The sequence below is a fragment of the Arctopsyche grandis genome, chromosome 2, assembly GCF_051622035.1.
Source record: "Arctopsyche grandis isolate Sample6627 chromosome 2, ASM5162203v2, whole genome shotgun sequence".
In the NCBI taxonomy this organism is placed as follows: Eukaryota; Metazoa; Arthropoda; class Insecta; order Trichoptera; family Hydropsychidae; genus Arctopsyche; species Arctopsyche grandis.
The window spans coordinates 12,730,611-12,874,789 of record NC_135356.1 but is presented as its reverse complement, the minus strand read 5'-3'; the positions used below and the strand labels follow the sequence as shown (position 1 = coordinate 12,874,789).

The 144,179-nt window shown below is 33.5% G+C and overlaps 2 protein-coding genes and 1 pseudogene across 8 annotated transcripts in view; 2 read left to right on the top strand and 1 right to left on the bottom strand.

The window, feature by feature from the left end:
* The first annotated feature begins 78,956 nt into the window (after positions 1-78,956).
* Positions 78,957-132,499, top strand: LOC143922567 (SPARC-related modular calcium-binding protein 2-like). Of its 7 annotated transcripts, XM_077445864.1 has the most exons (13): positions 78,995-79,081; positions 79,409-79,665; positions 108,445-108,595; positions 112,140-112,343; positions 114,203-114,256; positions 117,674-117,879; positions 120,756-120,867; positions 125,115-125,237; positions 127,781-127,926; positions 128,283-128,472; positions 128,564-128,657; positions 128,778-129,022; positions 129,997-132,499. In XM_077445864.1, exons 2-13 carry the CDS (start codon positions 79,588-79,590, stop codon positions 130,068-130,070), a joined length of 1,677 nt encoding a protein of 558 aa, XP_077301990.1. In that variant the 5' UTR covers positions 78,995-79,081; positions 79,409-79,587; the 3' UTR covers positions 130,071-132,499. The 7 variants fall into 7 exon arrangements, with proteins under 7 accessions (XP_077301995.1, XP_077301991.1, XP_077301996.1 ...); XM_077445865.1 differs by lacking the exon at positions 125,115-125,237 and having other exon boundaries at positions 78,990-79,092; XM_077445868.1 differs by lacking the exon at positions 112,140-112,343.
* Positions 132,500-134,747: 2,248 nt separating this feature from the next.
* Positions 134,748-137,748, bottom strand: LOC143922272 (cytoplasmic tRNA 2-thiolation protein 2-like; annotated as a pseudogene).
* The window catches only part of LOC143922551 (inositol polyphosphate-4-phosphatase type I A), a 16,502-nt gene continuing 9,981 nt past the window's right edge, over positions 137,659-144,179 (top strand). Inside the window, exons 1-10 of the mRNA XM_077445823.1 lie at positions 137,659-137,856; positions 137,946-138,134; positions 139,371-139,526; positions 141,852-141,985; positions 142,061-142,139; positions 142,703-142,854; positions 142,927-143,088; positions 143,163-143,509; positions 143,599-143,792; positions 143,898-144,054. Coding sequence (XP_077301949.1) covers positions 137,999-138,134; positions 139,371-139,526; positions 141,852-141,985; positions 142,061-142,139; positions 142,703-142,854; positions 142,927-143,088; positions 143,163-143,509; positions 143,599-143,792; positions 143,898-144,054 — 1,517 coding nt within the window. The 5' untranslated portion in view covers positions 137,659-137,856; positions 137,946-137,998. The remainder of the gene's footprint in view (positions 137,857-137,945; positions 138,135-139,370; positions 139,527-141,851; positions 141,986-142,060; positions 142,140-142,702; positions 142,855-142,926; positions 143,089-143,162; positions 143,510-143,598; positions 143,793-143,897; positions 144,055-144,179) is intronic.

The following is a 144,179-nucleotide window of genomic DNA, read 5'->3' as shown; positions in this document are numbered from 1 at the left end:
ATGTGCAGTTTTCAATTTATAAATTATATGTGCCATTTTACGCTGCTCTATATTGTATACTAGCTGTATTACCCGGCTTCGCTCGGTATTTGTAATATAAACCGCTTAAACAGGACTAATCTAATAGTAAAAATTTTATTAAATTTATTTGAATAGTTTTATTTTATATAAATTTATTTGAATACTCATTTGTTATTTTTATTAAATTGACTGTCACGAACAAACAAACATATATAGTAAGTCTCTTATAAATATTATATGTACACCCCCGGCGTCTGCGACCCCCTAAAGGGCGGAGCCCTAGGGCATCGCCCTCGGCGCCTACGCCCCCGAAAATTTCGAATCCTTTGAATAGGAAAAAAAGCGAATTTATTTGTTCGATGATGTCACGGATTTCTACGAACGAAGGATACATACATACATATATACAAAGTCTCCTTCCGAATTATATATTAGGTTGTAGACATTTCCTGAAATTCCATTTTTTTCACCTTAGCAACGCTGGACAACTCTATAAATACAATACTAGGTAAAACTACGAGGTTTAGTTTCACTGGGCAAAACTAAATTTATATGTAATAAAATATTTATGTATTATTAATATGGCATTACTGTATTGGCACCCCGAAAACGCCGCGAACGACAATTCCGCTCCGACAAAGCCGCGCACGACAATGCCGCGCCGACATAGCCGCACAGAACAAAAGTAAATACCTATGTATAATATTATATTATATCCAATAAAAATTAAAACACTCACAATTAGAAATCTGATTCACACGATTTTTGTGACAGGCGTCTACGAATGACTACAATAAATTTAAAACAATCTTTAACTCTTTCCGCTCGTAATTTATTTCAAGTCTGAGTATTGTTAGCTTGAAGTTATTTTTACTTTATGAAATGATTTTCGAACATAATAGTTATTGGCACCTTTTCACAAAAAAGTATTGTATATTATATAATTCCAGTATTGGATTACCAAATTTTCGTATTTTCGAATTTTGAAAATATGGCGGAAAACCCAGTTTTCGAAAACCACTAAACACTATTAAATTTCTATCGATTAGAAGTTCTGCAAAACTGGATAAACTTAATTTTGTATATTTATTCTGCCCGCATTCACGGGGTTGTTCTTACGCGGATTTTTATGCACGGTTCTGTCGGCGCGGCATTGTCTTGTCCGCCAATCTCTGGTCATTACTGTAATATAGGCAGAAAATTGGATTCCTTAGACAAATTTAAAAAAAAGTTGTTTATAATATTAGAAGGAGGATATGAGGTTTTTACTAACAAATATTTAAGTGGTAAATCAATATAGTAATAAATTTAATTATCGATTAAAGGCTGCGTAACATGTATTAGAGTAGAGAGATTTGTTCAGAAAATTAAAAATAAATTCGAGCCTTTTTTGACACGCTGTATATATAATATATTGAACGAATTCACGATCTATATCTTCGATTTAACCGAACGGTTTAGGTCATTTTCCGTAAGAAGAGGCAAAAAATCGGAAATCTGTTTAAACCAAAAACAACAAAATAGGAAAACGTACAATTCACAAACTTCTATGAGCCAATTTTTTTTTGTAAAATTTTTATCACACATGCAAAATATAATATAAATACATACATACATACATACTAACGTTTATATTAGAGATCGATGTAAAACGCGTTAGAAAATTATTATTTAAAAAAAACAACAATGTGTATATTATGCGTGTAACAAGCGATACATTCGCTTGCGCAATTTCCGCGTTTTAACGAATTTGGAGCGTTCATAACCAAACAATGCTCTCTCGATATATGTATGTATGTATATCTTTCGATTAGATTCGAATATTTTTAATATAGTATTATTTTACATCTTGCGATTCGAACTTTTACCGTGAAAGTTTCAAAAGTATAGCTCTAGTAACTGCCTATTGGTAAAATAAAGTTGAAAAATTAATATAACTGTGCAGTAATGGAGTAAATCGGCAGAGTAACGGTTGTAAGAACTCGGACTAATATCGCAAATGAAACAAATCGACGGAAATTAAAACGAGGCGTATCCATTTTCAAACTGTTTTTACAAAACTAATTTTATAATACGTATGTATGTATGTATGTATGTAAAGATGAATGTTTGACAATTTTAATATTTGGTACATATAATAATCTATGTCATATAAACCGTACACGGTTTTTGATTCCGTGCCTCATTAAAAAACATGTCCGAGCAAAGCCGGGTGATTCGTCTGCTTTTAATATAAAATAAACAGCAAAAAATCAGTCGGTAGAAACAACAATGAAAGATCAGAATTGTAAATATTCGAATGATGACTAGATATGATTAGCCTTTACTAGCAATACTGTCCATATGGAGATGTACATAATTTACATACAGGTGTATTTAATTTTTGTAACGTTTATATGTAAAAATACATATGTATAATATTAAAGTGCATATGATTTTAATAACGTTTATTATACATTTATAAAATTTTACGAAAAGTTCAATCTTAAATGCTTATTTAAACATTACAAATTATTTAAAAGTCGGTTAAATAAAAAGAAAACTTGCAAAAAGAGAACATTTTAAGCATATTTGAGAAAAGAGAGAGAAGAAAAGAATTTTGTCAAAAAAGAGGACATGTTTTATGAAAAGATACCTGTTGGAAATCCTATTCAATCGTGCAAAACTATGTCTACCTATTATACCTATCTAATCTATAATTTGGAAAGAGACTTTGTATGTATGTAAATATCCTTGGTCGTCTTCGTCGTCTTCGTCGTCGTCTTCGTCGTCGTCCGTAGATCGGTGACGTCATCGAACACGTGATTCGATTTTTTTTTTTTTCGATCCATGGGCGCCGATTTGTTTTTTTCGATTCAATGGATTCACCCCCGCGGGGGCGCAAAGCGAGTAGTTTCATGGGGCCCCGCCAGGGGCGCCACAAGGGGCGCAGCCCCGTGGGGCTCAAAAGGGGGCGCCACAAGGGGCGCAGCCCCGTGGGGCCCCGAAGGGGGCCCGGGGGGCCCAGCCTCATGGGGCGCAGCCCCATGGGGCTCAAAAGGGGGTGCCACAAGGGGCGCAGCCCCGTGAAGCCCCGAAGGGGGCGCGGGGGGCCCAGCCTCATGGGGCGCAGCCCCATGGGGCTCAAAAGGGGGCGCCACAAGGGGCGCAGCCCCATGGGGCTCAAAAGGGGGTGCCACAAGGGGCGCAGCCCCGTGAAGCCCCGAAGGGGGCGCGGGGGGCCCAGCCTCATGGGGCGCAGCCCCATGGGGCTCAAAAGGGGGCGCCACAAGGGGCGCAGCCCCGTGGGGCCCCGAAGGGGGCCCGGGGGGCCCAGCCTCATGGGGCGCAGCCCCATGGGGCTCAAAAGGGGGCGCCACAAGGGGCGCAGCCCCGTGGGGCCCCGGGGGGGCCCAGCCTCATGGGGCGCAGCCCCATGGGGCTCAAAAGGGGGCGCCACAAGGGGCGCAGCCCCGTGGGGCCCCGAAGGGGGCCCGGGGGGCCCAGCCTCATGGGGCGCAAGCCCTAATAGGCATTAACTAAGGGGGGCGAAGCCCTAGACGGCAATTAATCATGGAGGCGCGGAGGGGCGAAGCCCTAAAAGGCAACTGATCATGGGGGCGAAGCCTTAGACGGCATTTAATCATGGGGGCGCGGAGGGGGGTGAAGCCCTAAACGGCAATTAATCTTGGGGGCGCGGGGGGCGAAGCCCTAAAAGGCATTAACTAGGGGGGGCGAAGCCCTAGACGGCATTTAATCATGGGGGTGCGGAGGGGCGAAGCCCTAAAAGGCATTAACTAAGGGGGGCGAAGCCCGAAACGGCAATTAATCTTGGGGGCGCGGGGGGCGAAGCCCTAAAAGGCATTAACTAAGGGGGGCGAAGCCCTAAACGGCAATTAATCTTGGGGGCGCGGGGGGCGAAGCCCTAAAAGGCATTAACTAAGGGGGGCGAAGCCCTAGACGGCTTTGAATCATGGGGGCGCGGAGGGGCGAAGCCCTAAAAGGCAACTGATCATGGGGGCGAAGCCCTAAACGGCAATTGCTCATGGGGCGTGGAGGGGCGAAGCCCTAGAAGGCAAAGGCTCAGGGGGGTGCCGAGGGCGAAGCCCTAGAAGGCAAAAAAAAAAATTTGATTTTTTTTTTGATTTTTTTAAATTTTTTTTTTGATTTTTTTTTTATTTTTTTTTTGATTTTTTTTTTTTTTTTTTGATTTTTTTTTTTATTTTTTTTTTAAATTTTTAAATTTTTTTTTTTTTTTTAATTAAATTAGCTAAGTCATGTTTAAGCGGTTTATATTATAAACACTGAGCGAAGCCGGGTAATACAGCTAGTATATAATATATTAAGGTCTTTTTCAAGCATCGGTATACGTATAATGAAGCTAATAAGAATACTTGTAAAATCCTATATCGATGCTCTCAAGTTAAAAAAAAAGTAAAAAAGAATATAATATGAATTGTCAAAAAGTATTTATATATTATTTATGGGTCTACGTGACGATACAGAATGTTAAATAACAGAATTAAATTCTGCGCGCGTACATTAATACGGGAGGAAAAGCCTGTTCCTCTTGTTCCTGTTGTATCCTGCTCGCGCAAATTAAGTGAGTATATACGTGAGTATGTACCGTTTACCATGCACCATTTTTTTTTTTTTGATCTTTCGACTTAAGATCTTTCGATTTTCGATCTTTGCCTTCCGATATTTGCGTTTTCTGTCATTTAACATTCTGTCTCGTCACGGAGACCGATTATTTATATTATGTAATCAATAGGGGTATACGTATGTAGAATTGAAAATAAATGTACATGCACGTACGTATGTGTGTACCTACGTAGTACATACATACATACATATGTCCGAGTGCATGTGAACTTGCTTAACTTTTTATTATTACTTTATTTACTATGTACATAGTTCAAATTGACAATAAGACCTCGCAGATCTAATCTCGATTTGTTTTATGTATGCTTTCAATCAAGCACACTTGTACTCTTTTGAATGAATAATGCATTTGTCGATTTTTTAAATATCAATTTGAACCACCATAAACAAGGTAAAACGTGACACTGAGTTTATAATGTGTGACAAATATTATATATATATATATATATATATATATATATATATATATATATATATATATATATATATATATATATATATATATATATATATATATATATATATATATATATATGTATATATGTATGTATATACAACATAAGAAGCTTTTCTTTTGATTAAAATGCTAATTTCGATCATAGGATTTGAATAAAATGGCCGAAAACAGTCAATTTTGACAAAATACAAACAGGTAACGTATCAGCGTCTAAACGTATCTTTTCTCATAATTTCGACCCACTTCAGATAATTGTAAATTTGGCGAAGACGTTTCGATCAGATTCAAAAGTGAAAGGTCCAGAAAATGCCAGCACATACATATACGGCCTTCGGGCAACACTTGAACGTTTCCATTTCTGACCTCCGAAACGCGTACGAAAGATCACTTTTGAACTTCACCGGTGATTATTAGTACAGATAGGATATGGATCTCAAAAAATTATCTCTATTAATTAGACAAATTCGCTTATGCGAGTCTGAATATTGAACAACGATACAATGTGTTTGTAAAAGCTTCCGTTTCCATTGAATCTTTATGACGCTTCCTCGGAACCAAACGGGTGGTCGGAGAGCAGGAACAAAAAAATTTAGACAGCACATGTTCTGACCGGGGATTGTCTTTAGAATTATTTGAACAAATGTTGCTAAATGTGTGTAAATCTGGAAGCGTTTGAAATGGTCATTCGTTATGCACAAGTGTGTGGTGGTAATAAAACATCCCATTATTCCCATTTTCCAAAAATACCCATGTAAATAGTCCACATAGAAGCTTTCTGAAATCTGTCTGTCTTGTTTTATGGGTCACTTTTTGCCGACATCAATCAACTTGTTTGACTACATGTATATCTATTTAGAACAGGGTTTGCAAATTGCACCGTGATAGAGAATGATTCGAATAAATAAATATGCATATATGTAACGGGTCTACGTGACTTGACAGAATGTTAAATGACAGAAAACGCAAATATCGGAAGGCAAAGATCGAAAATCGAAAGATCTTAAGTCGAAAGATCAAAAAAAAATGGTGCACGGTAAACGGTACATACTCACGTACATACTCACTTAATTTGCGCGAGCAGGATACAACAGGAACAAGAGGAACATGCTTTTCCTCCCGTATTCTGCGCGCGCACATTAATACGGGAGGAAAAGCCTGTTCCTTTTGTTCCTGTTGTATTCTGCTCGCGCAAATTAAGTGAGTATGTACCGTTTACCATGCACCATTTTTTTTTTTTTTGATCTTTCGACTTAAGATCTTTCGATTTTCGATCTTTGCCTTCCGATATTTGCGTTTTCTGTCATTTAACATTCTGTCAAGTCACGGAGACCGATATGTAACATATACATAGTGTTTGTATAATGTTTTTCGTAATCTTATTTAATTTATGTGAAATCTTAAGTATTTGCTGTGCACAATTCACGAAAAATATTTCCGCGTGAAATCGGCAGATATTTTAACAATTTCATGAAAAATTTCAAAAAAATGAGAAATTGTACGAACTGCATGTTTACTATGTTTACTTTTAAATAATCTTTTGCTTGAATTTTGACACAAATGAGCTAAAATCAATCTTGTGGATTAATTCTATTGGGCATATTTGGATATGAAATTTAGGAAGGGAAAGATGAATGCTTGGATATTGTGAGGAAATTATGTATGCGGATTAGAGTGGAAAAAATCAAAACCAATTTATGATATTGGTGTTGTTCGTGTTAATATTCAACAGGTGGTTTTGGAAAGGATACGTGAACCACACCCGAGGCTATTGTCGATACGGTTTAAGCATGTAAGTACAACCTTTCGATCAATTCGCATAGTAACCTCACTCCATCCCCGCAAACTTTCCTGGCCGTCCACTTAAAAATGAGCATGTGCCTTCGTCAGTAGTCAATCCGCTTTGCTTTTTGCTTTTTATTATTACGAAATTATGTTCACAATACATCTTATATCTATTTTAATAGCTAATGATCTACTGATCATTTTCTATTTTACAATTTAATTTTATTTGGTTAGTAATCATAGTATTATATTATTCTAATGTTAATCTATAGCATAATAGGAAAAATAGCTCAAAAACCTATTTACAATCCTTAATAGTCAATCCGCAATATCCTGCATTATTATGAACTTCTGATAGTTGTATTTTTTTATTTAATCTCCATACTTGTCCGTACAAAAAAATCATTTTTACATCCCTTCCGTTTTTAAAAGCTTTTATTATATCTATATTAAAACTAAATCGAATGTTACACTAAAGGATGCGGAAGAAATCAAGAATATTGAAGTTATCAAATTAGTAACTTTTTATATGTCGTTATAATATTTGAAGACAAAATGTACAACCCTGAAATACATATTTGGCGATATCCATAACAAATTAGAGGCCCTTTTGAAGTAAAATCTTTAGAATACAAGGGCCGACACGTGTTGCCAAATTGGTGATGTTCTGTGAACAGGCAGGCCACTTTTATTTTTTCGTCAAGGATTTTGACAAGTGTTCGATGATTGATGCTTGCGACTTATCCTAACTTTGTTCTTCGACACTGAATACTGCTTCCGTGCATAAATTTTGCAAGCTTCCCACACTTCGGGCACATCTCAAATAGTTTGAAAATTGAATCGGATCGACGCGGCAAAATTAAAATTCTATTGAATGCGTTTTTTAACCCTTTAGTCGGATTTTTTAGACTGGAAAGATTGCCGGCCGATAGGAGGAGCGTCGAATAAAACGAGTTCAGTTTCAGCACACGATATTTTAAAACAGTGCAAAATGCCCACATAGCATGTAAGTAAATAGCGTCTTGTGGTTCATTTCTTAAAAATCGAATCAAAAACTGATTTTAATCATTCAAAGTCACTTAAACATACATATGTATGTATGTATGTATGTATGAATTTAGCTGTATAATGGTTTGTCGTATAGTGTTTGGATTTATTTATTAACATATTGAGTTTATATTAAAATTCCGAATGGAAACAGTTTCGATTACATTGAATATGAGTGATTCGATCCGAGTTGGAATCAGATTCGCATTGTCGCGACTCTGTCATCCAGCAAAATGGAGAAAGCAAAAATTTCTCTAGAATGTGAAATTTGCGACGAATAATACAACAGTTAGAATACGATCGATTTTGGACGAAATCAAATGCGATCAGAAAAAAAAGCATCTGTTTTCCATATATTTTAAGGATAGAAACGTTTCTGACAACGGAGCGTCTGTTAATCCTCTTCAAGAGTGAGCAGAAATGCGAAGATTCTGAAATTTTTCACAAACTGGAGAATTGTAATAATTGTTTTAAAAATATTATTCAAAATTTGAATGTTGTTTTTCAAAGGTTTATGTTAGTTTCATTTTAAATAAAACGTCAATGAAATTTATTCCGTTATTACAAATATAAATTTTTAACCAAAACTAACTTAATCCTTTCCTAATTTTACTTATCATATTGACTGGAACAAATATGTAGGTATAATAAAAAAAATAATATACATATGCATAATAATATGCAATAACAAGTTAACAAACGTTATTAGATTGTACATACATATGTACATACATACATAATATTTTCAATCAAAATCGTAATTTTTTCCGTTTGAAATTTTAAGATTGATCAGTATTTTGAAAAAAATGTCAGTTCAATATGTCAATTTTATACGGTGAACTTTGATTTTTGTATATTTTAACTAAACAGTCATATGTTGAAACTTAATGTCAATGTTGTTCATTCATTTATTATTGTAAGCAATCGGTTTATCCGACTGCCATACTAAAACGAATGCTTGTTTGTTTTTCCGCTATGCAAATCTACAGTTTTTAATTTAGAGACGCAAAATTATCTTACGGTGCTTAGACCGTAGACTGTAAAATTTTCCGAAAAAGCTTTATTTAATTTTTCCAATTTTCACTAATTTGAGCAACTTTGGGCAATTCGACTAATGGTCCGTACGCACCAAACCGACGACGATTTTGGGCCAACTTTTAAAACCAGTAGCGTACAAAATATCGAAATAAAAATTAAATTAAAAAATTGAAATTAATTATTGAGCTTGAAATAAATTATTGAGCTAAAATTAGATCATCGTTGATGTTTTGAATTACAACAATGTTTTGAATTACGACGATACGCATTACAACCAGAGAAATATTATAATTTCTCTGATTGCGAGCGAAAAAAACCTTGTTGTTATTTCTTATTAAAAGTCGTCACGATATACTACTGTGTTTCCGCCGTCGATGAAACATTAAACAAAAAAAATGTCGGTGATTTGTCTAAGGGTTTTTTTTTCTTTCGTCGAAATAAAATTAATAATCACACATTATCCGATAAATTTTACCTCTGAGATGGATTTAATTAATTGATTTATTTCGACGAGAGAAACAATTGAAGACTAAAAAAATTTCGATTGATCTACTGACAACGCACCGGATTGCGACGATTGCTCGGTCACCTATACTAATACATGAGATATTCTCAGTTACTGCGCATTACGGGGAAGTTAAAATAATAATTCTTTAATTTTTTTTCGATATTAGTGCGTATCTTCGTAAGTCAAAACATCTTCGACAAACAAAAGTCGAGGATTACCTGTATGTGATTGTTGATGATCTAATTTTAGGTCAATCTCAAAAATTTATTTAAATTGGGCATGTTCTGTTTTAACTTTCAATATTTTATTTTAATTTTAATATATTGATTATAATATTATTTTGATATTTGAATTTAATTTTAATATAATAATAATAATAGTTTTAATTTTGATATTTAATTTCAATTTTTAAATTTAATTTTTAATTCGATATTTTGTACGCTACTGGTTTTATCCTGCTGGTTAAAACGTTGGCCCAAAATCGTCGTTGGTTTGGTCCGTACGCAGCATAATATAAATAAGCTCGAAACTAAAAACGTCATTATTATAAGAATAATATTATATTTATGTACAAATTTGAACGAGAGTGAAAGGCCATTGTGTAATGTAATTCAAGTATGGCGGCCGCGCGGAAATAGTCCTATCTAGGGTTGCCAACTGTGAAGTAAAAAAGAGGACATTTTTCAAAAATATTTAATTTTATTAAATAATTATAACAAAGCCTCGACATTTAGAACTACGTATGTCGTTTAAAATTAAACATAAAATCGTTTAATAATCATTAGCGGATCCGTGACTTGAAATAATGAAATTGTTTCAACTTTCAAATTATAAATTCAAAAATTCAAAGCGGCTTAAAGATTAGAAAATTCAGGAATTAATAAAAATAAGTGCCAGTTTAATTTAAAACAAACGAAAATATACAATAATTAAGACCATAAAACAATATTTTTTATTATAATAGATTTTTTTTTACCAATTCTTGAAATCTCATTGTAGGTGCATTAACTTGCACTTAACTATTAGAAAATTTTTATCTTCTAAAAAGTGTTCTGTTTTATAAAACACTGTAATGTAATTTATAAAGTAAACACTCATTAATTAAAATTAATCAATAAAAAGAGATATTGGTTAGATCAGATTTAAATTTTTAAAATTTTCTTATTATATCCTTAATATACATATATGAATAAAAATAATGCACTCGCTTTCAGTATAATCCTATAACTACACAATTCGAAAACAAATTAAACACTATTATGAATGCTTATTTTATTTAAAAAAAAACCGTAAATGCTTATTTAATCATTACAAAATATTTAAAAGTTGGCCAAATATTAAAAGAGAACTTTTAAAAGAGCATATTTGACAAAAGAGTCAGAGCAAAAGAATTTTATTAAAAAAAAAGGAAAAAATTTTCTCTTGAAAAAAGACCTTGTTGGAAACCCTAGTCCTACCACTAAGACCGGGGTTCTCGCTATGAAAAGTGCATTCAATCGAACGAAGAAAACTGCTAAACGTGCATACATACTTGTCAATGGAGATAAACGTTGAAATTAATTAATGCACATTCTGCATATTTTCTTATGAAAGAGAAAACGCATTCATGCTCTGCGGCGATTATTGAATTTTTGCGTGATGCGATGCATCTTTCGATACAAAAGTAAGTGCGTGTAAAGGAAAGTGGTAGATATGTATTTAAATTGTATTATATATATATATATATATATATATATATATATATATATATATATATATATATATATATATATATATATATATATATATACATATGTATGTATGTGTATATGTACACATGTCTAGCAACAATGCTCTCTGTCTATGTCAGGGAATCAATTAACGGCCGCAACCTAGCATAAAACTATTCAATTATATCAAGTTGCCGTTCACGATACATAGTGGGGCACTTGTTAGCAACAATATTGCTAATTTTATCTCAACTGTTTGCTTTTTTTGCCGATTAAACATTTCACTTTCGTACGTCAAAATCGCTAGTCACCGTCGCGATACACGGCATCATCTGAATGTGACGTTTTCAATCAAAAACCGAATAATATAATTCGATCTATGTACCCAATTTCCATTCAAAAAGCCGCCATTTTGTTTGTGTATTTGCTTTAAAAAAGTATTTGTTTAAAAAAAGTACATTTTATTTTTTCTTTCATATTCAAATAATGTAACAGATATTAAATACAAATGAGGTTGTTTTACATCTTCATAGCAGTTTTATTTGTATAGGTGAATGTAATAGTAATTGTTCTTCAATAGAAGTTGAAATTACTTCATCTCAATTATTATGCACATACCCAACCATACATCGCTTCTTTAGAGCGTAAAGGTGATACATAGATATTTCCACGATTTGGTTAGACTGAATTATTATTGCAGTCTTCATATTCTATGTGAGCACATAACTTACTTTTCAAAACAATGTCTCGTTTTATATTTTTTTGGTAATATCATATATGTACATACATATACAAGTACAAACAATGTATGTAGACATGTCAAGATTTTTTTTTGCTCTTTTGCTTTGTAGTACAATAACAATAGTAACTATTTTTTGTGGGTAAAAGCAACTTGGCCGCCAATCTCTGTTTATGACCAAGAAACTCGACCATAGCACATCATGTACATACATATGTACATATGTACATACGAATCATCTCTCCTTGATCAACTCTTATATCGAACAAAGCTGGGTCTTATTGTACAAAAAAACTCAGTGAGTCAGTAAAGATATGTCTATACATACATATATTTAGAACTCAATAACTCGGAACAATTCCTAACGGAATCAATAACTCGATCCAAACACCTTCACATACCTAAGACACAATACATTGAACACAAATTAGAGATAACTGACTTTGTTGCAAATCTAATTAAAAGTAAAAATAAACTCCGTAAAATTTGGCAAACATCAAAAAATCCAGCATTGAAAACATTAATTAATAAGCTCACATATCAAATTAAAATTAGAATCAAAGAAATCAAAAATGAAGCTTGGTCTAAAAAATTAGAAAAATTGAGCTCAGTTGATGGCTCTCTATGGAAATTAGCTAAAGCGATTCGCAGGACAAAAAACTCGATTCCTCCATTAGATGATGCAGGAATCTCAGTGACGCGTGATTGCGACAAAGCAGAACTATTATCAAAATCCTTCCAAAAACATCACACACTCACACAACATTACAATCACATACCAACGCATAATAAAGTCAACCGGTCCATTAAAATCATCACAAAAACTCCCACTAACAGTACTAAAAATATAAAATTGGTGCATCCGTGTGAAATCCAAAATATAATACGTAATTTAAAAAATAAAAAGGCACCTGGGCGAGATTCAATAGATAACATCACAATCAAACAACTTCCATTTAAAGCTTTAGTCTCACTATCTAAAATATTCAACGCGTGTTTACTCACCGGGTATTTCCCAGAATACTGGAAAACAGCCAACGTAATTCCCATACTTAAGCCCGATAAAAGCTCAAAAAACCCGGCCAATTATCGACCCATTAGCTTACTTTGCACGCTTTCAAAAATTCTGGAAAAAATAATCTACACACGTTTACTTAAAGTCGTAAATAAGAAATTAATAAATGAACAATTTGGATTTCGCACTGGACATTCCACGACCCAACAACTAACAAGACTAACTGAACACGTGACGAAGAACTTTAATATGAAGAGAAGTACCGGAATGGTATGTCTCGACATAGAAAAGGCCTTCGACACGGTTTGGCACGATGGACTCATTCATAAGCTCCTTATTAACAAAATACCAAACTACCTAATTCTCATCATCAAATCGTACTTAACTCGTAGAAAGCTAGTGGTTAGCGTAAATAATGAATTATCGTCTCCAAAAATAATCGCAGCTGGCGTTCCGCAGGGGAGCTTGCTTGGCCCACTCTTGTTCTCCATATATATAAATGACATACCTATTCCAAAAAACTGTCACATAGCCCTATATGCAGATGATACAGCTTGCTTCACAAGTAGCAAAAAACCAGACACTATTCTTAAAAATCTTGAATTCGCAATTAAAACAATGACTGAACACTTCACTAAGTGGAAAATTCAAATTAATCAAACCAAAACAGACGCCATATTCTTTAGTGTTAGAAAACATAAGCCAAGTTCAGATCTGAAAATCCCCTCTGGAGAAAGTCTGAAATGGCAGTCAGTAATAAAATATTTAGGAGTAACGTTTGATAAAAGAATGAGATGGGCACCTCACATTGAGGCAGCGAAATGCAAGGCGATGCGGGGTATATCCTCAATATATCCAATATTTAATCGCCATAGTTCTTTATCAACGCTAAATAAAATAAAATTATATCGCGCGCTCATATTACCATTATTAACCTATGCTTCACCTGTATGGAATAACGCCTCGAATACTAACCTTTCCAAGCTCCAAGTAATACAAAATAAATCCCTTAAAATAATTTATAATACACCCATATATACTAACCTGAAAAAACTGCATGCTATATATAATATTCCGTTTGTTACAGACATTACTAACAAACTAACCAGTAGATTCTATGAAAGAATCACTAATAACCATACTAACACACTTGTGAAGAGTCTCGGTGATTACAACAAAATGTCTATACCCTTCAGGTATAAACACAGATTACCTAAACACAATCTGCTTTAGGTCATCGACTTTAGATAGTCTTTAATTAATATTATGTATTAGATGTATTATGAACATTTATAAGGATTGTAAATAGGTTTTTGAGCTCTTTTTCCTATTATGCTTTAGATTAACATTAGAATAATATAATACTGTAATTACTAACCAAATTAAATTAAAATTGTAAAATAGAAAATAATCAGTAGATCAGTAGCTATTAAAATAGATATAAGATGTATTGTGAACATAATTTCGTAATGATAAAAAGCATTTAAAAATCAAATCAAACGCGATACGAACTGAATAGATGATTAATCAAAAACAGCATAATTGAATGAAGTTATCGCTCTTTTTAATTAAACGAACGCCCCACGGTTTTCAATTCGTCGGATAGACGTCTCTATAGAACGGATGCTTTGGTATTACGCGAAATGGAAATACATATTTATATAGAATGAAGAAGGTTAATGCGATTTTGGCAATAAAATATCGCCAATGCGACACGAATCACATTTGGAGGGACTCGTGGCATTTAGACAAAGAAAATGTTAAAATGCGAACTTTTTCGTATGGAATTATATGTATGCATGTATGTATGTATGTATATTTCTGTACGTATGGAGGTACAGCCGCAGTCATCAAAGCGTGCAGAAACCCCGTGCGTCACGCTCGTGATGATACACTTTTCGCCATTAGATAGATAAATAGGGAGATAGGAATCTAAATGCTGAACAGGTTTTGCTTGTAAAATTGATCAACACAGGACAATGGGTCGCGTTTAGCACACAAATGGCATGAAAATTTGACGAAATTATGTACACTTTTGAAAATTATTACTATTTCTAACACTCAAATAGTCTAGTGTGTACATAGGCGCCGAGAGAAAATTCAGGTATGTTTTGCATGTGATCCGGTGCGTTTAATAAGTACATGAGCAGACGGGAATTTGCAGACATCGCTTATACCGCTAACCATTTCGAACCGCTACCAACTTGTAATCGGCTAGAAAGGCGCAATGGGTTTACCTGTTAGGCCTTCCTGGTATATATAAATAAATAAATAAAATAAAATACTTATTTTATGTAGAATACATATATACATACATACACAGGTATTAATATTATTATACTGTTTTGCAAAATATGTGGTATATAAGTTTTTTTAAGGCGCTTCAGCACCCTCAGAAATAAAATCTTCACTAGGCCACTAATGTTCAAGCTAGAGTCGACTTTCATTCATTGGAATATCAAATTAGCACAAGAGCTCTACCCAATGACAAAATCTATCTTTTGTCGAACAAATGCAATTTTGGTATCACATTTGGTGCATTATTTTATAATATGTTGAGTCTTCGAATGACAGTTCCTTTTTTATTGCGAAGAAAAGCCTTATTAGTCGGCAGACAAAAAGGGCCCACAATCAACAATTTCACGAAAAATTGAACGAAAATAGACTACTAATAGCAGGTGATTAGCAGATATTGTAAGTGACTGAGAGATCCCGGGTTCGAGACCTGGTTAGATCTCAACTGAAAAGAATACTTGAGATCATATGTTGTATGGTCTCAAGTATTTAAGCGGTCAGATTCGCATATTTGTGACTCCAAGTCGATCGCTTCCTATAAAAGTTAGCCAATTTATCTGATTTAATTCTGAAAACGATTCTTCACAAATTGGTTACCTCTATTCGTCACCACTGTCTGATCGAATATAATTTCAAATTTATATATAGCAATCTGTTATACCTAGGGATTTCAATTTACCGTCGAATTTCATAAACTGGTAAACGGTAAATGATTTTTATTACTATCGGTATACCGGTATTTGCCACATTTAATACTGAAATAAACAAATTCCAGACTACCCAATCCATTAACATGCCATTTGCATCGACTTTTAATGTAATATTATGCAATAATATGACTGTATATGTACTTAATTTGCGATAAAATAGTTTCTGGTAATTACCGGTAAATTTTAAAATTTATCGCTATTTACCGATGGAAATTTTTTTTCGATTTAACGGTAAACCTGTATTGCAATCCCTAGTTATAGCATTATGGGTAAAATAAAAAGAAAATATACAATTCTGCATATTTACATACACACATACTACATATGTACAATATATACAATTTCTTACAGCACGAACTCATACAGCGGGTAGATGAATTATTATTAAATAATCCGGAAAGATGTCAAATTATTTGACGATTTTGGTACTTTTTTGCGCAGATTTGCAGAACATATATTGTTTGTATACATGTGATTGTATGGCTTTTTATAATAGAATTTCATTGTTTTATAGCGGCTATGGTAACTGGGACGAGCGTGCATTGTGCAATCCGCAAACGCCGTTGGCAAAGGGCACCTAAACGGATTGAGAACTCGCACAGGTGTTCTCCAGAGACCACAGCTTCTCAATCAGACTAGCCCCAAGCATCGAAAATGTCGAAACAATAAAAAAAAATTAGCGGTTTTTCGTGTGATCTGGTCGCACAATCGGCGTGCTCCAAATATCGATGTTATTATTATGGTTTTTTTTTCGCACATTCTAAATTAAAACAACGGCGTTAACCCTATCGGTGACGACATCGGTCATCTTTATTGTCTAACCTTGAATAGTAATTGAGACCGAGGAGCCGACAAACGGTTAAAACGATGCAGTAAAAGAGCCACTCGTCATTTTACTCTCGTCATCTCATTACCGAACATCATCATCGACCAATTACGACACAACCGATTGTTGTTCTCTTTCACACGCTGACATCTACTGACTGGTGAAATAAATTATAAATCCGCATTTTATCCGTACAAATGACTTTTAATATAAATATTGCATTGTACAAACAGTGTACAAACATAAATTGTATGATTTTTAAAAATATATTTTATTGATATTGTAGCTTGGACGATAGGGGCTTTCGAGATCGCAATGAAAGACGAAGCGAGTAATAATACAGGTAGTTAATTGTTCTCGATCTGTCGACCAGTTAGCTCCGAATGAATGAACCGAACAAATTTGCCGCCGACTCCACAGCCCTGGGTACAACTACATATTGCCATTTTTCGGATGAAGCTTCGCATGGTTTGGCGGAAATTTTACAAACAATTAAATACTCAATTTTGTGGTAGTGTCAGGTTTAAAATTTTTACGTGTCAAAATAAACATTGAGATTCTTCAATTCAATATTGCTTAATTGTTATGATAGGATTAGATTAAAACAATGAATGCTTATCATACGAAACCACATCCGGTCGGGAAAGTAAATGAAAACAATACGAACAATGACGAAATGAAATCATGATTTCATCATAAAGCATTGACATTGTGACCACTAAACCGCATACGACTGCCTGATGGCTGATAATTATCTAAATTCGCAATTATCTAAATTCTTCAAAGCTGCTTCTAAGAAATGGCAAGTTTGTATCAAACACAACATAATGTGTGCCGACCAAAAACAGTCAAATGTTCTGAGCGAACTAATATTCTCAAAAACTAAATTTAGATAATTGTTCCTTGATATACATATCTCTCTTATTTTTTTTATGAAATAACTAGAGATCCTACGAGAGACTTTATGATAATCACTGCAGCAATGCATTGGTTTTTATCGGCAATAATAACAATCGCATCTTTTTGTGAGGCCGCACGATTTAGCCGGAAAATGCGGACCAGTAGGCGGTTTTTTCGTTGTTTTTATTTAAAAAAAAAACCGACCGTTTTCCGGCATAAGCTTTCTCCGCTGCGACAACGACATTGAGGATCACATTTTGTACGAATTATAAGTTAGAAAGTCACTTTGGCAACCGATCATTATTTCTTTCAAAGCGAATTATTATTACAGTGATTGTTGGTTGTGAGAAAAACATGATTATGAGTTTGAAAATTTGACCATTTGGTTTGAAATTTTTTATAAAAATTACTATACCTCCTCTCATCACACACTCATACATACATAGATGGAGAAGAATACAAGGTCTTTGCGATAGATTAAATCAAGAAACTAGCTTGCCCTTTTTTCATAGTTTTCCTGCGTTCATCTCGGCACTCATGCGTGGAGGACCACCTATTAGCGTCTTGCAATCTTTAACACCGAATAACGAGATATTCCACGACCTTGTTATAGTAGATAAGGGCAGTAGTTAGAAACACCACGCACTTTTCGCTACCACTTTCGTTATGGTCAGTAAGTTTCATTTTCATTTTAAACGGTTGTGAATACTCCTAGTGGAACGCCTCACGTTTGTTTCTAAGGGCGAAAACACATTGAGTGGTACGTGTTTTTTTTAGATACTTTTAAACATGCGAAAAAAACGCAGCACCCCTAGCCCATATACATGGTACACATCCTAAAAATCACCCCCTGGAGTGTTTCGGTGATATTTTATCCTTACTTTGACAGTGATCCATAACGGTGAATCCCATATTTGAAAAAATGTACGAGAAACTTGTCTAGTCTTGTTGCATACACATGCGAGCTCCCAAACATAAGCACTCTGCACGTGCAACTGCACCCGAATTCGGTTTGGGGAACCCCCTCTGTGAAAAAGTCACAGCAGTGAGACAAAGGACGTGACGTCCCATACCACTCAGTGTGTTCGCCCTTAGATATTTTTGCACACATAAAAGAAAAGCTAGCACGCCTGATCTATTATATGGTGAAAGCACCCCCTGGAGTGTTTTCGGTGATACTTTATCCCTATATTGATTTTTGACAGCTATCGATAACGGGGATCCCATATTTGAAGCAGTGCATGAGAATCTTGTCGAAATAATAAGATCGTATCAAATAACATTGACATATTAACACAGTTGGAGTCTAATCGTAGGCATGTATGCCGTACGATTCAGCGTGTTTGCGCCTTTATATTAGTCTACTCCGTGTTGAAAACGCATCTTTACAATTACGATTATCTAACAATTTCGTGTACGCTATTTTCGTTTCATTTTGTTGGACGTGATCAAAACGCAACAATGCAATAGCGCCAACACGCCTTTTTGAAATATGGATGCATTGCCATGTGTGCACTATTTTTGTCACAAACCGGACGTGTCCGGGTAAATTGATCGGAGATGTGTGCAATCGTTGTGGCGATCGAAGTGAGACTGTTCGATAGTAATGAGGACTATTTACTTTGACGTCGGATACGTCCATAGCACTAATGTATTATAGTGGTAGTAGTATTGCGTTTCGAAACGGTCTCGGTTGATCGCGCGAACCACCGGTTTAGAACTGCACCGACACTCCGAACTTTCACTGCAAGAACCGAAGAAATCTATACGCGAACCGTTATCAATACGCCGGTGCTGTGGTTCGTAAACTTTTTTTACGTGACATCATAATTAGACATCGGATGGTCGTCAGGGCAATTTGATATTGAGGCGTTTTGGCTATTGTAGAAAACCATTTTATTGCTCTCTTGGATTCGAAACGTTTGTTGTTATTTGCAGTTGACCTAATAGCCATCCGCCCCTATAATCATAATTAGAGGCACGTATTTTTAGAATTTTGCGATAGATGCGGAAATTCGAAATAGATGCCAATAAATGGGAAAATCGTAAAATATGCCAACAGATGCTAAAAGCACAAATAAATGTAAAATTAGTTGTTTTTAAAATAAAAGTAACCATAATATAAATATGAACAAAATGGAAAAAAAAATTCAATATGGAGAGTTTAGTTTTGCTGCTCTAAGATCAATTTGGTGTACAGTTAATAGTGTGGATGCTGAAAGATATTCCGGTAAATACAATTTAATTGTAACTGATTGTCGTCGTACAAATCTTAAGGAAGGATCTATGGAAACATGCTCCATGCTTGGTTTTAATAATTTTTTATTTGTTTAATTTTTATATTCATGCTTTTTGTTTATGTATTTTTCATCTTATATTCTAATTACAAAAAAATTTGTAATTTTCTATTATTTTTTATTTGTTGTGTTATCTTTAAATTGTATGTCATCATCATCATCATATATAGCCGCTCATCATCCATTGCTGATGGATGAAATCCTCTCCAACACGCTTCCACTCATCTCTGTTTTGCGCAACTTTCATCCATCTCACCCCACACATTTTCCTAGTTTCTTCTACCCATTTTCCCTGTAGTTTTCCTTTTACCCCTATGCATTCTCTCAGGTACCGTTCTAGCACTTCTCTTGTCCACGTTTCGTCTATTATTCCAGCCACGTGGCCCACCCATTGTCTTTCAATCTCTTAGCTCTATCCAATATGTCAATTAGCCTTGTCATACTTCTCACCCACGTGTTCAACTTCCTGTATTTCCTCGTTATGCCGAGCATACAGTGTTCCATACTTCTTTGAGTTCATTGGACTTTGTGTAGCATCTTGGCGTTCAATGCCCAAGTTTCACATTCATAACGACATCACTGGCAAAACGCAGTGATCGAAGATCTTTTTCCTCAGGCAAAGTAGCATTTTTGATTTACAAACTACATTCATTCGTCCAAATGCACTCCATCCTAATTTCATACGTCTCTTTATTTCTTCTTCTTTATTACTAGACATGTCTATTATTTAACCCAAATATAAATAATTATTTACTACTTCTACTATTAAAAGTTATGTACATATGTCTGTACATCCATATACATATATACATTTTGTTAAAATTCATCAAAATTGTTTTTGTACTGTTGTAATATATGTGTATAACATAATATAAGGAAAATAAAAATATTAGAGGAAATGTGGACACGCTTGACATATCCATATGTGCAACAAAATCGATATTCATATTCAATATTTGACGCAATACAGACATATCAGATTACGTCCGGACTGTGACAAGTCCTTCGAATGTGAAATGCAATTTCAAGCTTTTAACATACAATTTTAGACCGCCATGAATAATTCATCGTAAAAATAATTACGTGTCAATATTGACGCCACCGAACGTGCTAAATATATATATATATATATATATATATATATATATATATATATATATATATATATATATATATATATATATATATACGTATGTACTGGTAAATAATAAGTTTGTAGTCTCGGGGCTAGGGAGAGATGCTCTCCCAAATGCGGAAACAATATTTGACGTAGCGATTTTGTTATACATACAGAGAGGGGGAATTCCAAATATATAATATATTTAATTGAAACATTGAAAGTATAGCGCGCGCATCCAATTATGGATAAATGGCACATTCTCTCGATCCACCCACTGAGAATTGGATTATGTGTTTCTAAATGTCAAACGTTTCAACACTACTTCCTAAAATAAACTAAATTAAAGTGAGAAAGAGAGGTGATAAATTTCAATGGATTAAAACTTCATCCACATTCAATTTGGGAGCGTATTGAAAAAATCGACATAATTGAATTGAAAGTGTCAACATATTAATCTTAGAACCAGTCAGTGGCTTAGAATCGCTTAAACGACGAATTACATATATGTATAATATATGTGCATATTATAAAAATTCGCATTTACGCTTGTTTGTCCGATATACATATGTATTTTATTTTACGTACATATCTTTACATACATATGTAATGTTTATATATATATATATATATATATATATATATATATATATATATATATACCAGGAAGGCCTAACAGGTAAACCCCAATACGCCTTCCTGGCCAATCATCGATCTACAATTTTTTTAGAATAATTTTAACACATCATCAACTTTTGATCATCTTCATTTTCAGATCATTCTTTTTTTTATATAAACTGTCAAATTTGGAGATGCTGAAAAAGCCAACATTTGCGATACATTTATAGAATTAGCGAAATTCAAGAAGCTGAAAACTCGAAAATTGCGAGAAATGTTGAAACCGTTTCAATGAAAATCAGATAAATTGGCAAACACTGATAGGAAACGATCAACCTGGAGTCACAAACCAAGGTCTGGCCAGCAGCAACCAGTGAGAATCGAACCCGTGACCACTATGTTAGAAAGCATATATGCTAACCAATAGTCCACCCTGCTGGTATAAAATCAGTTTTCAATTTAAGACTAACACTTTTAGTATACTATCTCATCTTGACGTACAGATTTGGACGAGTCTTGTAAGGGCTCGTAGCCATGGACCAAAGTGCTCCCATACAAAAATCGCCGGTTGAGTTGGCTTTTGGAAGTTTTTTGAGCTTTTTTCCCGAACTCCGGCTAGTAAATATGTATGTGCAAGTGAGTCTACAGCGAAAAAAGGATGGTTATTGTTTTATTTCGTACGTCAGGTTTTCAAGTGGGTTCTATTCGGCAAAACTATACACATAAGTTTGAATGAACACCTGTCGATTGTAAAGCGTATCCTTGCAAAACGAAATTATTTTATAGACACATAAAGGGGTCAGTTATTGCGATGTGGAACAGCTGTTCCCAAACAGCGGCTCGTACCTACCATATTAAGAGCGCGACACAACAAACTCTAAACAGACATCACGAACATACTCACATAGCACGAATTCACTTTCTACAACACCGAGGCGAAAACGCGAATATCGCACTTTCACGTTCTTATATGTATATAATAAATATATACGTATACCAAACATGATATTTACCATCATATATACTCAAATTTCCACAAATATGTATGTACGAAAATTAGACATTGCAATTTGCAGTCAAATCTCATTTACCGGTAAACGCTAAACAATTATTTCTATTAACGTTTACCTGTTTTTACTAGTAAATAGAACGAAATTAAAGTGGATTATATAATATACATATGTGGTTAATTTTCCTTTAACTTTAAATTGAGTTGAACCGTAAATAATTAAAAATAAATCCAGGTGAATATGTCATGTCATATAAATACATAAAATCCACCCGTAAAAAATAATAATGACAATTGAAACAGCCGTGTGATCGCATTTATTACGACTTGGTTGGTCTCTTAAGAAACTTATTACAATGATTTTCTATGTTACAGCTGTACAAAACTTCAAGACTTAGAACAAAAGAAAAAAAAATATGACGAGTTTATTGCCTTGTATACCTCCTATTCATCCCGCTCAAAATTTTAGTCATTTTTGGACATTTAATAATGAAAATAAACAAATCCCAGACTTCCTAATCCACAATACGCCATTTGCATCGATTTTTAATTTATTAAATAGTATGCCTATATATGTACATATGTACTTATTTCGCGATAAAATAATTTCCGGTAATTACTGATAAATTTTTCAATTTTTCAATTGTGCCGATGCCACAATTTTAGAGATTTACCGGTAAATCGGTAATTCAATACCTGGCCCAAAGAAAGGTTGAAAAGGTGAAGGTTTGTGTAGACAAATTGGCTAGCAAATCTTTAGTGATTTGTCTGTGGTACAACTTATGAACAAGGAACAACTTGCCTGCCAACAGATGAGACTTTTGTTCACTACACCATGCAATATGTCGATCGATTCATTTCTATCTGTAGCGAAGAAGTTAAGATTTTTTGTTTGACGAAATTCACACATTTCTGTCGTAAAGTTATGAATTTATGGAATGTAGCAAACGTAGCAAAAATGTATATGCAAATGTATCATATGTATATGTATGTATGTATAGCAAAAGCGCAGTAATCATAGGTTAAATTCCATTACAAACTAATTGGTATGCAATTTTACAACCGTTAGTAATTTATTTAAATTAAAAAGTGACTATTTAATTTAATGATGAATTTAATTTTTATTCCTGTCAAATCTTGGTTGCGAAAAAAATATAAAAATTAATTAATAAACGATCTGTATCGTTTTTTCGGTATTTATCTACAACGTACAGTTGGAAAAAAAATATATGTAGGTATTAAATTAATTAATTTATAAAACACGTGCGATTGTGAAAGCAAAAGTGTCCGTATGTGACTTTGTTTCCGGGATTGCTAACACAAATGCAAAAATTGCACTTAATCGTTCAAGGCAAGTTAGATATTGTAAAATCACGATCATGCATATTTATAATACGTGTGTATAATATATTTATAATTCCGTTAAAGGATCAATGTAAATCTTCAATCGTTAGTTTGGTTATACGGTATTGTATAATTGGGCTATCATCGTCTGAGTCACGGTATCGTGTTTGAATGTTTTCCGTCATTTTCCACGGAAATAGTGCATAATGATGTTCTTGAATCATTTGTTGATTTTTATTACGGACGCTATTTAAAAACGTATTAAAATCGTAACGAGCATTAGAAATGGATCGAATTACTCATTATTATATGTAATCGTCGTAACAAAAACAGACTGTTCTTCATTAAATTTTGCACCCAGAAATAAAAGAGAAAATGAAAATAAAATTAAATCAACGAATTGGTTATGAGAGGTCTTCAGATTCTTCGAAGCAATCGACATTAACCTTAGTTGCTATTTTTTTTATTTAATGAAAAGTATATTTTTTTTAAATAAAACAAAAATCGAATTAAATTATATCTACTTTTTAAAGTCTATTTATACTGGCACAGTACATACCGGCAACTACACGTAAACAACAGTACGAAAAGTATTCCTTGGTACATTTTACATATATGGACACATTCATGTGTTCCGTAATGTGTACTTGGCGTAGATGTAACAGCAGTAGCGGAAAAAATCTATTCATATTATACAGCAATTCATTTCACCGTAACGTATCAAACAAAATCGGTTTCTGTGGCCACTGCGGAAATATTCACGCACGACGTGACGTCACGGTAGCAAGTGCACGCGTACTAACGAAAGTGCGCATGCGCATATGAATATTTTCGGAAACGTCATATTGTGACAATATTGATTCGACGATACGTTACAAGCAGTGGTGTAGTGCTAAATAAAAAAGAACCAGGTCGGTGTTTAATTTTTACGACCCCCCCTGCTTTTTTCCTTTCTAAAAAAAGTTGTATCCTAATATTGGTAGTTCAAATATTTATAAAAAAAAAATCAAATAATAATTAACAAATATTCTTAGTTGTTGAAATTACGGTGTATTTTTTATATTTTATAAAAACTTCCATAATGCACCCTCTTCAATATCTTTGATTTTGCAAAACCCGTGTTTGTGTGTCAACAGCAATATTTGCTTTTAGCAATGCTAAAACCATATATGTACATACATACACATGTCAAATATCCTCAAGTACGTATAGTTCAATGAATGTTTTAGATAAAAAAAATCCAATAAAGTTCATTAAACGTCTTTTAAGTTTTGAATGTGCTCAGATTACTATTCGATTGTGGTCCGGAGTGTTAGAACGAGAGTCTGCTCACAATATTTGGTATACAAAATTTTATATGAAATTTTAGTCAAAATATTTTTTAATTGTACTCGAAAAACAATGTTTATATCAATCAAAGTGGCAGGGCGGCGATCTGGCTCAAAAATAAGTACCAGGTCGGCGACCTGGCCCGACTACACCACTGGTTGTAAGCAATATTGCGCCGTATCGTCGCGCTTTGTCATGTACATATATGTAACAAAACAAGTCTGAACGTGCCGAAACGTGCTCTGCTGTATAGTATGAATAGAAATAGTATTTTTCCGTGCTCAGCTGTGCTGTGCTGTTGCCTTGCAGTGCTGGATTGTATGAATAGACCTTAAAACAATATTTTATCAACAATTTAAATTAGAACTTATTGTCAAATCTGTTTTGTTAGTATTACGATAGTGTATCATCCGGTCATTTGTATTTCTTATCAATAGGGTTATGTCTTTAACGTAAAACTAGAGCAAAACAATACAAAATATTGAACATTAAAATAAAATTGAATTGAAATTTGAATACATTAAATTGCCTCCGGTGCAAAGCAAAATAGATGTTCGAAATAGCATTACATTTTTTTAGAAATATGTATAATTTTATAAATTTTAACTTTAAATTAAATTCCATTCCAAAAATTCCTTTGAAGTATTAAATTCCTTTCCAAACCCACCCATTGAAATATCGACGGGAAAAACACCAGAAGATAAAAGCTAAAGGAAATTACGATTGAAAGTATTATATTTTTATATTCAGTCCGCCTGCTTCATTATAATTAAAATTAATTTGTATGGAGTTATCAATGATAACTCCACGCAAATATGATAACTTGTGATAACTTATCATCTTTGCGCTTTAAACCTTCATTGAAACATACATACATACATAGCTCCGTTGTTCCAGAGAAGTAACTTCTCATAAATGCGTTAAAATATTTGCAAAACGAGTAACGGAAAATTGAACGTAGACATTGTAAGCGCGGCAATTTTTCAACACGTTAGTCACCGTGTCAGAATTATACACGCTCTTTTAATATTTGCCTTTTTTTTCTCTCTTCGACACAGATGACACAATCGCCTAAGATTATTAACAGTACTGAAAACAATTTCTAAAAAAAAAAAAATAGTATTTCGATAAATATTCATGACGCTGTTTTCGCGCACAAGCAAACAAAACGTCCTCGTAGATGGAAGAAATGGCCAAGTATGAATAATACTATATGAATAGGCCGTTGACACATTGTCACACATCGTAAGAGAAGACATTGGAGGTGTGTGTGTGAGTGTGTGTGCGAGTATCGAGACCGTTATGCGAAACCGACCGGTGTCCCACGATCCCACCGCAAAACCGCGACACGTATCTCCGTATCTCCGTTCGTCCCGTTTTCAAATCAACACTAAATTGGCCCGACCAAATAAATTTAAAAGTGAAGCAAGTCGATTCAAAAGAGAAAATGTGTACCTATGCCCGAGATAAATGTGTTTTTAATCGGTCGAAACTACATAGAAGATGTTCAGTTAAACAAGGAGGACCGCGGAGCAATTCGTCTACAGACAAGTCTTTCGTAGGGTTTCTGGATATTATATTTTAGTAGTTTAAGACCCTACCATAGACAAATCTTTCAATTTCATTCTCTCGTCAAACAAAAAATGCATTTTTAGAATTGTACATACTATAAAAATAAATAAAAAATATAACATTGAAAATTGTCTGCCAATTTGTCTACAGATATGATAATTTCTAAAACTGTAAGACGAAAAATTGAAGGAAAATGTGCACATTTTTTCGTGATGATTTATCGCTCGTAGATTCATTTCGATAGAGAAGTAATTTGATAAATCTCTTGGACAAAATGAAAAAAGTACTAGAATGGTAGCCGAGAGAATGCAAAATGCTAAAAAGAAGACCCCAGGGAAGATGGGTAGACCAAATTAGGGAAATGTGTGGGGTGAGATGGATGAGAGTTGCGTAAAACAGAGTGGAAGCAGTTGATGATGAATCTCTGTAGATGATGATGATGATAAATAAAAGTTGTAATAGTTACATGAAGGTGATTTAATTTGTGACGAATCAATGTTTAAATATGTAAATCAAGCAATGATTCAAAAAACCAAACAAAAGAGCGAATTAGAGCAAGAATTGAGTTCTTGTTTACGAATCTCAACATGAAACAGAAGTAAAATTTACGAAATTTCAACGTAAACGGTGACTTTTGATTGAGAGCTTATTGGGAAATGTAAATAAAATCCAAGGTTGGGGAAAAAATCGCTGAAAAATTCTACAAAATCCTGAATCTCTGAAATTTTTAATACCAATCTGTAATTAAAACTATCTAGGATAGAAAATTTAATACTCGGATAATTTTCATTTTTAATTCTGTATCAAAAATATTAGCCATTAAGCAAAATAAGCACTCTGCTACATCAGTCAGAAAAAAATCGCACAGAACAGATCAAGGTCAAATTACAGAAAATGTTAGATCAGAAATTAACCGCTGGCTTTTAACCGTTGACTCATCCCAGTATCGTAACCTTCATTTCGCACTTTAGCAAGTGAATCGATTCGCACAGCATTTCTATTCTCGATCACGCGATTCGTGACTGAATTTTAGGGGTTTGTCCGATCCGATCAGAGGATCGTCAAAAGTGAGCCAAAAAACCTCGCTCAACACATTGCGATCAGATCGAATTTCGACTCTATTTTTCGACCGATCATCCGCACATCAAAACAGTTCGCATAAACAAACAAAGGAAAAATCGGACGATGACGAAACGCACCCAAAAAGCAAAAAAAAAGTGTATGGGAAAATTTAAATCCCAGACGATATACTAAACGGAATAAGATACGTGGAAAACATTGACACGCCGATATATTTGCATGCCGCCATATTTGGCAACATGGAAATTAGAAACACATAATAACGATCCACAATAGAGTTTCGTCTTACCGCAACGCTAAGTTATAGCTCGCACTGTCTCTTGTCTCGAAACAATCAAACACTATAATGAAAACTTTTTCTTATGTTGCACGTAAAACTGGATACAACATTGTTGAAATACGATGGGTGCAAAATTTGGTATATATTCGACCTGGGGTAACTTGGCCACGGAAATACTTGAAATCATACGCGTACGATTCTTTTCAATCGAGGTCAAACAAATACTATTTTAAAATATACTAAAGTTTATAGACTTTGTAAAGACTGCGGAGTAGGTTAAAAATTTACAGACTAAAACTCCAAACTCTGATTCCAACTTGAATGATTTTAGTAAGACCAACTTTTACTGACAACGTATAAAATTATTATTAATTAGCAATTAAAATAATATCGAAATTTAAAATATAAAAATAAAGGAATCTTTAAAAATAAAAAAATCACTAAAAATTGAAATGTAACCCAATGTATTAAATCATTGGTAATTAAATAGGTATACACATGTACATAAAATATAAGTACATTCAATGTGTATGTGTATGAATTCCATATACATATATCTATATAGCCAATAGCATAGATCGGTGGTTGCGTTGATACTAAACACAAGTCACCGGGTTCGATCCCGTGAGCTGACCGCGATTGAAAATAATTTATACTCAGTATAATGTTTAATGCTGCTGTTCAGACTTGGATATTTGTGACTCCAGGTCGATCGTTTTCTATCAGAGTTTGCCAATTCATCTGATTTCATTGTGGAAGGGGTTCTTCCATCAAATTGGCAAAAACTGTCCTTATCATTATGTCACCACTATTTGAATATGATTTAAAAAAATAATTATGTGTAACAGATCTCTTTCGAAATTATAAATTAGATTTGTATTATGCTTATACGTAAGGGACGGCGGCCGGTTTCTAATTGGACAATGGGTTCACTATTGTCAATTTCTATTGTCAACCTTTTTTGCTCTCTAATTTTGTAGGAATTTCTAGGACTTATTGTATGTACATATGTCTGGTAATATTGTATGGACATATTGTATGTACATATGTCTGGTAACAGTGACGCGTTAGACTCAAAATATTATAACGGTTATAGTATTCTGTAATGTCACTGTGGCTAATATTTAAATAAATAAATATACAAGCAAATTAATTTAATTAAAAAAAAATAGAGTAAAAATGAAAATAAAAAAGTATATGACGGGGAAAACAATCGGTTTCGACGATAACGTATCAAAGTACGTGCAATTCAACTATTTTATGTTTAATTTAAATTTATGATTTTTATAAATAAATTATTAAATTTCAATTTATTAGTGGATTTACGTCAATAAAATTGAACATTGGATTGATATTTTTTACTACATACCGTCATAAAGAAAATAATAAAAAGGAGTCGGAGTCATTTGATTTTTTTTACGACTCCGACTCCACTTCAAATGCTCCGACTCCGCGAATCGGACTTCGACTCCACAGCCCTGGATAAAACTAATCAAGTGAAGTTCGGATTAAAGGCGCAGACACACAAAGTGGTAGGTACGTGGTTTTTTGTAGATATGTAGTTAGGCACGCCTGATATATGCCAGGTCAAAACTCACAACTTGGAGTATTTTCGGTGATATATAATTTCCTTGTATTGATATAGATTTAACAGTGATTCCCATATTTGAAAAAATAATAAGTAAAGCCCGGACCCTGAGGGGGCCGTCCATTGTTCAAATGTTGTAAATGCATTGTTAAAGGTTTGCCGAACCTTTTTTACAAAGCCTTTTCAACAATCGAACAATAGACGGCACGCTTCCGATCCTACCTCTAATAATAAGATAAAACGAATTAACAATGACATAAGACACGCCCAGTCATAGCTGGATTCTACCTAGGCATGTCGTGCTATACTATTCTGTGTATCTGTGCCTTAACGAATACATGAAACAGATGATGGGTGAATCGGGTAAATTCTCACAAGACGTCTGTCAATACAACAGGATGAGGGGTCATCATCATTGATCCTGAATAGGGGCTAAACTAAGTATATTAAGATAAAGTAAAAAAGTGACTCATAAAAGATAAGTAGAAGTTGGGCATCTTAAGAGCAAAATTTGAAGTTGAAGACACCGACCGGATCGAATCATTTTCTGATCTCATTATTTTTGGATTTGGTTCGGTTTGCTGGTCTGGAACTAGTTCGATTCGCTCGCCTATTGTGCTACGCAAGACACCTACAGCAGGTTCACCTTGGAATTAACATCCTCAGTTCACAACTGCTAGAAGCAACGAGCCCAAGCGCCGATCGATAGCGGAAAAGAATGGAACCAAATCGATCAGAATAGACCAAAGTCGCAGATATGTAGTATACCAGATTTTGCACTTGGGTGTTTTGGCGTGTGATGTCGCCCACTGGTGGCGTTGAACCGGTGACATTGCGAATGTGTATAAATTCTTATGGAGCGTGTTGCATCACCCAATATCGCATACTTGCGATGGAAAATGTGGCTAAGTCGACAGGCGTCGGGAATTGCGTACTGTTTGGGTTCTACACATTGAGAAAAACGTTTAGGTCCCAAGGCGTGCGAACCGTTTGTTGGTTTTGCGCAATGTTTCATGTGTTCGCAACTGGCGGTTTGTTTCGAGAGCAGGTCTTCTGGACTCCGCTCTTCTGGTTAGATATGAGCTTGAGAGCAAGTGCAATAAGTGTGGAATATTTCGCAAGACTTTGTCTTCAGATATGATCGGACGCTTCAAAGAAAAATATTGAAACCAAGATGGTATTCCGTCACTGGTATGAATTCATTTTCGAAATGTCAACTATTTTCTATCTACGCATGTTACACACCATTCGTGAAATTGCTCATTGCTCAGCAGATAGTGTATCCGTCATTTTTTTGGAACGAAACCAACGCCGCCACGAAGCCAGAAGAAAGTACTCGAGAACGGTACCCAAGAGAGTGTAGAAGATCAATAAGGGAGAAAACACACTGAGTGGTACGGGACGTCACGTGTCCTTGGCTGTGACCGTAAACATTAGGTGTTCCCCAAACCGAATTCGGGTGTACTTGCACGTGCAGAATGCATATGTTTGGAAGGTCGCATGTTTATGTATGCATATCCATATGGAACCGACAAATTTCTCATACATTTCTTCACGGTTAGCCAAAGTGTTGATTTGGATTTTAGATTAATTAAAAAAATTTATGGGGTTAATATAGCATAACAGAAACAAATAGGCCCTAAAAAAGGCTTCTAAAGCCGGCTGACTTTAGAAGCCTTCATCCGGCAGTGGATGGTGAATGATGATATACAAATCCACGGTTTTCAAGTCAAGGTCATCAAATTTGGTACACTTGATACTTGGATCACAGACGAATTTATCACGAGGCTTTCAATAAAAAGTACTCGGGCAACGCCGGGCAAGTGTGTTTGTCTGTTATGCGAATCTCAAGCCCCGAAGTCTATATATTGAAAGTCAAAAATTAATGTTTTAATATATGTACATATGTATATGAATGTATTTTTTGCTTGTTGAATAAATACTAATTGCAATAAAATAAGTACATACATATGTATGTATATACAAATTCCCCACCTTTAAAGCGACAATAAATATAATGCAAATATCAGCCTTGGTTCGTTTTTGATATGAAACTCCATTCTGATTCAAGTATGAATATTACAAACATTAAAAGTAACCAATCGAATCCTGTCAACGAGTTTATGTATTCAAGGCAAAGCGTTACAGAGAAAGTTTTTAAGCAAGTTGCACACCGGATCAAACAGTTATAATCTACACAGACTAAGTAAGACTTTGTTAAATGTGGAAATTATGCATACATATATATTCGATAAATGAATTTTTATGTCAACCGCATATCTAATCTCACATGAGTCGGAACGGAAACGCTTTAAAACGAACGGAAGTTAGAGAGATGCAAGCGTGGGCACACATTTAATTATTTCAAATGTCAATGAATTGTCGAATATATGATTTTAAATTTTTAGTTTAAAAATCTATTCATACTATCCAGCAATTAATTCGGCATAACATAGCAGCTCACGTAAACGACAGTTTCTATTCATACTATACAGCAACGCACGTTTCGGAACCGACAAGTTATGGCCGAGTGCAAAGCAAAATCGGCTTACATATACATTAAAAAGTGCTACAATATGGCGCAATATTACTTGCGTGGGATCTACCTCACGGGAAGGAAAGTGAAAAGGTCGAAAAAGCAAATATCGGAAGGCAAAGGTCGAAAATCGAAAGATCTTAAGTCGAAATATAAAAAAGGGTGCATGGTAAACGGTACTATGTATATATAATATATATATCAGTGGCATGCGGTGAAATTATCTCTCTCTTTGTCATACTGCCTTGTTTAATGTGCGCGCGCAGGATACGGGAGGAAAAGCCTGTTCCTCTTGTATCCTGCTCGCGTAAATTAAGTGAGGATGTACGGCATGGGGGGAGAGAGAGTTTTACCGCATGATAATGCATGATAAACTAATATTTTCGACTTTTTCACGGTCACCCTACTTGCATGGTATTGTCGAGTCAATATTGTCACCATATATGGGCATACACATTTTCGTTAGTATGCGTCCACTCGCTACTATGACGTCACGTCCTTCGCGAATGTTTCCAGTGACCAAAAATAAACCCGATACGTCACGGTGACATGCACCACTTTATAGTATCAATAGAATTTTTTAGGCTACTGCTGTTACTTGCTGTTACATCTACGTCACGTCAGATATGAATGTGTTCAGATAAATTGAACCAAAGCATATTTTTCACGCTGTTGGTAACTTGCAGTTGCCGATACGTGCTGTGTTAATATGAGAACTGTACGAGCTGAGCTTAGAGGAATGAAAGTACTTACTATTTAATAGTAAAAGGACGTTTCGTGTAGGCGTTAGCATTATTTTAGCACGTTAGCATTATTTCGCATTAGCATTATTGTAAATACATAATGCAAAATAGTCAAGAAAAGTCGAAACGACAAATCGCTCACTCGTGTCTGTCAATCTCACCTGTCAAGTCTCGCATCGCATCTTCACCAGTGCCTCATAATTAGAATTAGATTTGGAGAATTGAGTTTATCGAAGACATAGTTAGTCAATTGCCTGTTTCTTGATACAACTGCATGATATATCAGGCATCATTTATAGAAATTAGCACTTACAGCGCTTTAATTGAAAACAAAGCACGCGCTGGATGGAATCGGCTTTTATCATAAAGACTGTAATTAGTGAGTAATACAAGTGAATCGCTTACATTGCATGTTAAATGCATCCTCTGTATTCGAATTAATAATTAACTAGTTTGCTTTTCTATTAAAACTTCAAAATCGGTACACATATGTAGTATGCATGTGCAAGTGATGAAGTTTTCTTTCACATTTCTAGGACTGCGCGCAGAGTGGAGCGACGCAACGCGATACAACCAACTTCAATCGAGTGTTACAGGAACACTACGACATGACAGAAGGTCGCATCGGGTCACCATGTACGTATCCTAGATATGTTCAAGTTGATTTCGATACTTTCAACTCGATTAAATTTGTCAAATGTCGCCGGAGACCCGTCGACATAGATATTGCGTGCATAGTGACAATATATTGCAAAGTGGGTCTCAATGCACAATTCGGTTCGTTTGACATAATGAGCTTGAAATGTCTGTAATGACATTGGCCTCAAACGCCATGTGCATGCATATGTATGAATTCAAAAAGAATGCACGAGTGCGCCGGTCGTGTAGGATGAACATCCAGCTTCCACTAAGGTGAAGGTCGGTTGAAGACGAATCGAGGAGGACGTGGGATGATTCCGGATACGCGAAAATTGCGCAAAATTTTAAATAACCATTAGGCCATTGCTATCATTTTGCTTGGCAAGTGTAAACACGTGCTTGCTAAGCACGAACTTAATTCTACGACGTACAAATTTAAATCTTTATATCGGAATATAAACATTTCCAATGTACATATAATACAAATGTGCATATATACTAAGATGTATTTCCAGATTCTGCACACCGCGACTGGAGACAGCGGATTTTCTTTTTGCACTGCGACTATTTTTTCATACATATATGACATATCAAATCGCAAGCATGTATGTATTCTTGCAACAATCAACGGGCTTAGACTAGCTGAATTTGCAAGAAGGTTCATTATTGGTTCATTCCCTGGCCCGGTGTTGCTGGCCAGATCTCGGATATGTGACTTAAGAGGGCTGTACACCCGAAACCTTAATTTTGTTATCGTTCCTTTCTTCGATATATATATTGAGTGTATGTATATATTGAGTGAATGCGACAATATATATCAATATATATATATATATTGAGTGAATGCGACAGTTGCGCTTCGACCAGATAAAACGTATTTTAAATTGACAAAATCGAGGTTTCGTATTCTCCTATTTTCTCCTCCAAAACAGGACCAATTTTTAAAAAAAATTATCTATTGGCGTATTTTTTTTAAAATCGACCGTTTAATAAGCACGCTGGACTCGTTTCGTGGGTGTAAAAAAGAGGCGATTTTATAGATGTTTGGCGGCTCCTAGCTTCTATAAAAATAATTAATCAAAAAAATAAAACGATAGATGCACCCCAATGGTGGTTATCCATAGCATATTAAAAAATAATTTCTCTAGTGCCATAATTGAGGAAGGGAGAAGTATAGTACGTTTGTATGAACAAGGCGCTGTTGTCCAGCCCTCTTAAGGTCGATCGTTTCTTATCAAAGTTTGCCAATATATTTCATTTCGTTAAGGTTCTACCAAATTGGCATCTTTTCTCGTTTCTCGTAAAATTTTAGTGTAAACACCTGCCTTTTCGTGCTAAAAAAATCCGCTAACCACGATACGGTACTAGATTAAAAGCGTCCAGTTTAAAATGTGGGTTTTAAGTTTAAATAATGCAAAATCTGCGAGATTAATTATTGTAATTAGCTATAAAAATCATTTAAATGTTAAAGCATCTCGAATTTGCTGTAAAATTTATTTATTTCTCGAAATATTAGTATTATAGAATTTTTCCATCGATGCCTCGATGATAATTTGTCAGGAGTGTAAATCGAATGTTTTGATTCCAGTTGGGATTAGAACCCACGACCTTTCTATTGATAGACAACGCTTAACCAGTGAGATACGCTGTGAATCATATATGCAAACTTATTCGTAACCGTAGAGTGCTTATTGTAAGCTTATTTCCAGGTAGGGACATTCCGTGGAAAGAGACAAATAAGGCTAGCCCCAAGGGCGGCACATTTTGAAGGGCGGTAAACAGAAGAACGAAAAAAATATAAAAAGTTATTTTAATTTGGATTCAAGAATGTTTATCGAATTTATTTGTTTAAAATCAAAGTCTAACGGGAAGTCCTTGACGCATATGATACTAGCACTTTATCATATGACACTAGCACGGAAAACTAAAAAAATCTTAATTTGAGGACTACTCTTGTGGAAAAGACTCTTATCGAGTCATTAGAGCCCGGCCACACCGGGCGACTTGTGAGTGACTTTGTTGTTAGTTGCCGGCAACTAATCACCGAGTTTGGCAATCCTCGGTACATCACTATGGGTTTCGAGAGATCGCGCCACAAGCAATAAAATTGCCATGATCAGACCGAACGCCGGCAATCAATCTCGCTGATTGGGTGATTTTATGATACAATGGGCAACAACTCCTTTGATTTTCTGCTAAAATTTTACACTTGACATTTCAATGTGTGGTTTTGTAAAGGAATTGATAACTAAATAGAAATTAAAGTTAAAATTTATAACTTATAAATTGTATTACAAGAAGAATGTTATGAAAAGTTGCCAATACGTTTTGATGCATACATATATCATACAAGTGGACCAAATTTTTAAAGACCTTAAAGTATGTAAATTTGTATGGTGTATCCAAATCACGCGTACGACCAGTAAGCCATTGTCACAATAAATTAAAATGTAATAATGATAAATATTTAAATAATAATAATAAAAAAATCATTTATGGCCGGTATTGTTACGCCAGTTTTCACTTATGTTTTTAATCGCGCTCTATAATTATTTTGTACATCGCGCGTTCCGCAACAGATTACGGCCTGTGTTTCTCAACAATATCTCGCGCAATATATGTATGTATGTTATAAATGATTCTATATTTGCAGTTGTCTGAAATATGCGATGCCAATGTTGTATAACTTCAAAGTTTCTTTATAATGACTTTCGGTTTTTGAAATGCTGCAATTTATATAGGTTAACAATTCGTATAATAAATACCGTAAATTTATGTAGTTTTTTCAAATGGAATCCCACATCATAGTATTTTGTATACAATATTGCTTTTTTCTGTTAAATAAGTTTATGGGCTTGAATGTATGATGTATAAAATAATCACGAAGGTGAGGATTTAAAAAAAATACATCATCAAGGTCCATTAAGGAAAACTACGTCTTTATAATTCTTTTACATCTGCTTTTGCATAAATTTTTTTACAGTAAAGAAAATTTGAAATAGTAACAACTTATTAACTGTCGTGAAGTTTTGTGATTTTGGTTTTAGATTGCATAAAGACGCAGACATGCAGAGAGGTACACGACACATGTTTTTTTTAGATAGTTTTGAACATGTAAAAATACCTTATCTCGAGACTCGTTTTCTCAACTTTTCGTCTTCTTGAACAGGAGTTTGTAAATTGAATACAAACATGCTTTTTTTGTATACATGCATGTAATATCTTTAATATACGAGACATATTGTGATTATACATAGATTTTTAAGCTACTAACACACGTTCGAAATATTTAAAAAAAAAGTTAAAAAAACAATTCTGATATACAAACTTGACGACGGGATACTAAAAAAGTCGAGAAAACGCGTTTCGAGTAATTTCAAGTCGGTGGAATAGGGTAAACCCAAAAAAAAAAGGTATCACGTTTGATCCATGCTATGGAATCCAGGACAATAATCACCATCTGGAGTGATTCCCAAATTTTAAAACTTAAGATATGTAGGAAAAACTTGTCGAAATAATAAGATCGTACGAATTAATAATGAACTAAAGAAACGCCCTTTCCAGCTGGAAGCTACAAGCACGTGCATGGCGTACGATTCAGTGTGTTTGCGTCTTAAGAAAGGGATTAATTCCATTATGATTTTTTTTTTCAATTATTTCTACGTTCTAAGTTTATATTTAAGGCATCATGTTTATTATTCCATAGCCGTATTAATTTAATATTCAACATTCGTAGTACATAAGTATTACTAATATGAATTCATTGCTTTATTTTGAGAACTAAAATTCATACATTAGCTCAAAATGCAACCTCAAAAAAAAAATGCAAATTAATAATTTTTAAATTCATCTATGTACCATCACCTAACGTTAAAAAATATGATTATTAAAATATAGTCAAAAATTATTCAAAACAGTTTTCGTTTTCGCAAAATAAAATATATAAAGACGAAAGGGATGTAACGTATGTTTTATATTTATGTTGTATTTTGAATGGACAAGTATGGAAATTTAAAAAAAAATACACAAACACATGCTCATTTGCGAACGGTCGGGCAAGCTTGTGGGGATGGAGTGAGGGGGCGATACGAATTGACCGCAAGGGCTGTGCATGCTGAAAGTGCTAGCGGCATTAGCCTCGGGTGTGGTGCATGTACCAATTTCTTTCCTAAACTACCCGTTGAAATATCAACGGGCACAACACTAGTATAAATAATTTTAAATTTATAAAGTTTACAAGTTAGTGTAACGATACATGGATATGAAATATAAATCGCTTCACAAACATTAAAAGTTTGAGAATCAACATCCACTGTTCCATATGCGGTGGGCAGTGGCGGCGCATTGTTTGAATTATTACTTTTCTATGAATAATTAGAAAAATAAAAACAACAAACAATCTGGTATTCGCTTTTAGAACTGCAGACCGTATCGTGCGTAAGTTAAAATAATAATCGGCATGCGCAACGATTACAGCATCGTTTATGTGCATCTCTTGCGCAATTGCATTATGTCAATTACGTGCCAAATATGCCACGCACACTGCAAAATTCACACACAAACTGTCAAATGTGCAGAAATTCGAAACCCTAACTGAATTTCCCCCCCAGTGTACATAAAATTACTTCCTGTCACACCGAAAATACACATGCAAAAAATATCGCATATTACATATCAGATGTGCAACGCTCGCATTGTTCTGGCAAAAAAACACATATATTCGCAATGGTATATAAATAATGCAATTTCATCTATGATACGTGGCTGAGAAATGTTAAAATGACGCAAGCATACATACATAGTTGTATATTCTTTTTAGATACATATATACATATTCTCTTCGGTCTTAAAATGTTGCAAAAATTTCAAATAGTTCGAACGATAATACATATACACGCTAATTATTTAGATACTTCTTACTATTATTATATACACACATATTATATTTACATAATAATAACGATTCGCTTCAACACTTGAGTGGTTTGTTTATATTGCGTACTTTCAGTTGCCTACAAACGTTTCCGTCTGACAATAAGTCGGTGTTTAAATCGGCGAACGTGAAAGCAAACATTATTTTTATACATATAATATTATAATAAATAAGCAAAGTCAAATTGGCAGAATATGAATAAAGATTTATGTAAATCCGCCAAATTAGTAAGAACTAGGGTGCAGAAACAAAGCATGGTACGCGGCACGTGTTTTTACTTTATCTATGTACGTGGTAATTTTAAGATGGTTTTACATGTAAAAAATATGCTAGCACGCCTGATCTATCCCATGGCGATCCTGACCAAAGGATTTTTTTCGGTGTTATTTTATCCTTGTATTGAATACATAGGTTTGACAGTGATCGATAACGGTGATTTACATATGTGTTACATATATATTACAAGTGTATGAGAAACTTGTCGAAATAATAAGATCTATGAAATAACAATGACAGAAAGATACGCCCAACACAGCCAGAAACCACGAGTGGGTCACATGCCGCTCTTTTCGGTGCGTTCTTATTATTCGTCGTTGGACTATATTTCCGTGAAGCTTTGGTTATTTATAGGTGTTTTCAGTGATATTTTATCCTTGTATTGGGCAATACATGATTTTACCAACTATAGATAACTTTAATTCCTATATTTGAAGAAATGTCGGAGAAACTTGTCGAAATAATAAAATCGTACGAATTAAAAATGACACGAGGATAAGCTCATTACAGCTGGACTCTACTATGCATACCGTACCGTATGATTCAGTGACTGCTTCTTTAATCAATGAAGTAAAAGCGAACTGTATCCATATACCTGATATGCTTCAGATTCTAAATTGAATAAAATCCTGAAAATCCTTCTAACACAGTTTGAAACATATTAAAGTAGTGCATATAAAAAAATTAGCCGAAATGTGAACTGTAAATATGAAAAACTTCTTCTGAAATATTTAGAATGAGGTCGATCAATCGAGAGTTTGATATAATTCGCCAAATTATTATTCTGCAAAAGTTCAGTTCGAATAGTCAAATATAATAGATACATTTTTTATAAGTAGAAAAATTATAATAAATTAAAAAAAAAGTAACTGGATATTATTATTACGAAATGTATAAAGAAAACAAAAAAAAGCCTTTAATTAATATTGAAAAGTGGTCGCTATTTTTTAATTCACATGTATTTTTTAATATGGCAAAATACATTCTATTCGCTTATAGGTCGAACGATTGGCATATTTGGCATGTCCTGTCACTGGACAGTTGTTTTTTGACCACCTCAAAATTGACATTTACGATTTGATTGGCCTTAATTACAGAATGGCAGCTCGCATTTATATGAAAAACACGAGTAACAGTAAATAATATATTTTAAAAAAAGATACAAAGCAAAAACTCAAAAATTCCAACCACTTTGATAACCAATCAGCACATTCCAACAAACCGTACATTTTTTTGTATTTATTTATTAATTATGAAAGTCTTGCAAAATATCAAATTCGAATTTAGTGGATATGTATGTATGTATTAAGTTTCAGATTATAAATGATCTCTTTATTTTGGTTTTCTGCTCAATTATAACCTCTTACATACATACATAGATACAGTGTAGTGTGTGCAAAGCAAAAAGTGAAAATTTGTTCCGTGCAATAATTCAAAACGGTTCTCTGAGACTTGCGATCGTGGTTCTTTATTTTTTCTTTTATACTTCATGAAGCCACGAGCGTACACATAATAAACCGGTTACTTTCATTAACCGGATCGTAACACTAACCCGATATGGGTCAGAGGCGTCTTCCTTCTGGGTACGTGTTTATAAATAAATGTGACCGAACTGACCGAAATCGAATGCCCAATTGTCAAGATGTTGTCTTCGTTTTGTTTCATTTTCCATTGTTAATAATTATTTTTGTTAACTCACTTATTAACACATACACTACTTTCGTAAATCACACTGTATGGGAAAAATTTGGCCGTTTAAACATCACAAAATGCGGTCACAAAAGAACACAATGAGGACTTTGTCGATATTTTCCGGTTTTTTACTAAGCACAAATCTCCATACCAAATTTTGAATTATTTAAACACCCTTTTAAGATCGATATATAATTATAGATTTTTTTCTACATAATCCATGTACATCCCCAAAACAATATAACTAGAGTTTGTAACATTTACAAAAAGACTTTTGCATATTGAAATTGAAAAAAAAAAATTTGGACCACAGTTTATGCAATATCAAATCACCTAATAATTATTGTAAATAGATTGTAAGCTGAATACACTAATATTAAAATAAAATAATACTATAAATACTAACAAGAATAATAATGCGTAAAATAGATAATGGCTCAGGAATCAGTAGATATTATATAAAGACCGAAGATGTATGAATTGTGAACATAATATCATCATCATCATCATCATCATTTACAGCCATTCACCATCCACTGCTAGATGTAGGCCTCTCCAACACGCTTCCACTTTGACTCTGTTTTAGGCAACTCTCATCCATCTCATCCCATACATTTTTCTAATTTCATGCTTCCATTTTCTGTGTGGCCTTCTTTTCACCCTTTACATTCTTTCGGGTGGCATTCGAGCACTTTTTTCGTCCATCTATCGTCCTCTCTTCTAAATTGTGACCTGCACATTTCCATTTCAATATCTTCAAGGCGCAAACACGCTGAATCGTATGGCATGGTATGCCTAGGTCGATTACATCTGTAAATGGGCGTATCCTCATGTCATTTTTAATTCGTACGATCTTATTATTTCGAATTACTTTTATTGTTATTATTATTATTTTCTCGTGCATTTCTTCAAAATATCACTGAAACCATTTAATACAGGGGGTGAATTTTGGAAAAATCGCGATGGCACAGACTAAGCATGTGAGCGTTTTTTTAGCATGTGCAAAACTATCTAAAAAAAACACGCATCAATTAGTAAACTATATTTTAAAAAAAATGTTTGAATTTTAATATTCTATTTTGAATACGCTTTGATATAACACGAAATCAGGAACAAAATTGCATTTATAACTCAATATAGTTCTGGAGTTGTCAACTTTGCGCTCTAAAACTCAGAATTTCAATGGAGGAGTGAACATCTTACTAAACTGTGTGTACAACGAAACCCTGATAATACGAGTAGGTTGATAGAACTACTGCAAAGCTACTTATATTGTAGAAATCGGACTCAAACGAAGAGCTGATTGTGACGCAACAGGCTTGAAGCACTCTACGGGTGTAACAAACGTAGTATATAGCCCGTTGGCATCCAACACGTTTGCCTATCTGTTTTGTAAATGAACGAGTGACTCAAGAAGCGATCGTTGCAATTGTTGGTGTGGCGAAACGTTCGCACAACAATTTTATTAGAAAGAAAGTACGCTAATTGCAAAAATTTTTGCCGATGTCAGAATCGTAATAGGTTTTGAGTGTGTGTGCATGTGTATGCATGGACAAGTCGACACACAACTTGTTTGATATGATATTAACATTAGAATGGCCTCATAAGGGACCTTGATTTTTCTTTTATTTTGTAGACAGGTACTATTCAGTGCTTGCATTCATTCGTTCTGGTTTTTTTGCCGATTATATTTTAATAATGAACAGACATGGCAGATTCGAGATCAGAAATGTTGGAGTGCATCAGGTGCACAGATTCATTTAATATATAAAATTTATAATTATTAAATAAAATTTGTTCAAACCTGCGCGAAAACGAACTACGGTTATATAAATATTGTAAAATAAGTAGACAATTTCCGTTAAATTGGACATTGGCTTGTAAAATTAAGACGGAAACCTTCAATCGGTATATAAAAAAAATTGCTTTTTCTATCATCGATAATATAATAATGCGGTCGAGTTCGCTTCAGATGCATGAAAAAAATCGATGCAATTCCGTCAATTTTAATATAATCAATGCGTCATCTTTACATCTTTACATTACAATTATATTGAAAAAAAAATACCGTAGACTTCAACGACGGCCTTCTCATTTGAATCACAATTGAAATAAAAATCGATGTGAATTTTAAGCCAATTAACCAACAATGAACACGACGCTTAATTTATTAATTGATTTTTTAATGCTAATTTTTCCTTTGGAGAGTTCTTATACAATAAATTAAAACCAATCTTGGAAAATGACGGCCAAATATAATTATCACGTGTATATCGTTTCGTATGAGATGTGCTCGTTAGGTTGGAATTTAATTTATTAGTTTTTAAGCCGTTCGTATCGCGAAAGACCAGATTTGTGGGCTGGTAATGGCTAACGCCCACTACAAAACCACTTTGAACTTTTCAAACAATAAATACAAAGCGATTGTAACAATTCGTGCATACTATTATTATTTTTGTCGTACTAGATAAGTCGGCTAATATTATATATACAATCGAAATTTGCAATTTAATTCCACGGGAATGAGAACGAGAACCTGTCCATCGAAGTTACAAGAACTAAAGCCACATGCATATTGATCTAGAAAATATGTATATGGTATGAATTCAAGTTGGAAACTGTCATCAAGATATGATGACGGGTCGCATGTACGTAGAATATGTAAAATTGCGTCAAATTAGAAGATGAAACGACAGGTCAGGTCAGGTTTAACATACAGATATCGATGTAACTTGAGCAGTTTTAATTTAAGCTTGTCCTAACTGCATCACTGAGCAAAGGAATATGTTATGTATTATACACAACAGATGCTTGAACGGAATTGAGTGATAGGAGTAGCTAAGTAATACTGAAAATATAAAAATATGATTGGAATTGAAATCAGATGAACTAAGTCTGAATTGGGATAAAGTTCCGGTACCATATATGTATGTAAGTAGAAATAGTCTGATCTGACTTTGAATAAGGAAAAGGATATTCAACTAAATTTTCATATTTATAGATTTGCTTTTCGCATTTTGATTGGACGACTCGACCCACCCAGAAGGGGTTAGGGATAAAAATAGACAAGACCAATCTGTACTGTGCTAACAAGAATCAGTAGAACCTTTTGGAAAAATCTGATGAAAGATTTCCTAGAAAGATCTGATAAGAGGAAGAAAAATAAAGAAACACGTTTCATATTTAACCACATTTTCACAAATGTAGATGGGCTTTTCACATTTTGATTGGAGATCCAGAGAGAGCTGGAAAAGTTGTTCTTAGTTCAAACTTACGCAACATCAAATTCAATCAAAACTTCAATATTTTCAGATGAGATATTACATTTGATTAGACGAGCCTGAAAGAAGTGAGAAAATGAAACGATTTTAATTTGAATTGTGGTAGAAACAGTAGAAAAAAGTTGTTGACCCAAACTTGGATAATATGAAGACGATAAAGAATCAAGTCTGGTGTTCAAACTTTCACACTCATAAATGTGCTTTTCACACTTTAATTGGACGACCCGAAAAGAATGGGAAAATCAAACGAGCTCAATCTTCATATAAATAAGTCCTCATGAAATAATCTGATCCAAAATATACGGAAAAAGAGAAGGATGATCAATTTTTCACAAGTGAGATTTTCACACTTTGATTCGACGACCTAAAATGGGATGATAAAATTAAACCTCTTGCTAATTCCTCTAGGAAAAATCTGATCAAGACGTTCTCAATCCAAATCTCAAAGAGAAGGATATTCAACTTTCAGACTCATAAATAAGATTTTCGCACATTAATTGGATGAGCAAGACTTTCTTATTCCAAATCTCAGAGAAAAGAAAGAAGAGAAGGATATTCAGCTTTCAGACTCATAAATTAGATTTTTACACTTAAATTGGATGATCAAGACGTTCTTAATCCAAATCTCAGATAAAAGGAAGAAAAGGATATCCAACTTTCAGATTCATAAATGAGATTTTAACACTCTAATTGAACGACCTAGAAAGGATGGGAAAATCAAAAAATTTGACCCAAGACTCTCTTGATCCAAGTCCCGCGTAAAAGGAATCACAAAATTTGAAATTCAGCTGGACTTTCACACTTTTTTGGCGACACCGCCGTCAACTAGACTTTCTACAACACTCCGAAATGGTAAAAATGAGCAATATTGCACTCACCTTGCAACAGTGCAGTTCCCAACAGCTGAAACAGAAACACACCGAGGGCCAGCGGGTGCAGTCTGACACCTTTTACCGTGCAGCGACAACCTTGACGCATTGTTTTCGACTTCGATCAGACCATTTGATAACGGGGTGGGATCGATATTAAATTATATGTATTTATATATATATAAATATATAATATTAAAAATAAATGTATTTATTATCTATGTAAGGAAAGGGGGGAGCGTTCACAAAACAACACGACAGCACAACACAGTCCTATCACATTTTCGCGCGCGAAGTTCGAGTTCAACGAGTTCGAGAAAGCAAGCTGGCGGCGCAGAAGCACACGAACAACCTAGTGGGGCGACTCGAGTAGACTGACTTCTGGGTCTTGTCCATGGTGTTAGGCGTTAGCCCCCTCTCTTGTATGGGGGCCCGGTTCACCGTTACATTTCGCCTGGGTTGAGCAAGGCTGCTCGCTCTTGCGATTGACATTTACAAACGTGCGACCCACGCCAGAGGCATTCTAATGCCACTTGACGACTCCTGCCCGACTGCCCTGTCTGCCCCTCCCCAAAAAGTGCATTCCCTTTGTTTTCGTATGCAGAGTGCCTCTTCAGGTGGAAGCACTTGACTCAATCGGATCTTGTGTCCAAATTGAGGCTTTTCAGTATGCACCTCGCGGATCGTACGATGCGTGCTCTTTCAGAACTTCATCAGTTTCATCTTTGGGAACTTTTTTTTTCTAATGATCGTTGATCAATTTAGTATAATTCGAATGGCTCATATTCCAAGAGCTATTCGACTTCTCAATGAAATCGTTGCTGCCGTCCCTGAATGCGATATTTTCCACGTAGTAGGTGAGCGTAGATTATCAGATATTAATTTAAAATATTTATTTGGTAAGCTGCGCTCATCATTATTTTCATAATTTGAATGTGATGTATGAATAGAATTTTAATCTACTCTTTTCCATTTGGTTCCATTTATTACATTCCCTTCTCCTCAGCGGTTTCCAAACTTTATGCTACTACGCCTCCCTAAAAAAAAAATTTTTTTTCCGCGCCTCCCTACCTTTTATTTTTTAATATATATAATAATATAGACACGTTTTAAATAATAAACCTTTATTTAAAAAAAAATACTGAACACTACAATAGACAGAATAATAAAAAGGTTTTGCTATAACATAAATTTATACGAACACGTATATTTATTATTATATTAAATTACTAATTAAACTACATCTATCACATCAAAATTTAATGCGAATGATGTTGTTGTTTTTTGGCACAAAGTTTATCAAATCTTGGGGGCAATATGGAGAGTGCCACTCGTAACTCCTTTTCGGTAGAAACACTTGCATTGCTTTGCAATACAAAGATTCATACTCTCCACTAAGATTCATCCAAAATTTAATTATGGTTTCATTTTGAAACTTTTGTTTTAGTGAGCTATCGCATGATAATTCTATCAATTTTTCTTTTTCGATAGTTGTCAGTTCGAATTCGCCTTCTTCATTGTAGTTAAATGGATTCTGTATACACAAAAACTTTGAGAAATCAAGGTCTTTGAAATAATTGGAAAAATGCAGCACTAAACCATCCAAGTGGTCAGTAAAAAGATTTTTACTTGCTTCAATATTGGCTGTGGCCCAGAAATCTTTGGAAAGTGAAAACATATCCAAATCATTCTTTTGTAAATTTGATTTCCATAACTTCAACTTTTTAATGAAAGCTTTTACTTTGTCTTTTTGAACAAGTGGATGTATTTGTGATCCCTGCATTGATTTATTTAAACACCTCAATTTTCCAAAAATTTCAACCAAATAGGCAAGTTTAACAATTTAATTATCGAGAGGTTTTCTTCGAGAAAGGTTGCTTATTAAATGTGTATATAAAAATGAAAATAAACATTCATGCATTGAATTTTTACTGTTAAGCTACGATATGAAGTTTTATTTATTTGTAGATATTATGGTATGAAAATTATTTTTTTATTAAAAAGTTTTGGTGCCTCCCCTGGCAATAGTCCGCGCCTCCCGTGGGAGGCGCGCCTCCCAGTTTGGAAACCGTTGCCTTAAGACATTCCCTTCTTTGTATTTTTACTACTTATTAAATTATATTTGTATTTTATTACTCACTTAATTTTTCATTTATCCGCTATTTTATTACTTAACTGTTTTATTTTATGATTGTGTTTAAATGTTTTTTTTATCTTATTTTTTGCTTTTGCTTTTTGTTCTATCTATTTATTTTTTATTTTTCTCTTGTTTTATTATCTAGATCAGCGTTTCCCAACCTGTGGTACACGTACTACTTGCTGGTACGCGGTTGATGGTTGATGGTACGCGAAAAAAAATCAGCAATGGCGGACATGCAGGAATGAATGATTTACAATCATAAAAATAGAAATATTTTTTATATCTAATATATAATTTCGAACGATACTTTTAAGTTTGTATCTTTGTTTGGGAACTTCGAAAACAAAATAAAATTTTTATGACGACAATTCAATTGGTTGAATATTATATTTTTTTCGATTCAAATAAATTTTATTAAAAACAAATGAATATTTACTATTAGATTCGCTATATTTAAGTTGTTTATATAACAAACACTGAGCGAAGCCGGGTAAAACAACTAGAAATTAATAAACATTATCTTAATTAGTCATCGTCGACGTCAATATGTACAGTCGATGATCGAAAATCTGGCAATCGGCATGGATTTTGGAGTGCATTTTTAAATTTACCGCGTTCACGCTTCAATAAATAAATAACTTGAATTTGACACTTGAGAACAGTTCTATAATAATCTTTAATTTTGCAGATAAAATTGAAAGTACATATGATTAGAAAATTAGAATTAGACAAGATAGTAGATACATATATTAAACTTTGAGCATATTATAATTGTGACTCCGCAAATAACTTTTTTTTCACAAAATTTCTTACCAAAACAGATGTACATATTACGTGTATTCTGTCTTCTCATTCCTTACCATGCAAATACTATATATAATAATTACACTTGCAAAAACAAATTTCATGAAAAACAATCATTTTTATATGGTGGTACAATTTAGCGTTATGTTCTACCAAGTGGTACGCGAGTCAAAAAAGGTTGGGAAACGCTGATCTAGATCATTGTGGCGCATTCTTCCTGTAATGCCACATTCGTCCAAAACTTTTAAATAAATAATAAAGTGATTTTTAAAATTTCATCAAACATGGTTCGTAAAAAAATCAGACAGATATACATAGATATACCTTTTCCAACTATTTTATCTTATAACCTTTTCCAAATATTTTAATACTATAGTTTAATTATGAAATGTACTACTTATTTTGTCATGCCTTTATTCTTTACTTTTTAATTTGTTTTCCTTATATTTATCTTTTTCATTTTTGTAAAAATCTATTATTGGACTCGGATGTTACATATATTATTTATTTACTTTTTGTTTTTTTTATACCTATCTCTGTACATCCTGTCTGTTGATTTTTCAATTAATAAAATAAAAATAAAAATAAAATATACAGTGAAGAATAAGGTAAATGGGGGGCCCCAGACGCATTTAAAATTTGAGGCCCCCACTTCAGTAAAAAAAATGCTATCATCGGTTTTTACCATGCTTTTACGTATATGGTTTTTCATTAGGATTTTACAAAAACATATATTTTTTTTATATTATTACTATATGTACTTGAAACGCTAACAGCTTTTGGAATAAAATAGATACTATTTTAAATTACGTTGTAAAATAGTTATTAATTTCATTTATTCTTGGTTTACGAACGTATTATGGACAATGATAATAATTTTTAAGTTGTAAATTTTGGTAGCTAAAGTCCATTTCGGGGACCCCAAGATTCGGAAGCCCAAAGGGCGCGCTTATTTTCAATGTATGATAAACCGCCGCTGATTTATGTACATATTTAACATACATATGTATATAAAACACTAACTCGATTTCTGTTTGTATCAACGGGCGTTGCATTACCAGGCGTTGCTCGGGTGCGATTAATAAAATTGACGAAATACACACGAAAGCATTTCATTTTCGGCAGATTAAAGTACCTCCCCCCCCCCCCTAACCCCACAGAATCACTCCCGCTACCCCCTCATCCTTCAGGATTACCTCCGTCCTTTTATTATATACGATAGATATGCTAATCCGTGACGTTAAATTTTATAAAAACACAAATGAATATTCAAATAAAATAAAACTATTAAAATAAATTTAATAAAATGTTTACTATAAGATTAGCCATGTTTAAGCAGTTTATATTACAAATACTGAGCGAAGCCGGGTAAAACCACTAGTATAATAAATAATAAACAAGCATGCAATTTTAAAATCCATAATGAAATTAAGCAAATGACACTGTCCGACACATGACGATTTTTTTTTTTTGGTTCAGAGGCGAGGTATGACTTTTCTTATATATCTATACCCAGTGAACACGAATCTGGTAGTAAAAATGTTGATTGACTATAGATTCCAATATTCATTTTGAACAGGAAATTGACAGATTTTGAGACGTCAAACGAAAAACACCAAGATATAGAAAAATCGCGCGATTTAAAAAATACATATGTATATCTCCGAATCTCGAGCCAATCAACATTTTTTGTCAGGGCTGTGGGGTCGGAGTCGTGGAGTCGCGGTGTTTTGGCTGGAGTCGGAGTCGTGAAAAATTAGCGACTCCAACCATTTTTTCTCCGAACTTGAAGTCTTGCTTCGTCATCCTTATATCGTGACAAAAGTATTGCAAACAGAAGACTTGAATGCTGGTGAATTTAGGAGTGGAGGAGCATTATTTTTCGTTTGTCTAAAATTCGGAATAATACTATTGTTGATGGAATAGAAAACGCCATGCTATGCAGAGAAAATCATTTACTGGATAATGATATTCTGGGATCTATGTACATATGTTGACCCCATGGTTCGATCCATATTGACGGAAGACCAAATAAATAGAGGTAAGAATGCTCTGTTTGAATTAACGATTCGTATGAAAGTTCTTCGAGTGGGCAACGAGACGACATCAGGCAGCTTTGATCAATCAATACTTGAATTATCATCATCTTCATCCGACACCACTGAATCTGAAGACGATTTTGAAAAATATCTCAATGAACAAGAAGAAATAAAACGTTCTCGTTTGAGTCCCAATATAGCAGACGAAGGAGACTTTCTATTTCAAAATTTAAAAATGAATTTTACGATGCATTGAAAATGGTGAACAAAATTGACCGAGCTTATAATTTAAATGTTAAAATGGCAATACAGCAGTATCCAGAAATCGTAAAAGATTCAGCGTTGATTGTTACAGCATTGCCGCCAACCCAAGTATCGGTAAAGCGGTTATTTTCCGCTCTTAAAATCCTCAATTCTTATTCGAGAGCTTCTACGAATACAGATTTAATAGAAGCAATATTGCTTTTAAGAACAAATTCAAATAAATAATTAATAAAGTTTGATTTATTTTGATGCCTATAACATGAAAAATATTTGCAAAGGTAGGAAAACAACCTGATAAAATTTAACTCGGAAAAATTGAATTCGGAGTCGGAGTCGGAATCGTGGTGTTGCTACATATCGGAGTCGGAGTCGTGTTGTTGGTAAATCTCGGAATCGGAGTCGGAGTCGGAGTCGTGATTTTTTTTAACGACTCCACAATCCATTTTTTTTATTACCAGATTCGTATTTACTGGGTCTATATCTAAAAGAAAAGTCATATCTCGTCTCTGAACCATTTTTCGTATCGAACAGTGTAATCAGAGTAGTCCAAGGTAAAATTAACAAAAGTTGGAGATTTCTTCAGAAAATTTGTTCAGAGACTAATGGCGTGCCGAAGGGTAGTGATGCCCAAGACAGACTTTTTTAAATAACAGTGCAAATTTAAATACATATTTTTAAGATACAGAAATTTCAGGAATAAAATCGAATTTAGCACCACAGCTGAAATTTTATTTTTTAATATATTGATATGTCTTTTAATTTATATCATCATCTACAAACATTAACCATCCACTGCTGAATGAAGGCCTCTCCAACACGCTTCTACTCATCACATTTTCCTAATTTCTACCGTCTACCATCTTCTTTGTGGTCTTCCATTTACCATTTGCATTCTCTCGGGTACCATTCTAGCATTTCTTTTGTCCACCTTTCGTCCATTGCCATTTCAATCTCTTCACTCTATCCACTATATCCACTACCCACGTATTCCGCTTTCTGTCTTTTCTCGTTATCGATTTCAACTTCAATTTCACAGCCCTAATTTAATCATACATATACTATTTTCCTCCTAAATTTTATGTCTACAATGCTCATAATTTGAAATGGGAAATCAGTTACATAAAATCAGCATAAATTCGTTATATAGCAAAATTATTAAAGAGCATTTTCTGAAATATTTAGTATACAAGTTTAACGATCGTTTTATTTAGAAAAAAAAATCGAATTGAACGTCATCTTGGCTAAAATTGAACTTTCATTTTTTTAATTTCTTGAAGGTTACTTGGCTAAAAAAAACCAACAAAATTGCACAGCTTGACGATAAAGAAATTGAAAAATCATTATTTGGCGCTGTAATTGAGACATCTATTGGTATGCATAAATACAATAAAAATGTTTAATTTTAAAGAATACATAAAAGTTTCAATAGATGTCTCAATAATAATAATGATGATGTAAAAATAGTTTTTAATTCTACCAACACTCGTCTCTTTACAACATTTCAAAAATAGTCGAATTTAATCACGACTTCTATAACTTTTATTTTTTATACCTTCATTAAATTTTAAGAATATTTATATCAAATTTGCATTTTTCTTACGATTAAATTGAAATTTAATAAAATTCTAATTTAATTCAAAATCGAAACAAAAGAAAAATCGTGTCATATCTCATTGCCTAATTCGGTCAATTGAATCGGTTATACCAATATTTCGGAAGAATTCATTACTGTTTGAACGGATGCTGTGGTGATTGATGATAATATCTTGGGCTCGTGGGCGTAAGGAGCGTGAAATAGAAGATGATCGTAATGAGGCATATTTGTAACATAACTACCACTACTCCATATGATTATAAATTTATTTTTTCATTCAGGATAAGTGACATACAACTGTATGTGATTCAAAATGCAACGTCTAAATGATATCTACTATTTTATATTGAAATATATAAATGCATCGAAATTTCACTATCGATATAAGCATGATGTAACTCTTGTATTTTTAGCAATGTTCTTCAGACTTCGATGCAGCAATATATCTCGTAGACAGCAATTGAAAATGCATCAGATAAAAATTGTAGCACACGCTTTTAAAGGTGAAAGATCAATAGATCAACATCTTTTGTTACGAAAATATAATAGCACTGTTTTTGTATTTATTTCTATTTTAGTAGTGCTTTTGTATTTATTTCATCTGATTAGGGGCATGATTTCAGCTGTTTTTTAGGGGGTACTAAAGTTGGCCAGTTTGTGGTTGTTGTTTTTTTTTTATAAAACCTTTTTTAAGAAGCTTCTGATCGACTGATCCCAAATGACATCCCTGCGTTTGATCTTTATTTTTTTCATTAATTATTACTACCATGTATCCATTTATTACTAGCTGCAATGCTTTCTAAATGTAAATATGGTCTTTGCGGAGAGATTTTTTGAAAGATATGTCCCTCGTAGGGTCTGCGACTACTAAATTTGCCGTACCTCGACACACTGAAAAACCCTACGATCCATAAATCTATCGATTTTATATCTGAGAACCTTTTGTCGAAAAAAATAGTGCTTTGTCAGATGCGATTTTAGAGTCAGACTTTCAAAAAAACTCAATTTCATCGATGTAAATTATAACTATATAAAAATGTCAGGTCTATTGTTGGATAAAATTATGAAAACTTGAAAAACAGCAACCATTACAACTATTGTATTCTTGTTCAACCTATTGTATTGTACATTTTGTGAATAAATGCCTTGTCTGTTGGCATACGACTTGTTGGCTGAGAAGTCACTAGGAAGGACAAAGTATATAAAATTAAAATATATATACACATACTATTGAGCACTTTAATGTTTAATACGAATTGCAACATTGTATAGTTCAATCATCAGATGTATTTACATATATGACAGTATATTATAGCTCAAAAACAGGACATGATATTTCATCCGAATAATGCCAGTAGCTATAGGATGAAACTAGTCCAATTTTCCAAAACTTCTCGGTTCTGTGCGTCGATGCTGAAGAGGTTGAGAACCACCGGCTTAAGCCATACATACATACATACACATGATTATATGCATACGAAACTCACTTGACATTCACTTTCATAAACGTATTGTACACAGATTACATTAATGTTTGCCATAAAAATTAAAACTTCTATTTTAGGACCAAGATTTCAATACGTTAGATAAGACATGCAGCGCTTCTATTTCTAGTTATTAATTACACATGTACGTATATATTGTGGCAGATGCGACATTTTTAGAATTTGCATGTGATTCGAGTTCCAACTATCTCTACATCTGGTCACATTTCATCTTCTTTCTACAATCTCTCGGCGTTTGTCGGACGGGCTGCTTTGTTTTGTTTTGTTGTTTTTATTTTTTTTTTTTTCGTTGCCGAGAAGTGGACGGATGCAAGGTGAAAATGCTCCTTTTTGGTCAAGCTTTTGTGAAGAGCACAACAGGGAGTGGAACGTTCGTGCAATCGAAGGGGACATTCGTGCAACATTGGACTAATATGTATAGCTAAATTTAATCAAATAAATTGTAACATATTTATTTCTCCGACTAAAACTTTTCCTTTTGAACTGTGAAAATTGAAATACAGAAATTAGTCTCATTATGGTAATCATTCTATAACAATACTGGTTAATACTTCAGAAGGTTTCTGGAAATTTAAAAAATATTCAACTTACATATATGTATGTATATAAAGCCGGATTCTGAAGGGGCTGTTTATTGTTCAAAGATTGTAAATGCATTGTTAAAGGGGTTCGGTGATTACTGGTCACAAATTACTCGTCACAAAGTCACTAAAATCTCTATAACGGAACATCTGGCAGCCGAAAAGTCAATCATACTAACGATAACTATCATAGTAACGAGAACTTGAGTGCCAAATATTGTGTATTCGCGATTTTCATGGCAAAAAATGTCTTTGTGACCACCCCAATGTGACGAATAGTCCAATTACCGTTAAAGGTTTGCCGAACCTTTTTTACAAAGGATTTACAACAATTGAACAATAGGCGGCACGTTTCCGTCCCCTTCAGATTCCGGCCAATCCACTATTATATTAAATATAATAGTGGATTGACCTGAATATGAAATAAGTGGTTCAGTGATAATTGCTCACACGAATATCACACACACATGGAACATCGCTCATACGAAAATTATTCACACAGAATATTGCCCATTCGGAACATCACTCAATGACGTCACTCTTCACCCGTCAACGTTCGTTTCAATTTTCATTTCAACATTCAACATGATGCGTGTCACGGCGCAGACGTATCGATTTCGTCTTCAACGATAGCTTTCAATTTTCATTTCAACATTCAATACGATGCATGCCTTAAAGCGCTCTTCAATACGAATGCACATACGTCGCGTTGACGTATGATATATCGTTTTCATCTTCAACGATAGCTTTCAATTTTCATTTCAACATTCAATATGATGCATGTCTTAAGGCGCTCTTCCACCGAATACGTTGACGCAGACGTATCGTTTTTGCCAATACGAATGCACATACGTCGCGTTGACGTACATATGTATCGTTTTCGTCTTCAACGATAGCTTTCAATTTTCATTTCAACATTCAATATAATGCATGCCTTAAGACGCATTCCACCGAATACGTTGACGCAGACGTATCGCAACTGACGACCGCGACAGAACATACGTCAACGCGACGTATGTGCATTCGTATGGGCAAAAACGATACGTCTGCGTCAACGTATTCGGTGGAAGAGCGCCTTTAAGGCATGCAATCAACTGTCCACACTTGTTCAATAGTAGCAGCGCCACTATTTTTGTGTAATGTTTTTATTTTCTCTTTACAACAATATGACTGAAAACTCTAAATTCCTTTTTCAGATAGCACTGTAACTATCCTACCTCTATATATTATATCCCAAAACTTTTAAAGCGTTATATATTTTTTTTTTACCTAATATTTATCCTTGCAGTCCCATAGTAACGGAAAATGTCAATAATCTTTCTATACGAAATGCTATTGGTCGAGAGGCGGTGAAAGAGTAAGGATGTACGTTATTCCTAAGTATCTTCCTACACAGTGCCGGCCTTACACCCGATGGCGCCCTTTTTTCTAAACACCCTTAGAAAAAACTTTTGCCTTCGGAGTTCTATTCTAAAATTTTAAATGGCTTTTGTCGCTCTAATTTTAAATTTTAAAAAATCATATTCAAAACGTGACAAATAGTAGGTACGATGGTTTTGTTGATTCGATGAGGAACCGTTTCAAAAATGAAAACAGATAAATTGGCAAACTGTGATGGGAAACGATCGACTTGGAATCACAAATATCCAAGTCTGACCGGCACGTGGCAGTGTCTGGCATGCTTTTTAATATTGCATTGTATAATACGTAATTACAATTATAATACGTTTTAATCTTATGAATCCAAAACGGGCGATGTACTTGATGAAATTATGAATGACACAGAACAGGACTATTCATGCAAACTTATTGAAATAATCATCATCATTCAAAAACTTCTGACAACCAATGACACAATACTAAAATCTGTGACAAATTTGTAAAGACTTAAAGACTTGCATCACTATCATTATTTTAATTATACAGTACAATGACACTCATATTTGTATAATTGTATCTTATCAGTGAACGTTTAAGAATTGCTACAAGTCAACTGTGAATTCACAATTTTTTACAAGGCTTTTCTTATAATAAAAAAGTACGTATAATTTAAAACGAAAATTTGAGTCAGAAACATTTTTAAATGTAAAGATTTAGATGTTCGTAATTGTAAAAGATGAACTTATTGCTATTATCTCTATTATATTATATATATATATATATATATATATATATATATATATATATATATATATATATATATATATATATATATATATATTTTTTTTTTTTTTTTTTTTTAAATGGCATATTATAACCAAATATTATATTTAATTTGGTATCAAATATAATATAATATTTACTGATTATTTTTATGAAAAAAATTAATACGAGTAATCAAAACTTCGTTATATATATTTTTAAAAACCATAAAAATAAATTAAAATAATTCAATATGTAGAACTACAAAGCGTTTTGTGATAAGACACTTTTTAGGAAAGGAATACTTACTCTCGATTACCCGGGTGCGGCTTATCGGTACATAAATCTAGTATTTCAAAAGCATATGATATTAGGTACTATATATATATATATATATATATATATATATATATATATATATATATATATATATATATATATATATATATATATATATATATATATATATATATATATATATATATATATATATATATATATATATATATATATATATATATATATATATATATATATATATATATATATATATATATATATATATATATATATATATATATATATATATATATATATATATATATATATATATATATATATATATATATATATATATATATATATATATATATATATATATATATATATATATATATATATATATATATATATATATATATATATATATATATATATATATATATATATATATATATATATATATATATATATATGTATATGTAAAGTATATTTGGGAAAACATTTCCATAATTCCTTAGTTTGGTGAGCATTAGTTGCCGTAGTTTGTTCTCTTCTCCTGTGGCACGTACTAATTTGATGGTTTCATCGTCTGTTTGCAAGGGGCATCAATCTCTTCTAGCAAATTTCTGTTAGCTTGGATTTGTTCAATCTAAAATCTGTTATCTTGTTATCTTGTTTTTTGTATTCGTAATATTATTGTTTCTATATTTTTTTGCTTTGCCATAGTGGCGAATTTGTAATGTCACTATGGCAAAATTTTAAATACAACTAAAAAAAATTATAAAGAATTTCAATTTTGGTCCAAAATAATGCCAGCAACACACATTTTATCTTGGAAGATAATTTTTAAAGATATAGAAAAAGATTCATTGGATTCTCACACACCTGATGAAATTAAAATCTCAATGAAATTGTTGCTGCCGTGCCTGAATGCGATATTTTCCACCTAAGTGAGCTTAGATTATCGGATATTATTTTAACATATTTATCTGGTAATCTGTGCTCATAATTATTTTCTTAATTTGAATGTAGGTGTGGAATTGTGGAATTGTAGGTGTGGAATCTTAATCTTTTCTCTTCCATTTGTGCCTCGCTGTGATTTTTTTTGTGCAATGTAAAACTAAGAATAGGATTCGAAGATTTTATTTATTTGATTTTTACACCTTTGTTTTTTTTTTCTTATGTATTATTTTTCTTTTGTTTTCTGTTTTTTTATTTTATTTTTTCATTTTATCATGGTTTTCTGCCTTTCATTTTTGCTTTTTATTTTATGTATTTTATTTCTTGTTTTTATTTATCAAATGTAGGCCATTGTGGCGCATTAGGTTCTTCCTGTAATGCCACAATTGTCCAAAACTAACTATAAATTATTTTTCGTACGTAAAAAAAAAAATATCTGAAAAATGTAAATTAATGGCAAAATTTGCAAAACTTAAAAAAATGCCTAATTTCTTTTGAGTACATATTTGTTGGAGTAAATCAATCAAAGAGGAAAATTCCAAATAAAATTTCTATTGATTATTGATATAAGAAAAGCTGCTCAAAACCAACAGTATAGTGGTTGCGTTAATGCTTACCACCGGTTCCTCATCGAATCAATAAAACCATCGTACCTACTATTTATCACCACGTTTTGAATATGATTTCAAATTTATACATGTACAAATCCAACACCATGGGGTAAAAAACCCACAATGGCAGCATGGTAAAATATAAATTTAATTATTAAAAATACATTACAATACATTACAGCTTCTTTCAATAAACGAAATAAAAATCAGTAGTTTGGATTATCCGTGTCTTTAAGTTGTCCGTGTCCTCCTTTTCCATCATTAGTCTCAGTCAGATAAGTATCTACGAGCAAGAGTTGAACTTATTACCAAATGCAAATTCTATAAAAATTGAACCTATAAAATTACGAAACGCTTCGTAACGCATTTCAAATCTACGTTGTCTTTATTTAAGAAAAATTTCATGCAAAGTGCATAATACTACCCAAGCGTATAGATGCTTGCAGAAATGGCCGATTGTAGTTAGTTGGTAAAAATTAAATGTTTCTCCGACATATTATATAACAGGTAGTTATATTTGGGTGTAGTCACCCTCGTGAACGCCAAGCTGTCTGAGAGCGTCGGGAGTATCTCGGTATAAATCATTGGTCTTTGGGACGTTTGGAACACGTGTCTTTATACAAAAACCACAGCTGCCCCAACATGTAGTTCCCAGAAGAACACCCTGTGAATGTATGTATGTATTTTAAACGACCAATTATCTTTTGGCCGACACGCACACTAAATTGATCATAGCAACAGGATCCATACACCTGACATCAAAGGACCACGAGAAAAAAAAGCAAAAGAAGAAGAAGAAGACAAAAAAAGACCAAACCCAAGCACAGGTAACGAGCGATATCGCAAAATCAAAGCCCCATAATTTATAGGCGTGGAATTCAATTGTGCGTGTGGCAAAAATTCACACCAAGTCGAAATATAAACCAAAGTTCATATACATATACATACATAAATTTCAATTAGTCGTTACCATGTATGTATGTATCTATTTGGATTAAAATTGAGATGAAGTTCGAATCTTTTGATATGGTGATTCTTTTGACACCCAATCAATTTGTATTGCTTCAAAGCAAGGGTTCCCAATCGAATATTCGAATATTTGAGTATTCGAATTATTCGTTTGATTTTTCAGCCATTCGTTATTCGAATATTTCATCAACTATTCGAATATTATTCGTGTAAATATTATTTTATAAAGTAAATACACAAAATCAACATGAAAAGAGTGATGGCGAAGAAGCCGACGATTATGAAGAAAATGAAATATATAATCGGGATAATTATGATGAAATGAAGATAATGCAGAAGATGAAATGTCTACATGTGAAGAAGCGGATTTTTATTCATTAAATACGGAAATGTTTGAAGAAATTCACTTTTCGATCGATAATAATCTCTACGAAGTTTTAGAAAACATCAGAAAAATAATACGAATATTTAAGAAGTCGCCGGCGAAAAAACCATTTTTCCAGAAATCATAATGAAAAAAGAAAATAAAAAATTGAAATTATTATTGGCTGTAAAAACGAGGTGGAATTCAATGGCATCTAAGACGATTCATTCAAATTTATGCTTGGTACATATGTAATTACCTTTTTTATATATAAAAAAATATATATAAATATTTGAATAGCTCTTGATTTACTATTCGATATTCGAATAGTTGAAGTCGACGAATATTTGGGATCCCTAGTTCCCAACCGGTCGATCGCAGAGTAACATTTGGTCAATTATGATTGTGAATTTTGAAAATAATAATAATTTCCAATATTTAAAAATAAAATAAAAACAAAAATTAATTCTATTAGATGTAAAGCGATTCTGAAAAGAAGTTGAGACACAATTGCTGATTCACTATGAATTTCTGATTCACTGTGAAGTTTATTTTTATTTTTGGTTGAGCAAAGGATATGTTAATAGGTTTCGTGAGTTATCGCCTGAAATAAGAACATATTCAATTGAGAGAGAATATAATAATGCGATTTATCTTCAAAAAAGGAATGGCTTTTCAAACAAAAAAAAAATTGAATCAATTTAACAAGAGGTTTACTTAAGACTTTAATAACCTTCATAAAATTTGCAGTTTCTAATATGATAAGAAACTGCAAATTACCTTAAAATATAAATGAAAATACTTTCCAAAGTTTACTAAAAACCATCCTATGGATGCGAGAAATTTGGAATTGCAGCTGATTAAATTGCAAAATGTCGTTATGCTGACACAATTGAAATCTTCTTATAAGTGGAATGTAATGAATACAGAAAAATACTCATATTTACAGGACATTTATTACAAATTTATAAAAAGAAAAAAACAACAAAAATTCCAAGATTCTTATAACAAGTACATAGTTCCCAATTTCAAAAAAGTCTACAGCCAAAAATAATGTATAAAATGTATTATTATATTGAATAGCCTAACATTAAAATAAGATAATACTAACAAGAAAAATAAATATGTAAATAGATAATAATCACTGGATCAATAGCTATTCCATCGGAATAGACTTGTATGTATGTGAACTATGCCCGCTACCAACGCATGTGCAATGTGTGCAATTAACACGGGCGGCTGAACTTTAGGGGAGGCCTTCCGCGAACCTAGCTTGTTCCAAGAAAAACCCTCTTTGCCTTAAATTTTTACCAGCTGTGAAACAACACATTTCTGAGTATCTTTGATCCAGGAGACGGGTTTGGTCTCAATGTGTCCCGATGGGTTTCCCCTTGTCTCGATGTGCGCGGTATTGTCGCTAGCATTCAAATTAAAACACAACTTAACTTGCGCACTGTACAACCTTGACCATTGCATTTGACACGTTTTCTTTGAAATATATGTGTACATATGTACATATATACCTACACGTAAAAGCGATGAGCACTCTAGTTCGTCAGAAACATTTGTCATTAGCGAAATTGGGATCGCTCATCCCAGGGGGAGAGCGTCGAGGGAAAGAGGATAAAAAGAAACCAGATGCTGTGTTTGGTATGGTATTAGGTATGGCTGTGGTGTCGCAACAATGAAGGCATCCCGGACACCTGTTCTTCGGCATCTGATAAGCCGCGTAAAAACGATACCAGACCCGGAGCGGAGCCATGAAAAACGAGTCCACATGTGGTCCAATGCGGAATAATAAAACAAAACAGAAACGGCGCGCACCAATCCACCTACCTGTCCAAATTCGAAAAGCCGACTCGTCCCTCTTCACAGGTGCCGCCTAATTGACTGACCACATATGTATCTATTATTATTTTTATTATAACACATTGTGAAACCCATCCCCCAACGAATCCAGTATCCATCGAGTATTCCAGCATCCATCTTCGGGTGGACATTCACGGAGAGATTTGTCTGCCCGATCGCCAAATCTAGCAATTTATCTGATGCAGCTGTTCCACAGCAGGACCTTCGAGAGCGAGCCCGAGCCTTGGGAAAACAATTATTCTGGACATTTTTATGGGTGGGTCTAATTTTAAAATTTCGAAAATAAAATATTCCCCTTTTTATGTGTATGCAAGAAAAATCATGTATAACAGTTTTTTTAATATTTCTGGAGTACTATTATACATATTACACTTGTGTTGTACCCGATGACATATCATCGCATGGGTGTTGGCTAAAGACCCGTATTTTGGGCATCTAATTTTGTCAATTTTAGCATTTTAAGGCATTAACATTTCTTCATGACGGTGTAATTCCCTTAAATCAGCATCCCACTGTAAATATATAATCTTAATTTATAACTCCGTCGATACGCTATCAATATACATATATTGCAATTGATCTCGTATAATTGCCAAGTCTATCTCAATTTTTCGGAAGTCGCCAAATCTTCATGGAAACTCACCACTTAAATCGTTGATAATTTCAGCATATTTATTTTCTGGTATCTTCAGCAATTTCATGGTTGAAAAGTGGTATACCCGTTTAATCAATAAATGGTGAAGAAACAGTCGTAGAGTCGCAGCCATGAGTTGGATATTTACATAATACAATTTTCAGACAAAAAAATTGAAAATTCAGTGAGCTATCCGTTATCAGTAAAATGTAATGTTATTTGTTAGTTCTTATGTTAATTTTCTTTTTATCACAATTTGTGAGGATAACTATTCAATTTATTTTTGTACTTAGGTTCATCTATGTCATCGCCAGAGACACGTATTTTGTTCATCTATTTTTGTCAATTTTAGCATTTTCAGTTTTGCATTTTAGCGTTTTAGGGCATTAAAAATATTCAATTTTAGTATCTATTTTTATAAAGAGTTTAATTTTAAATAATAAAAAATTTCGATGAATTTTAATAAAATTTATATACATATATACAATTAAAAGACAACACAACCATTAAAAAATAATAGAAAAATTCAAAATTATTTTGAAATTAAAATTACAATAAAAAAAACATGAATATAAAAATACAAAGACAAAAAATATGAATATAAAAATATAATACCAATTAAAATTGATAAAAACTTAACATGGAGCATATTTCTACAGATTATTTTTTGAGATACGTGCGACGATCGGTAACAATTATATTGTATTTACTAAAATACCTTTCAGCATCCACACTATTAGCAGGATACCAAATAGATTTTAGAGCGGCACAGCCAAACTCTTAATATTTAATTTTTGTTGCCATCAATAATAGCAATATATCCGGCGTGGATTCACTTTTTATATTCTCTATTAATTGTCTAAATAAGTACTGATATCCTTAAACATTGAGCTTCTGTTAACACATTAAACAATGGCAGGTTTCTAAAAAACAAAACTATTTCTTTAACATTAATATTAGATTTTGTACCTGCCACAGATGGATTGAATAGTTAAAAAATGTTCGGAGGAATAGATTTGTCTCATTTAGTCTAGTGCGAGTCTAGTTTAAGACGCTTTTTAGAGCAGCCTTTTGGATACACAGCTCCAACTGTCTTCTTTTGTATACTGTAGTAGACAAAAGCAGTTGCTTGGTTTCGACAGGAAAAACACCGTCTATGGTAAACTGCAAGCTCTGTTTTATCCCCTCAATTTCTTCACATAATAAATATGAGCAAAGGGATATGAAGACCCTTCTAAATTGTCTATTAATTTTATGCAAATTTCACTTTTGTTTGTTATTTTAGCATCTATTCGCATATTTTACGAATTTAGCATCTATGTATTAGCATCTATTCCGAATTTTAGCATTAATTAAGTATTAATAGCAAAGTGCCCAAAATACGGGTCTCTAGTGTTGGTATTAAATTATTAAATAAAAAATAAATGTGTCGGCGGTCATGTGTTCGATCTTTTAAATATTTAATTGAATATTTAACTAGTGGTTTTACCCGGCTTCGCTGTCAAAATTTCGAAAAGGTCGAAAAAGCAAATATCGGAAGGCAACGATCGAAAATCGAAAGAACAAAAAAAAGGGTGCATGGTAAATGAAAATGATACTATATATATATATATATATATATATATATATATATATATATATATATATATATATATATATATATATATATATATATATATATATATATATAATATATATCAGTGGCATGCGGTGAAATTATCTCTCTTTTTGTCACACAGCCTTGTTTAATGTGCGCGCGCAGGATACGGGAGGAAAAACCTGTTCCTCTTGTTCCTGTTGTATCCTGCTCGCGCAAATTAAGTGAGGATGTACGACGGGGGGAGAGAGACTTTTACCGACTGTATTGTTTTTTTGATTTTTGAATTATTTTTCCATGTATCTATTATTTTTCTTTTAAATTATCTAACGTAGTATTAGGGCTGTTATAAAAATACTTTTTAATACCCCCAACAATTTTCAATCGGATTTAAATCCAGGGAATTACCTGGCCATAACAAAATTCGAATATTTTTTGTGGTCAGGAAGTTTTTAATTGTTTTGGCCGTGTGACATCTTGCATAAAAATGTAATTATGTGCATCCATTTCCTCTGATTCAAAATAAGGCAAAAATCCTTTCAAAAATATTTTTTGTATTGATCCTGCACCAATGTACGGGTCCAGCCCCTTATGGGTCCAGCCCCTTTTCCGCTAATAACGGACAACACCATACAGATGCATTATATTTTGTTGTTTGAATGGTGCATTCGTCGCTCAGCTTCTCGGAAGGTCGTCTTCTGATGTATTGGACAACATCTGTCATTGTCCTTAGAATTGTTTCGTCAGAGAAACAAACCTAAAATGAATGAAAAATTAGTACATAGGAGGTTATCAAGTAGTTTTTAGTTTAATATTAATATTTAAACAATACCTTTTTCCAATCATCAACAGTCCATTGCTGATGTTCCTGAGCTTTTTTTTTCATCGTTGGTGTCAATTTTGGCTTTTTTATTTGAGTTCGGTTCTTGACGTTAACTTCACAAAATCTACGTTGCATCGTCCTTGTGGAAATATCGATACCCTCTTGGTTCAGAATAGCTTGAATGCCTTTATTAGGCACCTTATGGTTCTACAAAGCTATGGTGATGATTTGTCGATCCGTTCGCGGTGTGGTTTTTCGTTTTCTCCCACATTTGTCGTATAATGTAGCAGTTGGAGAAACTCCCGATTGCACCAATAGTGAAATATGGGCTACCGTAGGGTGAGAAACATGAAATTTTTTTGCAATTTGTCTGTAACTACATGTCTTTTCACTAATAAGCGTTGCAATGGCCACTTTCACATCTTCTGAAATGGTTTTTTGGAGCCATTTCAAAAAAAAAGTTTTTGATTAAAAAATCAAAAAATATATTAAAGCGAACGTAAAAACACAATAATATTAATTAACAACTTATATTTAAAAATAATTAAATCTTAAGTCTATTTTTAAGTCAATAATTGTTAATTTACGCAGCGTGTTAACAGGGCGAAAACTGACCGTGAACTGATTCTTTGTTTCTTTCATCCCCAGTTTCAAAATTTTCGGTTTTTTTCACCACCACATGTGGGTTGCTATTTAACCTATCTACCAGTGTTAAAATAAATACGTGTTTCCCACATGTTTGTCAAATTTGTCACAAGTTTCGCAAATTACGCTAGTGGTAAGAACACCCTGTCATGGGTCTGTATACATACTAACTGTTTTTCATATGTATGCATGATAAACGAATATTTTCGACTTTTTCACTTGGACTTTTTCACGGTCACCCGTTTGTGTAATATGAAAAAAAGGTAAAAACTACCTACCTACCTACATGCAAACAACATAAAACACCAATAGAAAAATTAATTAATTTAATAAATTTTCAATGGATGGTGGTAAATTATCTGCCAAGAGGAAACATTGGAAACCAATAGTATATATAGAAGTTTTTTTTATTTTTTTATTGTATTGGTATATACGTTTTGACAGTGGTTTTTCTGCGACGAAAATACATATGTATGTCGAAATCGAAACAGCTATTAATGTACAGCGAACGTTAGCTCAGACAGACATACAGAATAGCGATATTATATACGATACATAATACAGCAAGGATTCTCAACCCCGTGGCCATGGGCGCGTGCACGCTCGGTGAGCTATTTGCATGCAACAAAATGCTACAAAATGTTAAAAAAATGTAACAAAAAAACAATTTAACTCATTATGGACCGCCCGAATTTTCTGTAACGATAAAAATAATAGGATTTATAAATTAAACATAACTCCTAAACCTTTCTATGAATAAATTTAAAAATTAGTTACCTTCGACTGTATGAATTATCAGAATAAAATATATATACATTTCAATATATTTGCATGTAAAAAACGACATCCATTTTCATTTGAATGAAATATTAAATTTGAGATGCTGATAAGGGGATTTGAAATATTTTCTGAATATTATTATTTTGGAATAATATCAATCGATTCGACTGAAGGATTTAAAAACACACGGCGTATGTGTTTACGGCTTATAGTGAGTTTTTAAATCATAAAAAAGGGCAAAAAATACTTAAGTTTTTAAAACCCACTGTTTTAAAACTTATGTATCTTAAACAATTTCGAAATTCGATTGTATCACCCAGTCAATATTTAGATAGGTGTATTTTTGTATTAGTTGTAACCACGCTTTATTTATTTTTTTCGTAGACATTTTACCCCGAAATTAATAATCTAAGTAAAAAAAAAAGAAAAATGCGGTTGAAATGATTAATTCTATAAGAGCATTCAGAGATACGACAGTTTTAGATAAGCTATTTTTCAAAAACTTAAAGATGAAAGGATGAAAAAAGTAATTAATAAAAACAAGTGAAATGAAAAATATTGAATGTGAAATGAAAAATATTTAATTTGAAATTAAAAAAATATTTAATTTGATTTGTAAAATATTGAATTCGGAGTAAAAAACGTGTATCAATAGAGAATTGGTGGTCCATTCTTGATTGTTAAATTATTTACACACTATTTAAATGTCATAGATTCCCATAGAAAGTTCTAATTACACTCGATTTATAATAATAATATTTACGTTTCATTCTTCCGTCATTTGCCGCCTTTTAGAATTTGCCGCTATTAAGCATTGCCTTACCTGCCTATGTCATCGGGACACAATTGCATGCATGAGTTGAAGAATATAGATGACAATGTATTGCGGCGAATGACTGTTCGTCATGGCATCTCGAGAAATAAAGAACGATTAAAATCGACGAACGATTATCATTTATTGTATCGTCTATGTTTCCTGACAACCAGATCCTACGACTATTACTAATCTCAAAAAAACTTTTGGAACAATTTAAAGATTCCAGCAATTTACCATTTCCGAACCCGTGGCTATAATTTTTTGTACATACTTTTACTACACAAATAAACATTACTGAAATTGTTAATGGAATCGATCTGACCATAAGGAGTACTGATACAATTTATTATCAGGCTTCTCTTCCATTCGACTGTCTGGAAAATACAATAGATACAATGTATCTCAGATCTGCATACACTGGGGTCACATTTAGGTTTGTCAAGTGTGATCGATAGATACATAAAATACAATAGATGTGAAGAAATCTACGAAATGACAGTTTTCATGGTCGCTCCGAATATATTTGCACGCTTTAAAGATTTACATAAATTGAGTGGTGGAAGCATTTCTTATTCAGGAACACCGATGTCTGTAAAAACTATTGTGCTGTAAATCGATATGGCTTTGTTCTGAATTGCAAATGAGATTATCTACTGAAAATGTCACCCAATGACGCAAATTTAAAACTGAATTTCCGCCCCGACGGACTCATAAATAAGACATTTAAGCGATTCTGAAAAGAATTGCGCAGCACATTTACAATGTATGCACAATACAACATTGTACAATAGGTCTGTCTGGAGATCTTAATCGTGTGCGTCGCAGTTTATTATTATAAAATATTATTAAACAACGGATTGGACATCATAATCTTTATGGGTATAATAATATGTAATGGCGAAGTTCAGTTTTGGGTCAGTAAGATCTCAAAATCGCATTCGATACACTGATTCAATGGTCAAAAGATTCTTTGGAACGAAGGCGAGAAATTTGTCTCTGGACATGTTTGCCGTATCGTTTCTAGCTACGGTAAATATCGTAGCTAGAGACTTGTCCGTCTACAAATCTCTCCGTGAATGCTCACTTTTATGTAGATTCAGGCCTCATTATCACCTCGTTGCTATAGTAAGTAGCGTCTTTCATATATTCGACAGTCACGCACCAAACCACTTACTACAACTCGTTTATTTGTCTTTTTTTGTTGAATTTTTATTCCCCCCCCCCCCCCCCTTTCTTTCCCTTATGTCAATTTATATTTTTTACTACATTGAGTATGCCTGTAAGAAGCTTAAGCTGTTCTATTATTCTGTATACTATAGGTTTTTCATTCCAAATTGACCCCTTTTCAATGGCAATCTCAAATGAAAATCTCAATTTGGAATGAAAAAGGTTTAATTTGAAATGAAAAAGGGTCAATTTGAAATGAAAAACCTATATTAGACCAATCTAAATCAGTGGTTTTCCTTAGCTGATGAACTGAAACTTTTGGAAGTATCTAGGTCCTTGGTATAGTCGAGTGCAATACGAGTGCAAGGCGAGTGCAGACACACAATGGTATGTGTGGCACGTGTTGTTGTTTTCACTTTATCTATGTATATACATACGTAGCAATAGATGAAGTTTTGCGATCATGCAAAAATTCGAACTCGAGAATCGATTACTGATCACCTTTTCATGTTCTAGAAAAAATGTGTATGTGTGACTGGAAATGGTACCTCCCCTTATATGTATGTATGTAGGTATCCTCTTTTTTTTTTTTTAAGTTTTTGAATTAAATTATCTCCCAAACCGCTGACTGAATCGGACTGAATTTTTACTTTATCTATGTACGTAGTAACAATAGATGAAGTTTTGTGATCATGCGAAAATTCGAACTCGAGATTTTGACTAATTCGAACTCAGAATCGATCACTGATCACGTTTTCATGATCTAGAAAAAATGTGTGTGTGTGTGTGTGTGTATTTTGGGGATATTTTTAACACCGTTAGTCCTATCGAACTGAAACTGAGTATCGGTTAATGAAATTTTTATCGACACGTCGTAATTTTTTTTCAAATTTTTAAGTTGACCGGAAATGGTACCTCCCCTTATAGGTGAGTACCATTTCCGGTACTCACCTATAAGGGGATAGTAATTTAATGAACCGGAAGTGGGATTTTTTTCCTCGTAGAAAGGTCAAAAATGTTGTGCCCACTACTCTGTCCGCACCCCTGAACGTATTAAGCTGAAAATTTATATTTCTATCCTTTATGTACTAACTTAGAGCTGGTAGGGTTTTGGTCAGAATTCGTAAACCGGAAGTAGTATTTTTTTTTAAAACAATATTTCATTATTTTTTCATTATTTTATTTTGACGTTTTAAATTGTTTTAAGCTTCTTGATATTTAATGTGTATAATAAAAATAGTGATTTTAAGTAAAAATAAAAAAAAAATTACTTAATTTAATAAACCGGAAGTGGGATTTTTTCTTCGTAGAAAGGTTAAAAATGTTGTGCCCACTACTCTGTCCGCACACCTGAACGTATTAAGCTGAAAATTTATATTTCTATCCTTTATGTACTAACTTAGAGCTGGTAGGGTTTTGGTCAGAATTTGTAGACCGGAAGTAGTATTTTTTTTTAAAACAATATTTCATTATTTTATTTTGACCTTTAAAGTTACTTTTATTTTCTTGATATTTAATAAGTATAATACTGATAGTGATTTTTAGTAATAAAAAAAATTTGAACAAAATCTGACAACCGGAAGTAGAACTTTTGTTTTGTGCAAGTTTCCATACATTTGCGCTCAATTTGCATCGCTATCATAGTCATCAGTTCAATATCGAATTTTGTTTTGTAACCTTCTTATATTCCTCAAATACATAGATAAAGTCATGGGTTGGTCACACCCGAATTTTTTTACATGTAATAGAAATAATTATAAGTTTTTAATAATAAGTTTTTCTCAGAAATCTTTTGGCTTATTGAACTGAAATTTCATATCTAGAAGTTTAAGCGTAATAACAAGTTATTTATAAAATTTTATAAGCATCCCTCAACCGGAAGTGGTAGTTTACTCTTGTTCGATTTTTCTTCCGCTATTTTTTTCGGGGTTGTACTTCTATGTTGATATCGCCATTTCGAAATCTGTTGAATCACTTTTAAACTGTCCATGGAGCAGGAGCAAAGTCCAAATAAAATTTATGGATATTATTCGTCGATTCCAACACTCGCTCTTTTTCTGAACTCGTATAAAATTACACGCCGTAAATGTATCTTTTCAATATCCGTTTGGAAAATTTTCTATCACACATTAAATCGGGAATCGAATCGCTAAATCGTATGTATTTATGTCGACACTCAGCTCGACGCGATCTTCGAACCCATTTTTAAGATAGACCATGAATGAAAACAAATTATTTGCTATCCCAAATCAACTAGTGAATCCTTGTCAAGGATTCACTGTTCTCAAGGATTCCTTAAGAACAGTTTCATCTGTGTTTTTTACATTTTTTAAAAGATCCAGTGTTTCTTAAACTTGCATTTTTTAAAGCGATATTTTTGTTTTCAAATAAACTATCTTTAAGTAGTCAAAAAAATTGATTTTCCTAGAAAAATTTAACTGCAAAAAAAAAAAAAAAAAAATATATATATATATATATATATATATATATATATATATATATATATATATATATATATATATATATATATGTGTGTATATTTTTGAGAATTGCTGATTTTGATGAACACGATGTAAGAAAGAATTTTTTTTGTTTTTGGAGATAGGGGTTCAATAGGATGGTTACGGAGATATGAAGTTTTTGTCATGTATTGAAAAAATGAAAGAAAAAAGTAAATCAAGATTTTCAGGTGATGGTTTACCCATGATGGAATAATTTCACCCAATCAAATTGACAAAACCGAAATTAAATGACCTAAAATTATGATGGATTTAAGAGGAAAGCAGAAAAAAGTGGGTCCGTTTGAAACAAAATAATGAGAAAAACTGGTACAAAAGATTCAATCAATGAATTTTCTTTTATCATATTGTGGTGGATATCTGTATGTTTTGACGACTTATAATTATTTTTGTGCTTATAATTTTTCATTTTTGGAAAACGTAAAATAATAAAATTGATTCCGAGCTGGCATCTCAAATTTGAAATAAATTCCGAGCGCAAAGGGTTAGTTAATTCATTAAATTGAATTGGATATGTCCAAAATCTCGGAAATGCAAAATAAATTTTATACAGGCTGGTATAGCAGTATTTCTAAATACTTTAAATCACAAACCAATAAATATCTCGAAATGAAAAAAATGGACTGGCGCAACTTTCAATTGTAACGACTCATGTAAAAATTAAAAATTAATATCCAAAACACTACATAAATACTATTAAATAATTCTATACACAATTCAGAGTATCCTGTCGTCAGGTCGTCTGATCATCAATTATAGAATTTATTTCCCCAAGCACCGGTCTTCTCTAAGCTTAGCGTGATTAAGGTATAGTATAAGTGCAAAGGATAAACCGACTAGCGGCACTTTTCGAATTGCATTTCGAGGAATATGCAGGTAGGTGCAGGTAGAATTATCATCTTAAGCACATAAAAAAACATGTATTTCAATTTGGTGCTCAGTTTATTATTAGACTACAAAGAAGACCGTCATGAAGCATTTACATAAATCCGACAAGTTTACAAGGAATGCTAAAATTAGCAAACAATATCACCAGGATAATCATCCGTCTATTTATGGCCGGGACAGTCCTGTTTTTACGTGCTTTGAGTTCGTCTCGTCGTTTTCGTGAAATTGTTAGTTTTGTCACGATTCATCCGGATCCGGATTCCTTTTTCAGTTTCCGAACCCGGATTCAGGTTTCAGTTCCGCTTCCTAATTCCTGTTTCAGTTCCAATTCCCTATTCCTGTTTCAATTCCGATTCCGAATTTCTGTTTCAGTTCCAATTTCAATCAATTATTACTATTCGTTTTGTAACTTTATTTAAAATTTTGTATCAATTTGTTTCCGAAACCACCCGTTGAAATTTTAACGGGCTCAACACTAGTTAGTTATACATAATAAATAAACATAAACATTTCATTATTTATACTGACAACTTTGATACTAAATATTTACCAAATAAACATGAGATTTTTAGAGGTCTTTAGATTTTGATGGGTAAGACAAGCTATAAAAACAGCCGTAATTTATTCTTATACTTGCAAAATCATCATTTTTTGCGTTAGTCCCATCAGTGCTTACCCGAGCAACTATGAATGTCAGCCAGATTTTCAAAAAAATTTTCAGCTCATTTTAGTACGATCGATTTAATTTATTACTCATTTAATAGAGGTACTTCCCCGCGTCGGCATGATTCTATAGCTTATATAAGATATGGTGAACAATTCAGATTCTAATATAATCTAATCCAATGCATACGATACGCATTTACCGTATTTAGAATGGTTCATAAAAATACTATTATGTTAAATCAACTGCTTCCTGCGTCTGAGTTTGTTCCGTTTGCTCATCGTAAAGATTCTCGTTTTCAATTTCAATCGAGTGTTTTTGAACCACGTTCTTTTTACTGCTTTTTGTAATGCAAATAAACATTTGCATAACAATCTGTAGAATTTGAAATTTGAATCTACAGAATTAATCAAAGATTTTTTTTATCGTTAACAGATGATTTTTTGAAAAAAAGTATCAATGTGTGAACTACTCGAAGACAAACCCGCGCCCATAATGCCGTGCGAAAAAAAATAACAAAATTTAATTTAATTCAAATATACTATATAAATATATTATATTTAGGAGTTAAGAGGATAGGAGAAAAAGGGTCTACATTTAAAAAAAAAATGGGAAGCACTTAAGCTTTATGCAATCGAATGCAACTATTTTAAAGACGGAACATATTTAACAAAGCATCGGACGTACTAGGATAAAACAGTCATAAAGCTTTATTACGGTCTCGCGAAAGTTTAATTTTTGCCTTATGTTGTCATCTATTTCATATTATTATCTATTTTTATAATTCGGTGATTTTCGTACGATAGAAAAAATATATTTTCAATTATTTTCATTGAAATTGAAAACTTTCACAAAACAAATATTATTTCACAATTTCGTGAAAAGTATGAAGCTCCCAGTTAGGCTTTTGCATTAAGTTTTTTGTTGCGGCCACGTGATTCTGATGTCTAATTATCAGTATTTTTAAATTTCTATGTGATATGAAAGATAATTGTATATAGGAATTTACTTTAGTCATGCGCGCCATTGTCCTGCGTAGCTTTGTCAGGGTTATATTGACGGATACATTGTTGAGGGGACAAAATATGCCATATTTACTGTATCTGTCTTTCGCAAATTGGAGTTTATACGTATAGCATCTCGAATTTGCTCATATTATAAAATGCTACCCACTCTGTCCCTTTGGTACTGTATAAACATAATTGTTTATTGATGTTAATAATTGTCCAGGAAAGCGTACTGGGGTTTACCTGTTAGGCCTTCCTGGTATATGTATAGCTGTAAAATAAAATATAAGTCGTCATGAGCAGTGCCACCTAGAGAAATCCGGGCCCTATGACAAATTAAAAAAAATATATTTTTAATTTGCGAAAAACCTATGAGAACTACAATATGCTGGTCGTTATTTTTAAAATAATTGAATGAGAAAGTATGATATAACAGATATGATTTCCGACACGGGGCCCCTCGAGTAGTCCAGGCCCTGGAACTCTTCCCCGGCTCCCCTCCCCCTCGCATTGTCCCTGGTCATGAGTAGTCACTGGAGCCTGAGGGGGCTGTGTATTGTTCAAAGGTTGTAAATGCATTGTTAAAGGTTTGCCGAATAATGGATAGCACTGTGACTATCCTACCTCTAGTCATGAGTAGAGGTAGGATAGTCACAGTGCTATCCATTGTTCCATTGTTGTAAATCCTTTGTAAAAAAGGTTCGGCAAACCTTAAACAATGCATTTACAACCTTTGAACAATACGCGGCACCTTCTGGGTCCGGTGACTAGTCATGGGATAAATGCATTATACTTCCTGAGTTTTCAAAAGGCTGTGGTCTACCCATGCTTCATAAAATTATAGGTAGACTGAATTGGATAGAGTCAAGAAATAACTAAGGAATTCTGATGTGAAGAGCTGTAGGGCGCCGACCGGGTGTGCATTTGTGCACATAGAGAAAATAGCCGTTCCAATTATTTCAGGGTATATGGCACTAAAATTTCACCGGTGTCCATCACGTCAGCATGAAGATAAGAACAAACACTATTTGAGTCGACCGCTGTTTGTTTGCGCCTTGAGAATGCCACTTCGCCAAAATAGGTCGTCAGTGGTTTTGTTCGATGGAGATTGGTTATTAATTTGAGTCCGAAATATCGGTCGATAGAATCTGAGGTATTTCCCTCCATTTCTTTTTATTTTGTTTCGTCGGCGTGTGGATAAAAAAATATATGAAGTTATCGACTAACGATGGCAAAAAAGAAAGACGAAAAGAAACCGATCCGAGTCGTTATTCCTCTTTTACCCCCGTCGAATTTATTATAGCAAATGATGAGTTGAATTAATTGAAAAAAGATGTTGATGAGGCGAGGGTCGGCACGGACCCACCCACAACTTGTGGGTGGGTCGAACAAAATATGCAAACGAGCTCTCCCAGTCTCGTGTGTTGGTTTATCGTTCCTTTGCAAATTGTTCTGGCACCCTCGAGCTATGCGTTCAAAACCAGGGCTGCCACATATCCACCGGAGCGGCTCCATTTCGACGTGTGCGGCTTTGCACCAGGTGGCAGCCCTGCATCTTGCGAGAGGAGAATACGGTCCAGTTGTCGGATTAGCACCGCCTACCTGATGATGATGATGATGACGGCGATCCAAGACTACGGCATCATCCCCACCGGACCGTAATATCCGCTCTCTACTACGGATGACAGACCGGTTGATGAATTGCGATTCACTCACGCATTCAACTTCGGAGTCACTTCCGATCGAATGATGACTGATTTTTTTAAAATTAAAAGTAACGCGATGCATCAGGTTTGTGAAACCGTTTCAACGAAAAAATACTACTTTTTATTCTTAATATTGATCATTTCTGCACAAACCAAATACGAAAAAGGGGGGAGGGGGATATGTATACAAAAAGACAGCAACTTGAATTGACTGCTTGATTTTCAACATATTATGTTCCATTCTACATAGCTATTGTACTGCAAAATGCTTCAATTCTTGCAAGAGATGAAAAGGACCTACATAGAATGATCTCTGCTGATCTAACGGATATTATTTTTTCAAGGCATGGATATTTTCTTCCAGAAACCGAAGTTGACTGTCAACTTTTTTTTTTGTTTTGGTGCATTGTTTTGTGAAAATCTTAATAATGATTGGTGATTTTTTAAGCCCAATTACATCCACGGTCGTAGATGTAAGGCTAATTTCGATCTCATCATCGTCATCGTTAACAATTATTCACCATACGCTGTCGGCTAAAAGCCTCTCTCACACGTTTTTATGCGTCTTTAGTTTGAACAACTCTCATCCATTTCTTTCCACCCATTTATTTCTAATTTCATCCATCCATCTCCATTGCATCCTTTGGAATTCTCTTATTTCAATCTAACCATATTCAATTAGTCACAAATACCGGATAAAACAAAATTCTAATATTGTAATAAATTATAAATAATTTTGTTTAGGTACTGAATTCAAGTTTTATCTTTGGATGATATCCACAATTTGAAGAAAGTATATTAATACCCCTTATTCTTTACTATGGCTCTGAGGAAAATCCTATTAATAAGTATTCAATGATCTTTCGGCCCAATTGAAATGAACAGTATATATGTATGTACATACCAGTGGCGTGCGGTGAAATTCTCTCTCTTTTTCTCGTAGAGTCTTAATTAATGTGTGCGAGCAGGATACAAGGGGAACAGCCTGTTCCTCTTGTATCCTGCTCACGCACGCTAAGTAAGGCTTGAAGACAAAAAGAGAGAATTTCACCGCACGCCACCGGTACATACATATGTATGTATGTACATATGGCTATGCCCAACTCCAATATTTTCGCTTCCAAATATGTAACCAATAATCAAAAAAAAAATATATATATATATATATATATATATATATATATATATATATATATATATATATATATATATATATATATATATTATATCTCCAGAACGCAAATACAAATATCCCCAATAGCTGTGTCTCCATTTGTTCATTTTTCGTGCAACATGAGGCGCATGCGTTTGTCGCACGTAGGGCATGCGCAAACGTGTGCGCTTTAGAGTTGAAAGGACGCGTTTTGACAGATTGCACGAGAAGCACACACTCCTGAGCCGGTCGGTTATTATTGCAACTTTTCATGCGTCATGTCACGTCATAAATTAAAATCGAAGGAAATAATAAATTTTAAAGAAGATTTTCGAAATTTTCCGCTACTATGGGATGGGACTACAAGGATAAAAATTACGGAAATATTAAAAAAACAAAACCATTTTTTGTGGGTTAAAGCATCCTGACCGCCAAAGTCTGCTGATAACACATGGTCAATTTTCAGTCAATTGTATTGAACAAGTGTGGACGTTTGATTACATTGTATACGTTGTAAGGCATGCATCATGCTGAATGTTGAAATGAAAATTGAAAGCGATCGTTGAAGACGAATATGACTATGTGGAGACATAGCTAATAACTAATATTTGAAAGGAGCGTTTTAAATAAATCAATTGCGGAGCTGAATGATAACATTTCAACTGTAAATTTTGTATTTTGATACCTCAAAAATACTTTAAAATACATTTTCAAAAATATTTCACACTTTAACCAACTTCTAATCAGTAAGATTACGTAATCCGTATTACGATGACACCGATGATTTTTACGGCCAGTTGACGTCTTAATCCGCACATATCCCCACCTGACAGGTACACGCATTCGACATTCCTAATCGGACCGTGAGAAAAATTGACTCTACGACTCGGCGCAAGTCCGAAGGGATGGAGGGTGGATGGCGGGGAGGTGTGGGTGGATTTTCCTCGATAAAAAGGTTGTTTACCCCTGGTGCAGACTCCGTAACGACAGATAGGCCTGTATGGTCGAGTTAGCGCGCGACGCATGTTAAGAAATGCGCTGTGCGATCACCGCACACTGTCGCTTCCAAATAGATATACTGTCATAGCTGCGTTTTATATCATCACTACTTTATATCCATCATCATTGGTTTTGAATCTTTGCAAATATACATTTTTTAATACATTTTAATTGATTTGGAGCAAGGCAGACTTCATCGTGTCAAACGTTTGTATCGTTTGCTAATTCATGTTGTTTTGGAAGAGGCTTTTATATCTAGTCCCTAAGTACTAAGCCCAATGGAGTATTGCGGCTCTACATTATCTCTTTCGTATTAAATCGTCAGATAAGGATTTCAGCTACATTTAATAACCATTTTAGGAGCTTGATTCAATAATAATTGTATGTTTTTACATTTTTTTTGTTAGTATTTTAGTTTTTTATTAGTGCATAATAGAAAAAAAAACCAAAAAACTTAATTGAAAATTCTTATAGATTTTAATTCATTCCATGGCGGGAACAATATCTTTGCATTTATTATTTCACTTAAAAATTCTGGAATCTTTCGTTTCCAATTTTGACGATTTTGGAATCCGGGGCTGCTACCACCATTGCACGGCTCTGTGTGTACATATATACGACGAACTGAAGCAAACTATGGTAAGTTAAGCTTGAGGAATCGATAACTTATTTTATTAATAAATCAGTTATTTCAATAAACATATACTGGCGTCTGGAGATTCGTTACTTGGGCGTAAAAGATGATAAATAATTTAAATTTGCTCCATTAAAAAGTTTTTAATCTGTTTTTTCGATACAATTTTTTTAAATAATGCTATTAATGAATCGCTCAAAATGGTAAAAATTTTATTTCCACATGTGGGGCAATAAAGGGGGAGGGCAATTTCCCCTGAGATTACTGAATCGTAACAAGACATCTAGTTTTAAATTTTGCGGAGCATAAATATATTTTAAAGAAAGATTCTCTCCTTGCATGAAATATCAATAACAAAAGCCCCCTAGTCGTGGTTCTGGGTGAAACGAGATTTTATCTCAACCAGTTTCTCGTATAATGGATTGTGATTTTTGTGGGTAGGTTGGATCTTTTTGTCAGTCTTGACAATAATTGTAGAATACAAAAAAAGAGGGTTACAATTTTTAGTAATAAACAGGGGTGCGGAGTCGGCGTTGGAGTCTTGTTTTTTCTAACGGCTCCACAGCCTCCATGGCTGTGCCTCCCTTCAAAAAATATGATAAAAATATAATATTATATTCTATATTTTATATTACACTGCTTATATCGCGTTTTTATTTTTACATACATACATATATGTATAAGGCCTAACAGGTAAACCCTAATGCGCCTTCCTAACCAATTACAAACATCGATATACAATTTTTAGAATAATTTTAACAAAGCCACATAAAGACATCGGTGGATAAATTTTTGATAAACTTAAATTTTCAAAGCATTTTTTAAAATAAAAATCGTATTATTTTGAGATGCTGAAGAATTCGAAAATTTGCAAGACATTTATGGACAAATTTGCAGCGTTTTTATACGAATCAGTGAAATTCGAGATGCTGAGTGAAGGTTGCCAATTTGTTGGAACCATTTCAATGAAAACCAGATAAATTGGCAATCTCTGATAGGAAAAGATCGACCTGGAATCATAAACCAAGGTCTGGCCATCAACATCAACAACCAGTGGACACTATGTTCGAAGGCATATATGCTAACCACTAGTCAACACTGCTGGTTGAAATGATAGTAACAAGAAAGTACTCATCATGATCGGTTGAAGATTATCCATTCATTTATAATTATAATAAAATATAACAAAATATAATTACAATATTTTTTTCTTCTACAGTTTGTCACTCTTCAAAATGTGCCCTTAGGCGACGCTTTACATGCTAATATATATAATATAAGCTTTCAATCAATGTCATAGCGCGTATAAATAATTTTATACATATTAATATAAGCCCACTTTAGAGGTCAATAAAGTCAACCAATAAAGCCCTCTACATGAGACCCCCCCCCCCAACGAATACAGTCTAAAAGACCCTTTCATCGGAGAATGAGACGGTTGTCCGGCAATAGCACTAGAACAACCGCACATCACTGTTCTATTAAAAAAAGAAAACCCGCATTAATATACATATATTAATTACCGCATAAAAATATACATTAATGGAAAGATTTTCTCGTTATTAAATCCAGATCAATTAACCCTAACAGTGTAAATTTATCTAACTTAACGATTGTAACGTCATCCTCTCCCACTCTCACAAATTCAGCTAGTCCGAATTTGTCAATTGTTGTGAGTATGCACGTGCTTGCGGTTTGTAATTGATATCTGTATACCTAAATGTTTTGATATGTACACATTCAGCCATGGTGTCGATTTAGGGTAACATGAAAAAAAAATGTGGCTGATGCCATCCCTGATTTCGAGCAACGCTATTATGTATGTACGTACCACCATTACTAGGAACGGGGATCTTTTTTTTGAGAAGCTGCTACAATACCAGTGGTGGGGAGCGAGTTGAGGCCAGAGACATATTGGCAGCAATGAAACTTGCTGCTAGATCAGTGTTAAATTCCTGGTCGAGGAGGCCGGTTCCGTTAACTGGTCGAAAACGCGACGCGACCACGCCGCATACAACAACAATACCCAAGTACCAAACACGTACATAAATATATTTATATATATATAATATATATATTTATATTTATATTTATATATATATATATATATATATATATATATATATATATATATATATATTTATATTTATATATATTTATATTTATATTTATATTTATATTTATATTTATATTTATATTTATATTTATATATTTATATTTATATATATATATATATATATATATATATATATATATATATATTTATATATATTTATATTTAAAAATTATGACAATTGAAAAACCTGTAATCGGTTACACCTGAACCGCGCTCCTCACATTTTTCACCTCTCACCCAGGATCGGATATGAACAATTGAATACAGTAGAGAACAGGGGACGATGTGCTTTTCGGAAACATTTTCAAGCGCCTCGATTTCACTTCTAAGTCGCTCGCTTTAAGTCGGAAAATTGTAATCGTCACTGAGGAAAGTCTGAAAGTCTGAAAGTCACAGAAAGTTCGAATCTTCGATTCAAACATGGAAAAGTCGATCATCGTTGCGAATCTGCTGTTGGTGTTCGTCGTCGCGATAGCATGGGGAAATCCGCTGACCAAGGTTTGAATTTTTCATATTTATTTTGCAAACGCACCTTCGAATAATTTGCGAAAATCATGTTTATTAATAATTTTCCTAATTGATTTTAAACTTATTTATGACTTTTTAAAGCGGATGGTTTTTATTGTTTTTTATTTTATTATTTTTTCACACTTGTCTTATCGCGTTTTGCGGTTCATTTCTTATCTCAATCTATACACAAGGATACAATCCTTGTCGTGGAATTTATTTTTTGTTTTCGAGTAAAGGTGTTTTCATATTATTTGTGGGCAAAATTTATAACAACCGCTTTTGGAGATCATGTCTTTGTTTCCCGACGGATATTTTTTTAATAAAAACTATTATTTGTAATCAAAATTTTACTTAATTAGTGTTTGGATAATAATAATTTTTAAAAGCTTTAATTGTTCATATCTTATGTAAAATTATATAGTAAGCCTATTATAAAAGTTCAGTCATTATTTTCTATTTTACACATTACTTTTCTTTTTAGTATTTCTAACATTAACTTATTTTAATGTTAGTATTTATGGAATAATAGGAAAAAAGCTCAAAATACCTACATATTTGCAATTCTTTATAAAATATGGTCACATTACATCTTAAATAAATTCCAATAAATAACTATTGATTCAATAATCATTGTCTATTTTACACATCATTTATTACTTACCTCTTATTAAGTTCACATGGTTTTCGTGTCAGTGGTCATTTTTTATATCTCTTATCTCTTATAATTTATGTTATTCACAACGATTTTTTCTACAGAGCCCAGGTAAAATGTATTTAATTGGATATGTACATAATATATTAACATAAAGTATCAAAATGCTATTATACAAAATGCGTCTACATATATATAATTATAAAAAATTGAATTCATAGTTTGACATATAAAATGCTATTGTGCTATTTATAATGAAATGATTTTTTGAAACCATAAACATATGAATGATTTTCTTTGTAGAACGGATATTTTGATGAATCAGATAAAAGTACTTGATTATTTAACTCAACAAATTTATATAGAGTATTAACTAACAATAATTAATAACTGGGAATATATTTAGTAATAATTTGAAATATTTTACTGCACATACACATGTATGTACATATACATAAATATGTTGCATATTATCGAATGATACATATTTCTAAAAGTTCGATTAATTTCATTGATCAAAATTGTACAATACGAAACTCGATGTATATGTATATTAATTTATTATATGAAAAAAGAACAAAAACGAAACAGAAGATAATTCAAAGTATAGATAATTTTCAATTGAATCGGTTAAAATGACAACAAAATCAAAACTTGTGCTAATGTGACAAATGTGCTTTGATAATTCATATTATTAGTTTATAAACACATGTAATTTGCAACCAATAAAACACACTCAAGTTAAACCGTCACTTTTGATGTCAATATTTATTTACTTACATACAAACATCGCCTTTTTATTGTAAGCACTCGGCGCTAAAAATTGCATGTTTCGTTTATTATTTTCGCGAAGCTACGTTTCGATGACATCATTTTTATTTTTTTGGATTATGCACGTATTATTTGCCATATTCATATGCAAAAACTGTATATCCCACTCCCCGTAACTAATAAAGTGTCAATTTTTCGAAAGACGAGCGGGAAAATTCCAATTTCTCGCTCAAACAAATATTTAAATCGAGTTATTGTGTTATAAATAGGATTCGTCGCTAGCAACTTACAACAAACATTCAAAATCATTCGGCCTAATGAATGATGCTTTTCCTTTGCTACAAACAAGATGTGTTCATTACCTGGTCATCTAATATCACAATGTTACATAAAATCCAATGCACTTAAATAATTATTTAACATTTTTTGTTAGATACAACGAGGAGAGACATGAAACGGAACACGAAAGTAATAAACAATGCAAGGGTAGTAGTAGTCATAGTAGAATCAGTGAAAATATTGAATTGGAAATGTAGAAAAGTGCTCAAATGGTACCCAGAAGAATATAAGAGGTTACAAATGAGATGGGTAGACGAAGTAAGAGAAATGTGTGGGATTAGATGAATAAACATAGTCCTGCACAATTCATCATGTACAGCCATTTACTATGCACTGCTGAGCGGTGCTTTCTTTCTGACCCTGCAATCCCGTCATCCAGCTTCCATCAGATTTTTTCTTAAAGCACAGACACAGACAGAATCGTACGCGGCGCGTATTTTTCTTAGTTAAACTCACCCTCTGAAGTGTTTTCGGTGATATTTTATCCTTGAATCGGTTTAAAAGTGATCAATAACTTTGATCACTTTTAAATTAACTTTGATCATTGAATTAACAATGACCTGAAAAATCGTCCTTCCCAGCTGGAAACCACGAGACCGTGGAGAAAATTGTATGTTTCACACCTTTTTCACTTCTCCAGCCATCTCAGAAGGTCCGTTTTTGGTAGATTTAAATACAAGTTTTGATCGATTTTTAAAAGAACCAATCCATTGTATCTTTTTAATCCGTTTCGAAAATTGTATCTATCCCGAACTTTGAAAATTTATTAAAATTATCTGAGCTTCACTCGATTCCCGTGTTTTTGGTATTTTTCAATAAATGAAGATGCACTTAATTAAAAATAGCAAAAAAAAAAAACAACCTGAAGAAACCACTTTCGAATCATTTTGCGTGAAAAGGACAATTTCCTATTGTTTACATCAATTTTATTAAATTCACTTTGTTAGTTCAATGAAATTATTTTGTTAATATCATTGGGATATTATATTATTTTGTATTTTTTCAATATACATCAATAAATCATCGTTTACCTAATTTTAGCTTTAACTCGTTTTTCTCAAAATTGGAATTACGCCACTTTAAAATATAACATAACGGCTCATATACGTAATAGCCCAATTCCGTCTGTTTGTTTTTTTTGTTGTTGTTCGTGGTAACGCTATTAGATACATAATATGACATATGATATAAAAACCAGAGAAACAAATTCGTCCTGGGTGCAAGTCATGTTGATGAGCAACCCAAGGAAGAGAAAGTAGGGTAAATTAATAGAAGAGTTTCTAGTAAGATGCGATGCAGGTAGTGAATGTTTCAAATAGCCGAGTCTTTTCGGTCAAAAGCATTTTTTACAAGTGGCCTAATACATTTGTCCACGGCTGTATGTACATATTTTATTTTAGCAAACATTGTATAACATACATATAACAGTATATAACATATAATAAATATGTAAATAAAAATAAAATAACGAAACTATATGTTAATGGGGTGAGAAAAACCAAAGCCGGCAAAAAATGAAACGCGTGCCAAGTTGGAATTTGTTTATTATACATACATACATACATACGTCGAAATCGATTTTTGCTGATTGACTATTTGCTCAATAAATATTATATTATGGCACGCACCAAAAATGAAAAAAATTGACGGTATATCGGCAAGCCGATCAAATCCGATTTGCCATCTCTTGCCCAGTACATACGAATTCTGAAAAAAATTGGTCATGCATGTTTATAAGGCAAAGTGTGAGCCACATTAATTATGCGAAAATAAATTTATGTATGAAACGTCAACAAGTTAAAATATAACCGCGCTCGCGATCGCGCATAGAGCAATAAAAGCCACGTGGCGCAATTTATCCGCTCCATTATCCGGTCGTTAATGTGTTAACCGGTTCTTAAAAACCGCACACGGCATATTGTTTTGTGATTAACTACCGAGAGCCATTTGCTCCTCGCACACTTCTGGGCTGTTATCAGCTCCGAGGAGATTCCTAGACGCCAATAAAGAGCCATACCTGTCTCACTGTCGTTCTGATTTATACCTTCTAACGAAGCGGTTTAATGCGATTAGTCATTGGACTGAGAGCTTTGGAACTATAACCCTCTGACGCGTTGTGCTTTTTATTCACAGCTGCATTCTCAATTTAAGTACCCGCTAGTAGGGTGACCGTAAAAAAGTCGAAAATATTCGTTTATCATGCATACATATGAAAAACGGTTAGTATATATGAATGTATATGTGTATATCGGGACCCCAAGGGGGCGCAGCCTTATGAAGCGAAGCCCTAAACGGCAACTGATCATGGGGGCGAAGCCCTAGACGGCATTTAATCATGGGGGCGCGGAGGGGCGAAGCCCTAAAGCCCTAAAAGGCATAAACTAAGGGGGGCGAAGCTCTAGACGGCATTCAATCATAGGGGCGCGGAGGGGCGAAGCCCTAGACGGTATTTAATCATGGGGGCGCGGAGGGGCGAAGCCCTAAAAGGCAGCTGATCATGGGGGCGAAGCCTTAGACGGCATTCAATCATGGGGGCGCGGAGGGGCGAAGCCCTAAAAGGCAACTGATCATGGGGGCAAAGCCCTAAACGGCATTCAATCATGGGGGCGCGGAGGGGCGAAGCCCTAAAAGGCATAAACTAAAGGGGGCGAAGCCCTAGACGGCATACAATCATGGGGGCGCGGAGGGGCGAAGCCCTAAAAGGCATAAACTAAGGGAGGTGAAGCCCTAGACGGCATTCAATCATGGGGGCGCGGAGGGGCGAAGCCCTAAAAGGCAACTGATCATGGAGGCGAAGCCCTAGATGGCATATTATCATGGGGGTGCGGAGGGGCGAAGCCCTAAAAGGCATCAGCTAAGGGGGGCGAAGCCCCAAACGGCAAATGCTCATGGGGGCGTGGAGGGGCGAAGCCCTAGAAGGCAAAGGCTCAGGGGGGCGCCGAGGGCGAAGCCCTAGAAGGCAAAAAAAATTAGGTTTTTTTTTATTTATTTTTTGATTTATTTATTTATTTTATTTTTTTTTTAATTTTAAATTTTTTTTTAATAAATTGTTTACTATTAGATTAGTGATGTTTAAGCGGTTTATATTATAAATACTGAGCGAAGCCGGGTAATACAGATATCTTCTATCTAATATATAACTTGGAAAGAGACTTTGTATATATATATGTATGTATCCTTGGTTCGTTCGTTCGTCGTCCGTAGATCGGTGACGTCATCGAACACGTGGTTCGTTTTATTTTTTCTTCGATTCATAGGCGCCGATTTGATTTTTTTCGATTCAATGGATTCACCCCCGCGGGGGCGCGAGGGGTGTAGTCTCATGGGGCCCCATGGGGGCGCAGTCTTATGGGGCTCAGCCGCATGGGGCCCCGAAGGGAGCGCAGCCTTATGGGGCCCCGAAGGGGGCGCAGCCCTAAAAGGCATTAGCTAAGGGGGCGCAGAGGGGCGAAGCCCTAAACGGCAATAGCTAAGGAGGCCGCAGAGGGGCGAAGCCCTAGAAGGCAAAGCTCAGGGGGGCACCGAGGGCGAAGCCCTAGAAGGCATTTTTTTTTTTTTTTTTTTTAATTTTTTTTTTTTAATATTCTATGTATATATTTGAATTTTAAAATATTGCTGTGTATTGTTCAAATGTTTTAAATGCATTGTTAAAGGTTTGCCGAACCTTTTTTACAAAGGATTTACAACAATTGAACAATAAACGGCACGCTTCCGGTCCTACCTCTAGATATCAGAACTTGGTAGAAAGGGGTAGTTTGCGCCTGGGGACAAACATGCTGCATGCTATACTATTCCGTTTAGTCCATTTAGTAAAAATGTAAAAAAAAACTTCTATCGTTTAATACGAGCAACAAGTAAATTAAAATTCAAATAAAAACAGAATATTGTAATGTTGCGAATGGAAACCCTCTTTGTAGCGCTCGTCTGCATTTTAAATAAATATTAATTGTAAAATTTCAAGTCAATCAATTTCACATCAGATCTATAAAAATCCCTGATATTACCAACCGTGTTTTAATATTGATCTTATATATCCTGATATTACAATCCCTGATATTACCAACAAGGGGGTGCCCCCCCCCTCCCTTGATCTTGCGCCCGCGGTCATCTGCCCCCTCCCCCCCTCTACCACGGCCCTGGGCAGATTTTAATCGCATAGAAAACGAATAAAATTTGGAAGAAAATGGGTAAGATTGAATGAATACAACCATAAATTATATAAGAAATTTCCAATATGCATAATTTTTATGAAACCAAGTTGCGCAGTGCAAAGGGTTAAAGGGACGGTCAGAAGAGGTGAGCCATAAAAATATCTTCGGGAAAAGTGTTCGAATCCTGTCGCACATTCTTGCATCCTTTTTGCGCTTTTTGCCGTATCGTATTCAAACCGGGTCCCGAACGAGTCCTTGGCTATTACGCAATTTTTATTTTATTTGTATTTAATATTCAATTATACGATTTATTATATTGGGCTTCGTATACAAGTACACGTTGACACGTTTGACCAATTACACGCCAATTCTCGATATTACTATATATAACGTTTCGTTGATTCGAAATCAATTGGACACATTCGGAAATTTGCGTGTCGAATTAGAAATTAACGCAAATTGCAATCATTGCATACGAATCGTGATCGTTTTATGCTTTTTTTTATTAGATGTATCATTATTAAGTAGTGTGTGTCGATTAAACGTATCCTGTCATTACACAATGACGTAATAAAAATATAACAATATAATATTTACACGAGCGGTTAAGTTTTATGTAATTATTATAAATCACGGCATACATAATCTAAATCGTGAATATATTTAAATAAATATTTATATAATTTTTTTTTTATATTTTTTATACATACACTACATATGTACATATTATATATGTATACATATACAAGGATTAAATACACATGTAGAGATAAAAATCGTCATGAACATTTGAATACTTACTAGCTGAAGTATCGCTCTTTACTTACACGGGTGATAGGATACCCATAAGTCCCAAAGAAAAAAAAGTTTTTGTATGAAGTTAACAATAGGAAAATAATTTTACCTCGATGAGTATCCGTAGTCTAACTATAACTTTGACTAGTTTTGTGTCCGTTGATATTTCAACGTGTGTTTTCGGAAAGGAATTGATAGATGAACCTCACCGAGGCTATTGTCGCTACGGCTTCAGCATGCACGCCCCTACCTCCCGCCCTGCTTCCTCGTTCACCCGGCCATCCACGTGCAAATCTGAATGTTTCCAAAACATGTAAATTAATGAATTTGTATTCTTGTCATTTCCTGCATTATTATAATCATATTTGTCCATGCAAAAAATCATACATACATATGTATTTATACATACATACATACATATATATTTATACATACATATATATTTATTTATACATACATATATATTTGCCAAGTGTGGAATCATGGTTATTCAAATGTGTAGTATTTTCTAGATGAAATTGCCTACTATTTAATATTAAATTGAGGCGATCGTGAGAAAATACTTACGTATGTATTCTACATACATAAATATATACCGTTTTATCTAGTTATTGTCGTTTAATGCTCATTTCCTTCAACTGTCTAACTGTTAAATTAAATTAAAAACATTATTTTTAAAAAAATGGTCTTTTTTAAACACTTTTGACAAAAAAATTTTTTTCGAATAGGTACTGATATTTTCTAAAATTGGGTAAACCCGATTTTCAGATATTTATAGGAAAAAATATACACCCCCACACAAACCTAAAAAATCCAATAAACTCCATATTACATTTAATAGATACTATTTAAGTAAAGGTATTTAATACTATTTAAAAAAAAATGTTTTAAAACCTCTATTTTCTTAATTATTTTTAAATTTATATAAAAACAAACAAAACTGGGCTAATTTTGAATTCTTCAACAAATTCATCATCATAAAAATCGGGAATCTTATGTAATGCGGTAATCTTCTTGCGAATTGGGTTTTTCTGCATGGGAATTCCAAATTCCCAAGCACAGCTGTTTCAAATTGATTGATTTATTAACGTACTTTTAACATTTTTCTGTCCTTTTCTTACACTTAAACGTATTGATTTAAAAGATATAGAAATTTCAATGACATCGAGCATTAATTATATTCACAGCTACATAATATTATATATAATGTATTATATTTCGGAAATATTGATAGTCACAGTTTTTTTCTTCATTATTTTGTATGCAATTGCTTATTTGACGGCTATTAAGCTTTATGTTATTAATAACAAAGCTAAACTTCGCATAAAAAAGGCATCATTATGCCTTTTAATCCATTGCTTAGAAAACACATATACATATATGTATATACTGCAGTACTGACTTATTTATTAATTAAAATCATAATAATAGAATTATTATAAATAAATTAATTTAATGTAATCTCATTAATAATAACATAAATTTTACACATTATACACGATCCTGAATTTATCAATGATTTGAAGTGACCGGAACAAAGAAGGCATTGAAAATGTTCCCCCAGCATTCCTTCTTGTCAGACGCAACCAAGCAAAATACATATGTACATACATATATCATTAACAGGGCCGCTCAAAAAATATTTTTAATTAACTTATGAACAACACATTCTTCGCGATGCGATGATAATAAAATATATATTTGAACTATTATTATTACATATAAAAACTTGTACGATTCTGATAATGTTATGGTGGTTTAATTAAAATCAAACAAAGTTCGTTTAATCACTTTTAAAATGGTATGATTTTTTTCCGTACTCGTAATTATTTAAGCGGAAATTAGCGTTTGAAAAAAATCATCACGAAAATGAATCGCTTGAATTATTTATTATGAATCGATAAGTTGAAAAAGTCTCAATGAATTCGTATTTTTTTTGTAAAGATTTATTTACAATTTTTATTTGAATATTCAAAAAATATTTTCTTTTTACTATGCATATAATTTTTATAAGATTTTCAAAAAGTGACAAATATTCATGATATAAAATACTTTTTTTGTTTGCATGTTTTATAATATTTATATGTAATTATATTTGCTATTTCATAAAAAATTCATGTAAATTTCGTTTAATTAAAATTAATTACAATCAAATTACATATTATTAAAAAACTAGTTAATTTTTTAAAAAATCACACGATCGGATCTTAAGATTAGATTCTTAAGACTTGTGTTGAACATATAATACAAGTTTTGTCTATTTTATAAATTGGTTTATCAAAAAAGCACATTTTCAATCTCCCATATATGTATGTACTAGTATTTCACGCAAATAGTTTTCATTATTTTTATCGCGCTCTTTATATATATAATTATGAAATTATAAATAAAATTAATTCCGATTTTTTAATTACTATAATATAAGCATTCGAATATCGTGCTATTTTTTTTACGACCGTGCGACTCAATGTCATTTCTAAGAGATCGTCGGTGATTATTTATGTATTTCTCAGAGTGATTATTTATGTATTTCTCAGAGTGATTAGTACCGTTTGAGAACTCCTGAAAAAACAAGTCTCTGTCGGTTATATATGGGGTGGCGACTGATGCGAAACATCGGTGCTTCAAAGCGCCAATCTTCGTCGTTATATTACAGATAATAACGTTTAAAATGAATTATATCGTTCGAACCATCTATACGGTTAATAAAAATGCACGTCGGACATGTTTAATGTGCATACATATATATGAACATAGAGCGCGATAGCTAAGAAGAAGCTGTTGTACTTAAAAATAAAAATATTTTCGATAAATGTGTAGGTCCATCTGAATATACATACATATATGTATGTACATATATATATATATATATATATATATATATATATATATATATATATATATATATATATATATATATATATATATATATATATATATATATATATATATATATATATATATCAACAATGAGCAGTTTGATTTCGTATTCGGGGACATATGTAATATGTCGATAGAAACTATTGTCCTATAACTAGGGTTGCCAACGAGGATCCCGATTGGATATCAAAAGTAATAAAACTCTAGTCATCGACTATATTGGAGTTAAAAAATAAAAACTTTTCAGCATGATTCGATACCTTTAGAGCCATCGACAGTGGTTTCGTCCACTCCTAATTAACTTAAAAGAATATTTCAAGTCAAATGTACATATGTACATATTTCAAGTCAAATGGTTTATCGACTAGTAAAGCTTTTTTTATATTAAGATTTTGCATAAATAATATTTCAAATTTATGTATACATACATACATATGTATATGTATGTATGTACTAACACATTTAAAATGTTTCTATGATTATTCCCCACATGAGTATTATTCACACTAGGATCTCACAAAATAGCAAATTGCCGAAAACTGGTTGACCGATTTTAGGGTGTGACCAGTTTTCTCGTGATCAGTTTTAAGGTGTGACCAGTTTTAGTGTAACGGGTGATCACGTGTGACCGATCTAGAGCGACCGGTTGTCCTGTGACCGGTTCACATTTGACTAGTAATCACCGAACCTCAAAAACATACTATACTTCTGTAAACAATCGTGACTCGAGAAATTCGCGCATAACTAAGCCACACATGAAATTACCTCGCCGACAAACCCGCGCATAACAATGCCAGACAGAACAACCCTGTCAATGCCGCACCGACAACGTCACGTAAATCAAAACTACAAATTTAATTTAATTTAATAATTTAGAATTTCTTTTTAATAGAACGTAGGATAGGAGAAAAATGTTTATTTGAAAAAAGCACTGGTACGGAAGAATTTTTATCTTCAACTTTATGCAACCGAATGCAACCATTTTAAGGATTCAAAATATTTAACAAAGCAACTGCTTTATTGGCAATATTTATTTATTTAATTGGAAACTTCCAAAAAACGAATATTATTTTGTGAAAAGTATGAGTTTTTTTTAAAAACAATTAATGGATATTATATACATATTTACCTATATAATACCTATATAGAAACGTATTTCAGTTATGTGCGGCTATGTCAGCACGGCATTGTTGTACTTGGAATTGACGGCGCGGCATTTTCGTGCGCGGCTTTGTCAGAATATCGTGGGTAATAATCCGGTCACCACTCAAAATGAGTAAATCGAATTCACATTAAATAAGGGATATATTATATTTTTGATACGTAAAATCAGCCCCCTCCCAAAAAAAACAAAAGCGCATAAAAATGCATCATTGAATATGTACATATATTTTTTAATTGAAAAAATTTCGAAATAAGAAGAAAGTTTTGAAAGAAGAATATTGTGATTGTATTTAAATTGTTTTTGAGGCATATTCAATTGTTTTCGAGAAATAATTGACAACCCTAGTTGTATCTCGTTGTGATTTTATTCGGAATTGCAGATGAGATTATCTACTGAAAAGGTCACTCGCCAGTGCAAATTCCAAGCTGAATTTTCGTATAAATAAAATCCATAAGACATTTCAGCGTCTCTCAAAATACATAATTATGCAGCTAGCAACAATTTGAAGGTTTTGATCGCTATATATGTACATACATACATATGTACATGTACATAATTGGGTGATCCTAGTCATGTTCGTCGCCCGCTTTTAAAGTCTTCACATGCATATTGATCACATTATGATTAGAATTTTTAATGATATTTACGAATTTGTATAATACTTTTATAATGACGAAGTAAATATTTTTGCTAAAATGATCTCAAAATCGAATTTGAAACATATTTTTGTTAGACAAGGGACTCGCCTCTCGATCTCTCTCTTTTAGGGTGTGTCGTAGCGTCATTTATCTCTAGAGTCTAGATCAGGCCTGGGCAAGCTTTTTGGATGAAGGGGCACATTAGAAATTAAAAATGAGCGGCGGGCCGCAAGTAAAATACTATTTTTAGATACACATTATTTATTATCGTGAAAGGAATAAAAATCTTGTTTTTTAAATTCCATACAAAACAATAATTTAATTTGACGAATGAAACTGTTTTACATCTTTAACAGTTTTTTAATTTCGTGTGAAAATATTGTAGTTGAAATTCTTAAAAATGCTTGTAAATTTTCATCTGTGATGCTTGATTGTAAAGAATTTTTATTGATATTCACGATTGAAAATGTTTGTTTACATATGTAGGTTGATCAAAAAACCTACAGCATTTTTGAGCAAAATCTCTAAGTTTGTCGAATTTTTCCGTATTAAGGGCGTTGTAAAATTTTTCAAATTTCTTCATGACGGTGTAAATCCCTTAAATCAGCATCCCACTGTAAATATATAAACTTAATTTATATCTCCGTCGATACGCTATCAATATATCTATCTCAATTTTTCAGACGTCGCCACGTCTTAATAAACGTAAATCGTTGATAATTTCACCATATTCTTCAAATTTATTTTCTGGTATTTTCAGCAATTTCGTGGTTGAAAAGTGGTCTACCCGTTTAATAAATAAATGGTGAAGAAACAGTCGTAGTTTTAACTTTAACAATGCATTTACAACAGGCAAACCTTAAACAATGCATTTACAAACATTTGAACAATAAACGGCACCTTGATTATCCGGGCTCTATTTATTACCATTGATCACGCAGTTAGCTCGTCGTAGGACGGTTGGTGTTCGAATTTTAAGTATGTTTTACCTTTTTTGAAAACTTAAATCGATGCGTATTTTTCAAGTTATCAAAATATTTTAATATGCTAATAGCTTAAAAAATAAGCGATCGAATCGAATGGCGAGAAGACGATGACGATAATGATGATGACGTGGCGCTGTCTTATGATTGATGACCGTGATGAGGATGGCCGGCGCCAAACGGCTTATGGCCTGACATTTGCGGCCTCTTAATTGTTTTTTGGCGAGACCCGACGTGACACGTTGCCCCGCGGTCAATGGGTTAAACGTGCAGATTTGACGCCAATTGTAAATCACCAAAAAAACAAAATGAGCGTGCGAATTTATTAATATGTTTTTTTTTTAAATATAATGACAAACGTATATATGTAATGTACGTAAAATTGTTTATTCAAATTATAAAAAATGTATGTATGTATTGACTAAGGTTGAGTCAGAGTCGAAGATTCGTTCGTGGTGGCTTTTTGACTGGAATCGGAGTCCGATTTCGCGTCTTTTTACAAGGCTTTTCTATGTTTCACTTCTTCTCATATTTAGATCAAATTGAGGAGAGGCTTTATTTATTTATTTATTTGAAAAATAAATAAATAAAAAAGCTAAATCAATTATTATAATGTATTAGTTCTCCAAAGATATTCGAAAATTAGCCGTTTAAATTGTTTTTAATCAGCCTTTAAATTTTTCAAATCGGAGTCGTGTTTTTTTAGCGACTTCACAACCTGCTATTGAGTGAATTTCCATTTTTAACTACCGTTATAACTAATATCCCCTGTCTTTATTTATTATTTTATTATCATCGTTTTTAACCAGGGACCCGAACCGTTATTTTTTTCGTACCAGTTTTTGTTTCGGTTCGGTAAAAAAAACTATATCGGTTCAGTTCCGGTTTTCGGTGTAAGGATTTCGATTCTCTTGTATTTTAATATTAGCAAGTTAACGTAAATACATCCACACCGTGTATACTTCTCTTTATACGGATTTTCGCTTTAAATTATTGTATAGGTACATAATTAAAATGCCAAAGTAGAATAATTCCAAGTATGTGCAGCTTGCCGCCGGTGCACTGCGGAATAGAGGGCGGATTCTGATGCAGCTAAAACGCAGACAAAATACATATTTTTTTATTTATACTTTTTTGACTTTCTCTAGGCTTACCAACTTTTCATCTGGCTCTGCTTTTAGGAACAAAAGTGCGACAACAATTTCAAAATAATCTATTTAGTATGTAGTTTTTTATTCTAGAAGTATGTATGGTCGTATCTATTTTTTATGTTTTGTAGTTTCAATTTGTATACAGTCTATTGCAGGTCTTTAAGTATCATTTTCGTTAAATATCATTATAAGACAAGGGATTCTAAACTTTTTAACCAAGTCGCGTGATTCACATATAACTTTATTTAAATCGGAATGGTTAATAGAATCTTTGATTGCTAATTGTAAAGTATGGGCCACACATTTTATTCCGTTGAGATGACGGAAAGAACAGTTTTTAATGGAAGGAAACACCTCCATTATCTGTTGTAACAGAGTATATTTATTTGATATCGATATTATATTTTTCAAAAACATTTTTAATTTAAATTCCTACATGTTTGTCCATTAATTATAACATTCCCGAAGTGTATATTCTTAACTTAACTTTCTTATTCTTTCATCGATTTCTTTTGTTTTCTATTTCATCCAAAACATCGAATTCAGATTTTCTATATATATATATATATATATATATAGTGACCAAATATTTTAAAGTTCCACCATGTGAATGTTTAAACATCAACACTAAAATGAAATGAATCAAAAGTACATACATATATCGATTTATTTCCAAAATCACGTATTTTCGATATTATTGTATATTAATTAAATAGAGATATTAATCCACGAGACAAACTTGTATGATCTTCAATTTATGTATGTACAAATGTATGTATTTTATCATTTTGAGTGATACTAATTACACTCTTAGCCTCTTAATCACAAGCAGAGTCAACAAATCTTTACTACATCTATGTATAATCACCGTTTCAGTATGAATTTCAAATGTATAAGTAATAAAAAGTGTCGATCGATCCATTTTTAGATCGTGTAACATCGACCGGTTAACATCGCAGAAGAAGCGGTTTCTCGTGAAAGTGAAGTTTTGCATCGCGAATGAGGAACGTAAAAAGTTGTTATTTTGTATATCTATAACTTTGTATGGTTACAGAAAGACGTATTTGTTTATATTACACTTTGATAATTCGTACTGTCGAATGAGATGATTCAATTTTGTGCGATCCCAAAATGTAAATAGCAATTACACATTTTGCATGTGATTGATAAACAATGCATCAATAAACTTCGTTTCAAATTTGGCAGTTTCATACATATGTACATATATAGGATTTCCAGCAAGTCTGTTTTCAAGAGAACATATCCTCTTTTTGACAGAATTCTCTCTCTTTTGTCAAATATGTTAAAAATGTTGTCTTTTTACATACCTCCTTTATTTTTACAAACCTCTTTTACGTTTCACATTAAGACGTCATTTTTTATTAATATTTTTATAATAAAATAAGCATTCATAATGGTATTTAATTTGAAGCGTTTGAAATGTCATTTCTAGGATTATTGAAAATCAACAAACGCGCTATTTAAATATCTATTAAGGATATTATAAGAAAATTTGAAAACTTAAAATTTAACCAATATTACTTTTTATTGATTACTGATTACTATACAATTCACGCCAAACTATTTTATAAAAAAAGTTTCTAAACGGATAACATTTTTCTAATGGTAAAGTGAAAGTGAATGCACAAACAAACATGCAATGAGATTTCAAGAATTATTAAAAAAAGTACATATACATATTTAGCTAGCAGCATACCTCGGTCGTTAAGCTTCTGCTTAACAACGAGAGGCGCCGGGTTCGATCCAATGAGCTAACCTCGATTGAAAAAAAAATTTTTGAGTACATCTGTAGTGCTGCTGGTCAGACTTGGATATTTGTGACTCCAGGTCGATCGTTTCCTATCAGAGTTTGCCAATTTTCTCTGATTTCATTGTTGAAACGGTTCCCGTTTAAAAATTGGCTTAAAAATCCTTCCTACCTACTGTGTAACCACTATTTGAGTATGATTAATGTACAATAAAATTTATGTACAATTCATAGATGTCTCGTTCATTTGCTAGTTTTTCAGTGTCTCATAATTCAACGATTATAATTGACCAGGAAGGCGCATTGGGGTTTACCTGTAAGACCTTCCTGGTATATATGTAAAAAAAAAAATATATTATTTTCAAAGTTTTTGTAAATTTGAGTTTTTATTAAATTAAACTGACATTAAATGATCTGCGGAATTTAAAATTATGAATTTAGTGACCTGTGAGGTCCGAAAGGTTGGCGACCGCTTTTCTAAACGACCTTATGTTAAATTTTGAACTAGTTCTTAATGTCAAATCATTACTGTCAATAAACTTAAATATTTTTGAGAAATGTCCTTTTTTTTACTTCCCAGTTGGCAACCCTAATATAATAGCATTTAAACGGCCCCACTTTGCGGTCACATGATATCGAACTGTCCAAGACTCGTTCCATTAAAGATTTGTTCAGAAGTAAGGGGAGATGAAAATTTTCAGCAATTTTTAATCTAGTTTAAAAAAAAATGTATTTAATTTACAATTTTACCACAGTGACAACAGATTTAGTCCAGGGTATTATAATTCCAGGCGGATTTTTTTTAAAGGAAAGTTTTAATTATATTAGAGAAGTATTTTTCATCAATACAGTTCAATGATGTACATGTTAAGAACAAGATGGTGATTAGGGCAATATCCTATTGGAGCGTTATTTCTATTTGTTTCGCTCTCTTGCACTCTGCACTGTTGGAACGTTTATTGTGAATATTAATTTTTCATGTTTTTTTTGACCATTTTTTCATTCATGCCCTAATCACCACCCGCCCTATAATTATAACATCTCTTTTCATACATTTTATATATGTATGAGAAGTAAATAATACATACATATATATCCCCCCCCCCACCTCTCCCTCGGGAATAGATTTCATTCATTTATGTATGTAATATATGTATGTACTTTGAAAACGATCTAAAATTACATAAACAGCGCAAAAAATGCGCTACAATCAATTTTTTTTTTGCAATACAACATATTTTCCTCTGAAAATGACAAAAAAATATCCCTTATTCGAATCTACCACTATGCGCACTTTGAATAAGATAATGCGCGTATATATGTACATATATGTATACGCATATGTATACATGCATAGACATTATCGGACACAAAGACGACCGATTTATTCAAACCGGTTCCGATTTGGTGCACCGTATGGAATATTCAGAGTGCGCACAATTATTTGTATTAGTCGAATGCGGATTTTGCCACTAAAATTCGATATTCTTGACTGTTTCGCGGCTGTTTTGCCCTTTTGCCGCCATTTTTCCTTTTTCGGTTCAACCAGTTGACCTCGCGTGTTCGTCACGGATCTACGAGGTCGGTTTCGTGTGCTCGAATACATACATAAAATAAAAACATAAACTCTAGTTGCTTCGTTGAGACTACCGTGCAAATCCCGCAGACTCCTCTCCTTCAGCACTCTTTCAGATAACGAATGCACCCCTTCATTTTCAAAGCACGAGTGGTCCAACCTCTGGAGCAGGGGCTCTTGAGCCTTTGTTCCTTTATGGATAACTTCCTAGTCAGATTCAGGCCACAGATCTCTTCTTAAAATATATTTTTTAAACCAGGTATATTGGGATTGAGGTATATTTTAATTTTTTAAGACATGTCAATGCTAGAGATTGTTGGCGTGTATCTTGAATGAAGGCACTAAAATGTGGTGTGATATTTGACAAGGCAACACGCATGTCATACATACTACATATATCGATTTAATGAAATTACGATTTGCATATATGTACATATGTATATAATATTGTAAATGGAATTGAAACTTCTATAGCTCGTTTTTAGAGGAATTATCCAAAACTTTTTGAGTTATACTTCAATTTTAGTAGATTTCTGAATGTTGCCAGAATTTCCAATGCGCCAGAATTCTCGGATCTGCCGATACAACCGGGATTTGTTTCCTGGATTATCTTTATAGAGATCATAAAGGTCGCTATTTATATTCAATATCAATAGTCTTTGCAATAGGCAAACTCTAAAGATAAGAACACACTGAATCATACGGCATGGACGTGTTCGCAGTTTCCAGCTGGATTGGGCGTATCTTCGTGTCATTATTATTCGTACGATTTTATTATTTTGAAAAGTTTCTCTGGTCAATATGGGAAATACCGCTATTGATCGATCTCAAATTTATAATACATGGATAAAATATCACTGAAAAGACTTCAAAGAGTGAGTTTTGCCCCAATGCTGAAGTATATCGTAGCAATCGCAAGAATATATTCTCCCGGGTTCAAGCCCTGGATTGACCTCGATTGAAGAGAATTTATTCGGAGTATTTGTTCAGTGCTGGTGATCAGACTTGGATATTTTAAAATCCAAGTCAGTCGTTTGCCAATTTATCTGATTTCATTATTGAAGTGGTTCTTTATCAAATTGGCAAAACCATCCTACCCACTATATCACTACTAAATTTATAATCTATAAATTCATATATATACATACATTAGTAATAGCTTAATACCATAATTGTCGCTCAGGGGTAAATAACGTAATGGCATCATGGTAAAATATTTTTTTTTTAGAAATAAAAATATAAAATTGAACCGTCTCGAGTTTAAAGTTGTACCAGACTGTTCAATTACAAAATGACTTCAATTAGAGACGACACAAATAAACTTAATGACAATATTTGAATGCGATACACTAACTTGGGTTGTCATTAACTCTTTGCTGCTACGATGTTTTTCAAAATCCTAGCGAGAAATGGTAACATTTATAATTTTTTTTAAGAAAAAAGAAGTATTATTTCTAACTTCATTGGCCGATCGTGCCATACTTTATCGTATGTACATTGTATTTGAAACAATGCAGCGGGTGTTTGGTAGCTCTCTCTCTCTCTCTCTCTCTCTCTCTTTCGTGGCTGTAAAAGTGCGAGGGGAGAGAGTTTATGATTTTGGTATCGTAAACATTTGGTGTGCATTTTATTTGCACGACAGCTCCTGACCTCTACAATAGAAAACGATTTTCTATTGTTTTTGTTATTATCCTATACTAGTGGTTTTACCCGGCTTCGCTCGGTATTTGTAATATAAACCGCTTAAACATGACTTATCTAATAGTAACCATTTTATTAATTTTATTTGAATAGTTTTATTTTATATAAATTTATTTGAATACTCATTTGGTTTTTTTATTAAATTGACTGTCACGAACAAATAAACATGTACATATATACTAAGTCTCTTTCGAAATTATATGTATACCAGAATCCGGTGGCGTCCCCGGCGCGAAAGTGCCTTCGCCCTCGGCGCCGGCGCCCCCCAGTGCCATATTTCGATTAGTCATGTTTAAGCGGTTTATATTACAAATAACGAGCGAAGCCGGGTAATGCAGCTAGTATATAATAACAGTAAATTAATATAAATGTATATATAAAATGTTTCATACCAAGTATTCAAATATATACGAACAATATGACGTCAACAACGATCGTTGTTAGAAATTCCCTCCGTTTTCACAAACAACGATATATCGTTGTTCAGCATCCAAAGGGTTAATCATGTGTGTTTTTCATACCATTGCGAAGTCGAATCGTTTGATTTTTGTTCGTCTAAATATTTGATTAAATAATATTTTTAAAATCGAACCGAAAGGATGGCGGTATTGGAGTGATTAATGGCCCTCCACAAATTTGGGAAGGAGGGGAGGGACTAGCTAGGGTACTAGCCCAGGGGTCGAGAGATCGAGATATTTATTATTAGGATACACAGAGCTGATAAAGGGGGGGGGGGGGGATATAATTTTTAAAGTGCTTTTTGAATAGCCCCGAATTTGAAGAATATCTGGTGAAAAATCCGATGTTTAGTTGAGACTAGAGATATCACCAATACTGTGATCCAAATATGGTGACACTATCAAGATACGGTGGCAGGTATACCTGTATATATGTAGGTATACCTGTCTATATGAGAGTTGAAGTGCACCAAAATTTAGTACCGAGGGCAACGTCCTCGTGTGTAAATTGCCTGAAGTCTAGGAATAGAGTATGTATCCAAATGTTGTTTAGTAAAATCGAACACTCGAAATAATTGGATCGGTCGGCTCCGGTGATTAACGACCGCGCGTGCTTCACGTTCGAGATAACAACGCAACCAGAACAAACGGCCATTACCCGGAATTGCAACATTGGAGACTAGCCTGCAGGGGGTTAAAGCACCGTTAAAGGGTTAAATTTTTTCAAATGAGCCTCTTTCCGAAGCGGCGCACATCACTTACTCTATTCTTTCGCAATCTGTAAATACATGTAGTGTTGACTAATGCAACTAATGAAACGCTGCTAGGTCAAAAATTTCATCAAAACTCACTCCCTAGAGTGTTTTTGATGAAATTTTATCCTTGTATTGACATTGATCGATAACCTTGATACCCAAATTTGAATAAATGTAGGAGAAACTTGTCGAAATAATAAGATCATATGAATTTTACATGACATGAAGATACGCCCATCACAGCCGAAAACCACTAGCGCGTACGATGCCGCAATTTTCAGCGTATTCTTACCATTATTCGTTGGAGCGTATGTCCGTGGAGTTTTAGTTATTTAGTTTGGCTATCTGTACCAACGCATTTCTTCGCAAATCTCACCCCCTGGAGCATTTTAGGTGATATTTTATCCTTGTACTGACTTTGATCGATAACTTTGATATCCATATTTGAATAAATGTAGGAAAAACTAGTCGAAATAATAAGATCATTTGAATTTATAATGACATGAAGATACGCCCACCACAGCTGGAAACTATGAGCGCATCTCATGCCGATTATTAAACCATATGTCCGTGGAGTTTTTGTCGCGGAACCGATTTATGTAAGAAAACAAGTTATTAAAAACGATTGTTGTAATATTTTGATTTTTGTGATAGTTGTGATTACGCTTAATTATGTACTCACAATTTTGAAACTGACTTTCACTTTCAAGTTGCATCTGAGAGTCTGCAAGAAATCTGAACAATGCTGTCCAAATTTATTTCGAATTAATCATGTAATTTAATATTTGAATAATGTTTACCTTATAATAAATATACAACTTACATATAAACGGTTATGCGTTATATGAACATACATATATCGGTCGAGTATTTCCTGTTGCATTCTCAGACTTTCGAATAAATAAAATTTAGCCATTAAGGTGGTCTGTATAATTTTCCTCTTATGGGAAATTGGATATTTACTATAGAAAAGGTATTTAAAACCAGTGGCTAGCGGGCTGCATAGGCTGTTAATTCGTACGATCTTATTATTTTGGCCAGTTACTTTTACATTTCTTCAAATACGGGAATCACCGTTATCGATCACTGACAAATCAATACAAAAATGCAGGGGGTGATATTTAACCTATGTGCCAAAGCATAGATCAGGCGTGTTTAAGTTTTTTTCACACGTGTAAAACTCAAATATGTATGTATAATTCCAAGATTGGATCCACAAAGGCGTTGAATCCCCGAACCAATGATGAAAATATTTGTTAACGGACAAATCTCTCTACGAGATAAATAAACCAATCTTTCGGACCAATGAATAAAACGCTTCTTGAGACAAATTGTTAGACACTTGATGGCCGATTTGTATCCAGACAAATCTATCTAAACTGCAACTTTAACCCTTTGAGTGCAGACGTCTTTTCTGTTGAAAGTCCGCAAGGCTGAAAATTTCGCCAACATATCCAATTAAAATTATTTTGAAATCTAATAGAAAGCAGGTATAAAAATTGTATCTAATCCAAACAAGCCATAGATCACTACCTTAGATAACTACTGCCGAGGATTTTGAGTTTTTTAAAGTTGTGTTAAGATTCTCTATTATATCTTGCAACAATATAAAATAAGCAAAAGAAGTCTATTAATGAATGTATTTTTCCAAAACTAGTTGCATCTTCTTCATTGTTGTTAAAATGTAATGCTCACAATCTAAATGCCAAGACACAATCTAAAATACTCAGCAGTTAGGTATTTCCATCGGGAAATTCTGCTATGGTTATAAATTCAAAAATTCCGGTGTCAACCAGTCTTTATAAACATTATAAATAGTGACACGGATTACACGATCCATGTTCAATGCTACCTGGAAAGGCTTAGCGGTTAGTATTCTTGTTTACTTTGTACATGCTCAAAATACAACGCCTACCGGCATTTTTCAGGACTATGGACTTGTTGGCAAAACACCGCTTGGCATTGGTCAGCATTCAAAGGGTTAATAAAATAAGTACTGGTGTAATTTATCAATTGTGTACCAAATGTGCATACATATGTATTAAGATAGACAATGTCTGCCGACAAATAAATGAAACGATACCGCAGACAAATTGCTAGGAACTTATTGGCCGATCTATCTAAACGGCAACCTTAAGGGAATAAGCACTGGTGTAATTTTCGAATATCAACTGCAATTGATAGATAATGGATGCCACACGTGTAAACGCGTCCTTACACAGAGTGAACCGACTTGATTGATCAATCAGTTCATCAATCCAATGCTGTGCACGTTGCATGGATTAAATCAAACGTAATTAATTCGAGACCTACGATTCGCTTCCACGATTTCGTTGCATTATGTAGTTTTTTTCCCAGAATCCGTTGTTTTTCCCAGAATCCGTTGTATGTATTAAATTGAAAGAGAAGAAGAAAAAAAAAACGAAACTCGAAACCGCAAAACCGCAGACCATCGACTATACGCACATTTAACATTTAATAATGGATTGATTTTGCGAAAGAATGTTGATTTAAGTAAAATCGTATTTTTGTACGCTTTTAAATGTTTATTCGAGTCGATAAATTGCGGTTTAATCCTACATTACTTTATACACCTGGTTCACCCTGCCATTACGATAATACACGCTACTTGAAACCGGAGCAAAAAAGGTGTAAAGTGACTGCTTTACTTGCTCGATGACAGCCATTGACAACTATTGGTAGTCGACGACCAATTTGTATTCGAATTTTTGTAACTCGATAACTTGTCAAGCTTAATACAACATTTTATACATCAAATTTTAACCAACCTCTTTACTTTTTACAAGCTTTTTATTTAATCTTCAGGTTTTAAAAGTTTATTTTTTTTTTAAATTTGCTATATATTAACAGGGATGTATTATTATTATATGATTTTTCTTAAATATGATACTCATGTAGGTGATAGTCAGTTTTTAGACCACTTGCGGCGAACTATAATACTTTTCTTGAAATTTCGCATACATAGGGATCCATTCGTGAAGGGACTTAATCGTTTATAAATACATACAATCTTCTAGGTTTGAAAACTAAATCCTGCATTTAATCTAATTTAATTTTTTTATATATGGTGTCACAACAAAACTTCTTTTGACTCGTAAATAAAATTTTTAACTATCGTGTTTGGTCATTTATCAGTTATTGATCAATAATTTGTAATAATAATATTTGTTTTTACAAAAAATTGCCTGGTCTATTGCACAAGTACAACTTTTCACAGTTAAATTTTGCATATGTTACATTGAGTCAGTACTTCGCAACATTTTCTCTCCGCGAACCCCTTTGAACAATGGATTAAAAATCATCAATATTCGTTTTTTGCTTGGAAGATAAAACAAATCTATTCAACATTTCTACATATAGACATACTGATAGATCAGTCGTGCTCGCATTCAGAATACTGTCATGCAATGGACTTCCAAGGGTTTCCGGAAACTCATTGCTCAACAATTTTATTCTGGATACCCGTTGTTAAACTTCTCCATAATTAAACGTGTTGGAATATTTTTCAGAAAAGATAAAGACAAACACAATATTGGTTATCAATGGTTGAACGTTCACTGATTAATTTATTATTCTCAAAACAATTAACGACTGGACTGCTCTTCACGGCAATTTCAAATAACAATTGACCGTTCCATCACTGTTATAATCAGTGCAATCAGCAAGAGAGCAAAAATTCTTGTAAAAATATGCTTTTTCTAAAAAATTAGCAATAATACCCCGATTCCTAGCCTAAATCTGCTGATGACCATTGGAAACGATAAATTCAGGATACTTAGACACTATAATAAGTGGATATTTTAAAAATCTACAACTTTCGAACTCATGTTTTTGTAAACATACAAATCCACAGTTTTCGTATTATCTAATTTAATTGTTGTGAAAATTCAGCTATTCCGAATTTGTAGATTGTTGCTAGCATGCACATGCTTGCAGTTTGTAATTAATATCTCTATACCTACATTGTATAATATGTTTGGATATGTACACAGCTAGGGCGAAAACACGCAGAATCCAACGGCACGTACACGCGCTTGGCCTCCCGCTGTGAAAAATCCACATGGGTTCTTTTTCTCAATGAGTTTCTCTTACATTTCTTAAAATATGAGAATCCTCGTTATCGATCACTGTCAAACCTATGGCAATAAACGGACTAAAGCTTGAATGCCACAGCATAGATTATGCTTGCTAACGCTTTTTTACATCTGCTAAACAATCTAAAAACAAAAAACAAAAAAACGTGCCGCGTATCTCTCTGTGTGTCTGCACCTTAAGTCGAATTTCTCTTCGAGCTACCAATGGGTTGCAGAGCGTCGCTGATACTTGTGGACGTACCTCACTTTGAGGCCATTCTCAGGATGAGAGCGGTCTCTCTACGTTATCGTATCTGTATCTACAAATTATATTCCTGCTCATTTCCATTCATCACTGTATATTCGATGGATGTAACTGCTGGACGGACCACCATAAATTATTTGTCCAGTGTTTAATTGATTATTTATTATTATTATTATATATATATATATATATATATATATATATATATATATATATATATATATATATATATATATATATATATATATACTTTCAGTAACCGATACTAAGTTTCACTTCGATAGGACTAAGTTTCAAAAACTTAAAAAAAGAGGAAACCTACATACATACATATTTTTTTTTTAATATTATTTCATACCAGGAAGGCATTACAGGTAAACCCCAATGCGCCTTCCTGGCCAAATTACAAACAATACAGCATTTTTTTTATTATATAAGTCGCTAAATTACGAGACACTGACTTAAACTCGACAATTAACGAGACATCTATGAATTGTACATACATTTTTACTGTAATATTTACATTAATCATACTCTAATAGTGGTGACATAGTGGGTAGGAAGGATTTTTAGCCAATTTTTAATCGGGAATCGTTTCAACAATGAAATCAGAGAAAATTGGCAAACTCTGATAGGAAACGATCAACCAGGAGTCACAAATCCTGGTCTGACCAGCAGCATTATAGATATACTCAGAAAAATTCTTTTCAATCGAGGTCAGCTCAAGGGATCGAACTCGGCGCCTCTCAGTGTTAAGCAGAAGCTTAACGACCGAGCCACGCTGCTGGCTAAGGAGAGGTACCATTTCCAGTCAACTTTCACAGACACACACACACACACACACACTTTTTCTAGATCATGAAAACGTGATCAGTGATCGATTCTGGGTTCGAATCAGTAAAAATCTCGAGTTCGAATTTTCGCATGATCACAAAACTTTATTGTTACCACGTACCTACATAGCTAAAGCATTTTTTATTGGTGACCCGTTGTTGCGGAAATCGGATGACACCATTGCAATGGGCGATACTTTGAAGTGCACGTTTGATTAAGAGTAGTGCTTTCCGGCTGTAAAACATAAATTTGTTTTCGTCGAGCAGACGAGAGAGTAAAAAAACCGAAAAATAAATAAACAGCAAGCCGATGTCAACAGTGATCCTGTATTGATTTTTTTCCATGTTCGAAGTGTATGTGTACACATCCGCTTGCATGTCGTGTATGTGTACATGCACAAGTATGTATACTTATGTACAATATAATACATGCTATTGGTATAAGGTGATTTTACATTCGAACACTTTTTTTGCATTCGATGGAGATCGCTCGAGCTTCCGAATTACTCGAAAACCTGTCTATGTCGTTTAGCACTTTTGGACCATGGTCGAATTTATAGGTAGCGTCCCACAGTTTGAGCGCTTCCGCGTTATATTCCGAGGTGCCACTTGTAGACGGCATTCCAACACATTTGCCGTTAACTTTTGTGTTCGGGTCCGGTCGAATTCTCTTTTTAAAAAATCAGAAACTCCACACACAACTTACAATTGTCCATGCCTTGCTATCAATTTCGCAGTCTATTTATTTGAAACAATTGGTTTGGTCAGGTTCCTTTTCGTGATCAAATGATATTGCGTGTATCAAGTAAAGTCTTTTGTTCTTCTTTAAATTCCTATATTCGGTTTAGATCAAGTTCGCAGGATGTCGAGCTAGCTAGTTTAATTGAGACCTCTAAAAGAGTCAGTATAAGATTATTTTTCAGATTTGCATCAACTATTCGATAACAATTCATTTTGAAACTGACACTTCAAGTTTGACAATCACTGACTGACCAAATGGTGTTGACTCTTCTATCGAATGATATTAAAATGCATATAACTTTTTAATGCATACTCAATTCCTAGCGAAACGACATCACGATGTCAAACATTTACATTATTTGCCATGTAGTGAAATTGTTTTGGAAAATATGTGAATTTTCAGTAGTTTTGGAAGAATTTAAAGTGTGAATTGATTATGATTTTGCTGATTAAGTAGGATTCTTCTCAAAGTTTGATTAAATCAGCACCTAACACTAACATAATCCAGATATTGTCAGCAGTGATAGACGTCGTAGGCGCTCGTAATCATCGAGATGATTGAATTTTTTTTTTTTGATGACGGCCGGGGCTCGAACTCGCGACCCCTCAATTGGTAAACAATCGCTTAATCAGCAAGTTGTGTTTGACTATGCAGATAAATGATTATATAAACGTATATACACATTTAATTCAGACAAGATTTTTTATAATCATTCACACGTGGCGATAACTAAACGTTGCTTAGATTAAATTTTAGATAAAATTTGTCTTCTGATTGAAGTGGAATTTTGGTCTCATTTCAAATTTTATTTATGAAAACAATTTTTACAAATAAGAATTACAATTCTTAGAGGTTTTAAGGCGCAAACACACTGATTCGTACTCGTGGTTCCCAGCTGGGAAGGGCTTATCTTTAGGTCATTGTTAATTCGTACGATCTTATTATTTCGACAACTTAAAATATGGGAATCACCGTAGTATGCGGCAAGTGTTTTATTTTTAGATGGTTTTGCACATGTAAAAAAACGCTAAAGCGCCTGATCTATGCTAAGGCTATCCGGGCCAAAAATCACCCCCTGTAGTGTTTTCGGTGATGTTTTATCCCTATATTGATAGTGATCGAAATAATAAGATCGTACGGAATAAAAAATGAGATGAGGATACGCCCATCACCTCTGGAGTCTACCTACGCAAGCCATGCCGTATGATTCAGTGTGTCTACGATTAAGTCTAAGCCGTAGTGAGTCACGGTGGCGACATCTATCGGTTATTTTGGAAAATTTTGTATTATCTAATTAATATTTAATTATCGGTTGTTTTGGAAACTGGCATTTCTGTCGTGTGGGTGAGATGGCATGGATATGACTTTTTGAGAGTTGTGTCAACTCACATATGACTACAAAAAATAATAAATACAAAACGTTTCCACAATTACAATTTATAGTTAACACTCCTATCGTGCGTGGCCTTTCAAACTCACAGCTGTTTTTTTTTGCATAGTTACATTTAAAAATATGTATACATATTTACTTGTGTAGCTGAGCGACTGTAAGGGCACAGACACACAGGGACATGTGCTTCTTTTACATAGTTTTGTATATGTAAAAAAAGCGCTTTATTCTATTCTATGGCACCGAGGCCTAAAATATTTGTATTGACATTTGATCAATAGTGGTGATTCCCTGATTAGTAGAAATGTAGGAGAAACTTAAAAAACTCTGCGGATTTTTCACCACAGGGGGGCAAGCACGCGCCCGTGCTTTTCAATTCAGTATGTTAGCGTCTTGTGATTGCGATTCAGTGCTGCCATCCAGTGAATTTTCAAGGTTTTCAGAAACACTTTATGAAAAAATGTATGTACATACATACACATAAGCATAATTCGTAAGAACTCAAATTGCCAGGGATATTTATACATTATTATAAATTATAATACTATTCGATTCGGTTTAGCAAATAATTTTTAATTGCTTTCATTAGAAGTACATACATACTATGTCTCGCTAGAAACTCGCCGTTACGGAAATTTTATATCACCACCAAACGATTGCGGTTTATATAGCGAGGATCTCGCTACAGCCATGTTCGCGGTAACCAAATTCATATACTATATTTATTCAGAGTTACTCTCTGGACCGTGAAAATTTGGTTAAAATAACAATTTTGGCATCTTTATGTACACGTACGATATTATCATTTTTAGTTATCACCGTGTTGGTGCAAAATTTAGTAAGCAAATTTGCAGTGGCGACTTTTGACCTTGCCAAAACGTCAACTGGACAGCCTGTCCGATGTAGAGATAGATTACATTTTGAAACATACACATACATATGTATGTAGAAAATACAAATATATATATATGTATGTATGTTTTAGACTGTTTGATTAATTTTCTTTCTGAGCATGTCTTTTCCGACATGAAATCATTAATTGCCAGGTGACCGGTTAATAACACTCGGTCTGTTGTGTATTAACTGATAATATAATATAACCAATTGCTTTGTTTATTCAAGACGTGAATATATCGTATATATACATCGAAAATCCATTAACTGCATGAACTGTTATAAATAAAGCTTAGTGGTTTTGTAAGAAGAAACAATAAGTTGTTTGGAAGGTCGGATTTTTATGTTTTTTACACAAAAAATGAGCATACATATGAAAACTTTGTATACAGCGCATTTTTTTGGTTTAATTTACAATAATATATGTATGTTCTTACACATGTAGGTTGTATGATCAAATGTATTTTTTGGCAATTTCACGAACTGCTAATGGATGTTATTTTTATTTTTATTTAATTTATACCAGGAAGGCCTAACAGGTAAACCCAATGCGCCTTCCTGGCCAAAGACAATTATATAAACATATATGTACACCATACACAAATACTTACACGTATACACAAATACAAATACATACATACATAAATATCAAAATACACATATAAACATATACATACATACACACCTACACACATAGGAACCTCTGTGCTACATATATGTATAATTGTATTTATCCACCATATAATTGTATTTATTTTATTTTCAGACGGATTGCCAAGCCAAGTTTACTGAGTGTAAAGACTTGACTAAAAGGTCAGTCTGCGGCAATGACGGGAGAACTTATGACCAATGCAAAATGGCTAAAATGCAGTGCGAAGGCTCAAATTTATCTGTGCAATACAGGGGTGCTTGTTGGGGTGAGTATTACCATTACAAAAAAAGTACATATGTACATACACCTTCATAAATACCCTGGGAAACGACCAGAGCATGACAATCATGGGATCGTGTGTGTTCTAACAGTCGAACCGAGGCAGGCCCAATCGCAATACTGTCACATTGCTGAGTCGGGTCCAGTCGTGCTAACCGAAAGCGACGGACTCGAATTACCATATGTTTGTGTCTACGTTCGGGACTGTCTCCGTCGGAAATATAATAATGTTACGCACATTTATTATTGTCGTACATCACATTGGTCATTAAGGTTTCGGTGTGTGTAATGGTTCTGTTTTTATTATTTGAATATAATTTACCGATTCATCATTTAGGTTATAAATGAATAAATAATGCTTCCTCGAAGTACTATAGTGATGTATCTATATATGTATTGTTATTGTTCTACGTCTATTGTTCATTAAGTTGCCTCGTTGACTGTCTTGAAATTAAAATATTTGAAAAGATTCTTCGAAATTAAAAAAAAATTGCTTAAATATCGCATTGCTTGAAATACGCGTTTCACGAATGTCAATTGCTCCAAATATAATTTTCTAAAAAAAATTGTAGAATTCGTTTTTTTTTTTTTGTTTTGTCTTGACTTTTCTATGACCAATTTACCTACAAATTATGTACATATGCAGAACCCAAGATAGACACGGAACAAAATACTTTGAATAAAATGGAAAAATTACACTACATTCGAATTGAAACATTACAAAATTGTTAAATTGCAACATTTCGCGGCATGAACTTCAATTGGACGTTACATAAACAAACTTAATGACCATATGTGGATGCCATATACTAACTTGGGTTGTCATTAATCATGCGTGTTTTTCATACCATTGCGACATCGAATCGTCTGATTTTTAATTGCATAAATATTTGATTAAATGAAATTTTAAAAAATGGAACCGAAAGGATGAAGTTATTGGAGTGACTCATGACCCCCACAGAGGGGGGGCTAGCTATGGTTCTAGCCCGGGAGTCCAGAGAGCCAGACACAACCATCATATTTATGTATCAGGATTCGAAATTTTTGCTGTCCCGTGTCCCGGGAATTCTTATCTCGAATCCCGGGAATTGGATTAAAAAAATCTTGGAGATATACAACATTTTCAAGACTGCACGAAGGGAAATAAATATTTTTTTCCATTGCTGGAAATTTTTGTACCAAATCTAGAAATAGGCTTTCGGATTCCCATTTAAGTATTTTAGTATTCTTAAGAAGCTACTTTAACTAAGTTTACTTTTATAATTACATTTTTTTCCAGTTAATAGATATGTATATTATATTATGTATTGTTTACTTATATTTTGTAAATAGATTTTTTACACGTGTCTCGGGATGCCGGGAATCCCGGGAACGATCCCGGGTTCCGTCCCGTGTCCCGGGAATTATACGATATATCGCCATCTAGGGACAAGCACCTAAAATAATATTATACGATATATCGCCATCAATTTGTCCGCGAAATGCATATACCAAAGATTGAACGATTTCAGTGTTGTTTGGTTTGAAGTCGTATAGCTTGTGTGCTTGTTGAAGTACATATGTATAATTATTACACACCAATTTTTACGTATGTACAACTTGACATATCAACTTGTGTGTCAAAAGCGAGTTTGATAAGCAAAAGGCTAAAACATCTCGAATACACTTTAATGTAAAAATAAATTAAAAGATTTGTGTTGGATTTTTTTTATTAATGTATACAAATACGAATATGACAAAAGTTTTCGAACTACATACATACATAAGTATCTATTATGGTGTGGTTTTATACTTGTACATATGTATATCTTTGAAGGCATTCAAATTTTTGTTTGCCTTATGCTTGTCACATGACATTTCGCATTTCAATAAATTAGCAATTTATCTTGTTATGAAAACTATTGCAGCATAATAAAATTATAAATCTAATACACATGTGTGCATAAACTCGTTCCAAGTAAATATGGGCACTTGAGCAGTGGCGCCGAAAAGCAAATAAAAATCATAGACAGAAGAATAAACAATTCTGTAAATGGCTGATTTTAAATTCCTAAACAGAAATGGGTAAACGTTTCGAGGTAAGAAGGCTGATTTTACATAAATTGCCAAAAAAAACCGAGATCCACATAATTAATTGTAGTGAATGTTTACCTACAATTAGTACACATTTTGGAGATGTAATCGTGTGATGGTTTCCGCCCCACTCTTTATTAATCAATGCGTATATGTTACAGTGAAATTATGACAGCGGTGATATTATAATTACATTTTTTACAAATCGATATTGAATTGACATCTCGTATACAGAAAAATCAGATTTGATGATCCAAATGACGGTTTTACATTTACCCGAAACTACATATGTTGACTGTCAAATAACTCGAATTGAACAAATTGCGTTTTATTTAATATCTGGGTGCATGTAAAAATTCATTTTAAAAAATAACCGAAATTACTTAAAAAAAAAAAACGACAAAATTTAAACAATTTTTGATGATTCCTGAAAATATATAAATTTTCAATTTTAATTCCACATTTTTGTGCACTTATTTATGAATCATTCAGTTATCTAACACTGAGAAGTGGATTTGAATTATATTTCTAGATATATACTCATTACCTGAGCTAGGGAAATTATGTATAATTTCACTGAAAAACAATTTCACTGTAATATATAAATATAAAAATGTGAAGATTAGTATATATCGACCGTGTAGTACAGCGGTAACGAACCTATGGCACGCATGCCAAACGTGACACACTATGGATTGACTCGAAAACTATTGGGCACAATTGGTAATAGGGGCAAAGTAAAAAAAAAATGCTAAAAATGAGTACCATAAGCAAAAATATCTACCTTGGCGCATTTTCAATAATGTAAATTAAATTTTAATGAATTTAATGGTTATAAAAGGCGCAGACACACAGGAAAAGCGGGGCCAGATGTTGGTTGCCATTGTGCCGGTGCCAGACATGAGTTCAAAGATGTGATCAAATAAGTGTTCCCCGCTTAAATAGCCCCGCTTTTCCTGTCGAGCGTTCTCACTTTTACCCAGAACGTACAGTACGGCAAGCCTTGGTTTATTCCAGCTGTGAATAGGCGTGTCTTATATGTCATTGTGAATTCGTACGATTCAGTTTCTCCTAAATTTATTCAAAATGGGATCACTATCATTAAAAAGAAAATACATCACCGAAAACACTCCAGTGGTGAGCTTTGGCCTGGCATAGATCAGGCGTGCTTAGCGCTTTTTTCAATGTGCAATGTTAATGTTAAAAAAAAAGCTCGTGCTGCGTACCGCCCTGTGTCTGCGCCTTAGGATACATTCTCCGTTTATGGAAAATTCTCACATAGACCATTTTGATTTATTTTTTCACTCAATTATTATAACTCAAAATTAAGATTTGTGGGCGAGTGAGATCAAAACGGTTCGCCACCGCTGAGCGTAGCACATTCATAAGAGTTTTGTAAAGCCGATTTGTTCTCGCTTGAGTGATATGAAAGATGTTGCAACTGGTGGTCCATATAGATTCGCAGCCGTGTTTGGAAGGCCTGCGCTACATGAAGAAGATGGAGAACTCCGGTGGAAACTCGTTCGTACCCAAGTGCAGACCTGATGGCAGCTATGCACCGGTGCAGTGCCGCAGAGACACCGAATGCTGGTGTGTCACGGCTCAGGGTAAATCTGTACCCAACACTTCCGTCAGGAACGGCAGGCCCAAGTGTCGGAGAGGTAAACTACAACCGATCACATTTATTGTTTCAGCTGAAAAAGAATTTAGTCAAACGTCAAACGCCAGAAAATCAATTTTCATATTTAAAAAATGTATATTTATCATTTTTACATACGAGTACATCTCGGATAGGCAGCAAAGTCATATAATATACATACATACAATACGAGTGTTTTTTTTTTTTAAATAAGAATTGTTTGCATATTGTTTGTACTAACGATACAATTTGACGCCATTGTCACTGTCAAACTGTCACCAATTGATTCAGCAATCGAATTCATCATGAAGCTATTGCCAAACTCATCAAAAATGCTTAAGGGCGCGAACACACAGCGAGGGATGCGGTATCTTGTACGTGGGATATTTTTTTAGATAGTTTTAAACATAAAAAAAACGGGTTTGGTGTAAACGATCGAAAAGCGCCAGACATATTGAACCACAGATTAACTGGATGGCTGCTTTAAACGCAATTCTCGACTTCACGAATGAATAATTGCACTTCAGATGACGAGTAACCTTTCGATGTGCACAGATGCAATTATTAAAATTGAGTTGGATCTTTCTGGCGAGTTTTTAATAATTTAATAAGGATAAATTCGGTATCAGAAGCACAGAACGTATACAGGGTAGGTATGTCGGGACTTCGGGTAGATATCGCTTAGTGTCAGTGCGAGCAGTGCGCACGCATAAGGTACACGTGTCGTTAATCTGTGGTTCAGTCTGTCTGGCGTTTTTCGATCGTTTGCACCGCATCGAAAAAAAACACGCGTATACGGCGTCGTATACGCGGTATCGTGCAGTATATACATGGAATCGTCTATTCTTTGGAGCGGTCTCGTTGAAATTCTATAGAATTGTTTATACTAACTTGACGGTGATATATACCAATTCGAGCCTTCGGCCGGAGCTTGACAGTGATCGATAACGGTGTATCCCATATTTGCAAAAAATATAGCAGAACTTGTCGAAATAATAAGATCAATGAAAAATTTATTCATAGAAAATATGAATAAATTTTTGATAAACTTACATTGTTCGGAGCATAATTTTTTTTTATGCTGAAAAACTCGAAATTTGCTAGACATTTCGAGATGCTGAAAACTTGATAATAGGAAAGTATCATAAATATTTACATTTGTAAAATAATGATCAGAAAACTTAATTTTTTTTTATTTATAACTTTATTGATTTTTTTTTAAATTTAATTATAAATTTAGTAATTTTATGAAATATTTATATAAAATAAGTTTAATAAGCATTAGCGACTCGGGACTTGAATTATTCGAATAATAACGAAAAATTCGAAACGGTTCATAAATTAGAAAATTCAGGTATTAATAAAAATAAGTGCAGTTTAATTTAATAAAACTCAAATTTACAAAAGTTTTGGTCAGATATGTGCCAAGTACGTATAATAGCGTATACACGTACTTAGCTTAAAAGTGGCTTGAAAATGTTGATCACCCCTGATCTGTATAATTGTATGTGAAACGTCCTTATTTGTTAACTTGACGATCTTTTTATACATCATCTAATTTATACATTTTCATATGCTTCTCATGATATTAATTCATTCTACTTCAAATTATCATTAAAAAAAGTACTAATATTCATTAAAATTATGAATGAAATGATATGAATGACTGCATGTTATTATTAATATGAATAATATTTAACATTTCGTTTAATTACAGCGCAGATTTGTATTTAATAAATGTCATTTATGTATTTGTAGATAATCGTAATTGGATTTTAAATTATTAATACATACGTACATATACATATATGTGCCTACATATATAATATTTAGAATTTCGGCATTTTTAGTAATAGTAAGTCCAGCATTGTATCATTACAGAAAAATCTAACACCAGAAGACGATCGTCTATCAGAGGTCACAGCAACCGAGAAGGTAATAAATTATTTCTCTTGATATGCAATATATATGTACATTACTTTGCTGTGTAAAGGTCTATTCATACTTGCACAGCACAGACCGGCTACTGTGCGTAAACAGCTTGACAATGAAAGTACTATTTGGTACATTCTATATAGACAAATTAATTACGTGACGTAGACGTAACAACAAGTAACAGCAATAGCCGACAAAATCTATTCATACTATACAGCAGTACATGTCACCGTGACGTATCGAGCAAAACCGGCTTTCTTTGGCCACTGTAGAAATTCACGTACGACGTGACGCATCTGAATATTTTCAGAAACGTCATATTATGACTAAAGAGCGGACCCAGAGCGCGCTGTTCATTGTTCACATGTTGTAAATGCATTGTTTAAGGTTTGCCGAACCTTTTTTACAAAGCATTTACAATAATGGAACAATAGACAATATTGATACGACGATACGACACAAGCAATATTGCGCCGTATCGTCGCGCTCTGTAATGTATATGTAAGCCGATTTTGCCTTGCACTCAGCCAAAATTTGTCCGAACGTGCGCTGCTGTACAGTAGTCTTTTCTAAGTAGTCTTTTCCATGCACTACTGTGTTTTGCAGTGCTGGATGGTATGAATAAAAAAATAATACACAAGCAGTTGATAAAAAATAAACAATCTAATGGTAAATATTGTAATTACATATGTATGTATGTATATGCATGCTGGTTTAAAATATCCTCCGAATATCAAAATAACAAAAATCGAATTGCAAAAAAAATCTGTTTGTTGATGAAATGTAGGAATAGATATATTTTTTTACATTAATCATTGATTTAATAACTCTTGTATAAATATGCATGTCTCTAGTAATGTGTAAAGCCCATTGTATATTTGCGTAGTTAATTTTCAAACGATATGAATACATATGTCGTGATGATAGTTTTTTTTATTTATTTTTTGAGAGTTGATTAAAAAATTACGCCTTGTTATCTTCTATACGAAAATACATGTTAGTTTATTTGTCTGCTATGCAAATACATACTGTAGATGGGGTTTGAAAAGGCTCGGTGTCAAGATTCTTGCAACAATTTTCTTGCAACGTCATGCGAGTGTGTTACTATACATATGTAGATTTAATATTCTTTAAAATGGGTAATCTCAAAACACATTGTTCTTTACTAGTCTGTGTTTATACTTGAAGGGTAGAGACAACTTGCTGTAAGCACTGAGGCCTTGTGATCAAAATCGTTTCATTGAAAAGTATCAGGATGGTTTAAAAATCTATAGCAAAAAGTCATTCCGACTCACTTCAACTATTGCATATACGTACACGAGTATTTATATATCAACTTATTGCGTATTAAAATGCCAGTTCCTTGTTTAAATGATTAAATCATCTTGTTATGTAGTTGTATCTACATCGTAGTGGATGTGCCCTATCTGTTGTTACAATAATGAACTTCAATTGATATAAAATAACCATTTAAACCTAAGAGTGGCTCGTTTCGTTCAATTATATCACAATATAGAGCAATGGATTTAATTAATTGCATTGAATTGTATACAGTTTTTGTTGGAGATGGCTCTTATTTTGTTAGCAATTTTATATTTTGAAACTAACAAAAAGTCTCATAGAATATTTTTATTACTACATATTTTAGAAATGTTGAATAATCTTTTTTTTTTTAATTATACCTCAACCATTACACTGTTCGACAGGAAAAATGGTTCAGAGACGAGATATGACTTTTCTTATAGACCTATACCCAAATTAGTTTATTTTATCGAGATAAGCCAGTTATCAATATAATTTTTGTTATTGATCCACAAGAATAGTTGAAATATGATTTTTCTTAGTGGAATTTTATTTAATTCTCATATAAAGACAATTTAATATATTATCCCTATTAATTCAATTCAGATTCGTGTAAATGCGAGTAAATAATAGTACGAGCTTTTAGCTCGAAATTTTACCGATTTAAAATTCAGCACACTAATACAATTTTAAAATCTTTAAAAAGTGCCCAGAATAATAATCATACATTGGATTTTGATCTTTTAGGGTTGGGCAAGTATTTGTTGAATTAAATTATATCTAAAGGCTAGTGGAAATATAAAAAAATTACATTTTCTTCTTTCGCTATCAACTTAAACATGCACATGCACTATGTATATATATATATTTTTTTAATCAATCAGAGGGAGAATTTTAGTCTTCGCGTTTCATAGAAAATATTAAGTTTCCTTTGAATAGGTACTCAAAATTATAATACATACATAGATATACAATTCCCCTCTTGTTTGAAAAACAATTGTTACTTATCGGTTATATGGGCGCATTTGAGCATCGAGTATCCACATATAAATACAAATACACAACACTTACATGAATGGTCTATAGGTGTCGCAAACAGTTGAAGTTAAGTGACAGTAGGCAACCATGGATTGACGTTACATCGAACAATATCGATAAATATCGAAAAAGCATTTCATTTCAAAACAATTTTATTTCACATACCTATACGATTCTCTCTAAAATGAAGCAATACTGGCCTCCATCAAAACATACATATGTAAAATTCATAGACATACATATACTATTCATCTATTCAAAAAAAACAATAGCAGCAAAATTTAAAACAATAATAGAAGTAGACATAAAATATAAATACATATATTAATGGTTAAATATAAGGAGAAAAATAGGGAATGTCTTGCAGCAACAGTCAGCACTAATATACATATATATGTACATTGTACAAGAACCAGCCGTGAATACAAAACATCCCCGTGAGGCCCGAATGGGAGTGAGAAGATCAAAATTCACTCATACACCACATCCAATTATGAAAATAATGATGAGTGCAGGCTACCAGACAAATTAGTTAAAATATTCTCTGATAACCTACGCTCACTGACGTGGAAAATATCACATCCAGGCATGGCAGGAACGATTTCATTAAGAAGTCACTTACATTAAGATGATAGCTTAGATTTCATTAAGACGTCGCTTACATTGAGATGATATGTAGATAGCTTACATTAAGAAAAAATATACATATGTATAATAAAATGATTTGTAAAAAAAATGAGTTTTATCGATACTATTCGATGTAACATCAATCACTGATTGCCTATTGTCACTTTACCAAAACCGTTTGCGACACCTAGAGGCCATTCATGTAACTGCCGTGTATTAGTACGTGTGTATACTCTATTCTCAAATGCGCCCGTGTACCAAATTATTTTAGTTTTATAAATTATGACAATTCCCTGAAAAATATAAAAGATTCTCGAGCCCGGTCTATGAAGTGACCATTTTTTAAAACCTTTTTGATCCCTAATAATAAGCAACGTACTCCTTTGTGAGATAAAATCACTGAACATATGTATTTGCTGCTGAATGTAAGGAATATACTTGTCGTTTCAGATTGCGGAAGAGCCGACAAGGCACAGTTCAATTTGAACCTGGTCAATATGCTCAGCAAGGAGTTTGACAGGGAGAATCCGGTGATACCGTCGATAAACGGAAAGGACACAGTGGTCGTCGAGTGGAAATTCAATTTGCTGGACAAAGATGACAACAAATACTTGGATAGGAATGAATATAAGGCGATCAGAAGGACTATTAAAAAGGTCAATCCGACAATAATAATGCGACCAAAGTCAATCGGCTAATGGCGAATTTAAACATAAAAAATTAATTATATATTTACACTTACATATGTATGTACATACACGTGTGCCATTGTACTGTGAATCATTCTTGTGTATATTATGCAGAACTGGTTCGCACAATCAATGAAATAATGATGCACTATCTGTTGAAATACTCTGCCATTACGCACATTGCATCGTTGACCTGCTTGTGAGTGCATTATTGTAAATTTACAATCAATTTTTATTCTGCTGCATAAAAGATCATTAAGAATGGGAGCGGAGGCAATTAAACAATTAGCAGATTGAAAATTAACGCTTAAATCAAATAGCAAATTTTCTTTTGTATACATACATACATATATAAGTCATATATACATACATATAAGTCACATATATTGCATCGCACAAAACCTTCCCTAGCATAATTTTTAGACTTCAAACCACCTGGGTAGTTGAAGGATAACATCCGACCGCAAATTCAATTCAAATACTAACTACGAAAAGTTTCCGAAAGCACGGTGACCTATCTCCAAAAAATGACATATTAGCATAGTGCTATCCCATTGGTTTTATTCCGCTTAGGAATACTAACTTCTCAATTGAAGCATTCATTTTCGAGATATTGTTTCCGCCCGACAATAAAAACACGTTCATTTTAATAGTGTCCGCTATTGGCTTAGGCCCTTCCCTTCATTTATTCAACGTCAAAGCAGTTGGGGTCTTCACATTGATAAGGATAGTCAGCATTTATTTAAAGCGTAGCAAGTCTAATTGTGTATTATCTTTCCTTGGGCGACATTTGAACTGTCATCGAGCATGAAAGACGATGCAATGAAGCATTTCACAATGTGTTATTTCACAGGAATTGTGTCTTGAGTATTAACCAGCTTATTTTATCGCGCGAAATGAATATACATACATTGGAGCGGCATTCATTTTGCTCAAAAGAAAAAAAATGATTTGAAAAGTAGCATAATAGGACATAAATACAGTGTACTCTCGATTATCCGCGCTAATGCTGGGGAGTACAGGACTGGATAATCCGCAGTATCAATTTTTGATATCGTTTCTATCATTTGAGTGACAATATAAACAATATCCGCATCGATCTTGCATTGGAAACGATTGTTAAAGCATTTTAAATATTCTATTAATCTCCATATTTCAGATCGATCAATCTCTTCACAATGTAATAAATCTATTTCCACGTTAGGAAGAATTGGTTTTACTTTCCAACATTCCGTGTATAGCATCCAATACACTCATCTTTTTCCAGAAATTCATCAAGTCATCATCTTCCTCAGCAATAGTTTTGAGAAGACCAACACGGTAAAGCTTTAATGATATGACACCTTGGTCCATGGGTTGAATTAGACTAGTAATATCAAGCGGTAAAAATTTAACATCATAAGACCGTCGGGTTTTTTTTAAATAGAGTTTCATTCGGATGAGACGGAACATTATCTATTAACAATACTGCTTTCTTTTGCAACCCTTTACTTTTTATTAACCTCTCACTCCAGGAACCCATTTAGTCTTGAACTGATCTTCGAAGATCTCTATCCATTCATACTCCTTTTAGGTTACAATAATCAACAGGAATATTTTTTATTTCAGTCCCTTGAATGATCTAGATTTTTTCGATTTTCCAATTAACAAAAGTTCCATTCTATGAATTCCTGATGCATTTACACAACACATGAGTGTAATGCGCCCTTTTTAAATGACTTTTGTCTGGGAATTGACTTTTCTTTTGAAGCTTTTTCGTTGGAAAACACTTCCAATATGCCTGCCTCATCTGCATTGATCGGGTTGCAAATATTCTTGAAATCTGATGCAGAATTTAAGAACAGCTTAAACACAACCACTGAGACGTTCTCCTTGTATTGTAAGTTCCTGAATACCATACCGTTCCTTACATCTGGTCAGCCATCCAGATGGAAATCCAAAAAGTAATTAAACATGTAAATAACTGAACATACATACGAATCTTTATACGAGTCTATGTCGCAACAGACGCGTATTCTTATTAAAAAATAATGATAGTCGAGAGTACACAGTAGCATCCTTTTAAAATATAAAGATTAATCAAATTGAAATTGAGAATGCAATCTAGTATTTGATTTGATATGTTGCCGTTATACATAAGCTACATAATAATGACCGAATTGATGTACATATTTGCTGTAACGATTGAAACTTTTTGTCATTCATTACTTTTTTGCGCTATATTGTCAATATATGAGCCGTTTGAAAGTGGCACAAGTCCACTTTTCTTCATTTCGAGAAACATCAAATATAATGTATTGCGTTCAACAATATTTAAAAATACTTGTGGCATGTATACGTTTATTCTGCTTTTCTGGGATTATGGACATATCGAATTAAAATAAGTGATAACAATTTGTGAATGAAATCAAACAGAAATAGTGTTTTTGGAACCGAAAATTCGACTTTCGCCACTTTGAAACATAACGGCTCATATACAAGCGAATACTTTCGCCATGCGATTTTTATTCTTAACGTTTTTGTTTTTCTTTTTTATAATTTACATTATTTTGTATATGAACCTTTTTTTTTAATAATTTGCTTATAATTAAATCAATTTTACAATATTGATAATTTGCAATAAATGCCTCATGCATGTTGATATTTGTATCTAAGTATCGATATCATGTATGGGTCTTTAAATGCCTAGACATTTACTTTATGTAGAAGGTGTCGGTATCGGTGAAGGTTTTTAAGCTCAAAGATTAATTGCTGCTCTTCTCGTTTTACTTTTGCATGGCGATAACGAACGATCTGTATTTTTATTTAATCATCAATTTCAAATATGATGTGAACATATACAGGTGGTGAAGCCTTATCGGTGCGCGAGGACTTTGGATTTATGCGACGCCGACCAAAACGGAATGATTACCAAACCGGAGTGGGTGAGCTGCATCATGAATAACACTCACAACTGTGAGTACCCTATATGTATAACATTACACTGTTTTATTAATAACGTATGTATGTATCGGAGCGTATTCACTTTTGTACACATTTTCTAAAATTTCGTTGGGATTTCTCACACAACACACCGACGGTGGCAATCACACTGGTTTTGAGGAAAGTTCACGTTGCAATAATAAATAACTATATACTTGTTTTTTTTTTGTTAACATAGACATACGAATAACACAAACATAACAAATCATGGGTCACAGGGTTTGGTGTTCTTTTTATTGTGTTCACAGTGTAAATAAGTACACTCTTTTCATTCTGTAGGTTCTTTGACCATTTGGATGTTATCATAGTCCGTAAGTATTCTTTGTTATATGTTGTACGTGAGTATATTTTTGTTGTATGTGATTTTCAACCGTCAAATCACAGTCAATGTGCCGATGACATCTTATGGATGTTGCTATTTATACAAACATACATACTGTATTTATAAAGTATTCATCAAAGCCGTTTAAAGTTATTAAATACAGGCTGTATACATAGCCACAATCAAGTCTTATTGACGTGTAATTGTAATATCATTTCATTGAATCACCATCGTCATTATTCTGTATAAAAAAAGCTTTTACATACTATTATTTTATATAAATATAAAAGATGCAAAAAATTAGACAACAGTCAGAACTGCAATAAGCTATTATAATTTACATAGAAAGTGACCAATATGTAACATAATTTTATCAATCGTGTATTTTATTACAATTAAATTTCATTTTTTAGACACTGCAGATCAATATATAATACATATAATAATATTCCATTAATTTAAGTTCTGTTTTTTCAAAACCAATGAATTGCAGATTGAACTTTAGGGAATTCTAAAGTCTAGAAAAATTAATGTCACTTTACATATAACTATTTTAAAATATACAAAAAATTCGTATGAAATCTAATGTAAATGTGAAATTGTTAAAATTTTAATATAATACTTGGTCCAAATGAAGTTTCATGCAGTGATAATACTATATAATGTTAAAAAAAATTATGAATCAATTAACATTATTATTAATTTGTAAATATAAACATCAGTTTTAATTGACTTCCAATCCAAGAATGCTTTATTCTTAAAAATATATATGTACTCTTTTATTTTTGATTATGAAATAGTGTAAGCTATTCAAAATGAAAAAGATCTGATTATGTGAGTCATAATATTATTTATTTACAAACAGAGGTACTTCCCTGTTATCGTGGGTCAAAATATATTTTTTAATTTGTTTATTTATATACATATGTATATATATTTTAGATATATACATATATAGTTTATTTGTATACATATATACAATTATATATGACATGATGAAGGCCATAACGCTTTTATACAATTCAAAAGTGACTCGAATACGTCGTCATTGTATTCAGGGTCGCCGAGAGGAATCCCGGGCCCTGGAAAAATAATTCCATACCCTATGACAAACTAAAAAAAATTCTTATATAAGATATATGTATTTTTAATATGCGAAAAATCTGTTTAGAACTATTAGAAAAATACCTATATGTTAAATGCTATTTTTTGAAATAATCGAATAAGAACGTATGATATAACAGATACGATTTCACAAGGACACAAAAAAATCGAAACGGATCGAAAAATAATAAACATTTAGCATTAAAGAAATATATGCATTTTTATGTAGAATAATATAAAATGTTTTTACGTACACTTGGATTAGGCCGAGTAAGTGCAATTGGATTAGGCCGAGTAGCATCCCAGAGACTGTGTGACCATTGTAATTGGTTTCGAGGATTATCTCCCCCGAATGCACTTAGCGGGGGTAGCCGTAACTTGGGGTCGCATTCCGGTAGAGTTATCAGAACCCACACCGGTAGCGTGGGACATCTAGTACGTGACCATAACAATAGGCAAGCAAACCAGACGTTGAAGATGCCTTGAGCAACCGACCCGTTATAAGGCGGTACTTATGCGATATGAAGACATTCTGGACGGAGCACTGCCAGTGCGTGTATCTGCTTAATCACCAATAAATGCTGTAACACGACATTGGCCTTTAACTTGGATCCTCCACCCACCCCTACGCAACAATATCAATATCGATCAGTCGAACGTCCCAACACGGGACCCCTCATGTAGTCTGGGCCCTGGAACTTTAACACCAGCTTCCCCCCCCCCCCCCCCCTCTCGGTGACCCTGGTTATATTCAACCTGCTGTCTCCAAACGAATTCGGTTTAGTATGACTCCAAATGACGACATGCTGCTCCTTGATGTCGTTTGTCGTTTGTTGCATTTTACCGATCCCCACATTCTCTCAACGTTCTAGGTGTGAACGTCGAGATGATTCATTTTAAATGGGGAAGTCAACGTTTTTGCCTGTGATCGGGCACTTCGACCAGAAAACGCTTGTGTGTCTTCTGGCATATCTAATCTATCGAAAATCCACTGTGGAGGAAACACTCGGCTGGTGAGATTCTTGCGCTTGGTGGACAAGCTCTAGTTGATTTCGACGATCAACCATTTGTCCCCAATCTTCTGTTTTGGCTGTTGTCGATTCAAAGACTTTTCACGTGTAATTATTCCAGTTGACGGTTGGGTTCTTTTTCATGCGCAATTCCTCGTTGGACAGTTTGCCCAACGACAATTCCTTGGACCAGAAATAAGAGAAACGAATGGTTCATCTCGTGACCATTGTGATAAACCATCTTATTTGGAATGACGCCTCGTTCTTGTAATAATTATACGACTTCCTTTTCCAAACGAGGTAGTTTGGAAACTCTAATTTTGTTGAATAGAAATATAAAATCAAATGAGAAAAAATAATTTTGACCAGCGATAACAGGAAAGTATTCAAACATATGTGTACATATAATTTTTTATTTTTTGAAAAGGCTAAATAGCATCAAATAAATTTCGTTTGGGATAAGATAAATGTACAATGTATGTATGTATGTACTTGATGTAAAAAAGCTTGTAAAAAAAAGACTATGGTAAGAAACTCGAAGAATTTTTGGAAGTGATGTTTTACAGAAAAAATTATCATATTTATAACGAATACTTTTAACTTTGCTCACGTTGTAGAGAATTACTATTTTGATTTTGATTTTTAAATGCTTTTTATTATTACTAAATTATGTACACAATACATCTTATATCTATTTTAATAGCTACTGATCTACTGATCATTTTTTATTTTACAATTTTAATTTAATTTTGTTAGTAATCATAGTATTATATTATTCTAATGTTAATCTACAGCATAATAGGAAAAAGAGCTCAAAAACCTATTTACAATCCTTATACATATAAATGCTCATAATACATCTAATACATAATATTAATTAAAGACTCACTAAAGTCGATGACCTAAAGCCGATTGTGTTTAGGTAATCTGTGTTTATACCTGAAGGGTATAGACATTTTGTTGTAATCACCGAGACTCTTCACAAGTGTGTTAATATGGTTATTAAAGATTCTGTTATAGAATCTACTGGTTAGTTTGTTAGTAATTTCTCTAACAAAATTATTATTTAAGACATTGAAAAAGTATGGAACACAGCCGATTAAATTTAAATTTCTAAAATAAATGCTATGTTTGTAAAATATGTATCTATATACTCTTGAAATTTCATTAGCTTAAGGTGAGCAGTCACATAGAGATATATCAGCAGGCAAGCTTCTTGACTACAGCATTTGTCATAGTCAAAGATGCCACAACAGACCATATGGAATATACACATATCAAGAGGCAAATTCCTGGACTTCATTCTTGAGAATCATCTGTCACAATAAGTTTTTTATCAAATGCGTCAAAACATTAAAATTTGTCGTTTTATATTATTCAAACTGATTTAATTTGAACAGAAAAAGTATTGTATGTAAGTTGTCTTTTGTTGGGAGACCAAAATGGCTAGAGATTAGTCTGCAATGAAAACTACGTGAATTTCCACTTTCAGGTTGGCGAAGTAGTAACATCAAGTTGCCAAAAAATCTCAATTCATCAAAATAATTTGTAGATAGACATTTCAGCTCGCAGGATGGCTCCCTTTATACTTTTTATATTGTTTGTGTGCATGTTTCATTTTTGCCGGAGTTGACGTCGAAACATGGTGTGATTTCTATTTATTGATAATGCAATTTTTCGAAGCGATCCTAACGATGTAACGTACCTGTAGTGTTTTTGGGTTAAGGCAGATCTGCAGAATTATTCTTTAGTCTCTTTCCGTTTGTTCTTGTCGCTGAACTCAGACGAAGGCCGGGCGCGGGCGCCGGGGGCTGATAGAGGGCAAAGTGCCTTTGCCAAAATCCCACCGGAGGGAGGAATTGACGATGACGATGATGGAATTGATCAAGACGTTGGGCTGTCCGGAGGTAAGCGTGCCGACCATCGACCGCACCGCCACGGGCCATCATATAAGATACTGAAAACTAAGCCCGCACTGTGTATGTAATAACATGTGTTTCAAATTTAATGAATGATATTATATAATACATATACACATATATATATATATATATATACATATATCTCTTTTTGAAAAGACTCGAGTAAAGATTGAGTGAATAGTTGATAATGGGTAATTTGCAAGTGTTCCGACTCTCTATGAATAATATACTTCTTTCTGGATTAATGCATTTATAGTGCTTTGGTAATACAGAGTGCGGCTAAACTCCCTTTACAATCTTTACTATAAAACGGAATATAGTAAATTAATGTTTCATTTTTAAATTTATGCTCATAATTTGATTAATAATATATTTTCATATTTTTCTATTATTTCTTGTGGTATTCGATGTCTTCCTCTATGGTTTTTGTATCCAATTGATCCTCACTATTCAAATTTATGTTGATGGGCAGTTATAATGTTTTAAAATGTCTACATATAGATATGTATATTGACAATAGATAGTTATTTTTGCAGAATTCAGATTACGTTTTGTAATCGTGATTAAATTGATTTTGATTTTTAAATGCTTTTTAATATTACTAAATTATGTTCACAACACATTTTATATCTATTTTAATAGCTACTGATCTACTGATCATTTTCTATTTTACAATTTAATTTAATTTGGTTAGTAATCATAGTATTATATTATTCTAATGTTAATCTACGGCATAATAGGAAAAAGAGCTCAAAAACCTATTTACAATCCTTATACATATAAATGCTCATAATACATCTAATACATAATATTAATTAAAGACTCACTAAAGTCGATGACCTAAAGCAGATTGTGTTTAGGTAATCTGTGTAATCGTGATTAAATGAAATTCCAAAGTATTAAGTAAAATAAAATAAAACAAAAATTGGCAAAAGCAAAAGAAAAAATAATTTCGTAAAATAGTAAAGATGATTTTGCCGCATTTTGTATCACCGGATCTTTGCATCTGTAATGTGGCAGTTGTGTATGATATGTACATATATATGTATGTACATATGTATTATTAACAAGTTTTCCAAGTCCACGTCTAGGCGAACGTAGATGAATCGTTAGCGAAGACGAGTTACCTAGTTATAATAGCAAGTATATGCCTCGCATCTATGCATTTATTAATCGTACTTTTGTGCTTTTTAGCTTTTGAGATTTTATTGAAATTATGTCATTTGAAAGTTTTTCGTCGATTTCGTGATTGAAATTCATTAATTTGATTGTTGATTCATTTATCATACATACATATATTTCAATATGATAGAACATACTATTTAACATTCAATCTCAAAATCGACCAATATTCCTTTCTATATAAATATTTACAATACATTACAGGTATTTTATTATTATTGTAAAAATATTTTACTATTTTCGCATGCAGTTATGTAAAGCTTAACAGAACATACGTCAATACATTATTTTTTGCACCTCATTAGTATCATTATTTATGTTTGGAAATGGTTAACACATACTTTATCTATTGTGCATTGTCATTACTAATATATTATTGCTATTTTTTTTTTGTATATATTTTCTAATATGCATGCCTATTTACAATAAGGTGTATGCTTCTGTATAAAATTTTTCATTTGTATATGTCTTATTAATTTGTATGTATATATTGTCTGTATTATAAACTCATTCTATGTTTTGATTTTCAATGTGACATGAATTATTATTATTATATTTATTTATTTATGCAATGCCGATAAACATATAATTTAACATTTTACATTATAAAATTCAGCTCAATGTATTTTATTATAAATAATGCTTTTTATGATTATTTAACTTACATATATGAATGAACTCTTTGAGATAGGTTGATCGACACATAATTTTTTTTGAAAGATCTGTCAAAATCATCCATAAGTACATATCAAAGGATCTTGATTAGTATGAATGCTGTAGAGTTACCATTAAAGAATACAAATAGATCCTAAGACACTGTCGTAAGACAAAATAGTATCATATAAAAATAATTTTTAAGTTGTACGGTTTGTTATAAAGTCTCACTTTTGATTGAACATATGTAATATATTTATATTTACTGATTGAACATATGCAATATATGTAAGTAATACATATTGATTAAATGATATGGCAACTGAATAAATAGTTACCATTTATATCCAAAATAGCTTCTATTTACTCTCGCCGACGATTCAAACAGCTTTTTTGGGGATTTTTTTACTAAAATTTTGATTGAAAAATAAATCAGTCGAAGTATTGTAGCTCAAAAATTGATACACAAACAAAAATATCAATTAAATTGTACAAAAACATTCAGAATGCCTACATATATTCATTCTCTTGCGGTTCAACTGAGATGGTAACTCTACAGCGCTAAAATAGAAGAAATTTGTATCTCAAAGAGTTGACATGATTAAAATCATAATTATACCGTGAGCTATATCGGTATTATTATAAAAACATTCTAACTAGCCCAACTAATGTTTATTACAATTTTCATACAGTGCTGCAAGGAAGTGTACCAAAACTATCTGGCCATCCACCAGGTTTTAACGATGACTCCTTGGATAGAAACAAAGACGATGGCGATTTATCTGATTGTCTTTCGGACAGAAAATCCATGCTCGATGAACAAGCAACCGTTATGCAGGTAAATCTATTCTTCATTGTGAAAACAAAATTTAAACACTTACACCTGGTCGTATAGAACAGCGTGTCTTAAGGTAAATATTTCTGAAGTAAAACTTTTTTAAAGATGGTATAGTGACTTGCTTTTATGTGGCGTTTGAGTGTTTTAATACATATTAACATAATCCAGTTTAATATTACAGTTAAGTTTGGACAGCTCTAATGTTTTTACGAATGCTTTAGAATTCAATAGTTTGCTAGATAGTACGAATAAAGGTAATGCGTATCGTATTGCGATAACTCTAAGAATGTGTTAAAAGCAAAAAAATATATCTAATGTATGTAGTAGACACAAATATACATTTGATTGTTTGATAGAAAAACGATACAGTGAGTTACGTCCCAGAGTGTACTGCGGATGGTCGCTACCGTAGGATACAATGCTATCCGCAGACAGGATATTGTTGGTGTGTTAACGAGGACTCTGGAGTACCAATATCAGGAACGGCAATAAAAGATGAGCCACCCAAATGTGATGCATTTTCTACACCCAGCCGCCCAATGAAAGGTATGTGTAGTGATTTAAGTGCATGTTATATGTACGTATATACTTAAGTTAAATTGTATAATTGAGTTTTTGCTAAATTGATTAATTCCAGGCTGCCCCGAACAAAAAAAAGCAGTGTTCCTTCAAGATTTGATGAAATTGCTGAAAAATCAAATGGTTATGAATACTAATAGAACAGGACTAATGTGTGTATTGGGTTTATTTTTGATTTGTCTTGTCTTCCGACTTGTCTTTCAAGAAATACATATGTAGGTGTTATGTTATGTTGTGCGTCTAGCTGATACGTCTGTCGTTGTTTCGAATAGGCAAACATCCCAAGAAGAGGAGATCGCCATTTGGAATTTCGTCATGTTCGATATTAACAAAAACTCAAATTTGGAAAGAAAAGAGTGGAAGACATTCAGACAGCTCGTGTCGCAAAATCGTCACTTGCGAAGATGCGGAAAAAAGTTTCCCAGATATTGTGACGTCAACAACGATAACAAAATCACCATGACCGAGTGGTTGAATTGCTTGAACGCACAACGGAAAGACACTGAAATTGTAACCAGTAAGTACATATATACATACATTTTTTTGGTATTTCATTAAGTTCAATAAGTATGAAAGGCGATGAGTCTTTCTTTTTTGTCTTTTGGGGACTTAAACTCTTTCTCGGCACTAAAAGTACGAAGTTTTTCAAGTCTTTTAACTATACGACACGCGCTAATATGTACATACATAAGAGTATTCCGATTCCGTCTCACGTAATTTTTTTTAGTTTCATTTCTTAATTCTTGATTTGAAAAAATTTTTATATTTTTCTGATTAGCTGTTAATTTATAAATGAACTCGTTGGCCCGTCCCCAGATGAAAAATTGTAAAGGGGTCAAATCAGGTGATCGAGCAGGCATGCTTTGACTCCTATTTTATCTCTTAAAGTAAATTTAGTTTTTACCTCTTTACCTCTTAAGGTAAATTTAGTTATTTCCTACTCGACAAATTTTTAAAAGTCTTGAAAATGAAATTAAAACAAAAAACCACAATACTTTGTACTGAGATATGTATGGCTCAAAATGTTTTAAATGATACGAGCTATCAACACTTCAAAGCCTTGTACTTCATAACACTCTGTATATGCATCTGTAACTTATATAAAAAAAACGATTTGTCAAACAGTAGGTTTCTCCACACTTTGATCTATTTTAGATATGATAAAAATACCAAAGTATTATAGAAACACTTGTGTCTCAGATCTGCATACATTGGGTATGGTGAGTCACTCTTTGTTAGAAATTCAATATTCATATGCATAGAAATCATATGTATGTATATACATGCGCGAAATTGGAGTTAGAGTCGTTGGAATTTTCAACGACTCCCACTCCACAGCCCTATTTTTATCTGAAAGTGGTGTATTTTATTTAACCATTGGTACTAAAGATGAAAGAGACGTATTTCCCAAAAGTGTCTATCAACATATTATTGTGATTTTTTTGTATGTATTGTTATTTAGTCTCACATTATACGTGTGTTTTGTTATAGCGAAAATCAAGTCCGTGACATTTTCCAAACGAAAAGGCCCTAATCCTCTGGAGGCATATTTGAAAGGCGATTAAGAAAAAGATGTAAAAAAATCAGCAGGCACCCAGTGATAGAATGTGAACATTGTGATTTTATTATAGATTAAGCTGTGTGTAAACCATCAAATATAAATTATCGAAGTGAAAGAAAAAACTCACAAGAAACATTGTTTACCATCTAATTGTAAGCGAATGGTGTGTGTGTGTGTGTGTAAAATAATGAAGTAACATAATTGTATAAAAATATCAGTATAACACAAACAATCCAGTATGTGGATGTGAGCTGCATCATTATAAAGTCAATACAAAGTCGTGTTTAAACGCAAGTGCGGAGACGACATATAGTAGAATCATCTTTCGGAATGTTTTATGTAATTTCAGAAGATTTGAAGTGTTGGATGAAGGTTTTCTTTTCTTCTTGAAATCTTTTCGCTTAGGATGCATTGTATAACATCAGAGTGTTCTGGAAGATGTAAGTCGACTTTAAGCCTCCCGTGGTGGATGTTTTTATGTATAAAAAGAAAGTCCTTTATGAATGGTGTGGTGTAAGTGGTGCGTTTTTTTGTTATACTGAACATTTTTAAGGCAAATTAATGATCGCAATCGACGTAATTTGTATATGTATGTATGTAGATATTTTTTAATGAAATTCAGAAGAATTAGTGATAGTATTACTAAATATAAAATTTATAAGTGTATACAGTGTACCCCCGATTATCCGGGCTAAGTAGTCGGTAGGGGGCACGGATAATCTTAATTATTGATTTTTGTTTTTTGTTTAATAATGCAACAGACAACAGGTTTATTAAATATTTATTGAGAAAATCTGTGATTTTTTGTGTTTTTGAGAATATTTCCTTTAAAAATTCTTTTGTTGTTAGTATGATATATGTATATGTATAATGTTTTCTTATTTTTAACCTTAATATGAAAATGGTAGAAAAAATTCAAAAACTTTCTCACATGATCATTTAAGTAATTACTTTTTAATTGTTTTATTACTTTATCTGCATTTGCATAGTTTTGTAAATTTGCTATTAATACACATGTTTAAGATATTATATAAGACTTAGAACGTAAGAAGTTAATAAATCTTTTCCTACACCTGGATAAATTATCTTTGATGATATAATGGATTCTACTACCTTTATTTTGGATCAATATTGAATATACACGTGCATAGCACTTTATTTTTAATATGTTAAAAGTCGTCATAGGTGTTTAGAATGTTTCATTCACGACATAATTCTTTGATCCATGGATTGAATTAAAGGTGGTAAAAATTGTTCTAACATCAGCCAATCGTTCAACACATTTTTATTTTTAACCTTAATATGAAAATGGTAGAAAAAATTCAAAAACTTTCTCACATGATCATTTAAGTAATTACTTTTTAATTGTTTTATTACTTTATCTGCATTTGCATAGTTTTGTAAATTTGTCATTAATACACATGTTTAAGATATTATATAAGACTTAGAACGTAAGAAGTTAATAAATCTTTTCCTACACCTGGATAAATTATCTTTGATGATATAATGGATTCTACTACCTTTATTTTGGATCAATATTGAATATACACGTGCATAGCACTTTATTTTGAATAGGTTAAAAGTCGTCATAGGTGTTTAGAATGTTTCATTCACGACATAATTCTTTGATCCATGGATTGAATTAAAGGTGGTAAAAATTTTTCTAACATCAGCCAATCGTTCAACACATTTTTATTTTTAACCTTAATATGAAAATGGTAGAAAAAATTCAAAAACTTTCTCACATGATCATTTAAGTAATTACTTTTTAATTGTTTTATTACTTTATCTGCATTTGCATAGTTTTGTAAATTTGCCATTAATACACATGTTTAAGATATTATATAAGACTTAGAACGTAAGAAGTTAATAAATCTTTTCCTACACCTGGATAAATTGTCTTTGATGATATAATGGATTCTACTACCTTTATTTTGGATCAATATTGAATATACACGTGCATAGCACTTTATTTTTAATAGGTTAAAAGTCGACATAGGTGTTTAGAACGTTTCATTCACGACATAATTCTTTGATCCATGGATTGAATTAAAGGTGGTAAAAATTTTTCTAACATCAGCCAATCGTTCAACACATTTTTATTTCATAAAAATATAAATTGGATGTGTGCACTAGTGACCCTCCCTTAAACTATCCAGAGTTAACTGTAGTGAATCGTCGTTTTGTTTTAAAATTTAAATTGTCATAGCCAAATAAATATATGAATGACTAATTGAAAGTCTCCAATTGGGTAAGATCATGTAATTGTGGATGTTTTTGTATATATTATAATTATACATAGGAAATAAGTAAAACTAGTAAAATAAAGTGTGAAATGTGAAAAAGTATGTTTAGATAAGTATGTATGTATTAAAATTAAATACCTGTTTATGTTTAATATGTAAATATTTTCAATATATCAATACAAATATTTTTTATTGTTTTAAATATTAGATTGTAATCTCATAATCCCCCACGCGGTAATAGTATCAGTCTCATTCTTTGAACAGTTTTCAAAAATATTATCTAATCTAATATTTTTATTTTATTTTATTTATATTATTTTTGACCATTGTGGCTTTACATGAAGAACCTAACGCGCCACAATGGCCTACATTTGATTATGAAAAACAGAAAAATAAAAAATAATATATATATATATATATATATATATATATATATATATACAGTCGTATGACAACGAATTACTAACACCCGCGTATTTACCCTATTTTGTGTACCTGCGCCGTCTTAAGTAACATTTTGGGTTGGTTTTTTTTGTAGACCATTCATTGTATCCTATTCTATGTATTTAGAGAAGGATAGGATGAGTAGTGTTTATACAAATAGTTTAAAAACCGAACAAGTGCAAATACACAGTTTGGCTTTGAAATTCGTTTGGTGTAGACGTGTGCTTTCACTGGGAGAAAAGTTAGTTTTGAAGAGATTTTTGCTTTCCTGTATATTATCGATATCATTGAAGTAAGTTAAAGTGTTTAAATTTTTTAAATGTGACTTAATTATTTGTTTAAATTGCTTGTGAAAAAAACCCCTTTCCTTTTTAGATGGGAAGAAATAAAGATTTATCTATGGAGAAAATCGCCAATATTTCCACATTATTAAATACTGGGAAGTATTCTATACGATATATTGCTAAAGATTAGGGGGTTAGAGTTTTCAGTGTGCATAAAATTAGCACCCAACTAAAAAGAGGTGAAAATCCTACGGTCACCAAGCGTAAGAATTGTTGTGGCACTCGAAAATACGGTCCTCGAGTCGATCGATATATTATAAATACTGTTGAGAAGGATCGGTTTGCCACAAATAAAAAAATCCAGACAAATTTACGGGAGCGGAACCGAAATATCGACTCGGACAATACAACGCCGTTTCGCAGACGCGGGGATGAATGGCAGACAACTACTTAAAAAAACGCTTTTGACGCCAAAAATGAAGAAAGCCAGGCTCAATTTGGCTAATGAGCATCGCCACTTCACCCTCGACGATTGGAAAGGGGTAATTTAATTGAAATTAAATTATTTGTCTAATTTTTTTTGAATGAATTGAATTAATCGATGTTTTTAACATTTTTAAGGTTCACTTCTCTGACGAGTCGTCAATTCAATTGATGACACCGACTCACCAATACGTACGTAGGCGAGTCGGCAAGCGGTATAATGAGTCCTGTGTCATAAAAAATGTGAAACACCCGCTGTCACTCATGATTTGGGGCTCAATTAGAGCGGAAGGTCGGGGGCCATTGTATTTTGTAGAAGGGATGATGAATGCTTCGCAATATATAACGGTATTGCGATACACCCTATTGCACTCTATACAAAACAAAATTGACAAAAGGGATCGCCTGCACTTAATGCAATATTTTTGCACCCTGCCATAAAGCCAAAATTGTGAAAAAAATCATGTCCAACCACAATTTACCGCTCCTTCACTGGCCCGGTAATTCTCCCGATCTAAATCCTAAAGAAAATGTCCGGCATACCCTTAAAATGAAATTAAATAAGCTCCAATGTACCAATAAAAATATCCTAAAACAAAACATAATTTCTGTGTGGCAGGGAGATCCTGAGATAAAGTCAACCATTGCGTCTTGTATCGAGAGTATGCCCAAAAGAATAGCATCGTGTCTCCGAAATAAGGGTGGACATACAAAATATTAATAATATATATATATGTTGTATTAATATTGTAAATAAACTATGTATAATCATTATAAACACATCTTTGTTTTAATTTTACGAACCTACTCTTCAATATATAGCTCTAAACATAGAATTTGCAAAATCCGCATGGTGTTAGTAATTCGCTGTCATGGGACTGTATATATATATATATATATATATATATATATATATATATATATATATATATATATATATATATATATATATATATATATATTTAGACGAATTTCACGAAGACGAAGCGCCAGACGAATTTCGCGGTAGCTGTATATATGTATACAGAAATTGCAATGGAGCGTATAGCCGCTAGAGGACCTTCATACAAAGAATATGTCGGAATTAGCGTTTATCAATTTGGTGTCACCCGGTGAAGACCGCACCCCACACGGGCCTAGCGATGCTACTGGATAAGTACATGCATAGAAGATGATTTTACCTGACATAAGACACATTGAAAATCATCATTTTGGATGACATTGCTAGAATTGTCTATCGCCTTTATCGCCTGTTCTTAAAACAGTTGGTATTGTAGCTGGGAAATTATTTTGCAAGTTGTTAACAAACTGTTTAGTCAATGACTGTATGTATACTGGTGTATGGATTGTCATATTGGATCGTAGGTTGAACTTCAGATGTATTTTTAATTTTGGTAAATAAAGCAATGTCTTCTGTCGTCAAATCCTTCAAAGGGCGAAGTACTTTTAGTCTATCGTCCCTAGCATCAGAAAATCCCTACAAATAAAGGTATTTTTAATTAAATCTGTACATACACGTCTTAGATGTCTTAATGATGATTCTCGGATGACATGTGTGAGCCGCCTCCGATAGCTACATTTTCCAATAAATTGGCTGCAAGTTTGGTGGCCGTTTCGGCTAACAATACATACATAAGAACAATCCAGGCGTTTTGCACAATTGAGCAGTAGATTTTGTTTAAGTTTCTTTAAAAGATTCAACTTCGCCGTGCAGTTCTTTGTAGATGTGATCATAATTTTGAATTTAAGAATATGTTTAAATTTAATGCATTATAGGGGATGAACGAATGAGACGACTGGCATGTTAATGCACGTGTTTATTATATGACAGCTGAAGACAGAGTGGGTAGCAGCTCTCCGAACCCAGCCGGGTTGGTCCCCACTCGCAGGAAGGCAACCAAACTCGACCATGTCGTATAAGCGAGCCGCCACATCACTCCCCCCCCAGCATCAGCGATACCAAAATTACAAAGAAACAAATTTTACAAAAGAAAAAAATTATTGTTACACAAAGAGAAAAAATTATTACGTGGGGAGAAAAAAAATTGTTGACGTGGGTCATCCGCTATGTAGGTGTACCGCCCTGAATGGTCGGTACATTCGAGGGCGGTAACGTCGCGAGCAGGACGGTGGGTGGTCCGATGGTCGCGCCGATCAATGCGATGCTGCGGCGGCGCCGCTCTTCCGAGGCTGATGTCGGTTGGTGGGGCGGCGGGGGCGGCAGGGGCATCGATGTGGTTGATGATACTCCGAGCTGGACTGTGAGTCGTTGTGGCTCGTGGAGGTGTTGTAGCGCTACCGCCCGTCTCGGCGTGACGACGCTCGTGGGGACGGACGGGGCCTTGATGATGATGATGATGATGATGGTGCTGAGGTGGTGTATGTCTTGTGGTGCTGGATGACCGTTCTATGTGTAGTGGATCGCGCATGACTCCACATCCAGCTGTCAAGATCGTCGTCTCATTCGCTCCCCCATTTTTTAAAAGCACCTGTCGTCGACGTTGTGGCTGGACGTCGGTAGGTAGGTAGGTAGCCGTGTCTGCTCGTTTATTGTCACCCGCGGGCCGCGACGCGCTCTGTTGATGGCGATGGGGGCGCGGCGGGTAGCTTCTCCCGCCTGACTCGGCGAGGCAGGGATGAGCGGCATGTTGAAATTGATCGAGGCTGCGTGGCTCGATGTCGGGGGTCACCAGTATAGGAGATGAACGAATGAGACGACTGGCATGTTAATGCACGTGTTTATTATATGACAGCTGAAGACAGAGTGGGTAGCAGCTCTCCGAACCCAGCCGGGTTGGTCCCCACTCGCAGGAAGGCAACCAAACTCGACCATGTCGTATAAGCGAGCCGCCACAGCATCATCTTTCTTGACTTCGCTGAGTCTCACTGAATAGAACATTAAATCGTACTGTTGAATTTGTGACTTGACTTGCGACATTATTTCTATATTTTTGGCATCTTTGTTTCTATATTTTTGGAACTTTCTGAAAGATAATAAGATTGTTAAAAGTGCATTCAATGAATTCTTATAGATTTTAAGAATATAATGTACCGTCGATATTGAAGTACAAGCGCCTGAAACTAGAGTTTTTTATGTGTGCTGTCCTCAATTCCATTTTTTACCAAATAAAATAGGGTAGATGAATCAATCTTGCCGGAGTATGCTATCAAAACTTTGTCACCTGGCTTTACGAGTCTACCTTTGCCCAATGTGGCTCGGAATTTGTGTGTCACACCAACAGTGAAACAGTCATCACAGTAAAAATCTTTCTTCCGTAGTGTAACAGTTGCTATTTCTTTTAGCTTGAATCTCTTACAATTTTCATTGCCTCTAAAAAAAAAGTAAGTTATTTTTTAGTTTAACGATTGACAAATATTTTTGAAAAATTAACGAGTTATTTTAATTCAATGATGAATAGTCTTAATCATTTTGGAATATTTCAATTTTTTCCAATATTAATTTAATAAAACTAAAAAGAAAAAAATTAAGAACCGGTCACAGGACAACCGGTCGCTCTAGATCGGTCACACGTGATCACCCGTCACTCTAAAACTGTCACTCTAAAACTGGTTATAGGACGGGTGAAAGGTTTCAACCGTTTCCCGGCCTATGGAAATTCAGTTGAGTTTGAAAGAGGATCGTTTATTTTTGTTCAATTGGTACAATGGTTATTGTATGTACGAAGAGTGATTCACTCTGGTGTTGGGGCTGCCGTGGCTCTTTATATACCTTTTGGGTTGGGATCGAACGATGAACTCTCTTCTGGAATGGTCGTTGCCCTTGAGTTTATGCGTTTTTGGACAGAATCGATGATGAGATCGCTGGTTTTGATATAATAGCACGAGTTGTACTATATTCCTACATGGTCACACCCTAAAATCGGTCACGAGAAAACTGGTTGACTGATTTTAGGGTGAGACCAGTTTTCTCGTGACCAGTTTTAGGGTGTGACCAGATTTCTCGTGACCAGTTTTAGTGTGACGGGTGATCACGTGTGACCGATCTAGAGCGACTGGTTGTCCTGTGACCGGTTCACATATGACTAGAAGTCCGTTTACTATTTTAAGTGTGTTGATTTGACGCAGTTGGTGCATCTGAATTGCCTTGACCAAGACATGGATTGGCAGCCGTGGCGCTCGTCCCGGTTCGTTGACACTTGCCGGTCGCTGGTCGAGTGGCGGCTGCCGAGCTGCGCTCTCACCTTTACCGACGCGTTTCTGACATTTCTCAACAGCGCAAAGGTCCCTTAAAAGGTCATCCCGGATCAATAATGCTTCTTCACGCCGACTGCGGCCGTCTTCCACCCTCACTCCTGCTTAAACCAACATAAGAGTAACACACACTCCATATACATATATAATTACATCAACTATAAATAATATATATACATTGTATTGCATGTGTGTGTTATATTGTGACAGTTGCATGTCGACGATGAGGGGCTTTGTGGCGGTTGGATCTTGAAAGTCTCGCCATGCCGAACGGTCTGGTCTTCAACGGCCAGGAGCTGGCGGCTCTCACCGGCCAGCAGATGAACATCTTCAATAGGGAAGGCATCCTGGTCATAACGAACAAGCTCAAACAGGACGGGTTCTTCAAAAGACCTGAAGGTATATTTACCAGGGCGTTGTTTCAAATACTTGGTAATCTTATCTGATTAAATGTTCCTAATAAATGTGCATACATAAATAATTCGAAAAATATTAATACTTTATTTAGGAATATGTATGTAAAAAAAATCGAATGTATATCCACTTATGAACGTTTAATAATTGTGAAGAATGAAAAAAGTCCATGTCAAGGTTTGTCAGTCAAATGATTCAATATTTTTTTTATTTTTCTCTCAAATTTACTTATCTCTTTATCATTGTAATATCAATGAACGAATTGGTGCATTTTATTTTATTATTACTGTTTAGTTCGTACTTACTTCTTAATCTTTATTATATTGGAGTATACTTAAGAGGGCTGGACAGCACCGCCTTGTCCATACAAACGTACTATACTTCTCCCTTCCTCAATTATGGCACTAGAGAAATTATTTTTTAGTATGCTATGGATATCCACCATTGGGGTGCATCTATCGTTCTATTTTTTTGATTAATTATTTTTTATAGGAGCTAGGAGCCGCCAAACATCTATAAAATCACCTCTTTTTTATACCCACGAAACGAGTCCAACGTGCTTGTTTAACGGTCGATTTAAAAAAAAATACGCCGATAGATGCACAGAAAGTATCTTTCTCATACCGATGATGAATTTTTTTTTTAAATTGGTCCAGTATTGGAGAAGAAAATAGGAGAATACGAAACCTCGATTTTGTCAATTTAAAATACTTTTTATCTGGTCGAAGCGCAACTGTCGCATTCACTCAATATATATATTGATATATATTGTCGCATTCACTCAATATATACATACACTCAATATATATATCGAAGAAAGGAACGGTAACAAAATTAAGGTTTCGGTTGTACAGCCCTCTTAACTGTTTTCCGGTCAAATTAGTTGTCACGCTTATTTACGTTTGTTTCCAGAATTTTACTATAGAAATGCCCAAAATGGTACACTTTGGTAGACCAGGAAGTGGTTAATGTTTGCATTGTGACTTCTAAACCGTTTCGTTTCAATATGTTATTATATTATACATTAAACTCACATACATAATTAAATCCTGAAAATTTTATTTCATTAAAAAACCGCAACTTATCCTTCTAGTACAAATTTTGATGATTGTCAGTTAAAAACCTTGATATATGTACATACATATATAGATAATTTATCTTATGGCATAAGTATATTGCAGCGTATGTTTTGAAATGAAAGAATTTATATTTGATTTTCAGTAACCCAAGAAAGCTGGTGTCGCCTCATTGACAATCTCCTATTTTATTCTAAAACATCAGAACAATGGTCGGAGATCAAGGGCGTGATCGTTTTGGAGCGGTGCTCCATAAGGACAACTCCTCAGAATGAACATGGACACTGGCCTTTCCATCTAGGTTAAAAACAATACATTACTAATATGTACCATAAATAAAAGACAAACTTGTGTCTTTGATAACTCCTGAAAGTCTCGAGTAAAATCAAAATTTAAAAAAAATTATGACATTTTAAATATTTGACTCCCTGCAATGAAAATTTTAAATCTACAATATTGTTATTAAATTAAATTTATATGTATTTTCCCATGTAGCCATTACAGGTTGCCCCTGAGCGACCCCTATGGTATTAAACTTGTATATGTATATAAATTTGAAATCATATTCAAATACTGGTGATATAGTGGGTAGGATGGTTTTGCCAATTTTATGAGAAAACATTTCAACTATAAAATCAAATAAATTGACGAACTCTGATAGAAAAAAAAATCGACTTGGAGTCACAAATATCCAAATCTGACCAGCAGAACTAGAGAAATACTATGAATAAAATTAATGAATTTGAGTGAAAAGTCACATTTTTGTTTTTAACACATTCTTAGTGTTATCGTAATATGAAACTCCCATGTTTGGTAATAGTAAGTAACGTTAACGCATTTTTGAATCCTAAAGCATTCTGTAAAAAAAATCTGAACTATAAAAGTAAATATGTATATCCTGTAATCCAGCTTCCGTCAGAGGTCTTTTTTACCAATCGCGAAGAAAGTTTTAATATTTTATTACCTTTTCACTTCTCCAGCTTGTTCAGTAGGTCCGTTTTTGGAATTTTTAAAGACATGGTCGTTAAAATGAGATCTTTATACAGTTCTGACTTCCTTATTCTTCCCGTTTTTGATCGACTTTTAACAGAACCAATCTCACTGTATCCTTTTAATGTCATTTGGACCGTACATCGCGATAATTTAAGTTGTTTGGAATATTTTGATCTATCTCGACTCTTGAGCATGTATTATAATAACACTGTTCGACAAATGACGACTTTTAAAATGTTTCAGAGACGGGATATGACTTTCCTTATAGATCTATGCCCAGTGAACACGAATCTGGTAATAAAAAGTGTTGATTGGCTCGAGATTCGGAGATATATGTGTTTTTTAAATCGCGCGATTTTTCTATATCTTGGTGTTGTTCGGTCGATTTCTCAAAATCTGTTAATTTTCTGTTCAAAATGAATATTGGAATCTAGAGTCGGGTATTTTATCTTTCATTTGTAGTACTTTTCAGCTTTCAAATCTCTCTAAGTAGTCGTCCAGTTCAAATCAAAAGTCAAAATTACGTATTTTCACTTGTGATTTTTTCCCACTGTTAATACTATATTATATTGAGTATTTTCTATTGAAACATGTTTATTAGGATAGTGTTCTGGCCACACTATTTTTTGATTTCGTTTAAAAGGGTTAATTGGATGTGTGGTGAATTTTAAACCGGTAAAATTGTGACCAAAAACTTCGTATTAGTAGAGCACAAATTTGTGTTGTGTGCGCTGCATTACTGTACGCTGCATCATGTGCATCATTGTATACAACGATATAGTGGTCACAAACTTTTTTCAATGTGTTTTTAAATAATTTTTTAAAAATTATTTCATTACAGTTAGTGGTTGTTTCAAATGGGAATGTGAAATGCCGGAAAACGCAAATATTGGAAGGCAAAGATCGAAAATTGAAAGATCTTAAGTCTAAAGATAAAAAAAAGGGTGCATGGTAAACGGTACATACTCACTTAATTTGCGCGAGCAGGATACAACAGGAACAAGAGGAACAGGCTTTTCCTCCCGTATTAATGTGCGCGCGCAGAATACGGGAGGAAAAGCCTGTTCCTCTTGTTCCTGTTGTATCCTGCTCGCGCAAATTAAGTGAGTATGTACGGTTTACCAAGTCGAAAACTTAAGATTTTTCGATCTTTGCCTTCCGATATTTGCGTTTTCCGGCATTTCACATTCCGGTCCGTCACGGAGACCGGTTTCAAATACATGAGTAATTCCAGTCAGAAGCATTTTTTGCAAATGGCCTCATATAAATGTCCACGGCTGTATATCTACTGGTTAATTTGATTCGAATATAAATTTTTTAAAGCGCCTGATAAAATATATACATAACTGGTAATAAATACACTTTGACGGTGACATATATACAATTAAGCCCCTGGCATTTATATATTGAAATGCTGTTACAAAAAAATAACATTCCAAACAAAATTTGGAGCATAACATTCGAGACTTTGAATTTATTATGAGAAATTTATATTTCGTATTTTAGACTTTTAGATAATTGAGTTAATCAGAAGTCGTCGATGAAACAGTTATTCTGTTGCTATGCTCAGTATGTACATATGTATGTAATGTTTTTTTTATATATATATATATATATATATATATATATATAGTTTGGAATGATGAAATGCGACCGATGCATTGGCTTCAACTGGCAACGTTTACCGAATGCGATAGGCTCGGATGGCTGGAAGCTATACAACTAGCGTCACACGATTATTTAAAATCACACGCTCAAGTTCTGAAGGTATGTAAAATGTGCAATATTTAATTTGGCAGTTGTATTGTACAATTGAAATTTATTTAATATTTTTTCCTACAGACAAGATTGAAAAACATAGTTAAAATTCACTCCAATGTAGACGTACATCTTTGGAAACTTCCAAGGGGACTATTTATAGGTTAATTTTCTATAATATATGATACGCTTCGTTCTGTTTTTATATGAGTATGCTAAAATTTAAAAAAAATTGGACTTTGGGGTGGTTGGAGTGAAACGAATTTAGTATATAGTATTTTAAAATAGTACCTATTTTATTCGAAAAACTGTTAGTAAATAAATAAAAAAATATGGTTTTGTAAAATCTTAATGAAAAACTATATACTAAAAAGCATGGTAAAAAACGATGATAGCTTTTATTTTACTAAGGGCCTTAAATTTCAAATGCGCTTGGGGTTACCCATTTACTGGATCTACTACTGCATATGTATGTACATATGTATGTAGTAGATCTTTATTTTCGACTATTTTTGGTTAATATGCTTCAGTAGTACTGCTTTTCTGATTCGTAAAGGTATATGCAGTTTCTTATATACACAATAAATCCTAAAATGATATGTGTAATAACTGGATTTGTTTATTTTTGTTTTTACTGTTCTATCAAAATCGTATAAAAACAGAATTGGGTGAGAATGTGTATAAAAATGATGAATACGTTTGATTTGATTTTGAACCCATTTACAGACTTAAATGAGGTGCCACTTTGCGAATTGTCACTATCCTGTGATAATCTTTTGTGTGATAATTATGAACGATATCCAAATCCATTTTTGGTCATACACGTCAAGGTGAATAGCGGCACTTGGATACAGTATGCTGTTACCGAAGCTGTAGAAGTGAGTGTATTTCTTTAACGTGATTTGTATGAAACGTGTTGTTGTTTTACTTGAAACTTTTTTTTTCCACAGAGTACGAGACATCCTAGATTCGTAAAAACTGTCATGTTCAGAAAAAGCGACGGCTTAGACGGCGAAACTATAGTACGGATCACCGCTAAAGACATGACTGAATTTGTTTCGAACACGTCTGTCACGTTAGGATCTACTACAGTTTTACTCGGGACAATCCAGGTTGGCTTGTCTGAACTATTTGTATCATACGCAAATTAAAAAGCTTCCTCGGTTCAATGCGATCCAATTGCCAGGTCACTCAGCGGTTTCGGGTCGCGTTGAAGAACTGCGATCGGAGAACGATCGGATTTTTGACACTCAACGGTTGGAGTTTCGAAACGTCACACAAAGAAGAGGGCTCGTCTTTGGAACCGAACGACGTGACTCCATGGAGGGTTTATTGTCATAGACGATCGCAGTCACTTCCGATAACACTTAACATAAAAATTAAACTGCCTTCGCACAGTGACGTGGCTGATTATCTCTTCAATAATGTTTGCCAGTCGACGTACAGACTGCAGTCAGATTTAGGATGTGAGATCACCGTGCACGAGCTGATGGCCGAGTCTAAGTTTTGTTACTACTGTCCGCAGGAACTTCTGTGAATAATAGAAATATTCAGTATAATATATATTTTTTTTTATTAAGTTGTTTGTACTCATAAATTCTTCGATTTTTTTGTTTCGATAGTGATATATGGATACAGCACGAGAAAGAGATGCTTCAAGAAGTACTTTGCATGGGTGAGATGGAGCTCCCGTGGAAGGCAAACCAAATGGAATTGTTAAATAAACATTATAACTTATATAAGTATTATAACAAAGCTCTTGAAAGTACGATCATGAAAGCGCATAAATCAACATTCAAAAAGAGCTCTCGGAAAGGTGAGCAAATGGGTCTGCAAAAATGATCCAAATCATACACGAATCATTGTGGTAACATTCGTTTTTACCAGTCTATGTATGTATATTTGAAATGAAACATTTCAGATGATCCCTTTGTTGAATTCATCCCAGTAAACCTTCACGTCCAAAGAATGTGGGCCCACGATTACAATTTAAACAAATCTGGCTACTATGACACTATCACCGTCGGTGCATTCACAGCGCATTGCCAAAAGGCTGGAAAGGAAGGTGGCTTATTTCAGTAAGTGTGACGATGAGTTGTGTTGAATAGGTATATACGTAGTAAAGTCTCAATAAATGCTACCAGCTTCAATCCATACTAAATGACGCAATAATATCAATAGCAATGTTGAAAGCTTGGCTTTT

What these genes read in the sequence shown, in the direction of transcription:
- LOC143922567 (XM_077445864.1), top strand. Translation starts at nt 79,588, where the DNA reads ATGGAAAAGTCGATCATCGTTGCGAATCTGCTGTTGGTGTTCGTCGTC. An exon ending in CAGGCCCAAGTGTCGGAGAG is followed by an intron (nt 112,344 to 114,202) that starts GTAAACTACAAC and finishes GTATCATTACAG; the next exon opens with AAAAATCTAACACCAGAAGA. An exon ending in CATGAATAACACTCACAACT is followed by an intron (nt 120,868 to 125,114) that starts GTGAGTACCCTA and finishes CGCTGAACTCAG; the next exon opens with ACGAAGGCCGGGCGCGGGCG.